This window comes from Salmo salar, chromosome ssa14 (assembly GCF_905237065.1).
Source record: "Salmo salar chromosome ssa14, Ssal_v3.1, whole genome shotgun sequence".
NCBI classification, from domain to species: Eukaryota; Metazoa; Chordata; class Actinopteri; order Salmoniformes; family Salmonidae; genus Salmo; species Salmo salar.
The window spans coordinates 5,534,163-5,678,341 of record NC_059455.1 but is presented as its reverse complement, the minus strand read 5'-3'; the positions used below and the strand labels follow the sequence as shown (position 1 = coordinate 5,678,341).

The 144,179-nt window shown below is 41.2% G+C and overlaps 3 protein-coding genes across 10 annotated transcripts; 1 reads left to right on the top strand and 2 right to left on the bottom strand.

Moving 5' to 3' along the window:
* Positions 1 to 37,259: 37,259 nt before the first annotated feature.
* Positions 37,260 to 66,737, bottom strand: LOC106568678 (protein disulfide-isomerase TMX3). The gene is made up of 16 exons (XM_014139200.2): positions 66,528 to 66,737; positions 66,265 to 66,328; positions 65,974 to 66,016; positions 65,571 to 65,694; positions 57,627 to 57,672; positions 57,430 to 57,510; positions 55,741 to 55,840; positions 55,515 to 55,592; positions 53,902 to 53,968; positions 46,038 to 46,136; positions 45,511 to 45,568; positions 45,242 to 45,295; positions 45,048 to 45,104; positions 41,381 to 41,510; positions 40,992 to 41,060; positions 37,260 to 38,120 (listed from the first exon to the last, which is right to left on the bottom strand). The coding sequence occupies exons 1-16, from the start codon at positions 66,562 to 66,564 to the stop codon at positions 37,872 to 37,874; spliced, it is 1,356 nt and encodes a 451-aa protein (XP_013994675.1). The 5' UTR covers positions 66,565 to 66,737; the 3' UTR covers positions 37,260 to 37,871.
* Positions 66,738 to 88,484: 21,747 nt separating this feature from the next.
* On the bottom strand, positions 88,485 to 103,301 carry si:dkey-154p10.3 (zinc finger protein 70). Its single transcript, XM_014139197.2, has 8 exons — positions 103,035 to 103,301; positions 102,141 to 102,681; positions 101,258 to 101,948; positions 99,102 to 99,198; positions 93,443 to 93,643; positions 90,327 to 90,460; positions 89,128 to 89,251; positions 88,485 to 88,876 (listed from the first exon to the last, which is right to left on the bottom strand). The coding sequence occupies exons 2-8, from the start codon at positions 102,669 to 102,671 to the stop codon at positions 88,669 to 88,671; spliced, it is 1,986 nt and encodes a 661-aa protein (XP_013994672.1). The 5' UTR covers positions 102,672 to 102,681; positions 103,035 to 103,301; the 3' UTR covers positions 88,485 to 88,668.
* A 191-nt stretch (positions 103,302 to 103,492) lies between these two features.
* On the top strand, positions 103,493 to 139,565 carry LOC106568675 (serine/threonine-protein kinase PRP4 homolog). Of its 8 annotated transcripts, none has more exons than XR_006758728.1 (17): positions 103,493 to 103,566; positions 104,094 to 105,254; positions 105,959 to 106,096; positions 114,873 to 115,013; positions 115,488 to 115,569; positions 115,812 to 116,019; positions 117,513 to 117,586; positions 118,887 to 118,977; positions 119,216 to 119,363; positions 120,037 to 120,174; positions 129,757 to 129,910; positions 132,548 to 132,662; positions 133,106 to 133,257; positions 133,470 to 133,556; positions 134,563 to 138,182; positions 138,567 to 138,616; positions 139,237 to 139,565. XR_006758728.1 is itself a non-coding variant. In XM_045693819.1 (15 exons), exons 1-15 carry the CDS (start codon positions 103,514 to 103,516, stop codon positions 134,767 to 134,769), a joined length of 2,946 nt encoding a protein of 981 aa, XP_045549775.1. In that variant the 5' UTR covers positions 103,493 to 103,513; the 3' UTR covers positions 134,770 to 139,565. The 8 variants fall into 8 exon arrangements, 2 of the variants coding, with proteins under 2 accessions (XP_045549775.1, XP_013994671.1); XR_006758727.1 differs by having other exon boundaries at positions 134,563 to 138,201; XR_006758723.1 differs by having other exon boundaries at positions 134,563 to 137,083; positions 137,614 to 139,565.
* Positions 139,566 to 144,179: the final 4,614 nt, after the last annotated feature.

The window sequence follows — 144,179 nt, the reverse complement described above, 5'->3', positions numbered from 1 at the left end:
AGTGTTTGTCTCCTGGGTGGCGTCCTGGTAATACTATTGCATTATCCTCTGCGTAGTTGTTGATGAAGTTCACAACTCGTTGCAAGTCCTCATGCTTCAGGTGTAACCTGTGCTTGCTTGGGCCAGCTCTCTTTTTGATGGGAGGCATTAGATCATTCTCCTTGTATGACTGGTGGAGGAGAGTCAGGCTTGTTCTACTGATGCTGAAAGACAAATTCCAGACACAAATATTTTAACATTATTATACAAAAGATAGCCATATATCACAATTTGATTGGTCATGTAATCATCTGGCGATGTGCAGTCTTTTGTTTAGACATGTAGTTAGCTAGCTAACTAAACAATGAACCATAATCCCAATCCATAGAGTCCTAGCAAACTAACTGTCATAGGCTAGCTAAAGTTGACCAAATAGTTAGCTAACATTAGGCTATAACTAGCAATGCAAATGGCTTTCTGAGACTACAATACTACACAGATCATACACTTAATGTTAGCTAGCGAGCCAGTCACCTAACGTCAGCTAGCTAGCTAACCGTGCACTTTAACTTGAGGTCTTTTGTATAGACATGTAGCTAGGTAGCTAGCTAAACAATGAACCATAATCCCAATCCATAGAGTACTAGCAATGCAAACCGATTGTCATACCTAGCTAAAGCTAACCAAATAGGTTCAATGTTAGCTAGTTAGCTAGCTAACATTAGGCTATAACTAGCAATGCAAATTCATTTCTGAGAAAATATTACTACACAGATCATACACTGAATGTTAATGTTAGCTAGCAAGCCAGCCACCTAACGTCAATTAGCTAGCTAACAGCAAGCTTTAACTTGCAATGAAAACAACTTTCTGACAAAATTATAAACTTATAATATCTGAAACTGTAGCTAGACTCTTACCTGTACACATGGATGAACGCTACACAGCAGACTGCAACCCCTTTTATTAAATAAGACGTCCTGTGTAATGTCCATTTTGTTTGTACAGCTTGCTTGGCCCATTGTGTCAAGTCACTCTGGTTCACACTGACCGTGTGCAATGCCATAAGAGTCAAAGAGAATCAGCATGGTACAATCGTCCTCCTGAAAATAGTCCATCACAACTTTTTCCCACTGACCTTTGTCGATAGTGCCTGATAAATTCAGGGCAGCAATGTTATTGAGAGCAGTCGCAACATATTTGCAGTTCTCCATGGCTAACGTTATATCTTTCTAAATAACAGCAGTAGAAAAAATTATCAACACATAACGAGCAGCTCACTTTATAGACAAAAGATGCAACATGGCAGACAAATCCGATCTCATGTCCAGCACATTCATTATCTCAGCCAATCATGGCTAGTGGGAAGGTTCTTGGCTTTTTCTGTGGCTAAACCAACTAGGCTCGTAATTTAACAACTTTATACAAGTTTGTTATTAAGGCACATGAAAGTTCAAATGTTCCAGAAGGCATTTCTTCCCCGAAAAAATTGCATTTTGATAGAAAATACAAATAAACATTCAAATGCCTCTCCTGTGAAGTCGTGACTTGCGACATACGCCTAGTTTCCTGAAACAAATCACAAATTCTATATATTAGTTTATACTGGATTAGGCTGTATTTGTATTCTGTATTTCATTAGTTATGCTCCAAATGTCCCTCCATCTTGTGCCAACATGGTTCCAATAGTTAATATTTTTTTCTAAGAGATTGTAAATTGGATATGCTCTCTGCAAGGTTCTGTATATCTTATCATATGAGCATTCTTTTCTAACTTAAATATTTTGATTTCAAATGAAAGATTTGAAATAAAAAATTTGTGACACGTAACTTTTAAGTACATGTATTTGAATCTACACTGGTCAGTCCAAAAATCCATTTATTTCCATGACAGCAATAAAAAGTATTTCCTGTTACCAAGTAATTTGCCTTTATAGTTTTCCATGTGGACCAATTTATGGGTGAATACTGAAAAGGATTGTTTGATAAGGTTGTGTTTTTATGGAGTGATATTGGTTCTCGTAGAATAGATTTCATTTTCTTCCATATTGTTATAGTGTTCTCAACAATGAAGTTGAAAATCTTATTAGATTTATCCTTTGAAAATTGACACGTAAAAATATTCCTGGGGATGAGCATGTGCATATTCAATATGTACCCATTGTACCTCTTTAGTGCATTTAACTACATGTCACAAGTAAAAGCCGTCGGTAGAGAGTTGATACAATTCCAAGTCTGGAAGGTTAAAACCACCCTTAGACATAGGAAGATGTCAAATATTCCTTTTTGTTCTCTGCATTTTATGACCGAGTATACTTATTTTTAGGAATGTCTTCAGTGGGGTAATTGGTATTACCAAAAGTAAAAACTTTCAGCGCCATGCCATTCTAAAGAGGTTATTTCTGCTTGGAAGATTACTCCATTTAATTAGATCTGCTTTCATATTGTCGGTTAACGGAATAAAGTTATCTTTATATATTTGTTGTTTGTTGTCACTTATTAAGCATTTCATGTTTTTGTGGTCCACTTAAAGGACTGCTGTAGATTGAGTTATTATTTTTCCTTTTGCAATTATTTAGTTTTTTCCTACATTCGTTTTATATTCTGAAAAGATTTTTGTCAAAAGGGGCATTGAGTTTTCATTATTGGTCAGGTATATCAGGAGATCATTTGCAAATAAGTTTAGTTTATATTCATGTTCACTAATACTGATACCTGTTACGTTTGGAGCCTGTCTAATTATTTCTGCAAGCAGTTAAATTGGCAGTGAAAACTGGAGGGGGGAGAGGGAACATCCCTGTCTTGTGCCCCTTCTAAAGCAATTTCATCAGATAAAGTATTATTTGTGAATATTTTTGATTTAGGACAGGTATGCAATATTTTTTATTAAATGTATTATTTCAGTTGGAAAGTTAAAACCTTCTAATATTTTGAATAGAAAAGTTCATTCCAGACGGTCTAAAGCCTTTTTTGCATCAACAGATGTCACATTGTATAATGATAGGAGACAGGCTCAGGAATACAAAATAGTTGATTTAATTTCTCTGCCCAAAATAGCGTACATCATGAACATTGCGGGGTCGAAGCCCAAAACAAACACGTGTATATATGACACAGGGCTGTAACCCAAACAGAGCGAGGTGTAAACCTGTAATAAATATACGGGACGAGACCCGTAATAACAATACACGGGACGACACCAGTAATAACAAGTGCACACTAACACAGTAACACGCAAGCCGATACAACAGAGCATAGGTACTCACAAGACCAACGGACATGGAACAATAATCAACAAGGACAATGGGGAACAGAGAGCACATCTATACACATACTAATCAGGGGGAATGGTAACCAGGTGTGAATAATGAGACAAGACAGTCCGGGGTTGGTGGTAATGATCCAGTTCAGTGACGCCTAAAAGGCTGGTGACGTAGACCTCTGGAGCTGGTGAACGGAATGAGCAGCAGTACCAGGGGAATCCGCGACAACAGCCATTATTGATACAGTTGAAGTCGGAAGTTTACATACACTTAGGTTGGAGTCATTAAAACCTGTTTTTCAACCACTCTACAAATTTCTTGTTAATTACATCTAGACGTTCCGCTAGCGGAACACCTGCTCTATTATCCAATGATGGGCGTGGCGCGAAATACAAACTCCTCTAAAATACAAAAACTTCCATTTTTCAAACATATGACTATTTCACAGCATTTTAAAGATAAGACTCTCCTTTATCTAACCACACTGTCCGATTTCAAAAAGGCTTTACAACGAAAGCAAAACATTAGATTATGTCAGCAGAGTACCAAGCCAGAAATAATCAGACACCCATTTTTCAAGCTAGCATATAATGTCACAAAAACCTAGAAGACAGCTAAATGCAACACTAACCTTTGATGATCTTCATCAGATGACAACCCTAGGACATTATGTTATACAATACATGCATGTTTTGTTCAATCAAGTTCATATTTATATCAAAAACCAGCTTTTTACATTAGCATGTGACGTTCAGAACTAGCATACCCCCCGCAAACTTCCGGGGAATTCGCTAACATTTTACTAAATTACTCACGATAAACGTTCACAAAAAGCATAACAATTATTTTAAGAATTATAGATACAGACCTCCTCTATGCACTCGATATGTCCGATTTTAAAATAGCTTTTTGGTGAAAGAGGCGTTTTGTTCGTGCGTCCCAGACACTATCTGAAATGGTAAATCAGGGTCGTGCGCATGGCGCAATTCGTGACAAAAAAAATCTAAATATTCCATTACCGTACTTCGAAGCATGTCAACCACTGTTTAAAATCCATTTTTATGCCATTTTTCTCGTAAAAAAGCGATAATATTCCGACCAGGAATCTCCTTTTAGCTAAACTGAGGAAAGTAAACAAAGCTTTCGGTCGATGCGGGCACGAGCCTGAGTCTCACAGTACTGTAACCAGCCACTACCCAAACGCGCTACTTTGTTTCAGCCAGAGCCTGCAAAGCCACGATTCAGCTTTTTACCGCCTTCTGAGACCCTATGGCAGCCGTAGGAAGTGTCACGGGACAGCTAAGATCCTCACTCTTCAATAAACAGAGACAAGAAGAACGACACCTTGTCAGACAGGCCACTTCCTGCCTGAAACCTTGTCAGGTTTTTGCCTGCCAAATGAGTTCTGTTATACTCACAGACACCATTCAAACAGTTTTAGAAACTTTGGAGTGTTTTCTATCCATATGTAATAAGTATATGCATATTCTAGTTACTGGGTAGGAGTGGTAACCAGATTAAATCGGGTATGTTTTTTATCCAGCCGTGAAAATACTGCCCCCTAGCCATAACAGGTTAACAAACTATAGTTTTGGCAAGTCGGTTAGGACATCTAATTTCCAACAATTGTTTACAGACAGATTATTTAGTTTATCATTCACTGTATCACAATTCCAGTGGGTCAGAAGTTGACATACACGAAGTTGACTGTGCCATTAAACAGTTTGGAAAATTCCAGAAAATTATGTCATGGCTTTAGAAGCTTCTGATAGGCTATTTGACATCATTTGAGTCAATTGGAGGTGTACATGTGGATGTATTTCAAGGCCTACCTTCAAACTCAGTGCCTCTTCACATGACATCATGGGTTAAATCAAAAGAAATCAGCCAAGTGATCAGCAAAAAAATTGTAGACCTCCACAAGTCTGGTTCATCCTTTGGAGCAATTTCCAAATGCCTGAAGGTACCACGTTTATCTGTACAAACAATAGTACGCAAGTTTCAACACATGGGACCATGCAGCCTTCAAAACGCTCAGGAAGGAGACGCGTTCTGTCTCCGAGAGATGAATGTACTTTGGTGCGAAAAGTGCAAATCAATTCCAGAACAACAGCAAAGGACCTTGTGAAGATTAAGGAGGAAACAGGTACAAAAGTATCTATATCAACAGTAAAACAAGATCTATATCGACATAACCTGAAAGGCCACTCAACAAGGAAGAAGCCACTGCTCCAAAACCGCTATAAAAAGCCAGACTACGGTTTTCAACTGCACATCAGGACAAAAGATCGTACTTTTTGGAGAAATGTCCTCTGGTCTGATGAAACAAAAATAGAACTGTTTGGCCATAATGACCATCGTTATGTTTGGAGAAAAAGAGGGAGGCTTGCAAGTCGAAGAATACCATCCCAACCGTGAAGCACTGTGGCAGCATCATGTTGTGGGGGTGCTGTGCTGCAGGAGGGACTGGAAAAATGGCTTAAGAACAACAAAGTCAAGGTATTGGAATGGCCATCACAAAGCCCTGACCTCAATCCTATCGAAAATTTGTGGGGGCCTACAAACCTTACTCAGTTACACCAGCTCTGTCAGGCGGAATGGGCCAAAATTCACCCAACTTATTGTGGGAAGCTTGTGGAAGGCTACCCTAAAACATTTGACCCAAGTAAAGCTATTTTAAGGCAATGCTACCAAATACTAATTGAGTGTATGTAAACTTCTGACCCACTGGAAATGTGATGAAAGAAATAAAAGCTGAAATAAATCATTCTCTCCTATTATTCTGACATTTCACATTCTTAAAATCAAGTGGTGCCTAACTGACCTAAGACAGGGAATTTGTACTTGGATTAAGTGTCAGGAATTGTGAAAAACTGAGTTTAAATGTATTTGGCTAAGGTGTATGTAAACTTCTGACTTCAACTGTATAGAGTTCGTGGGCATGTGGGCTGAGCAGACATTTAACAAAAATCATAAAGTAAAGTATGCTATGCCTTTTTAGCTCAGACTCCTCTCCGAATGTACCCCAAAAAACAGTGAAATCATACATTGTCTATACATTGTACATCAATTTGAAGAACCACTGCCACCTAAGTACTGTGGTTGGTTTGTTTGACGTTTTAAATTAAGGTGTAGTGGCTGGTGGGGGTCTAATTGGGGAGATAGGGTCCACTGAGAAACTGAAATGGGATGAGTGTGGCCTGACACACACCTTAGAGAAGTGTCTGATGCCCTCCCAGTCACACCATCCCAATTCACCGAATATGGCCCCTGTCCGTTCGCACCAGTAATCACCATTAAAATTTAGTTGTAATGACAAACAAGGAAAAATTGTAACGAGTGCGCTGAGAGTCGGGAAGCAACTTCAGGGAGTGAGTGTTTTAATAAATAAAAGAAATGAACACGAAACACAAACAATGCACCGACATGAAAACAGAATCAATTACACCTGAGGGAAGAACCAAGGGGAGTGACAGATGTAAGGAAGATAATCAAGGAGGTGATGGAGTCCAGGTGAGTGTCCTGATGTGCAGGTGCCCGAGAAGATGGTGACAGGTGTGCAGGATTACCAGCAGCCTGATGACCTAGAGGCCGGAGAGGGAGTGTATGTGACAATAATAATGATTTGACATCCTTTCCTAATCCATCCAGAACTCTTGTTCATTTTACAACAAGTTATATATTGTATATTATATATTGTAGTATAATTCAGTCATTCCTTCTTCTTTCTCTCTACCAAACCAAATCCTCCCCTCTTGCCCTGCCTTACCCACCCAGGCCAAGTTTATCCCAACCTCTGTCTCGCCCCCTCCTTCTGAAACACATTTACACCCCTCAATACATGTACTTGCTCATCCATTCTCCTTCATTCACACACAACATACTGTAACATATACGCTGGGAGTCAGAAAGCAAGTGCAGGTGGTGAGTTTAATAACAAACGGAACATTGACCAATATAACAACCACGAGTAGCATATAGACATGAAACACATAAACAATACTGACTGGGGAAAGAACCTAAGGGAGTGCCAGATAAAGGGGAGGTAATCAGGAAGGTGATGGAGTCCAGGTGAGTGTCATGAAGTGCACATAACGATGGTGGCAGGTGTGCGTAATGATGAGACAACTGGCGACAACGAGCACCAGAGAGGAGGAAAGGGAAAAGGAAAGGGAAAGGTGGATACCTAGTCAGATATATTGCAAGATGGCGCTGACAGAGATGGTTGTCTCGTTTCAGGTCATTAGGAAACTATGTATTATTTTGTGTATTATTTCTTACATTGTTAGCCCAGGAAATCTGAAGTGTTATTACATACAGCCAGGAAGAACTATTGGCTATAAAAGCGATGACAACTTAATACCTGTTGGGGCTAGGGGGCAGTATTTTCACGGCCGGATGAAAAACGTACCCAATTTAAACAGGTTACTACTCTGGCCCAGAAACTGGAATATGCATATTATTAGTAGATTTGGATAGGAAACACTCTGAAGTTTCTAAAACTGTTTGAATGGTGTCTGTGAGTATAACAGAACTCATATGGCAGGCAAAAACCTGAGAAAAATCCAAACAGGAAGTGGAAAGTCTGAGAATTGTAGTTCTTCTTTTGATTCTCTATCAAAACTACAGTGTCTGTGGGGAGACGTTGCACTTCCTAAGGCTTCCATTGGCTGTCAACAGCCTTCAGAAAGTGGTTTGAGCATTCTCTTGTCACTGGGCAGAGTATAGGAGCTCAGTTACTGAGTGGACTGCCTGGCAACAAAGGGATTGTATATGCGCAGTCACGCAAGCGTGCCGTTCCTTCTTTTTCTTCTTGAATGAATATGCTATTGTCCGGTTGGAATATTATCGCAATTTTACGTTAAAAATACCATCAAGATTGATTTTAAACAGCGTTTGACATGCTTCTAAGTACGGTAATGGAACATTTTGACTTTTTGTCTCTGGTTCCGCGCTCGCGCGTAATGCCTTTGGATAAGTGATCTGTACGCATGAACAAAACGGAGGTATTTGGACATAAATATGGAGTATTTCGAACAAAAACAACATTTCTTGTGGAAGTAGCAGTCCTGCGAGTGCATTCTGACGAAGATCAGCAAAGGTAAGACAATATTTCTAATACTAATTCTGAGTTTAGGTTGCCCCGAACTTGGCGGGTGTCTGTATAGCTCGCTGTGATGGCTGAGCTATGTACTCAGAATATTGAAAAATGTGCTTTCTCCGTAAAGCTATTTTAAAATCTGACACAGTGGTTGCATCCAGGAGTAGTCTATCTATAATTCTTTAAATAATTGTTATATATTTTGTCAACGTTTATGATGAGTATTTTTGTAAATTGATTTGCACATTCACTTGAAGTTTTGGTGGGAATACATTTTCTGAACATCACGCACAAATGTAAAATGCTGTTTTTGGATATAAATATGAACTTTATCGAACAAAACATACATGTATTGGGTAACATAATGTCCTAGGAGTGTCATCTGATGAAGATCGTCAAAGGTTAGTGTTTCATTTATCTGTTTTGGGTTTTATTGACACATGTCCTTGCTTGGAAAATGGCTGTATGATTACTTTTGTCTATGTACTCTCCTAACATAATCTAATGTTTTGTTTTCGCTGTAAAGCCTTTTTGAAATCGGACAATGTGGTTACATCAAGGAAGAAGTGTATCTTTAAAATGGTGTAAAATAGTTGTATGTTTGAGAAAGTTGAATCATGACATTTTGTTGTTTTTGAATTTGCCGCCCTGATATTTCACTGGCTGTGTCCCGCAGGTGGGACGCTAACGTCCCACGTAGCCCATAGAAGTTAACAAAGCTAACCTGAGAAAGAGGCTTCCTAAATTCTATCACTATATCGAATACGCGGCGCAGGCTGCTAGCATTCTGGATCATTGCTACTCTAACTTCCGTTATGCATACAAAGCCCTCCCGAGCCCTGCCTTCGGGCAAATCTGACCATGACTCCATTTTGTTGCTCCCAGCCTATAGACAGAAACTAAAACAGGAAATGTCCAACGCTGGTCTGACAAATCGGATTCCACGCTTCAGGATTGCTTCGATCACGTGGACTGGGTTATGTTCCAGATAGCCTCAGACAACAACATTGATGAGCGAGTTTATTAGCAAGTGCATCGGAGATGTCATACCCACTGTGACTATTAAAACATTTCCTAACCAGAAACAGTGGATTGAAGGCAGCATTCGCGCAAAACTGAAAGCGCGAACCACCGATTTTAATCATGGCAAGGCGACTGGAAACATGACCGAATACAAACAGTGCAGCTATTCCCTCCGCAAGGCAAAGCATCTGTATAGAGACAAAGTAGAGTCCCAATTCAATGGCTCAAACATTAGACGTGTGTCAGAGTCTACAGTCAATCACGGATTACAAAAACAAAACCAGCCCATGCGGACATCGACGTCTTGCTCCCAGAAAATTAAACAACTTCTTTGCTCGCTTTGCGGACAATACAGTGCCACTGACACAGCCCACTACTAATGCATGTGGGCTCTCCTTCTCCGTGGCCAACGTGAGTAAAACAATTAGACGTGTTAACCCTCGCAAGCCTAGCCGCGTCCTCAGAGCATGCGCAGACCAGCTGGCTGGTGTGTTTACGGACATATTCAATCAATCCCTATCGCAGTCTGTTGTCTCCACATCCTTCAAGATGGCCACCATTGTTCCTGTTCCCAAGAAAGCTAAGGTAACTGAACTAAATGACTATCGCCCCATTGCACTCACTTCTGTCATCATGAAGTGCTTTGAGAGACTAGTCAAGGAGCATATCACCTCCACCCTACCTGATACCCTAGACCCACTCCAATTTGCTTACCGCCCCAATAGGTCCACTGATGATGCAATCGCCATCACACTGCGCACTGCTTTATCCCATCTGGACAAATGGAATACCTATGTAAGAATGCTGATCATTGACTACAGCTCAGCATTTAATTCCATAGTACCCTCCAAACTCGTCATTAACCTCTCTAGGGTAGGGGGCAGTATTTGCACGGCCGGATAAAAAACATACCCGATTTAATCTGGTTATTACTACTGCCCAGAAACTAGAATATGCATATAATTATTGGCTTTGGATAGAAAACACCCTAAAGTTTCTAAAACTGTTTGAATGGTGTCTGTGAGTATAACAGAACTCCTATGGCAGGCCAAAACCTGAGAAGATTTCAAGCAGGAAGTGGCCTGTCTGAGAAGTAGTGTTTCATCTTGGCTCTTTTTATTGAAGACTCAGGATCTGTGCAATAACGTGACACTTCCTACGTCTTCCACAGGTCTCAGAGCCCGGGAAAAAGTTGAACGATATCGAGGCAGGCTCTGGCTGAAACACTTTATCGCTTTTGGCAAGTGGCCACTCAGAGTACTATGGGCTTAGGCGCGTGCCCGCTTCGACCGAATGTTTTATTTTCCTTTGTCTGTTTATCTAAACGCAGATTCCCGGTCAGAATATTATCGCTTTTTTATGACAAAATGGCATAAAAATTGATTTTAACCTCTTGGGGCTAGGTGGGACGCTAGCGTGCCACCCGTGGTGCACTCCATCAACAGCAGGTGCATTTCAAGAGCGGCAAATTTGAATCCAAATAAATGTCAAAATTCAAATTTTTCAAAAAACCACTACGTTACACCATTTGAAAGATAAACATCTCCTTAATCTAACCACGTTTTACGATTTCAAAAAGGTTTTACGGCGAAAGCATAAATTTAGAGTATGTTAGGACAGTACATTTACAAGAGTTGTGTGTAATGTTTTGTCAAGTCAAAGACAGGGTCACCAAAACCATAAAACCAGCTAAAATGATGCACTAACCTTTTACAATCTCCATCAGATGACACTCCTAGGACATTATGTTAGACAATGCATGCATTTTTAGTTCTATCAAGTTCATATTTATATCCAAAAACAGCGTTTTACTATGGCATTGATGTTGAGGAAATCGTTTCCCTCCAATAACCGGCAGTCAAGTCAGCGTCACAAATTAAATAATTAAAATTAGAAAACATTGGTAAAATATTATATTGTCATTTAAAGAATTATAGATTTACATCTCTTGAACGCAATCAACTTGCCAGATTTAAAAATAACCTTACTGGGAAATCACACTTTGCAATAATCTGAGCACTGCGCCCAGAAAAATACGCGTTGCGATACAGACTAGACGTCATGTTGGGGAGATCTAAAATCGAAAATACTATGTAAATAATCCATTACCTTTGATTCTCTTCATCAGATGTCACTTCCAGGTATCACAGGTCCATAACGAATGTAGTTTTGTTCAAAAAAGCTCATCATTTATGTCCAAAAATCTCCGTCTCGTTAGCACATGATGTAAGCCCGCCGGACTTCTCGTCATGAACGAGGGGAAAAAATATATTTCCGTTCGTTCAAACATGTCAAACGTTGTATAGCATAAATCATTAGGGCCTTTTTTAACCAGAACATGAATAATATTCAAGGTGGACGAATGCATACTCTTTTATAACGTATTGGAACGAGGGTACCCAACATGAACTCGCGCGCAAGGTGTCTAATGGGCCATCATCGTTCCATGGCTCTTGTTCGGTCAGATCTCCCTCCAGAAGACTCAAAACACTTTGTAAAGGCTGGTGACATCTAGTGGAAGCAATAGGAAGTGCCAAAATATTCCTAAACCCCTGTGTTTTTCAATGGGATAGGTTTAAAGTCAATACAACACATCAGGTATCCACTTCCTGTCAGAAAATGTCTCAGGGTTTTGCCTGCCAAATGAGTTCTGTTATACTCACAGACACCATTCAAACAGTTTTGGAAACTTTAGAGTGTTTTCTATCCATATATAATAAGTATATGCATATTCTAGTTACTGGGTAGGATTAGTAACCAGATTAAATCGGGTACATTTTTTTTATCCAGACGTGCAAATGCTGCCCCCTAGACCCAACAGGTTAAACAGCGGTTGACATGCTTCGAAGTACGGTAATGGAATATTTAGAATTATTTTGTCACGAATTGCGCCATGCTCGTCACCCTTATTTAGCCTTTAGGATAGTGTCTAGAACGCACGAACAAAATGCCGCTGTTTGGATATAACGATGGATTATTTTGGACCAAACCAACATTTGTTATTGAAGTAGCAGTCCTGGGAGTGCATTCTGACGAAGACAACAAAGGTAATAACATTTTTCTTATAGTAAATCTGACTTTGATGAGTGCTAAACCTGCTGGGTGTCTAAATAGCTAGCCCTGTGATGCCGGGCTATCTACTGAGAATATTGCAAAATGTGCTTTCACCGAAAAGCTATTTTAAAATCGGACATATCGAGTGCATAGAGGAGTTCTGTATCTATAATTCTTAAAATAATTGTTATGCTTTTTGTGAACGTTTATCGTGAGTAATTTAGTAAATTCACCGGCAGTGTTCGGTGGGAATGCTAGTCACATGCCTGTCACATGCTAATGTAAAAAGCTGGTTTTTGATATAAATTTGAACTTGATTGAACAAAACATGCATGTATTGTATAACATAATGTCCTAGGGTTGTCATCTGATGAAGATCAAAGGTTAGTGCTACATTTAGCTGTGGTTTGGGTTTATGTGACATTATATGCTAGCTTGAAAAATGGGTGTCTGATTATTTCTGGCTGGGTACTCTGCTGACATGATCTAATGTTTTGCTTTCGTTGTAAACCTTTTTGAAATCGGACAGTGTGGTTAGATTAACGAGAGTCTTATCTTTAAAATGGTGTAAAATAGTCATATTTTTTAAAAATTGAAGTAATATCATTTCTAAGGTATTTGAATAACGCGCCACAGGATTCAACTGGCTGTTGAGTAGGTGGGACGAATTAGCCCATAGAGGTTATCCTGTCTGGGCGAGGTGGGACGCTTGCGTCCCACCCTAGTCAACAGCCAGTGGAATCGCATGGCGCGAAATACAAATACCTCAAAAATGCTAGAACTTCAATTTCTCAAACATATGACTATTTTACACCATTTTAAAGATAAGACTCTCGTTAATCTAACCACATTGTCCGATTTCAAAAATGCTTCACAGCGAAAGCAAAACATTAGATTATGTCAGGAGAGTACCCTGCCAAAAATAATCACACAGCCATTTTCAAAGCAAGCATATGTGTCACAAAAACCAAAACCACAGCTAAATGCAGCACTAACCTTTGATGATCTTCATCAGATGACACTCCTAGGACATTATGTTATACAATACATGCATGTTTTGTTCAATCAAGTTCATATTTATATCAAAAAACAGCTTTTTACTTTAGCATGTGATGTTCAGAACTAGCATACCTACCGAAAACTTCCGGTGAATTTACTAAATTACTCATGATAAACGTTGACAAAATACATAACAATTATTTTAAGAATAATAGATATAGAACTCCTTTATGCAATCGCAGTGTCAGATTTCAAAATAGCTTTTCGGCGAAAGCACACTTTGCAGTATTCTGAGTACATAGCTCGGCCATCACGGCTACCTATTTTGACATCCGCCAACTTCGGGGTCACCTAAACTCAGAATTACTATTAGAAAAATTGGATTACCTTTGCTGTTCTTCGTCAGAATGCACTCCCAGGACTTCTACTTCAACAACAAATGTTGTTTTGTTTCCAAATAATCCATAGTTATATCCAAATACCTCAGTTTTGTTCATGCGTTCAGGTCACTATCCGAAGGGTAACGCGTGAGCGCATTTCGTGACAAAAAAATTCAAAATATTCCGTTACCGTACTTAGAAGCATGTCAAACGCTGTTTAAAATCAATTTTTATGCTATTTTTCTCATAAAATAGCGATAAGATTCCAACCGGGCAACGTTGTATTCATTCAAAGACTGAAAGAAAAACATGGCGAGTTCTCGTGACCGCGCATCTCCAGTCTCACTGTCCCCAGGCTGACCACTTACAAACTCTCCTGCTGTTCTTCGCCCAGAGACAGCAGACACCCCATTCCACTTTCTGGCGGCTTTAGAGAGCCAATGGAAGACTTAGAAAGTGTCACGTTACAGCACAGATGCTGTAATGACGATAGAGATGCAACAGAAGGACAACAAATTGTCAGACAGGGCACTTCCTGTATGGAATCTTCTCAGGTTTTGGCCTGCCATATGAGTTCTGTTATACTGACAGACACCATTCAAACAGTTTTAGAAACTTTAGAGTGTTTTCTATCCAAATCTACTAATTATATGCATATTCTAGTTTCTGGGCAGGAGTAGTAACCAGATTAAATTGGGTACGTTTTTTTATCCGGCCATGAAAATACTGCCCCCTATCCCAAAGAAGTTAAAACGGCAGCCATCCCCTCCAGCACCATTATTATATTGGCTCTATTTAATACTGTTCATTTCCTGCCTCTGTTCTGGACCTGGGGACTGTGAAGAGACCTCTGATGGCTTGTGTTGCACCAATGTGTGTCCAAACTATGTGTCAACTGCTTGAACAGACAATTCAGTATCTTCAAAGAGTGAGGGAGAGACAGCATGGACATAAGAGAACAGGTGTGAAGGAGAGAAAGAAGGATGGAGAGAATAAAATAGTGTGTGTGTGTGTGTGTGAGAGAGAGAGATTTGATAAAAAAATTTAGGATCCCCATTAGCCGACAGCTAGTCTTACTGGGGTTCGACACATAACGAAAAAGACATAACAGACAAAATACTTTACAATTTACATACATTTAAAAACATTGACATGTAGTGTGTGTCTATTTGTGTGTGTGTGCGCATCTATCAGTTACACATACATTTCAGTACATACACACAATAAGTAGATCACATGGGGGAGAGGCGTTGTGCCGTGAGGTGTTGCTTTATTTGTGTTTTGAAACCAGGTTTGCTGTTCACTTGCGCTATATAAGATGGAAGGGAGTTCCATGCCCTCTGTATAATACCACAGTATGTTTCCCTGAATTTGTTCTGGACTTGGGGACTGTGAAAAGGCCCCTGGTGGCATGTATGGAGGGGTAAGTGTGTGTGTCAGTACTGTTTGTAAGTTGACTATGCAAAAAATGTATGTTTCTTATAAAAACAAGAAGTGAGGCAGTCAGTCTTTCCTCACCTCTTACCCAAGAGAGACTGGCATGCATAGTATTAATATTAGCCCTCTGATTACAATGAAGAGCAAGATGTTCCTATCACATTTCAGGTATGACTCAGATGCAGACAGTGTCGAAGAAACAAACGTTTATTTCTAAACAGGGGCAGGTAAACGACCGGTCAAAGGCAGGCAGAGGTCAATAATCCAGAGAGGGTGCAATGGGTCCAGAACGGCAGGCAGTCTCAGGGTCCGGACAGGCAGGGGTCAATAATCCAGTTAGGTGGGGCAAGGTACAGAACGGCAGGCAGGGTCAGGGCAGTCAGAACGGTCAAAACCGGGAAGGACTCGAAAACAGGAGCAAGAAACAAGCAGGAGCAGGGTAACAAACGCTGGTAGGTTTCACAAACAAAACGAACTGGCAACAAACAGAGAACACAGGTATAAATACACAGGGGATAATGGGGAAGATGGGCGAAACCTGGAGGGGGTGGAAACAAGCACAAAGACAGGTGAAACATCAGGGTGTGACAGTTCTCCTCTCTTCTGGTCCAGCTGCAGCTTAACTAGGTCTTTCTTTGTGGCATTTGACCATATGACTGGACAATAATCAAGATACGATAAAACTAGAGCCTGCAGGACATGCTTTGTGTGTGGTGTCAAAAAAAGAAGTGCATCTCTTTATCTCCTTATTATTATTTCTCCCCATCTTTACAACCATTGAATGTGTTTTGACCATGAAAGAGAGGGAGAGGAAAAGTAGAGAATGGAAATAAAGGAACAAGGCTGAAGGAGAGAAAAAGAATGGGGAAAAATGGAAGAGAGAGAGAGAGGCGGGAAAAGTAGAAAGTAGAAATAAGTCTGGAGAAGGATGGGAAGAATGAAAGAGAGAGAAGATTAAGGAGAATGGGATGACGATGGCCACAGGGCCCCCAGCAGAGCTCAATAGCTTTCATGCTTCATTAGTTTTCCGACCATTATGAGAAATATTTGTCATACGCTCGCTGCCCCTGGGCTTGTTGCTTTACAAGCCACCTGATGGAAATAAGTATTTGACTTCACATGGAATTACGTGTGTTGTGATCTCCATCTTCTTGCCTTTTTCTCTAGGCTGCGGTTTTTTCCTTTTTACTTCATTGTCTTGCATGAAATTCAGTTGGATAATTTAATAAGTAGGCTTTGATGTTACCAATGGCAACTGTATGGACCTCTGGCATGATAGTTCAGAGATGTTAGGCTTTGACATTTGTCGTAGTCACACAATGGCAGGAAGGATATTATGGTTTCTCTAACAAAAGATGTAATTTCTTTAATAAATCCAGGTCATAAAGGGACTGAGCTTTTTCTGGTCAGTGTGTGTATGTGTGTGTGTGCGTGCGTGCGTGTGTGTGTGTGTATGCGCGTGTGTCCCTTATAGAAAAGGCATGCGAAATTATCATCTTGTCTTTTCCCATGGAAATTAACATTTTCACATGTGAAATGTCAAAAGACCACATGTTGCCACAAGCTGCTACAAAAAGTAATGACTAAGAATCAAGACATGCCTTTCATTTTAATAATCCAATTGCCTCTGTTACTGTATCCCTGGAGGTTTAGAATATTTATCCACCAACTTAAACATAATGACATATCCTTTGTTTCTGTCCCCGTTGATCTATATGATCTATTATTTTCTACGGGCCACTCATGTTGGGAGTCATAGATACAGAGATAATCTTTGTCCATAGACGCATGTATAGGTAGCAATATAACATTTATAACAGTCATAACAGTTAGTGATAATTTACGGTGGGACTCTATTTTCCCTCTGAGTAAGCACTGATTGTTAGCAATGTTCTAAGTCGCTCTGGATAAAAGCATCTGCTAAATGACTAAAACGTAAATGTAATAAGTGTATAACATTTAGAAGCAACAATATTTAGTAGTGACCTTATACAACACCTAGCTACCTCACTAAGAGATTTGAGACTCTTGGTGTAATGTTCCTACCAAAGCACAGCCTTCAATCAAAGTTTACTTGGAAATCTGTCCTGAGGACCAGATTTTGGTGTAGGGAACGGATACAGGGAGGGATGGATAACCCCCTTTCAAATGTGAAAGTGGTAGGGGAAAATGTGCAGACAGAGGCAGGCCACATAGAGGGCAATTGTCTTCCTAATAACTGTGTGCAGTGTTTTTGCGTAATACTTGGGAGAGTCCCACATGTGAAAACCCCTTAGATTCAGGTTGCGTTCAATCTCCCCCTTGTTCGGCAGTTTAGTGTGTTGGGTTAGGGTTTGATTGGACTACATTACCTAGAGGACACCACTTCTGGTGTACTAAATTCAGCTAAAGATCAGAATGTTTGAATATGGTGACAAGACAGGGGTACTACGTCAATGTCGTAGGGTGGTGACATTGACCTACTACCCCCGTCTTGTCAGCTGTTCAAGAATGTCATCTTTAAATATGAATTATGCTGTATAAAACCAATATGATGCAAGTTCCAGGTCCCACTTTGGCTAGACTTAACCAGTTAATCTGAATATCTCACTTAACTGGTTGAAAATGAATTAAGTGAGGCCAATATTTCTCTAAAATCTGCAAGTGGACAGAAATCACATCAGCATAGATTGGAGTGTGTGAGAGACAGAGAGAGAGATCTCTATCTAGACGCCAGGGCGTTACCCCATCCCACAGAATGGGATTGATTCTGTAAAATGGAGTATGGATCTGTCTTTATCCACTGCCGTTTGTGTGAGGCATACTAACACTTTTAATGGATCTGTCCTTTGGGAAAGAAACAGTGGGAAAGTGATTTTGTGTAGTTTGGGGAGGGGGGATAAACATAATGTAGTCTGATGTAGTCTACTTGTCACAGTAAATCATCAAATGAATTTGATGGAATTCTAAATTGAATCCATGTCTGGTGTGAATACACTAGAACAGGGATCATCAACTAGATTCAGTCGCGGGCCGATTTTTTTCTTGAACGGATGGCGGGGTGGTCAGAAAAGAATTACAAATAAGTTGTAGACTGCAAATTGACCACAAGAAGCCCAAACAGATGTGTTTGACTAAAACAATCATTTCAAACATTGCTTATATTTGTATACGATCACATGTCTCTCTATTATGTGTGGGAATACTTGGGAACAGATTTCCAAAATAAAAATAACTTGGAGCTGATTTCCTGGTGTTCTTTGTCTTTTACAGTACATTTGGAAAGTATTCAGATCCCTTGACTTTTTCAACATTTTGTTACATTATTCTAAAATGGATTACATTAAAAAAAAATCTTTGTCAATCTACACACAATACCCCTTAATGACAAAGCAAAAACAGGTTTTAAGAAATGTTTGCAAATGTATTACAAATAAAAAACAGAAATACCTTATTTACATAAGTATTTAGACCCTTTGCTATGGTACATTAAATTGATCTCAGGTGCATCCTGTTTCATTTGATCATCCTTGAGATGTTTCTACAACTTGATTGGAATCCACCTGTGATAAATTCAATTGATTGTACATGATTTGGACAAGCACACACCAGTCCATATAAGGTCCCACAGTTGACAGTGCCTGACAGAGCAAAATCCAAGCCAAAGGAATTGTCCGTAGTGCTCCGGGACAGGATTGGAGTACCTCATGAAGCTGGTTGAAAGAAGGCCAAGAGTGTGCAAAGCTGTCATCAAGGCAAAGGGTGGTTACTTTGAATAATATAAAATATATATTGATTTGCTTAACACTTTTTTTGATTTCATAGTTTTGATGTCTTCACAAATGGTAAAAATAAAGAAAAACCCTTGAATGAGTCTCCAAACTTTTAACTGGTACTGTGTATATATATAATTATTTTATTCAGTAGAGCGACATGTTTATGTCTGTGCTCAGCCACACAGGGCTAGACATTAGAAAACAAGGGGAACTGTACACTGGCCGCTGGGCAGTCATTAAAGTCAAATGCCATACCAATACAGAGAGTACATAATGGGGCAATGGCTTCAGTTAAAAACTGAAATTTCATTTCATTTATCCTTTTGGATTTAATATTTATTTTCATATTGGTCTAAGGCCTGGATTTAATCCAATCGCGCTTGTAGACAACACAGCTTTTAAAGGAAATGTTACAGCGTTTGTGAAGATCGCATTCAAGGTAAATGCTGAAGATGTGAGCTCAATTAGAAATAACCTTTAGGCCTCCCGAGTGGCGCAGCTGTTTAAGGCACTGCATTGCAGTGCTTAAGGCATAACTACAGGTCGTGACCAGAAGACCCATGAGGTGGTGCACAGTTGGCCCAGCGTCATCCGAGTCAGAGGAGGGTTTGGCCGGCCGGGATGTCCTTGTCCCATCATGCTCTAGCGACTCCTGTGGCGGGCTGGGTGCATACAAGCTGACAACGGTCACCAATGGTACAGTGTTTCCTCTGGCACATTGGTGCGGCTGGTTTCCGGGGTAAGTGAGCAGTGAGTCAAGAAGCAGTGCGGCTTGGCAGGGTTGTGTTTCGGAGGATGTATGGCTCTCAACCTTTGCCTCTCCCGAGTCTGTGCGGATGTCAGATGTGCTATAACACGGATCAGAATGAATCCCGGCCTAAATTACTGATTGTGTCATTGTTGTCATCCACTCAAAACTGTATGGAACCGTTATAGTATAATACCAGTAGTTTAAAAATCAGACCTGAAATTATTATTACTGTTATTTTTCAGAGTCATTTTCAATAAAAAAGGCACAAGACACAATGATCTGTGATTTGAGTTGATATCAGTTGATATTGTCTCTGTGGGTTATCCAGTGTTGTATCGCCATCTAATGGTACGTGGAAACACAACTGGAAATTCAATGCAGAAGCAGTCATGTATTTACAGTACCAGTCAAAAGTTTGGACACACCTACACATTCAAGGGTTTTTCATTATTTGTACTATTTTCTACATTGTAGAATAATAGTGCAGACATCAAAACTATGAAATAACACATATGGAATCATGTAGTAAGCAAACAACTGTTCAACAATGTTATATTTGATTTCTTCAAAGTAGCCACCCTTTGCCTTGATGACAGCTTTGCACACTCTTGACATTCTCTCAACCAGCTTCATGAGGTAGTCACCTGGAATGCATTTCAATTAACAGGTGTGCCTTGTTAGCAGTTAATTTGTGGAATTTCTTTCCTTGTTAATGTGTCTGAGCCAATCAGTTGTGTTGTGACAAGGCAGGGGTGGTATACAGAAGATGGTAAAAGACCAAGTCCATATTATGTCCAGAACAGCTCAAATAAGCAAAGAGAAATGACAGTCCATCATTACTTTAAGACATGAAGGTCAGTCAATCCGGAACATTTCAAGAACTTTTAAAGTTTCTTCAAGTGCAGACCATAAACCATCAAGCGCTATGATGAAACTGGCTGTCACGAGGACCGCAACAGCAAAGAAAGATCCAGAGTTACCTCTGCTGCAGAGGAGACAGTTCATTAGAGTTAACTGTACCTCAGATTGCAAATAAAATAAATAAATGCTTCACAGAGTTCAAGTAACACACACATCTCAACATCAACTGTTCAGAGGAGACTGCGTGAATCAGGCCTTCGTGGTCGAAATGCTGCAAAGAAACCACTACTAAAGTACACCAATAAGAAGACACTTGCTTGGGCCAAGAAACATGAGCAATGGACATTAGACCAATGGAAATCTGTCCTTTTGTCTGATGAGTCCAAACGGGATATTTTTGGTTCCAACCACCGTGTTTTTGTGAGACGCAGAGTAGGTGAACGGACGATCTACACATGTGTGGTTCCCACCATGAAGCATGGAGGAGGTGTGATGGTGTGGGGGTGCTTTGCTGGTGACACTGTCAGTGATTTATTTAGAATTCAAGCCACACTTAACCAGCATGGCTACCACAGAATTCTGCAGTGATACGCCATCCCATCTGGTTTGCGCTTAGTGGGATTATCATTTGTTTTTCAACAGGACAATGACCCAATACACCTCCAGGCTGTGTAAGGGCTATTTGACCAAGAAGGAGAGGGATGGAGTGCTGCATCAGATGGCCTGGCCTCCATTCACCCGACCTGAACCCAATTGAGATGGTTTGGGATGAGTTGGACAGCTGTATGATATGCACAGCATATGTGGGAACTCCTTCAAGACTGTTGGAAAAGCAATCCAGGTGAAGCTGATTGAGAGAATGCCAAGAGTGTGCAAAGCTGTCATCAAGGCAAAGGATGGCTACTTTGAAGAATCTAAAATAAATGTTGATTTGTTTAAAAACCTGTTAGGGACAGACGTTCCGCTAGCGAAACGCCTCACCAATATCCAATGGTAGAGCGTGGCGTGAAATACAAATACCTTAAAAATGCTATAACTTCAATTTCTCAAACATATGACTATTTTACACCATTTTAAAGACAAGACTCTCGTTAATCTAACCACATTGTCCGATTTCAAAAAGGCTTTACAGCGAAAGCAAAACATTAGATTATGTCAGGAGAGTACCCTGCCAAAAATAAATCACACAGCCATTTTCAAAGCAAGCATATGTGTCACAAAAACCATAACCACAGCTAAATGCAGCACTAACCTTTGATGATCTTCATCAGATGACACTCATAGGACATCATGTTATAAAATACATGCATGTTTTGTTCAATCAAGTTAATATTTATATCAAAAAACAGCTTTTTACATTAGCATGTGATGTTCAGAACTAGCATACCCACCGCAAACTTCCGGTGAATTTACTAAATTACTCACAATAAACGTTGACAAAAAACATAACAATTATTTTAAGAATTATAGATACAGAACTCCTTTATGCAATCGCGGTGTCAGATTTTAAAATAGCTTTTCGGCAAAAGCACATTTTGCAATATTCTGAGAACATAGCCCGGCCATCACAGGCTAGCTAATTTGACACCCACCAAGTTTGGTGCTCACCAAACTCAGATTTACTATAAGAAAAATTCGATTACCTTTGCTGTTCTTCGTCAGAATGCACTCCCAGGACTTCTACTTCAACAACAAATGTTGTTTTGGTTCCAAATAATCCATAGTTATATCCAAATAGCTCCGTTTTGTTCGTGCGTTCATGTCAGTATCAGAAGGGTGACGCGCGGGCGCATTTCGTGACAAAAAATTTCCAAATATTCCATTACCGTACTTAGAAGCATGTCAAACGCTGTTTAACCTCTCTAGTGAAGGTGGGATGAAATCGTCCCACCTACGTAACAGCCAGTGGAATCCTGTGGCGCGTTATTCAAATACCTTAGAAATGCTATAACTTCAATTTCTCAAACATATGACTATTTTACACCATTTTAAAGACAAGACTCTCGTTAATCTAACCACACTGTCCTATTTCAAAAAGGCTTTACAACGAAAGCAAAACATTAGATTATGTCAGCAGAGTACCCTGCCAGAAATAATCAGACACCCATTTTTTCAAGCTAGCATATAATGTCACATAAACCCAAACCACAGCTAAATGCAGCACTAACCTTTGATGATCTTCATCAGATGACACCCCTAGGACATTATGTTATACAATACATGCATGTTTTGTTCAATCAAGTTCATATTTATATCAAAAACCAGCTTTTTACATTAGCATGTGACGTTCCGAACTAGCATACCCCCCGCAAACTTCCGGTGAATTTACTAAATTACTCACGATAAACGTTCACAAAAAGCATAACAATTATTTTAAGAATTATAGATACAGAACTCCTTTATGCAATCGCGGTGTCAGATTTTAAAATAGCTTTTCGGCAAAAGCACATTTTGCAATATTCTGAGAACATAGCCCGGCCATCACAGGCTAGCTAATTTGACACCCACCAAGTTTGGTGCTCACCAAACTCAGATTTACTATAAGAAAAATTCGATTACCTTTGCTGTTCTTCGTCAGAATGCACTCCCAGGACTTCTACTTCAACAACAAATGTTGTTTTGGTTCCAAATAATCCATAGTTATATCCAAATAGCTCCGTTTTGTTCGTGCGTTCATGTCAGTATCAGAAGGGTGACGCGCGGGCGCATTTCGTGACAAAAAATTTCCAAATATTCCATTACCGTACTTAGAAGCATGTCAAACGCTGTTTAACCTCTCTAGTGAAGGTGGGATGAAATCGTCCCACCTACGTAACAGCCAGTGGAATCCTGTGGCGCGTTATTCAAATACCTTAGAAATGCTATTACTTCAATTTCTCAAACATATGACTATTTTACACCATTTTAAAGACAAGACTCTCGTTAATCTAACCACACTGTCCTATTTCAAAAAGGCTTTACAACGAAAGCAAAACATTACATTATGTCAGCAGAGTACCCTGCCAGAAATAATCAGACACCCATTTTTTCAAGCTAGCATATAATGTCACATAAACCCAAACCACAGCTAAATGCAGCACTAACCTTTGATGATCTTCATCAGATGACACGCCTAGGACATTATGTTATACAATACATGCATGTTTTGTTCAATCAAGTTCATATTTATATCAAAAACCAGCTTTTTACATTAGCATGTGACGTTCCGAACTAGCATACCCCCCGCAAACTTCCGGTGAATTTACTAAATTACTCACGATAAACGTTCACAAAAAGCATAACAATTAATTTAAGAATTATAGATACAGAACTCCTCTATGCACTCGATATGTCCGATTTTAAAATAGCTTTTCGGTGAAAGCACATTTTGCAATATTCTAAGTAGGTAGCCCGGCATCACAGGGCTAGCTATTTAGACACCCAGCAAGTTTAGCACTCACCAAAGTCAGATTTACTATAAGAAAAATGTTATTACCTTTGGTGTTCTTCGTCAGAATGCACTCCCAGGACTTCTACTTCAATAACAAATGTTGGTTTGGTTCAAAATAATCCATAGTTATGTTCAAATATCCTCTGTTTTGTTCGTGCGTTCAAGACACTATCCGAAGTGTAAAGAAGGGTGACGCGCCCGACGCGTTTCGTGACCAAAAAATTCTAAATATTCCATTACCGTACTTTGAAGCATGTCAACCGCTGTTTAAAATCAATTTTTATGCCATTTTTCTCGTAAAAAAGCGATAATATTCTGACCGGGAATCTGTGTTTTAGTACAAAGAGAGAGAAAATAAAAACAGGGTGTTTTCTATCCAAAGCCAATAATTATATGCATATTCTAGTTTCTGGGCAGTAGTAATAACCAGATTAAATCGGGTACGTTTTTTACCCGGCCGTGTAAATACTGCCCTCTAGCCCTAACAGGTTAAAATCAATTTTTATGCTATTTTTCTCGTAAAATAGCGCTAATATTCCAACCGGGCGACATTATATTCATTCATAGACTGAAAGAAAAACATGGAGTCGTCTCGTGCACGCGCACTCCATTGTCATTGTTCCCTGCCTGACCACTCACAAAAACTCCTGCTTTTTTTCGCCCAGAGACTGCAGAGACGTCATTCCGCTTTCTGGCGCCTTCTGAGAGCCAATGGAAGCCTTAGAAAATGTCACGTTACAGCAGAGATGCTGTATTTTTGATAGAGATGCCCTAGAAGGAGAACAAATTGTCAGACAGGGCGCTTCCTGTATGGAATCTTCTCAGGTTTTGGCCTGCCATATGGGTTCTGTTATACTCACAGACACCATTCAAACAGTTTTAGAAACTTTAGAATGTTTTCTATCCAAATCTACTAATTATATGCATATTCTAGTTTCTGGGCAGCAGTAGTAACCAGATTAAATCGGTACGTTTTTTATCTGGCCGTAAAAATACTGCCCCCTATCCCAAACAGGTTAACACTTTTTTGGTTACTTAATGAATCCATGTGTTATTTGATGTCTTCACTATTGTTTGTCGATTAAGAAAATATTACTCAGTACCTTGTTGAAGCACCGTTGGCAGCGATTACAGCCTTGAGTCTCATTTGGTATGATGCTACAAGCTTGGCACACCAATATTTGGGGAGTTTCTCCCATTCTTCTCTGTCGATCCTCTCAAGCTCTGTCAGGTTAGATGGGGAGTGTTGCTGCACAGCTATTTTCAGGTCTCTCCAGAGATGTTCAATTGGGTTCAAGTCCGGGCAACTCAGGGATATTCAGAGACTTGTCCCGAAGCCACTACTGCATGTCTTGGCTGTGTGCTTATGGTCATTGTCCTGTTGGAAGGTGAACCTTCGCCCCAGTCTGAGGTCCTGACCGCTCTGGAGCAGATTTTAATCAAGGATCTCCTTGTACTTTGCTCCGTTCATCTTTCCCTCATTCCTGACTAGTCTCCCATCCCCACAGGATGATGCTGCCACCACCATGCTTCACCGTAGGGATGGTGACAGGTTTCCTCCAGACGTGACGCTTGGCATTCAGGCCAAAGAGTTCAATCTTGGTTTCATCAGACCAGAGAATCTTGTTTACTGAGGAGTGGCTTCCGTCTGGCCAATTTACCATAAAGGCCTGATTGGTGGTGTGCTGCAGAGATAGTTGTCCTTCTCCCATCTCCACAGAGGAACTCTGGAGCTCTGTCAGAGTGACCAGCAGGTTCTTGGTTATCTCCCTGACTATGTACCTTCTCCCCCGATTGTTCACTTTGGCCAGGTGGCCAGCTCTAGGAAGAGTCTTGGTTGTTCCAAACTTCTTCGATTTAAGAATGGAGGCCACAGTGTTCTTGGGGACCTTCAATGCTGCAGACATTTTTTGGTACCCTTCCCCCAATTTCTTAAAACCTGTTTTCGCTTTGTCATTATGGGGTATTGTGTGTAGATTGATGAGGAATTTGGCTGTAATGTAACAAAATATGGAAAAGGGGAAGGTGTCTGAATACCTTCCGAATGCACTGTTTGTATGTATGTATGTACAGTTGAAGTTGGAAGTTTACATACACCTTAGCCAAATACATTTAAACTCAGCATTTCACAATTCCTGACAGTTAATCCTAATAAGAATCCCCCGTCTTAGGTCAGTTAGGATCACCACTTTATTTTAAGAATGTGAAATGTCAGAATAATAGTAGAGTGATTTATTTCAGCTTTTATTTCTTTCATCTTATTCCCAGTGGGTCAGAAGTTTACATACACTCAATTAGTATTTGGTAGCATTGCCTTTAAATTGTTTAACTTGGGTAAAATGTTTCGGGTAGCCTTCCACAACCTTCCCACAATAAGTTGGGTGAATTTTGGCCAATTCCTCCTGACAGAGCTGGTGCAACTGAGCCAGGTTTGTAGGCCTCCTTGCTCGCACACGCTTTTTCAGTTCTGCCCACATATTTTCTATAGGATTAAGGTCAGGGCTTTGTGATGGCCACTCCAATACCTTGACTTTGTTGTCCTTAAGCCATTTTGCCACAACTTTGGAAGTATGCTTGGGGTCATTGTCCATTTGGAAGACCCATTTGCGACGAAGCTTTAACTTCCTGACTGATGTCTTGAGATGTTGCTTCAATATATCCACATAATTGTCCTCCCTCGTGATGCAATCTATTTTGTGAAGTGCACCAGTCCCTCCTGCAGCAAAGCACCCCCACAACATGATGCTGCCACCCCCGTGCTTCATGGTTGGGATGGTGTTTTTTAGCTTGCAAGCCTCCCCCTTTTCCCTCCAAAAATAACGTTGGTCATTATGGCCAAAGTTCTATTTTTGTTTCATTAGACCAGAGGACATTTCTCCAAAAAGTACAATCTTTGTCCTCATGTGCAGTTGCAAACCGTAGTCTGGCTTTTTTATGGCGGTTTTGGAGCAGTGGCTTCTTCCTTGCTTTCAGGTTATGCCGATATATCACTTGTTTTACTGTGGATATAGATACTTTTGTACCTGTTGCCTTCAGCATCTTCACAAGGTCCTTTGCTGTTGTTCTGGGATTGATTTGCAGTTTTCGCACCAAAGTACGTTCATCTCTAGGAGACAGAAAGTGTCTCCTTCCTGATCGGTATGATGGCTGCGTGGTGCCATGATGTTTATACTTGTGTACTATTGTTTGTACAGATGTACGTGGTACCTACAGGCGTTTGGAAATTGCTCCCAAGGATGAACTAGACTTGTTAAGGTCTACAATTGTTTTATTTTTTGGGCTGATTTCTTTTGATTTTCCCATTTTGTCAAGCAACGAGGCACTGAGTTTGAAGGTAGGCTTTGAAATATATCCACAGGTACACCTCCAATTGACTCAAATGATGTCAATTAGCCTATCAGAAGCTTCTAAAGCCATGACATAATTCTCTGGAATTTTCCAAGCTGTTTAAAAGCACAGTCAACTTATTGTACGTAAACTTCTGACCCACTGGAATTGTGATACAGTGAATTATAAGTGAAATAATCTGTCTGTAAACAATTGTTGAAAAAATGTCTTCTGTCATGAACAAAGTACATGTCCTACCCAACTTGCCAAAACTATAGTTTGTTAACATGAAATTTGTGGAGTGGTTGAAAAACGAGATTTCATGACTCCAACCTAAGTGTATGTAAACTTCCAAATTCGACTGTATGTATTGTGGCGTACAGCAGGTCAGCCACCAGAGGGAGACTTGTCGAGGCCTGGTAACAGATGGAGTATACATCACGAGGCGATGGCTTCATCTGCTGGATGTGCCAGGTCTCGACGGGCTCTCCGGACAGGACTAATTGGGACTGATTGGGAGCTGTTGATTGCTCAAGGGCGGATTGCTCACCAGCTGTGCAAGTCCCATAAAGCTGCCAGAAGGGCAGCACACAAGGGAGGACTGGGGGAAGTGAGGTGACTTCCATGTAGTTGGAGACAGTTACTCGAGCTAAGACAAGGAAGTTGAGTTTGTGTGCCCGACAGGATACAGCAAGACCCAGAAGACGGTATCCCGGAGAGGGTCTCATGGGAGAGACCTATCCTTTTCTTTTTGATTTAGTATTTAATAAACACCCTTGAAACCGAGCTAATCATACTCTGTCCGTGTCTGATCTGTGTAAACGTCTTGACCAAACCCCCTGGTCTGTCACTGTATGTATGTGAATGTGTAGTAGAACAGATATGATTGTTTGTCGGGTAGAATAGGGAATTGTGTTAGATTAGATAAGTACATCTCAATTTACATTACCAGGAATAAACAAATAAAAAACTTGGACATAACACTGCATGTTTCGTGAATAAGCATTTACAACATTTATAATTTATAAAGCGTTTTCAGGAGACTTCATAAACAAATCCTGTATAGCTTCAAATCATGTTATTTTTTTATAAATGTTGCAATACAGATATAGAAGTGCTATTAACATATCAAAATATTATGGGATGCATTTTCTCCATTGTTTCCATTTCATTTGGAGGCTCATTCTTTGATGATATCAATTCATTGTAGCCTTACAGCATTCCCAAATCAGCCGCACAGTTGCTAGCTAATTTGTCCTATTTAGCTAGCTTGCTGTTGCTAGCTATTTTGTCCTGGGATATAAACGTTGAGTTGTTTTTTACCTGAAATGCACAAGGTCCTCTACTCCGACAATTAATCCACACGTAAAATGGTGAACCGAATCGTTTCTAGTCATCTCTCCTCCTTCCAGGCTTTTTCTTCTTTGAACTTTATATGGCAATTGGCATTTCCACGACAACCGACCGAACTCAGTTCATCTTTCAATCACTCACATGGGTATAACCAATAAAGAGATGGCACGTGGGTATCTGCTTCTATAAACCAATGAGGAGATGGAAGAGGCAGGACTTGCACAGCATTCAGCATCACAAATAGAACTGACTTCTATTTTAGCGCTTGGCAACGCAGACGCTCTTTGGCGTGTGCGGGCAGTGTGGGTGCAATAATTGCTGACCACACAGCGTGGGCTGTGTGGTCAGCATGTTACAGCAACATTTCAAAACAATTTAACCTTTCAACATTTAGTCTATGAGACATGTGGAGCTGTGTACAAATAGCAATTCATAATTTTAACACCAGATGGCGATGTTGCTCTATTTCTGGGCAATAACATGTCAAGAATACTGAAACCAGCCTATTGTATGTATCAATCCCAGTATTTAAAATACATTTAAAAAGAATACTGTAACCAGCTGTTAACTTTATCCCAATACACATTGCTGTCAATCACCCATGTTTCAAGAAACTCCACTGCATGGCTGAATGTCCTGTTATACCCTATGTAAGTTGTCCATATTAGGACAGAGTCACTGTATTGGTGACCTCTGAACCACAAGCAGCAATAAACCACTTGCACAAACCTCTGGATCTTTGCTGGTGTTGTAATAATTTTCAGCTCTAAATAAAAAGTGTCCTCCATCACGATTCCTACTCACTGAGTTTGCTGGCAAACACGTGCAGCGCTCAACAGGTAGTGGACTACGCTTTTACTTCTCCCACCTGCCTTGTGCTACAAGTTATTTAGGCTTTACCACGGAAACACATATACACTGCTTTAATAAGCTGCGAGCCTCTTAAGTTTAATGCTGCATATTTCACCTTTTAATTGCATTCCGCATTTGAAGAAAGAAGCAGGGTTTGATACTGTAGCTGCATTATGCATATAGTTCCACAGAGCTGCTTGCACTCAAGCTGTGACCCTCAGTCTAAAACATCTTATCAATACAATCCAACTCATACTACAAAGATATCCCTTTCTGAAAAATATTTGTTAGATTCTTTTTAAAAGTCACATTATTATCCCCTTTTGAATTGTTGTGATATCATTGATTGAAGCATGCACACATATTGTACTGCAATTGTACTGTCTTCAATTGGTGAATTGGCCTGCAGCAGTGGAGGCTCCTCAGAGGACCATCCCCCTCAGTGAATTTCAAAAAATCTTTAATTGTAAAACATTTAAAAAGTTCTCCTTTTTAGATAAAACTATACTAAATATAATCACATGTCACCAAATAATTGATTAAAACTCATTATTTTGTGAAGGTCTACAGACAGCTAGCTTCCGTCCTCTTCTGGGTACACTGACTTCAATACAAAGCCTAGGATGCCAAATAATTGATTAAAACACATTGTTTTGCGAAGGTCTACAGACAGCTAGCTTCCGTACTCCTCTGGGTACATTGACTTCAATACAAAACCTAGGAGGCTTATGGTTCTCACCCATTTACATAGACTTACAGAGTAATTATGACAACTTCCACGTATCAGAGCTCATGCAGCATGAACTGACATGTTGTCCACCCAATCAAAGGATCAGATAATTCATCTACAGTAGAACTGCAGTGTGTACAATGTGGTGAGTAGTTGACTCAGAGAGAGAAAAAGACAATAGTTGAACAGTTCTGAACAAATTAATTTATTCTGAAATGAAGGAGAAGCAACAGAGAAATAGACAGTTCGTCATTTTGTTCACTTTCAGTTTCAATTACTTAGCTAGCAAATGAAGCTAGCTAGCTTAGCCTACATAAACACTCTGCTCAAACAGAAGGATGCTATGTTAGTGCATGATTGTAGTGGGTTTACTAACGCGTTCGTTTTATTAGCTAATCTGACTATGACGTTACTTTAACTAATATGATGACAACGATGTAGGCTGCGTGTAGCGGTTTGGCTTGGAAAGGTTTTTTCGCCTGGTCACATACAGCTGATTTGTTGTGCATTGAAGTCCACAAGCGAAGGGAAGAGGTGAGAGGAGGAGAGTGCATAGATGCAAGAAGGAATATAATGTGGCTGCTATGAAAGTGAACCATGTTTACGCGTGACCAGGAGAGTATTCATACCGCCGGTTCTGTTGAAAAACATTTCTTAAACAGAAGTAAACGGAACAAAACGAGGATAAACATACACTACCGGTCAAAAGTTTTAGAACACCTACTCATGTATTAACCAAAAAAATGTTAAACAAATAAAAATATATACTGCTCAAAAAAATAAAGGGAACACTTATACAACACAATGTAACTCCAAGTCAATCACACTTCTGTGAAATCAAACTGTCCACTTAGGAAGCAACACTGATTGACAATAAATTTCACATGCTGTTGTGCAAATGGAATAGACAACAGGTGGAAATTATAGGCAATAAGCAAGACACCCCCAATAAAGGAGTGGTTCTGCAGGTGGAGACCACTGACCACTTCTCAGTTCCTATGCTTCCTGGCTGATGTTTTGGTCACTTTTGAATGCTGGCGGTGCTTTCACTCTAGTGGTAGCATGAGACGGAGTCTACAACCCACACAAGTGGCTCAGGTAGTGCAGCTCATCCAGGATGGCACATCAATGCGAGCTGTGGCAAGAAGGTTTGCTGTGTCTGTCAGCGTAGTGTCCAGAGCATGGAGGCGCTACCAGGAGACAGGCCAGTACATCAGGAGACGTGGAGGAGGCCGTAGGAGGGCAACAACCCAGCAGCAGGACCACTACCTCCGCCTTTGTGCAAGGAGGAGCAGGAGAAGCACTGCCAGAGCCCTGCAAAATGACCTCCAGCAGGCCACAAATGTGCATGTGTCTGCTCAAATGGTCAGAAACAGACTCCATGAGGGTGGTATGAGGGCCCGACGTCCACAGGTGGGGGTTGTGTTTACAGCCCAACACCGTGCAGGACGTTTGGCATTTGCCAGAGAACACCAAGATTGGCAAATTCGCCACTGGCGCCCTGTGCTCTTCACAGATGAAAGCAGGTTCACACTGAGCACGTGGCAGACGTGACAGAGTCTGGAGATGCCGTGGAGAACGTTCTGCTGCCTGCAACATCCTCCAGCATGACCGGTTTGGCGGTGGGTCAGTCATGGTGTGGGTCTGGCATTTCTTTGGGGGGGCCGCACAGCCCTCCATGTGCTCACCACAGGTAGCCTGACTGCCATTAGGTACCGAGATGAGATCCTCAGACCCCTTGTGAGACCATATGCTGGTGCGGTTGGCCCTGGGTTCCTCCTAATGCAAGACAATGCTAGACCTCATGTGGCTGGAGTGTGTCAGCAGTTCCTGCAAGAGGAAGGCATTGATGCTATGGACTGGCCCGCCCATTCCCCAGACCTGAATCCAATTGAGTACATCTGGGACATCATGTCTCGCTCCATCCACCAACGCCACGTTGCACCACAGACTGTCCAGGAGTTGGCGGATGCTTTAGTCCAGGTCTGGGAGGAGATCCCTCAGGAGACCATCCGCCACCTCATCAGGAGCATGCCCAGGCATTGTAGGGAGGTCATACAGGCACATGGAGGCCACACACACTACTGAGCCTCATTTTGACTTGTTTTAAGGACATTACATCAAAGTTGGATCAGCCTGTAGTGTGGTTTTCCACTTACATTTTGAGTGTGACTCCAAATCCAGACCTCCATGGGTTGATAAATTGGATTTCCATTGATTATTTTTGTGTGATTTTGTTGTCAGCACATTCAACTATGTAAAGAAAAAAGTATTTCATAAGATTATTTCTTTCATTCAGATCTAGGATGTGTTATTTAAGTGTTCCCTTTATTTTTTGAGCAGTATATATAAGAATATTGGTAGTAGTAATAATTTGTCATACAATGAATACCTTGTCATTTGTCATAGAGTAAATCATTTGTCTGGATTTCCTGAATCAGAAATGCCCTAAACTAAACTGTTGTTCTGGTCTGACCTCTCTCAATGTTATGGAGAAGGTGACCACAAAGGGTGTCTAGATACATGGAAGGGATAATTTGACCAAGAACAGTGTGAACCTGTTCTTGGTTAAATTATCCCTTCCATGCATCTAGATGAATATACTGTATGTCAATGTAAATGTAAATGTACATTCTGCCAGTATTGGTGTGTGCTACGTTGAGGGTCTTAAATTAAAGTCATAGAACCAATGTGAGGCACTAAGGACTGTCATTCTAAATTTGGGTTGGATAATTTATGAACAGTGCTAAAAGATTTGGAAAGACGAGGCTTCCTAAAATATGAGGAGAGCCACTAGATTGTAGCTTGGGCTAACCTTGCCCCAGTCTCATTCATATCAAGGTTGGTGTGAAACTGTTGTAACATGTGTTCTCTCTCTTACCTATTAAAGTCAATATGCATCTAGACCAAATTCGGGAGATCTCAAAAGTCTGAAGATAATTGGAAATGCTAAAAGAATTGCGTAAATTGGCTCTGCAAAACGGAGAGGTTCTTGATTATCTTTTGGCAGGTCAAGGGGGCACTTGTGCAATCATTGGCGATGAATGTTGTACTCTTGTCCCAGATCACTCTTCTAATATAACTGGTCTCGCCAAATACATTACCAATGTTGCTAAGAATAATTCCCCACAACCAGAGTGGACTCCTGCAACTTGGTTGGAATCCCTGTTTGGAAGTTGGGGATCTCAAATTGCCACATGGGCTGCAGCATGTCTTTTTTTCTTAGTTTGTCTAAACTGTGTTATTTAACATGCTGTGTATTGTTGATAAATGTATTATAGTAGTACCATACTAATTTGATTGTATAACCCAGAATGAAGGTTTGAAAAGATGAAGTGTCTGGTTTTATATGTTGATTTCCCTTACTTTTGGAGAAATATGACATAGAAGCTAAAATCGAAATGCTTACATTAAAATGTAATGATTATTATGACACATTATGATAAGAGGATGGAATGTGATGGACATTTTTATGTTCGTACTTTTCTAAATAACCAATTTCTGTGTTCACGCAAGTGACTGACTGAACTCCTGTGAGAAATTCTCACTGTAGTATCTTCAATTTGGCAGTAGGCCCAGACCCTTGTTTTGCGAACGATATCTCAGTTTCAAGGTCTCAGCTTGGAAAGAAGAAGCCTTGTGAGGTATTGGTCTGCCACATGCATGAACCAGTATTAGTCGGTCACATGAATGAAGCAAACGTTAATTAATTATGAATGATGAATAAGCTAAATCATGCAAATATGACTTGACTGCAGTATATAAGAGTACAAACGGGACTGCCCCTGGAGAGCCCCTTGACAGACATTCACTATGGCGCATCAAGTTTTTTGGAACTTTTCCAGCGCCCTTATAATAAACAATGATTCATTTAAGATTGACTTTGAGAGTCCCGGTGTAAGAATTTCCGTGACGCAACTTAAGAAAATGCATTGTTCAGTAGCACTGGTCCAAGAGACACATTTGGCAGAGAATGATTCAAGGTGGTAAAAAAAGAGGGGTTGCTATCTTGTTTAAAAGATCAGTGTGCTTGCCAAGGATAAAGTGTTGAAGGATGATCAGGGTACATATGTGATGGTAGTGGGGTCAGTAGGTGGCACAGACATTAATATTCTGAACCTGTATGCACCAAATGAAGACAACCCAGAGTTCTTTACAGATATTGCAACTGTAATAGCAGACAATGCGAAAGGGATGGTTATTGTTGGCTGGGACTTTAAATGCATACAGAATTACAAGCTTGACCGACTTCCTGCATATTCAAAAAAATCTAATTAGGGCTTATTGATACTTGCCATTTTAAGAATCCCAGAATGAAGGACTTAGGTTTTTCCAAAGTTCATAACAGCTACTCCAGAATAGACTTATTTTGTATATCCAAGCAGTATTTACATAAAGTAGAGAAATATAGCATTTAACCTATAACTATATCGGACCACAGTCCAATGTGTCTCAAGATAAATCTAGGAATGGAGAAGCACTTTCAATATTGGAGGCTTAATGTCTCCATGTTGACAGACCATATTGTAAAGCAAGAGGTACAAGATTACTATAAGTGATAATGATGACGTATCATCATCTATTTCATGGGAAGGGGCAAAGGCAGTATTAAGAGGGAAGATAATGGCTTTGTGTGCCAAATTAAGAAACAGCGTATTGAAAAACAGCAGGGTTTGGGGATAGTTTAAAGAGAACATAAAAAAACAAGGGATGATGATATATTGCATAAGTTGAATGAATGTAGACACAAATGAGATGAGTTGTTGATTTACAAAGTAGAAGGGGCAGTTAGATTTACTAATCAAAGATATTATGAGGTGGGTAATAGAGCCAGCCGGTTGTTAGCCTTTCAGCTACGAAAATCCCAGGCTAGCAGAGTAGTCCCTAAGATAATTCATCCCTTCTCTAAAGCAGAACCAAGAGACATTGCAGAGGCATTTGGAGCATATTATAAAGACCTTTACGATTCATCAGAACAAGACCATAAACAAGAACAAATTAGAACCCTTTTGTCTAACTTAAATCTCACTAAATGATCAGAGGAAGAGGGGGACGGAATGACACGGACAGTTACAGAAAGCGAGATTGAGGAAGCTATTAAGGGATTGAAAATAGGGACATTGACAGATGGATACCGAAGTGAATTTTATAAGACCCAGTTCTGTGCAGAGTAAATACTGTGATTGTGAATAATCAAAGGGAGAGCAACCCAAAACGTGGCAATCATTACAGTAATCCATATGAAAGGTAAAGGTCTTTCCCAGTGAAGCTCATTTTGGCCTTTTAGTTTTCTCCCCACGGACCTGAAATTGTTATCCACAATAATTACTGAGAGAATTCAGAAACATATAGGTAAACTGATTAACCCAGATCAGACAGGTTTTATACCTGGCAGACACATTTCTAACAATATTAGGAGAGTATTAAACATTCAATCACTGGCGAAGGGTAGACAACAAACATTAATACATCTCAGCTTAAATGGATTTGGTGCATTATGGTTGATTGGTCATACCTAAAACAAACACTATTGAGTATGGGATTCAGCCCATTGAAAGGTTACAGCTCATAATTCTTCATCCTGAAAAGAGGAACTAGCATAAGTTTCTCTAAATATTGAGCCACTGTCAGAAATGATGATGAACCCACAAATTGAAGGTATAGTGGATGAAGGTGTGACACACAAGATATCACTCTTTGCATATGATATTTTGCTGTATTTAAAAAATCCCTTATCCTCAATCCCTAAACTCTTACATGGTTTGAGGTGCTTTGAAGAACTGTCTGGGTATAAAGTCAGAAGCTATGATGATTTCAGGAAATTTGCCCTCTCAGTTGAATAAAGACGTGTCCTTTCATTGGTCTAGACAAGGGTTTAGATATTTGGGTATTATTTTAACACCCTGCGCATCACAGCTTTACTCAGGAAACTATGCTAAACTGATCTCACAGATTAAGACATACTTATTGCGATGGGAAGATCTGCCACTTTCTTTAATTGGTAGGGTGGAAACGGTAAGAATGAATATGTTGCCCAGATTGCTCATTCCATTTCATGCATTACCCATTCTAGTCCCTGTGTCTACCTTCAAGCTGTTTCATAAGCTTATTTCCAAATACATATGGAAAAACAAGAGTCCTAGAGTGAGACTTAAAGTCTTTTTTTTACTCAAAGACAAATGTGGCCTGGGCTTACCCAAATAAAAATATATATTTTGGGCCACTCAATTAAAAGCTTTGGTGGCCTGGATTAATATCTTATATTCTGAGAACAGTCATGGCAACCATGTTCTGTGTATGTTTGGTGGGACTTTGATGGAATATTCTCCTAACCCTCAGAAACCTGGACATGGGACAGTTCCAATGAAATGTGTCTAGAACATTAAAGGGCAATTCCACCACTTTCAACCTCATATTCATTATCTCCAGCACCATACCGGTGTCTACATAATATGAAAACTGCACATTTCTATGATCTGTGGTTAAAAAGAAAAGGATGTAAAAAAACGCTTCTCTGTGACATCACAGGGTAAGATTGAAAGTAAGAAAAACTGTGGTTTTCAAAACTTGCAACAAGTTTCTAGCCAGAGGAGGTTATTTTCTTGCTCCCCACGTCACTGCGAATTTCATAGTGTTTGAAAATCACTGTTTTGATGATATTATCGTGTAGAACTTGTTAACTTTATATTTCTTTCTACAAAATGTAGAAATGCTCCATTTTCACATATGTAGACGCTAGTATTGTGCTAGATAATTAAAATTAGGTTGATAAGTGGTGAAATTGCTCTTTAATATAGGATATTCTGAGAACATGGCATCACATTTAATCTGTAATGCCAAAACATGCTAAATAGGTTCTCAGGAATTTCTGCTAGCACACATAGAATGTTCCCCTAACTAACAGAAACCTGGATACAAACACCAGGAGAACATTACAGGTAACATTACAAAAATGTTCCCTACCTAGAATTGTTTGCTGGGTTTATTGATGGTGCTAAAAAAAACTAACACCACAGTGGAACAAAATAGAACAATTTCACTGTAAACGTCTCCTGTAACCCACTGTGAAGACATTTCCGGTTTATATAGGCCCTACAATTCAATGTCTTCTACAACAATGAACTGACATGAATTCATTAATGAATGTTTTAAATAAAAATATATATGATAAAATGTCCAAATCAAATAAATAAGAGTTTGGAGTGCTGCAACATAACCCTAATAATTTCTTAGAAAATGATTAATGACGTAGAAATTCAAGTATTGCTGAACATACTCAGAATAACTACTCACCCTGAATCGCCAATTGACCCCTAGTACCTCCTCCCTAGGGTACGTTGAAGCAATATGGCGAAAACACCACACAGTCTATAGGAAGGCAATTAAAGTTATTACCATATTGCTTAAACCTATCTCATTTTATTATATCTACCAGAGGGGCTAAGGGGTAGGGGTTTATTGTAGTTTATTTTTTTATTTAACCTTTATTTATCCAGGAAGTCCCATTGAGGTCAGAATACATATTTTATGAGGGAGACATGGCAACGAGGGCAGTTCAATACTTCATACTTCATACTTAATCGGCCTTCTTCTCTGCCGGATTCTTCGCTTTCGTCTCAGTCTTCTTGTCTTCCCCAGGACCTTTGAGCTGCTTTGGCTCCACCCTCTCCCCAGTGATTGGTTCCTCGTCCTCTGTGTCGCTCATCGCCTCTGTGTTTCTCATTGAGCGCCAGGCCATGCATAGGCCGTAACAGATGGCACTTCCGCCGCCGCCGAAAACAACGACGAGGAAGGCGCCCAAAAGGGGCGCATTGGTAAATATATTCTGAGGAAGAGGAGAGAGAGAGAGAGGTGTAGATTGGTGGTGTTGATCTTGTGGTCAGGGCACAGAGGTAAGGCAAAGCCGCACTTTGCTATACAAAAAAAATATCCATTATACAACAGCACTGATAAAATGTAATTACAGTTGAAGTCGGAAGTTTACATACACCTTAACCAAATACATTTCAACTCAGTTTTTCACAATTCCTGACATTTAATCCCAGTAAAAATTCCCTGTCTTAGGTCAGTTAGTTAGGATCACCACTTTATTTTAAGAATGTGAAATGTCAGAATAATAGTAGAGAGAATGATTTATTTCAGCTTCCCAGTGGGTCAGAAGTTTACATACACTCAATTAGTATTTGGTAGCATTGCCTTTAAATTGTTTAATTTTGGACAGTCCCTCCTGCAGCAAAGCACCCCCACAACATGGTGCTGCCACCCCCGTGCTTCACGGTTGGGATGGTGTTCTTCGACTTGCAAGCCTTCCCCTTTCTCCTCCAAACATAACGATGGTCATTATGGCCAAACAGTTCTATTTTTGTTTCATCAGACCAGAGGACATTTCTCCAAAAAGTACGATCTTTGTCCCCATGTGCAGTGGCAAACCGTAGTCTGGCTTTTTATGGCGGTTTTGGAGCAGAGGCTTCTTCCTTGATGAGCGGCCTTTCAGGTTATGTTGATATAGGACTCGTTTTACTGTTGATATAGACACTTTCGTACCTGTTTCCTCCAGCATCTTCACAAGGTCCTTTGCTGTTGTTCTGGGATTGATTTGCACTTTTCGCACCAAAGTAAGTTAATCTCTAGGAGACAGAACGCATTTCCTTCCTGAGCGGTATGACAGCTGCGTGGTCCCATGGCATTTATACTTGCATACTATTGTTTGTACAGATGAACGTGGTACCTTCAGGCGTTTGGAAATCACAGACTTGTGGAGGTCTACAATTTTATTTCTGAGGTCTTGGCTGATTTCTTTAGATTTCCCCATGATGTCAAGCAAAGAGGCACTGAGTTTGAAAGTAGGCCTTGAAATACATCCACAGGTACACCTCCAATTGACTCAAATTATGTCAATCAGAAGCTTCTAAAGCCATGACATCAGTTTCTGTAATTTTCCAAGCTGTTTAAAGGCACAGTCAACTTAGTGTATATAAACTTCTGACCCACTGGAATTGTGATACAGTGAATTATAAGTGAAATAATCTGTCTGTAAACTATTGTTGGAAAAATGACTTGTGTCATGCACAAAGTAGATGTCCTAACTGACTTGCCAAAACTATAGTTTGTTAACCTCTTACATCTAGACGTTCCGCTAGCGGAACACCTGCTCCAATATCCAATGATGGGCGTGGCGCGAAATACAAACTCCTCTAAAATCCGAAAACTTCAATTTTTCAAACATATGACTATTTTACAGCATTTTAAAGACACGACTCTCGTTAATCTAACCACACTGTCCGATTTCAAAAAGGCTTTACAACGAAAGCAAAACATTAGATTATGTCAGCAGAGTACCCAGCCAGAAATAATCAGACACCCATTTTTCAAGCTAGCATATAATGTCACATAAACCCAAACCACAGCTAAATGCAGCACTAACCTTTGATGACCTTCATCAGATGACAACCCTAGGACATTATGTTATACAATACGTGCATGTTATGTTCAATCAAGTTCATATTTATATCAAAAACCAGCTTTTTTACATTAGCATGTGACGTTCAGAACTAGCATACCCCCGCAAACATCCGGTGAATTTACTAAATTACTCACGATAAACGTTCACAAAAAAACATAACAATTATTTTAAGAATTATAGATACAGAACTCCTCTATGCACTCGATATGTCCGATTTTAAAATAGCTTTTCGGTGAAAGCACATTTTGCAATATTCTCAGTAGATAGCCCAGCCATCACGGCTAGCCATTTAGACACCGACCAAGTTTAGCCCTGACCAAACTCTGATTTACTATTACAAAAGTTTGATTACCTTTGTTGTCTTCGTCATAATGCACTCCCAGGACTGCTACTTCAATAACAAATGTTGGTTTGGTTCAAAATAATCCATCGTTATATCCAAACAGCGGCGTTTTGTTCGTGCGTTCTAGACACTATCCGAAGTGTAAATAAGGGTCACGAGCATGGCGCAATTCGTGACAAAAGATTTCTAAATATTCCATTACCGTACTTCGAAGCATGTCAACCGCTGTTTAAAATCCATTTTTATGCCATTTTTCTCGTAAAAAAGCGATAATATTCCGACCGGGAATCTGCGTTTAGGTAAACAGACAAAAGAAAACAAAGCATTTGGTCGACGCGGGCACGTGCCTGAGTCTCACAGTACTGTAACCAGCCACTACCCAAACGCGCTACTTTTTTTCAACCAGAGCCTGCAAAGCCACGATTCAGCTTTTTGCCGCCTTCTGAGAGCCTATGGAAGCCGTAGGAAGTGTCACGTTATAGCAGAGATCCCCAGTCTTCAATAAACAGAGGCAAGAAGAACGACACCTTGTCAGACAGGCCACTTCCTGCATGAAATCTTCTCAGGTTTTGGCCTGCCAAATGAGTTCTGTTATACTCACAGACACCATTCAAACAGTTTTAGAAACTTTGGAGTGTTTTCTATCCAAAGCTAATAATTATATGCATATTCTAGTTTCTGGGCAGGAGTAATAATCAGATTAAATCGGGTACGTTTTTTATCCGGCTGTGAAAATACTGCCCCCTAGCCATAACAGGTTAACAAGACATTTGTGGAGTGGTTGAAAAATGAGTTTTAATGACTCCAACCTAAGTGTATGTAAACTTCCGACTTCAACTGTATGTCAAAGTGAAAATGAAAGCCTCGTGCCAACATGTTCTGTGACTTACTGTAACAGTCGTTTTGGTGTTGAACGCAATCCTTATAAAGCATTGATAGTATCCATTCCCTCCCTGGGACTGATTGAAACAAGATTATTAATGTTGGATATTTTCAAGAAAGACATGGCATATACAAATGTTATTGGGTAATATACAATGTTTTGCTGGACACTACACATTGCATCAAATGTATCATAGTTGAACATGGTTCTCTGTATTTTACATTTTTTGTAAAAAAGTGTTTGTTTGAGCTTCAATGAAATTGACAGGGTTTGCACTTTGGAACTATTCTAATGTTTCTATTGTGCTGGGCAAGCTTAATCAAGCACAGGTAAATTATTTCAAAGATTTCAAATACAATTTAATCCCAGGTCAGATTTAGGCTTAGTTAGACTGACTTTAATCCGGCCCTTCGACACTCCATCGATGAACTTCACCAGCTGTTCCTTTGTCTCCACTTTGTTGGGCGGTAGGAAATATCCATCGTTGGACACGTTGAGCACGATAATAGAGGGCATGGCCAGTTCTCTGTCAACACATACACATAGGGTTTAGGGTTAGTTGTCAACACGCTGTGTCAGTGGCGATTTCAGTGAAGCCACTACACAACACAACAATAAACAATACATTAAATGCACTATAACAGTGACAAACGGTGCCCACAAATAGCTAGGGCCTACATAAAGCTGTCCCAACAACAGAGCTTTCTTTTTAGCACCATAGAGTGAATCGTTACCACCGCTACACATGGCTATCAGCGGAGCCTTGTCTGGCAGCAAAACAGTTTATCCAGACTTTTAAAAAACATAGCTGATATGGCTGTCTTGCTTAAATAAATACGGTCTCTACTGACTCCTTGTGGATTCGTGTAACTCGACAAGAACTGTGTTCTCCCTCAATAATAATGAATGCCGACATGAGTTTTGAACCATACACCAACATTATTACATTTATGTTCAGTAAATTCATCATGTCTGTTATTTTATCATTAACACAAGTAGCTCTAACTAAAAGCAAGTGCAAACAACTATTCATTCAGCCCCATGGAAATGGACACTAACAGAAATTCAGATAGATGTTAGTTCAGATCAAATAAAACAACTATTCATTCAGCCCCATGGAAATGGACACTAACAGAAATTCAGATAGATGTTAGTTCAGATAAAATCAGTAAGATGTTGAGGCATTAACTTCTCTTCTTTTAAGTCACCACAGAGAGAGAGAGAGGTTGAGGGACAGTGTCTGACAGACCAATCAACCTGTACATGTACTCTACTGTATGCTTATTGTTATTGTTGAATGTATGGTTATTTTGACCCTTGGTTATTTTTGTTAATGTTGTCCCGTTGACAATTTTGATTCTCATTTTATTTATTTTTTTATATTGTAAATATCCAAAATAAGCTTTGGCAATATGTACATTGTTACTTCATGCCAATAAAGCTAATTGAATTGAGAGAGAGTGCGAGAGACATGGACTCAGCGGTTAGCCTACCATTTGAAGTATTTTATTATGTGGTCTAAAAGGGAAGGAAAATACAATTATGAGGATCCACTTTTATTGACAATATACTGACGCACAGACAGTGCATTGCACAAACAAAACAACCCTCACAATATGAACTGGAATTACATAGGTCCATTCCTTCACTTTTTGTGAACAAAACATTTTGAATGGGAAGAGACTCACTGGCAAACATGGTTACAGACCTAACAACATTATATAGTATCCCCTCCTCATGGAGAAAACCACATGAACTATTATAATACACAAAGTAAGCAAAACAATGAAATGCATCATTCTAACATTGCCTAAAATGATGAATAAGATACTAATGAGACCTATTTAAGCAACATAACAATGGAGATGTACAAACTATGGCATAATGGAATGATGAGAGGATAAGAATCAAGCCGTAATTTCGATTAAGACATGAGCAAGCTGAGACGGACGGTAGCCTACACTAAATTTGGAAAGTATTCAGACCCCTTGACTTTTTACACATTTTGTTACGTTACAGCCTTATTGTAAAAGGGATTAAATAAATACAAATTCTCATCAATCTACACACAGAACTCAATAATGACAAAGCAAAAACTGTTTTTTGGACATTTTTGCAAAAGTATTGAAAATCAAAAACAGAAATACGTTATTTACATAAGTATTCAGATCCATTGCTATTATACTTGAAATTGAGCTCAGATGCATCTTGTGTCCATTGATCATCCTTTAGATGTTTCTAGAACTTGATTGGAGTACACCTGTGGTAAATTAAATTGATTGGACATGATTTGGAAAGGCACACACCTGTCTATATAAGGCCCCACATTTGACAATGCATGTCAGAGCAAAAACCAAGCCATGAGGTGGAAGGAATTGTCTGTAGAGCGCCGAGACAGGATTGTGTTGAAGCACAGATCTGGGGAAGGGTACCAAAAAATATCTGCCCCAATTGAAGGTCCCCAAGAACACAGTGGCCTCCATCATTCTTAAATGAAATAAGTTTGGAACCACCAAGACTCTTCCTAGAGCTGGCAGCCCAGCCAAACTGAGCAATCGGGGGAGAAGAGCCTTGGTCTGGTCAGGGAGGTGAGCTCCAGACTTCCTCTGTGGAGATGCGAGAACCTTCCAGAAGGACAACCATCTCTGCAGCATTCAAAATAATCAGGCCTTTATGGTAGAATGGCCAGACGGAAGCCACTCCTCAGTAAAAGGCGCATGACAGCCCGCTTGGAGTTCTCCAAAAGGCACCTAAAGACTCTCAGACCAGGAGAAACAAGATTCTCTGGTCTGACGAAATCAAGATTGAACTCTTTGGCCTGAATGCCAAGCATCATGTCTGGAGGAAACCTGGCACCATCCCTACGGTGAAGCATGGTGGTGGCAGCATCATGCTGTGTGGATGTTTTTTAGCAGCAGGGACTGGTAGACTAATCAAGAATGGGAGAAACTCCCCAAATACAGGTGTGCCAAGCATTTAGCATCATATTCAATAAGACTCGAGGCTATAATCGCTGCCAAAGGTGCTTCAACAAAGTACTGAGTAAAGGGTCTGAATGCTTATGTAAAGGTGATATTTCAGTTTCTTATTTTTAATACATTAGCAACAAAAATACTAAAAACCTGTTATTGCTTTGTCATTATGGAGTATTGTGTGTATATTGATCATGGGAAAAAAATGACTTAATCAATTTTAGAATAAGGCTGGCAGCGAAACCGTCCAGCCTCAATTACTGCCTGGAACCTAACAAAGTGGGAAAAGTAAAGGGGTCTGAATACTTTCCGAATGCACTGCTATATCTTTATTTGTTTAGCCACACAATTTAATGCATGCTATAATTTTGGCAAGCACGTACCTATTCTCCTCCGTTTGTTGGTTGCGAAGGTTGATTGCTCATCTATATGTGGTGTCTAGCCACAATGTTTGGTTTCCCCAGCAGTCCTAGTTTAACAACGTTATCTAGATGTGATGCACAATTCTCATATTTTGAGTCCCTTTCAGACAGATGTTTTAAATCTTTAAACCCAGACATGGACCACCCACCCTCTCCACCAAATAGCAGGCAAGGGAAGCAAAATAGTGTTTGCTTTGCGATGTTCACAGTTAGTCACTGCTTCCTTCCAAATCACTCATTGTTGAATTTGCGATTTCCGACTTGTGTAATATTTATGCCCAAAGGCCAATGAGCACTGAGAAGTTCTCTCTAATTTATTTTTATATGACAAGGAAAATAATTTTCCAGTAGATTATTGACGTGATTTATGATTCTAACTGCTTATCTAGCTATCAAGGATTTTAAAAGTATGATATTGACATTATCAGTCCAATCAAAGCTAACGTGATTTGACATAATTGTGTCTGTGGCCAATGATCTTTAACCTTCTTGGATGGGCATTTCTACTGTAAATCTATGGCTCTACCCCACCTGTCCTGAACGATGGGTCGCCACTGTGCTGTGTACGGAAGGCACTACTAAGCAGGCCTAGTCAATTGTGGATTTGTGCAAAAACTCTGGCTACTTCTGAATTTTAAATAAGGGCAGAAAAGAGAAATGACCACTCACTCCATGATGAGGCCATTGATGTACTCGTTTCCATCCATGTGACCAAACTGGAATTCTCTGAGAAGACATCAGGACCATATTCATTATGATACATCGTAGAAAAACTTATTGCAAAATAAAACGAAAACAGTAATTTCTTATTGGACAAGTTCAGATAGTACCTCCCCGTTTCGCTCTGTTTCAGACAAACTCACTTGCTATAGAGGTCCTTGTATTCAGTGGCCACTCTTTCCACCATGGTCTTGTAACTGGGTAGGGAGGAATATTTGATTAATAAGAATAGGCTGTTAATGTTTTGAGGGCAATATTTATCACATGAACAAAAGTTGATTTGTAAGAGTGATCTTGGCCTAATGGAAACTTGAGATCTACATGTGTAACTTGAATTGTAGCACATATGAGGTAAATGTGTAATTCAGGTGAACTACCCCTTACATTATATTGGGATAAGAGATATTCATACCGGATGCTCTCCTCAGTAGGGTTTCTCTCATCCACTATAGCCAGAGCCACCAGTTTGCCTATGGTGAGGAACACACATAAAACACCAAATATTTCCTATGGTGAGGAACACAAATAAAACACCAAAACAATTCTAAACACAGAAAAAAACACACATTTAACTTCACTTCATAACCATCATTCACATAGGATTTTATTCCTACCTGATTCATTAAAGCCACACTGTAAGAATTAATAGCAATGTAATGCACTAGTTCATACACTCACAGAATATTGGACACTGTTGCTTGCCCCCTTGTGGTAGACAAGTAGACACACAAAGACATCTATTCTCTTGAATACTTCTAATTCAAAGTTTTTTTTTTTACTGGTAAAGCACATCCTCTACCGTGTGTGTGTGTGTGTGTGTGTGTGTGTGTGTGTGTGTGTGTGTGTGTGTGTGTGTGTGTGTGTGTGTGTGTGTGTGTGTGTGTGTGTGTGTGTGCCTGCGTGCGTGTATCTGTGTGTGCATGAGAGAGTGTAACATACTTGTATCTCCCATTTCATACAAAGTGTAGCTGTCAATCTGGAGGTAATTAAGGAATCGTTCACTATTGATCCAGGATGCGAGGTCCCCATCATGTTGTTCTAAGAGACAAGAGAAATAATATATAATATACAAGTTTCTAGTCGAAGAATACTAATGTTAACGAGAGGCTGCTGAGAGTGATTAAACAACACAAAAATGCACTTGAAGACTTTCCCGATTGATCAACAACAGCCTAAGTAGGCTACAGTATAATGAACAACTTTTAGCAAATGATGATCCCCAAAAAATTGTAGCTGACTATGTTCTAGGGCTGCGGTGCGATTCTCTACCCTTCTCCCAAAGTGTGTAATCACACACTGCCCTTCATGGATTTATAAGGAATGGACAGAGGAAAGGAATATGGTGGAAACTCCCTCCGGACATGGTTGCACCAATCCAATGCTTTTAACTGTGTGAAGGGGAGTGAATGAGTGGACACCTCTTGGTGAAGGGAAAATAATTGGACTTCAACCATAGCCGTGGTTGATGATGTGATGAGTAGCTAAGCATAGCATACGATTCGGTAACAGTATCACTGCAGCCTAAGTTAATTTAATTCATGGCTGTTTGCAAAAAAGCCTGCTGTAAACAGCGCTCACATTTCTTTGTACTGCATAATTACAGGTGTGTCAGAGAGAGAAAACAAGTGTTGTAAATAAATTAGGTTGTTTTCACATATAGGCCTCTTTAAAATAACCAATCTCAGTCCTCTTTAATGTGAACTTTGGGGTAAAAAAAAAAGCTATATACGTAACTCTTTGTACTCACACTGCCCTTGCCTTTGAATGAGGACTTAACTCTTTTGCCAGTTCACTTCACCTATTTTGTGGTTCGAGTCTTTTTTTGCATTCACAATGCTATGTTTAGAATGGAACTAAGATCTTTTTCCAACATTTACTCAATGCATTCTGGGTTTTTACAAAGTGCCAGATAAGCCATTCCATCATCAGATCATGTTATCGGACAGCTAGATATACCGACTTACATTTTGGGAGCTAATAGATTGCATTTAGTTAAAAGATGAGACATAATAATTATAATCAGAAGATATTAACATGTAAATATTATTGGTAACAGAGTAAATAGCATAAGAATACTGCGGATTAAATAATGCTGTAATTCAAAATTCTACACCCAATGCAGGGTACTGCTCCTTTAAGACCTAGCATTGATTTTGTGATTAGAGCTATCTAGAATCCTTGGGACATCCCTACCCTAAATCCTAACCTTAACCATAACCCTTACCTAACCTTAACCCTTACCTTAACCATTTTAAATGTCAACGTCAATAGGGTAACGTTAGGGTTGGGACGTCCCAGGGAGACCGGATAGCAATGACCTCACAAAATATTGTTGTCTTCTCACACCATTCAAACCCGACAATCAAATACACTGCTGATGAAGCGCTCTTAGCCTATTGCAAACAAATAATCTGAACATCGTGTCAGTACAAAACTCCACACATATTTTGGAATTTCTGTGTATCCTTGACAATCGCTAAACAATATCCAAAAACAGCACACCGGAACACAGAATTCAAGCGACCATCTCTTGAGATGGTTCGCTTCGGGGGCTCATGTGAGTGGTCAGAGTTCCTTTGGAGAGTTCAGACTGAACAAAAAATGAAGCGAACCGCACTGAGTTTACAAAAATTTGCTGAAAGAGACAAAGTGTGAAAATACCCTTAATAATCACAAGATTGGGCCTAATAAAACTGAGCACAAAAATAAACGGTTTCAGGACCATTGACATCTATGCAGCGCTCACGTCAATCCAGCACCGGCGGGGCCGCGCCCTGTGTTGATTGCTAGTGGGCTACTAAGCCTACGTGTTTGACATGGGCTGGAGCAGGCCTGAGCCGAGGCAGAGATAGTGCCATGTTCCTTATTTGATATTGCTCCCATTCCCTTTTTGCCAAGTTTAGAATTGTAAACTAATAGCAAATAGAAGACTATTGAGAGCACTGCTCCAGATCATTTGATATCAACCACAAGGGAAGAGGGATAAAGAGAGAGAGGGAGAGAAACTGTGAATCCTAAACCGCCCCCTAGCCCCTACTAACTCAATCGGAGGGCCCACCGTTGCCACGTGATGCTGACGAAATGCGAGGGTGACTTCCAGAGTGGCGATGGGATCAATAAACCCATCAACTTCGGTACACTTCTGACTTGAATGATGCAATTCATATTCAACTTATAAAAATAAAAACGACCATAGATTTACAAACAAACAAATCCCCCCCCGTCATTTTACAAGATATAAACCTCAGTAACAGTTAAACATTTAATTTGGGAGGTATTTCATCTGCAACATGTGTCAAGTCTCAAAACAAGACATAAACAAATGCTTTTGGTATATAATTAGGCATGCCTCTCCATTCTTTTGTATGAAATCGCATAAACTCCAAACATTTCGCAGTGCGTGTCAGGATTGCACTTGCTCTGAAGCCTGCAGCCTTGCTGGCTCGGTCGAAGTGGCTGAGGGTCTAATTAGCCCTTACACTTTTAACTCACTCAGCTTTGGGACCCTTGTGCAAATGGTGGTACACTGTACTGACTATGGTACAGCAGAGACTCCAAACCCCATAAATCATGAGCGCACTGCATACAAAACAAAGCTGAGAGCTCTCCATGCAGAATCCGCCGGTGCCACCCAACTAAATCCAGCAAAGTGGACTCTTTTATCACCAGAACCTCCCAACAAAGCACACAATCCTTGGAAATAATTGCACAACAAACAGAACATAACAACTGCGATTAAATGTGTTTCAGACATAATTATGCACCATAGTGGTATTTTTTCATTTTCTCACCGGAATAGACAACCAATGATGTCATTGGTTGATTGAGCCTGCTGTCTGATATAAAAATGAATTGAGTCATGTTTTGTAGCAATTATTGTGGGCTTTGTGTTTTGTCAATTGCACGATCACGCTAGCATCGAGTAGATATGGTTGTCCTTGTTCAATAGAACGATTGGACTTTTCTCAACAATGTTCCTATTTGCCACGACATTGCAGGTTATCTAGGTCGAACTCATTTTCACTGGCTTTGTAACAGCTAATTCCTGACAGGAGCCTTACTTCCTTGTACCAATTTTGTTCCCACCCTCAAAGGCAGGCTTTTCAAAACAGGTGCTGTACTCGTTTCTACAGGTTCATGGGAGCTATGTTACTCTGCACTCTATCTGAGATTGCTAAATAATTACAATGGCTGCTTCTGATAATTCCTCTTTCCAAGAGCTGGTCGCTGAAAACGTTTTTGATGTTCTTTTACATAGGGACATACAGCCCTATTAATTTGAGCCAGAATACACTGAAGATGAGATGAGACAGTGAGAACAAGAATTGCCAGACCAGCAAGTAGTGATAAGGTGACACGACCAGACTCTGACTGGTGGTGCCTATGCGAATGCCGACAGAAGATATCTGTGCCGCAACGAATTTGATCATGGACAATCGAAGTTTCGACGCACATGTGGATAGAGGGGTGCTGGAGACGTTTTTATGAACCTCCAAGATCAACTAGTGGCAGCAGTCTAGACCATCTGGACCAGGAGGGCAACTGACAAATGAGTAAGGTGTTTTGCTCTCGGTAGCTAGCTAGCAATTTATGCTCTCTTTTTACACAAGGCAGTGTTGTTCAGTACAGTATAATTTTATAATCGATTCGGCCATAACGGGCTTGCTGGTACTACTACAAGCCAAGCTAGCCAGCTTTGTTTGCTATACCCAACATGTACTGTAGCCTAATGATATAGCTAGCTAAATAACGTTAGCTAGCCTCAGTGCATCTCATTAGGAGCAAAACTGGATAAATATTTTTGTTGATGATGACAAATAGAAAAGGAATTACTTTGGCTTTATGATGCATATTAACTATGCCTGTGCGTGGTAGCTAGCTATCTAGCTAACGAATAGTACCAGTCAAAAATCTGGACACACCTACTCATTCAAGGGTTTTTCTTTATTTTTACTATTTTCTACATTGTAGAATATGAAATAACGCATATGGAATCATAGAGTAACCAAAAAAGTGTTAAACAAATAGCCACCCTTTGCCTTGACCACAGCTTTGCACACTCTTGGCATTCTCTCAACCAGCTTCACCAGGAATGCTTTTCCAACAGTCCTGAAGGAGTTCCCACATATGCTGAGCACTTGTTGGCTGCTTTTCCTTCACTCTGCGGTCCAACTCATCCCAAACCATCTCAAATAGGTTGAGGTCAGGTAATTGTGGAGGCCAGGTCATCTGATGCAGCACTCCATCACTCTCCTTCTTGGTCAAATAGCCCTTACACAGCATGGAGATGTGTTGGGTCATTGTCCTGTTGAAAAACAAATGATAGGTCCACTAAGCCCAAACCAGATGGGATGGCATATTGCTGCAGAATGCTGTGGTAGCCATGCTGGTTAAGTGTGTCTTGAATTCTAAATAAATCACTGACAGTGTCACCTGCAAAGCACCCTCACACCTCCTTCTCCATGTTTCACGGTGAGAACTAGACATGCAGAGATCATCCATTCACCTACTCTGCGTCTCACAAAGACACAGCGGTTGGAAGCAAAAATCTCAAATTTGGACTCATCAGACCAAAGGACAGATTTCCACCGGTCTAATGTCAATTGCTCATGTTTCTTGGCCCAAGCAAGTCTCTTCTACTTAATGGTGTCCTTTAGTAGTGGTTTCTTTGCAGAAATTGGACCATGAAGGCCTGATTCATGCAGTCTCCTCTGAACAGTTGATGTTGAGATGTGTGTTACTTGAATTCTGTGAAGCATTTATTTGGGCTGCAATTTCTGAGGCTGGTAACTCTAATGTACTTATCCTCTGCAGCAGAGGTAACTCTGGGTCTTCCTTTCCTGTTGCGGTCCTCATGAGAGCCAGGCATAGCGCTTGATGGTTTTTGCAACTGCACTTGAAATGTTCCGGATTGACTGACCTTGATGTCTTAAAGTAATGATGGACTGTTGTTTCTCTTTGCTTATTTGAGCTGTTCTTGCCATAATATGGATTTGGTCTTTTAACAAATAGCGCTATCTTCTGTATACCACCCCTACCTTGTCACAACACAACTGATTGGCTAAAACACATTAAGAAGGAAAGAAATTCCACAAATTAACTTTTAACAAGGCACACCAGTTAATTGAAATGTTATTCCAGGCAACTACCTCATGAAGCTGGTTGAGAGAATGCCGAGAGTGTACAAAGCTTTCATCAAGGCAAAGGGTGGCTACTTTGAAGAATGTGAAATATAAAATATATTTTGATATGTTAAACACCTTTTTGTTTACTACATGATTCCATATGTGTTATTTAAGTTTTGATGTCTTCACTATTATTCTACAATGCAGAAAATAGTAAAAATAAAGAAAGCCTAGTGGATAGAGCGTTGGTCCAGTAACTGAAAGGTTGCTTGATAGAATCCCCGAGCTGACAATTTAAAAATCTGTTGTTCTGCCCCTGAACAAGGCAGTTAACCCACTGTTCTTAGGCCGTCATTGTAAATAATAATTTGTTCTTTAACTGACTTGCCAAGTTAAATAAAGGTTAAAAAATGATTTATTTTTAAATGAGTAGGAGTGTCCAAACTTTTGACTGGTACTGTGTGTTTGTGAGATGTGTAATATTCTGCATTGTGCTTCTACTGTAGGAATACAGACAGTACCCAACAATTTCCCATGAAAGTCTAATAGGCTTTTTATCATTCTCTTACAGACAATACCGCATGGTGGCCTATAGATTATTTTGGGAGTTTGTTCTACGTGGGGAGAAGCTAAGCAGAGGACACCGAATCCCTTTGCCTGCGTTTGTTGTTGGGGCCATTCGAGCAATCTATCCCTCACACGATGGACAGTATGTTGGATACAAAGAAGTCAATGACTCAAGAGATGTGAAAGATCCCATAACAACAATCTCAACTTGTATCAAAGTGACTCCGAACACCTCACTGCACCCACCATATGTAAGTATTCCCTTTGTAGAACTGTAGTATTTATTATAGGTGTTAGTAGTATATTGTTCTGCTACTGTATTGGAAAGGCACACACCCGTCTATATAAGGTTCCACAGTTGACAGTGCATGTCAGATCCAAAACCAAGCCATGAGGTCGAAAGTATTGTCCATAGAGCTCCGAGACAGGATTGTGTTGAGGCACAGATCTGAGGAAGGGTACCAAAAATGTCTGCAGCATTGAAGGTCCCCAAGAAAACATTGTCCTCCATCATTCCTAAATGGAAGAAGTTTGGAACCACCAAGACTCTTCCTCTTCCTTGGTCAAGATGGTGACCAAGAACCCGATGGTCACTCTGACAGAGCTCTAGAGTTACTCTGTCGAGATAGGAGAACCTTCAAGAAGGAAAACCATCTCTGCAGCACTCCACCGATCAGGCCTTTATGGTAGAGTGGCCAGATGGAAGCCACTCCTCAGTAAAATGCACATGATAGCCCACTTGGAGTTTGCCAAAAGACACCTAAACGAATCTCAGACCATGAGAAACAAGATTGTCTGGTCTGATGAAACCAAGATTGAACTTTGGCCTGAATTCCAACCGTCACATCTGGAGCAAACCTGGCACCATGCCTACAGTGAAGCATAGTGGTGGCAGCAGCATCATGCTGTGGGAATGTTTTTCAGCGTCAGGGACTGGTAGTCTAGTCAGGATCGATGGAAAGATGAACGGAGCAAAGGACAGGGAGATCGTTGATGAAAACCAGCTCCAGAGTGCTCAGGATCTTAGACTGGGGCGAAGGTTCACCTTCCAACAGGACAACGACCCTAAGCACACAGCCAAGACAAAGCTGGAGTGGCTTCGGGACAAGTCTCAATGTCCTTGAGTGGCCCAGCCAGAGCCCGGACTTGAACCCGATTGAACATCTCTGGAGAGACCTGAAAATAGCTGTGCAGCAACCTTCCCCATCCAACCTGATGGAGAGGATCTGCAGAGAAGAATGGGAGAAACTCCCCAAATACAGGTGTGCCAAGCTTGTAGCGTCATACCCAAGAAGACTCGAGGCTGTAATCACTGCCAAAGGTGCTTCAACAAAGTACTGAGTAAAGGGTCTGAATACTTAAAGTGGCAAGAAAAACTATGTGAACCCTTTGGAAATACCTGGATTTCTACATAAATTGGTCATAAAATTTGATCTGTAAATGTGATATTTAAGTGTTTTTATTTGGAATTAATTTGCAAAAAATTCTAAACTTGTTTTTGTGTTGTCATGATGAGGTATTGTGTGTAGATTGATGAGAGAAAAAATCATTTCAATACATTTTAGAAGAAGGCTGTAATGTAACAAATTGTGGAAAATGTCAAGGGGTCTGAATACCTTCCGAATGCACTGTATATCCCTAGCCCTTCCTACTCAATCTTCTCTCCACTTCTGACTGCACAAGATCCACTACTTCAAAGAACTCGCGTCACCACCCGAGTTCTCCTGCTTCAGGTGCCAGCACTTCGGTCTCCATTGTGTGGCAATAGGAGGCATCAGTTTGGGCTACTGTGTTGGCAGGTTTTTGTTTTGATTGGCTCATTACAGGATTGAAGAAAGCAGAAAGTATTTTCTGAGACATGTAGATTTTGATTGTGCTTGATCTTGTAAATGCTAACTGCTTCCCTACAGGAAGGAATTAACCACAAACATTCAACCTTGCAGTCATGCATTCTTTATATCAATAATGCAATGGAAAAAATAGTTTAATCAATTTTTCTTGCAACAACACAAATTCTTCTGCAGGGGGTGCTGCCGTTTTGCCATTTTACCACCGGGGGTGCTGCCGCACACCTACTTCCAGCGGCTATGAATGCAACACTGGTCTCTTACCTTCATAAAGGAAGTAAGTGCCATCCTTGAACACTGCCACAGCCGGGTATTCCTTGAGAGTAACTGCCTGAGAATGACCAGAAAAGAGAGAGAGTACCTCAGTAAAAAAATATGATTGGAGCTCAATGTCAAGGCCCCTGGAGGCAGCGGTTCAATCCCCCATACCACCGATCACTTTCTGTGCTGTAACCTCCTGATATCTCCCTAATCTCCTCCTAAACCTGCCAATAAAATATCAAAATACCCTAGTATATTTTTTTATAGATATACACTACCGTTCAAAAGTTTGGGGTCACTTAGAAATTGTCTTGTTTTTGATAGAAAAGCTCATTTTTTGTCCATTAAAATAACATCAAATTGATCAGAAATACAGTGTAGATGTAAATGACTATTGTAGCTGGAAACTGCATATTTTTATGGAATATCTACACAGGTGTACAGAGGCCCATTATCAGCATCCACCACTCCTGTGTTCCAATGGCACGTTGTGTTAGCTAATCCAAGTTTATCATTTTAAAAGGCTAATTGATCATTAGAAAACCTTTTGCAATTATGTTAGCAGAGCTGAAAACTGTTGTCCTGATTAAAGAAGCAATAAAACTGGCCTTCTTTAGACTAGTTGAGTATCTGGAGCATCAGCATTTGTGGGTTCAATTACAGGCTCAAAATGGCCAGAAACAAAGACCTTCTGAAACTCGTCAGTCTATTCTTGTTCTGAGAAATTAAGGCTATTCCATGCGAGAAATTGCCAAGAAACTGAAGATCTCGTACAATGTTGTGTACTACTCCCTTCACGCAAACTGGCTCTAACCAGAGTAGAAAGAGGAGTGGGAGGCCCCGGTGCACAACTGAGCAAGAGGACAAGTATATTAGAGTGTCTAGTTTGAGAAACAAGACGCCTCGCAAGTCCTCAAGGCCAGCATCCCGGAGTTGCCTCTTCACTGTTGACGTTGAGACTGGTGTTTTGCGGGTACTATTTAATGAAGCTGCCAGTTGAGGACTTGTGAGGAGTCTGTTTATCAAACTAGACACTCGAATGTACTTGTCCTCTTGCTCAGTTGTGCACCGGGGCCTCCCACTCCTCTTTCTATTCTGGTTAGGGCCAGTTTGTGCTGTTCTGTGAAGGGAGTAGTACACAACATTGTACGAGTTTCAGAAGAAAGTTCTTTGTTTCTGGCCATTTTGAGCCTGTAATCGAAACCACAAATGCTGATGCTCCAGATACTCAACTAGTCTAAAGAAGGCCAGTTTTATTGTTTCTTTAATAAGCACAACAGTTTTCAGCTGTGCTAACATAATTGCAAAAGGGTTTTCTAATTATCAATTAGCTAATCCAAGTTCATCATTTTAAAAGGCGACACACAACGTGCCATTGGAACACAGGAGTGATGATTGCTGACAATGGGCCTCTGTACGCCTATGTAGATATTCCATAAAAAAATCTGCCGTTTCCAGCTATAATAGTAATTTACAACATTAACAATGTCTACACTGTATTCCTGATCATTTTGATGTTATTTTAATGGACAAAAAATGTGTTTTTCTATCAAAAACAAGGACATTTCTAAGTGACCCCAAGCTTTTGAACGGTATACCGAATTTCTAAAACGTACCTTGGGTAAAATGTTCCTTGCAGCAGAGAAGAAGTAAGTATGCACAATCAGTTCCTTGGCCACAGATATGTACTTCTCCTTGGGGGACAAAAGAGAAAAGGAGGAAACATCAGACACAGGCTATGGCACAGATACCGCAATAATCATTTGTTTATTGTGTCCCATGTGCATGTGTGCGTTCGTGCGTGTGCCTGTGTCTGTGTGCAATGCGCGGGTGTACTCATACCTTCAAGTCGGACGGTCCACCAACGTAGACAAAGAGAACGTCATGTCTACTCATAACATTCTGAAATAACTGCTGACTTGGCAGTGCTCTCACCACAGGTCTAAAACAAAGGAGGCATGGGGAGAGAGATGGAGAGAGCGTATAAGGGACTGATGGAGGGAGTGAGAGACAGATGGGCAGAGATGGAGAGAGTAAATCTTAAAGTAACTGTCCAATGAAAATCTTATTTTAAAGCTCATAATCTGTCAATTTATACCAAAATCATGTTTACACACTTTTTGCCAGATTTACAAACGATCAAGGGTAAGACCCCACTGTAAAAAGTGGGTCGGCGCTGTTGTTCATCTGAAGTGCTTTTACTGATTGGTATACGCTCTGGTTAGTTTAACCTATTCTATTAAATTTGTCTGAAATCAAACAATGAATTTGAAAGATCAATATTTTTTTTAATTGAATGAAAGTTTCTAAATTGCTTTCAACACCTCATGCACATTCGCATTGCATAGCAGTGAGGGCAGTGTAGCGGAGGCAGCCTATGAGGAGGTATTTGGGCCGTGGCTTTCATTTTTTTTTTTAAGCCACCCATCAAGTGAATTGGTTCTGTTGTATTCACCATGCAGAGTTTTGCTTGTACACTAACAGCCCGCCGTCTAATAATACTTGCATAAGGGCATGTGATACTTTGAATAAGTGTCTAAATGCTAATCCTGGATGTTGTGTATCGCATTCAACCAATCAGGTTGCAGCAGTCTGTTTTTTCACCCTTAATTAACCTAACGCAGCGCTGTATCACATTAGTGGAAACCAACACTGTTCTCAGGGGGGGTATGACGGTTTTGACTACCAGAAGTGACTTTTCGTAGCAGGTTAGGAGAATTTACACAGCAGGTTAGGAGAATTAACGTGGTTCAGATTAGGAAAAGGGTAAGGATTAGCTAAAATGCAAAAATGGTCTCCGACGCGACTCGAACATATCTAGCTACAACCAGATCTGCCCTTAGAACAGTCTTGGTTTCCACTAATACACTGCTGCTAATGTGGCAGGCATAAAATAAATGCAACCCCTGGTCTGATAGTTTTAACCTGATTGGCTGAACGTGATACATAACATCCGAGATGAGCGTTTAGCTACTCTAGCATGGTGGTGGAAAATTGTGTTTCATAAGTAAAGTATGTATACCTTCCCAGTTTTTTTTCCGCCTTCTCGTCAATAAATAAAGTTAAGGAGAATATTGAAGCCTATGCAGCCTGAATGGAGGATATTTTAGGTACAAACCGATCCACGAGGGATACTGATGTTTTGCTGGCTGCATACAATGCGTTTGGCCGGTAAGATTAAACAACTCAATATCGCCATCTGACGGCCTTTGGGCTAGTGAAAGTGTAAACAAAGACAATTTCATGGTGAAGCTACCTTTTGTTATTCTAATATTTATTTCACCCTCAAAATAATAAGGGCAACATTTGGACATGCTTAGTAAATCTGGCCCTTACTGTTCATGCATACTCTGTTAAAGCCCCAATCCTTGATTTGCAAAACAATAAAGCAGCCCGCCACTTGGTTTGCCATAAAGTTGAGGGATGGGGCTGGAGAAATGTACCCAAATATCACAAAGTGGGCCTTTAGACGTAAAATACCAGCTTTTTACAGACAATGAGCAACAACTAAACTGCCATCCTCAGTCTTACCCAGATACTCTGTCTGCAAACCCCATTATGCCATCCTTGGTTCTAGGACCTCTGTAGTTGTATTTCAAGTCATCCTTCAACCTATCCAACAGAGAATGGTAAGTTAGAATAACAAGAGCTGGGTTATGTGTTCAGTAGGGCACATCTCAGTTCCAAGTACCAACAATGAAAATAAAGCTAAAACGTTCACAACTCACAATTTTATAGCGGGATAGCCTCCAACTCGAAACTCTTTTGCAAAATCTGAAACATAAATGTAAATAAGTAAGTAAATAATATCAATAAATATTTCTGCTGTCAATTTCAGCACTGCTGAAGGAGTGAATGCAATCATGTTGATATCATCTACTATAATATCACATACACCCCGCTGTATGAATTTGGACAGTGAAGCTAAAATGTTTTATTTGTTTCTATACTCCAGCATTTTGGATTTGAGATTAAATGTTTTATATGATGCGACAGTACAGAATGTCACCTTTTATTTGAGGGTATTTTCATACATACAGTGCCTTCAGAAAGTATTCATACCCCTTAACTTATTCCACATTTTGTTGTGTTACAGCCTGAATTCAAAATGGATAAAACTGTTTTTTTTCTCTCTCACCCATCTACACACAATACCCAATAATGACAAAGTGAACACATATTTTTAGAAATTTTTGCAAATGTATTGAAATAAAATAAAGATATATCTAATTTACATAAGTAGTCAATATTTTTTAGAAGCACCTTTGGCAGCGATTACAGATGTAAGTCTTTCTGGGTAAGCATCTTAGAGCGTTCCACACCTGGATTGTGCAACATTTGCCCATTGTTCTTTTCAGAATTCTTCAAGCTCTGTCAAATTGGTTGTTGATAATTGTTAGACAACCATTTTCAGGTTTTGCCATAGATTTTAAAGTAAATTTAAGTCACAGCTGTAACTTGATTACTTGGCCATTTTGCCTGTGCTTAGCTCCATTCCGTTTCATTTCTATCCTGGAAAAACTCCCCAGTCCTTAACAATTACAAGCATACCCATAACATGATGCAGCCACCACTATGTCACGACTTCCGCCGAAGTCGGTCCCTCTCCTTGTTCGGGCGGTGTTCGGCGGTCGACGTCATCAACCTTCTAGCCATCGCTGATCCATTTTCCATTGGTTTTGTCTTGTCTTACATCACACCTGGTTCCAATCTCATCAATTACATGTTGTGTATTTAACCCTCTGTTTCCCCTCATGTCCTTGTCAGTAATTGTTTGTTTGTATGTGATATGCAAGTTATGTTCTAGTGCGCGACGGGTTTTGTACCCAGTTTAATTATTTTGTATATTTTGGTTTTCTGAGTTTTGTGAGCACTTATTAAACGACTCTGTTTATACCAAGTTCGTTCTCCTGCGCCTGACTTCCCTGCCACCAGCACGCACCCATTACACACTATGTTTGAAAATATGGAGAGTGGTACTCAGTAATGTGTTGCATTGGATTTGCCCTAAACAGAACACATTATATTCAGGACAAAAATGTAATTGCTTTGCCACATTTTTTGCAGTATTACTTTAGTGCTTTTATTCTGTATTGTAGTTGATCCATCCTCAGTTTTCTCCTATCACAGCCAATAAACTCTGTAACTGTTTTAAAGTCACCACTGGCCTCATGATGAAATCCCTGAGCGGTTTCTCCGGCAAATGAGTTAGGAAGGACGTCTGTATCTTTGTAGTGATTGGGTGTATTGCAACACCATCCAAAGTGTAATTAATAACTTCACCATGCTCAAATGGATATTCAACATATGCTTTTTATTTTTTTACAATCAACCAATAGGTGCCCATCTTTGCGAGGCATTGGAAAACCTCCTTGGTATTTGTGGTTGAATCTGTGTTTGAAATTCACTGCTCGACTAAGGGACTTTACAAATGTATGTATGAGGTATTAGAAAATAATATTAAACACCATTATTGCACACAGAGTTAGTCCATGCAATGTATTATGTGACTTGTTAAGCAAAGTTTTACTCCTGAATGTATTTAAGCTTGTCATAACAAAGGGGTTGAATACCTATTGACTCAAGACATTTCAGATTTTCATTTTTTATTGATTTGTAAAATGACAAACATTTACATTATGGTGTATTGTGTGTAGGGCAATGACTGAAAAAAAATGATCTCAATTTAATTCATTTTAAATTCAGGCTCGAACACAACAAAATGTGGAAAATATGTGAATACTTTCTGAAGGAACTGTATCTGTTTTACTGTTTAGAAATTAAAACTTGATGTATCTAGTCCCCCCCATTTGAATGTGTTATAAGTATTTGGACAAATTCACTTATTTTATTTATTTCACCTTTATTTAACCAGGTAGGCTAGTTGAGAACAAGTTCTCATTTACAACGGAGACCTGGCCAAGATAAAGCAAAGCAGTTCGACACAAACAACAACACAGAGTTACACATGGAATAAACAAACATACAGTCAATAACACAATAGAAAAAGTTTATATACAGTGTGTGCAAATGAGGTAAGGCAATAAATAGGCCATAGTGGCAAACTAATTACAATATAGCAATTAAACACTGGAGTGATAGATATGCAGAAGATGAATGTGCAAGTAGAGATTCTGGGGTGCAAAGGAGCAAAAAAATTAATTAATAAATAACAGTATGGGGATGAGGTAGTTGGATGGGCTATTTACAGCTGGGCTATGTACAGGTGCAGTGATCTGTGACCTGCTCTGACAGCTGGTGCTTAAAGTTAGTGAGGGAGATATGAGTCTCCAGCTTCAATGATTCTTGCAATTTGTTCCAGTCATTGGCAGCAGAGAACTGGAAGGAAAGGCGGCCAAAGGAGGAAATGACTTTGGGGGTGACCAGTGAAATATACCTGCTGGAGTGCGTGCTACAGGTGGGTGCTGCTATGGTGACCAGTGAGCTGAGATAAGGCGGAGCTTTACCTAGCAAAGACTTATAGATGACCTGGAGCCAGTGGGTTTGGCGACGAATATGAAGCGAGGGTCAGCTAACGAGAGCATACAGGTCGCAGTGGTGGGTAGTATATGGGTCTTTGGTGACAAAATGGATGGCACTGTGATAGACTGCATCCAATTTGCTGAGTAGAGTGTTGGAGGCTATTTTGTAAATGACATCGCCGAAGTCAAGTATCGGTAGGATGGTCAGTTTTACGAGGGTATGTTTGGCAGCATGAGTGAAGGATGCTTTGTTGTGAAATAGGAAGACGATTCTAGATTTAACTTTGGATTGGGGATGTTTGATGTGAGTCTGGAAGGAGAGTTTACAGTCTAACCAGACACCTAGGTATTTGAAGTTGTCCACATATTCTAAGTCAGAACCGTCCAGAGTAGTGATGCTGGACGGGCAGGCAGGTGCAGGCAGCGATCGGTTGAAGAGCATGCATTTAGTTTTACTTGTATTTAAGAGTAGTTGGAGGCCACGGAAGGAGAGTTGTATGGCACTGAAGCTTGTCTGGAGGGTTGTTAACACAGTGTCCAAAGAAGGGCCAGAAGTATACAGAATGGTGTCGTCTGCGTAGAGGTGGATCAGAGACTCACCAGCAGCAAGAGCGACATCATTGATGTATACAGAGAAAAGAGTCAGCCCAAGAATTGAACCCTGTGGCACCCCCATAGAGACTACCAGAGGCCCGGACAACAGGCCATCCGATTTGACACACTGAACTCTATCAGAGAAGTAGTTGGTGAACCAGGCGAGGCAATCATTTGAGAAACCAAGGCTATTGAGTCTGCCGATGAGGATGTGGTGATTGACAGAGTCGAAAGCCTTGGCCAGGTCAATGAATACGGCAGCACAGTATTGTTTCTTATCGATGGCGGTTACGATATCGTTTAGGACCTTGAGCGTGGCTGAGGTGCACCCATGACCAGCTCTGAAACCAGACTGCATAGCGGAGAAGGTGCGGTGGGATTTGAAATGGTCGGTAATCTGTTTGTTGACTTGGCTTTCAAAGACCTTAGAAAGGCAGGGTAGGATAGATATAGGTCTGTAGCAGTTTGGGTCAAGAGTGTCCCCTCCTTTTGAAGAGGGGGATGACAGCAGCTGCTTTCCAATCTTTTGGAATCTCAGATGACACGAAAGAGAGGTTGAACAGGCTAGTAATAAGGGTTGCAATAATTTCGGCAGATAATTTTTAGAAAGAAAGGGTCCAGATTGTCTAGCCCGGCTGATTTGTAGGGGTCCAGATTTTGCAGCTCTTTCAGAACATCAGCTGTCTGGATTTGGGAGAAGGAGAAATGGGGAACGTTTGGGCAAGTAGCTGTGGAGGGTGCAGTGCTGTTGACCGCGGTAGGGGTAGCCAGGTGGAAAGCATTTCAAGCCGTAGAAAAATGCTTATTGAAATTCTCAATTATAGTGGATTTATCAGAGGTTAGAGTTTCCTATCCTCAGTGCAGTGGGCAGCTGGGAGGACGTGTTCTTATTCTCCATGGACTTTACAGTGTCCCAGAACTTTTTTGAGTTTGTGTAGCAGGAAGCAAATTTCAGCTTGAAAAAGGTAGCCTTTTCTAACTGCCTGTGTATATTGGTTTTTATCTTCCCTGAAAAGTTGCATATCACGGGGGCTGTTCGATGCTAATGCAGAACGCCACAGGATGTTTTTGTGTTGGTTAAGGGCAGTCAGGTCTGGAGAGAACCAAGGGCTATATCTGTTCCTGGTTCTAAATTTTTTGAATGGGGCATGCTTATTTAAGATGGTGAGGAAGGCATTTAAAAAAAATAACCAGGCATCTTCTACTGACGGGATGAGGTCAATATCTTTCCAGGATACCCGGGCCAGGTCGACTAGAAAGGCTTGCTCACTGAAATGTTTCAGGGAGCGTTTGATAGTGATGAGTGGAGGTCGTTTGACTGCTGACCCATTACGGATGCAGGCAATGAGGCAGTGATCGCTGAGATCTTGGTTGAAAACAGCAGAGGTGTATTTAGAGGGCAAGTTGGTTAGGATGATATCTATGAGGGTGCCCGTGTTTACGGCTTTGGGGTGGTACCTGGTAGGTTCATTGATAATTTGTGTGAGATTGAAGGCATCAAGCTTAGATTGTAGGATGGCTGGGGTGTTAAGCATGTCCCAGTTTAGGTCACCTAGCAGCACGAGCTCTGAAGATAGATGGGGGGCAATCAGTTCACATATGGTGTCCAGAGCCCTGCTGGGGGCAGAGGGTGGTCTATAGCAGGCGGCAACGGTGAGAGACTTGTTTTTAGAGAGATGGATTTTTAAAAGTAGAAGTTCAAATTGTTTGGGTACAGACCTGGATAGTAGGACAGAACTCTGCAGGCTATCTCTGCAGTAGATTGCAACACCGCCCCCTTTGGCCGTTCTATCTTGTCTGAAAATGTTGTAGTTTGGGATGAAGATTTCAGAGTTTTTTGTGGACTTCCTAAACCAGGATTCAGACACGGCTAGGACATCCGGGTTGGCAGAGTGTGCTAAAGCAGTGAATAAAACAAACTTAGGGAGGAGGCTTCTAATGTTAACATGCATGAAACCAAGGCTATTACGGTTACAAAAGTCATCAAAAGAGAGCGCCTGGGGAATTGGAATGGAGCTAGGCACTGCAGGGCCTGGATTCACCTCTACATCACCAGAGGAACAGAGGAGGAGTAGGTTAAGGGTACGGCTAAAAGCTATGAGAATTGGTCGTTTATGACGTCCGGAATAGAGAGCTAAAGGAGCAGGTTTCTGGGGGCGATAAAATAGCTTCAAGGTATAATGTACAGACAAAGGTACGGTAGGATGTGAATACATTGGAGGTACACCTAGGCATTGAGTGATGATGAGAGAGATATTGTCTCTAGAAACATCATTGAAACCAGAAGATGTCATAGCATGTGTGGGTGGTGGAACTGAAAGGTTGGATAAGGTATAATGAGCAGGGCTAGAGGCTCTACATTGAAATAAGCCAATAAACACTAACCAGAACAGCAATGGACAAGGCATATTGACATTAAGGAGAGGCATGCTTAGCCGAGTGATCATAAATGTCCAAGTGAGATTCAGACAGCTAGCCGGGCCATAGGTAGCAAGCTGGCAGAAGATGGATGGAGGTCTGTTTAAGCCACCTCGTGCGTTTCCGTCTGTAGATTAGTGGGGTTCCGTGTGGTAGGGGGGACCAGTCCAATTGGCAAAATAGTAATAGTTATAGTGGCCCAAGAAAATTGTCCGATAGACCTATTAAGATAGCAGCCGATAAGACAGCTAACGATTAGCGGGCCGCAGATGGGCGTTCAGGTTACGTCGCGACGGAGGGGCCAGTTGGATAACTCCCTCGGGCAGATAACGTTGGTAGTCCAGTCGTGAAGGCCCGATGGGGCTCCGCATCAGCAGTAAAACGGGTCCGGATAGGTGATTGTAGCCCAGGAGTGGCTGATGAAACTCTTCAGCTGGCTAGCTCCAGAATAATTGATGTAAGCTCCGGGACCGACGTTAGCCAATAGTCACTCGGGTAGCAGCTAGCTAGCTGCAAGATCCAGGTGTAAATGTCCAGAGCCTGCGGTAGAAATCCGGGGATATGGAGAGAAAAATAGGTCCGGTATGCTCTGGTCTGAGTCGCGCTGTACAAAACTGGCGATAGCTTTTCGAGCTAAGGGATAGCTGATGACCGCCAACCGTGGCTAGCTGAACTCCAACGTTAGCCAGTGAACTGGCCAGCTTCTGGCTAACCTCTGGCTAGCTTCTGTTGTGGATTTCAGATTTGAGGTAAATAATACTTTTTTATTTTTTATTGGTGAGGCGGGTTGCAGGAGAGTGTTTTGAGGTTGAGTTTTTAGGAAAAAATATATAAAAAGATAGGCGAAGAAAATATGTAAATATATATATATACACGGGACACGACAAGAGGAGGACAAAGGACGTCTGACTGGTATGCCATCTTGGAAATCAAAATAGTAATGTAATGTAATGTAATCCTGCTATTTAAAAAAATCTTCACAATGAGAGAGAGAATAGCTAACCAGTTAACCTACTCCACTCTCTCATACAGGAGCAGATAATAGGGGATTTGAAGGTTTAATAAAGCCGAACAGCACTGAAAATGCTCACTACGCTGTTAGCCCATCTGGTTTGCATGGCTTACCATCTGTTGCACAAAACACACTTAGAAAACACGCACACAGTTGGAAGGGCTTTTAAAGCTTCACTAAGCCTATTAGTGTGAACAGACTGACCTAATCCTGTCCCTGTGGGCCTAAATATGACAGGGCACTGTGACTGGTTGCCTTATTGCACAATTTGGTAAACCCTTAATCTATGATGAACATAAGAAGAAAACTATTTCAGAGACCATTTATATAATGGTCTATTGTATGGATCAAGTGGTGATAAGTGACAACAATATAGGATAGTGGTTATGAAGAGAATATTCGGTCAATAGCAGTGGACAAGTCTGTATTTCAGCATAGTTTCGGTAGGTTACGCCTTCAGAATAACTACAAAATACATACAAAATGTATTATACAGATTATTATAGTATAACAAGATTTCTTTTAAATATGCAGATATTCTGTCACTATTGTATATTGACCAACCAGCAGATGTCAGTGCTGCCTGAGAGTGATTTAAAACTTTCCTTGGTTTGGTTTTGTTTTGGGATGCATTTTGCTCCAGTAACTTTTCAGCAACTAAGAAACTATTTGGATCAATTCACACTTTCTATCCCAGTCCTTATGATCTAAACAGTAAAAGCAGAAGTACTTGTTGTAGTATGATGAACTACAGTACCCATAATGCTCTGTATAAGATATCCAATTTTATCTTTAAAAAGATGTTCCTGAAGCTATGTCAATGGTGTCCTGTCTCCTTACCAATGCATGGTGTCAGAGTGGGATCCGAACCAAAATATCTGTATTTTCTTAAAGCAGGCTCTGAGAAGGCATTAATTGAAGAAAATTAAATACTAATGATTGATTAGGTGTTAGATATTCCTCTCTTTTTCAACACAGTTTTCCAGTATCTTTCTCATCAATACAATACTTATTCCACGAGGCAGTCAGTTTTGTATTCTGTTAGTCACCTTATATTGCTGTCATATTGTTTCTTTTTTTTAACTGTTATGTACTGTTGTTCTGCCATATGTCTTGTCATTTTGTTCTGTCTTAACTTAATGTGCAAATCAGATGATTCGACTTACTGGTGTGGGCTGTGGCGTCGACCTTGCCCACATTGACTGGAGACCCCATACTTTTCAGCTCGGCCCCGATTTCATACCACACTGGGTCCAGCTGCTTGCAATAGGTACACCAGGGAGCGTAGAACTGACACCAAACAAGTGGAGCACAATCACCATAATTTAAAATGCATTTATATTTCTGCTCTCAAATAAAACCTTTTTCAACAAAAAAACATGACACACACAACATACATGATAAAACAACGCATCAAAGTTATGTGTCCACGCGTATTTCAATGTCAATGTCATGCATGCGTATTTTAGTGTCCCCTCTTGCATTCTCTTGATGTTGCCCTAAAGTATACAATGCTTTTTCACACATTATTGGGGGTTTTCTTGTATATAAAATTGCATCCATACTTACTTGTATCAGCCATATCTCATCAGGCATTCTTGTGTCTTTAAACCTGCAAATTAGTAAGAGAAATCAACAACCATTGGTAAATCTATACAATGAAAATGCATTTAATGATAAACTTTTCAGAATCCTTTCCAGGTACTGGTATGTAGCCTTCACATTTTTAAGGACCATGGACAGAGGATGACCTGGGTGCCTTGTCCAGTGTGTAACAGCAATGTACTTTCATATTTCGTGGATTTTTTTGTTGTTATGGAATTCTTTCTATCTTCTTTCTAATTAATAGAAATAACTTACGTGTCATCGAGCTCTTCAACGAAGGCTGAAACCGTAGCTATACTCAACAAAAACGTCAAAGAAACTAGAGGCATACAGAGTAAATATTACAATAAGGACACAACTGACACAAACCAACTGGAACAAATTAAAACAGGCTATTATTGCTCGTTAAGAACATTAAACAATTAACCGTACCTTCATGAGAAATTCGAGTAACCTACAAAATACACGATCGCCTAATCAACATCGCAAGTTTGTATTGACATTAATTAGTAGCCTACCTGTACACAAGACGACGAACTTTTTATTTTCCATCATTTTCACGCAATGATTTATCCAATAAATGATCAATCAGCGATTTCACGAGTGAAACACTGACCCGGTTCGGTTAGTCTGCAGCGCTTAGATTGTTGAGAAACAAGGCCACAAGTCCTGGAACAGTCTGTCAAAGTAAAAGCCCACTTTAAAATGGAATGTTCTTGGATGGTCAACCTGGTCTCATAGCATTTCGTATTGTTCTGTACATAAATACGATGTACTTCATTTTACTACGATATTAATGGTATTCATTTGTGGATGTCTATCACCCATATTGTATGATCTGTTACAAATTTCAATTCATATTATATGTTACGAATTTTGTAAATGTACTATATGTTACAGATTTGCAAAACGTATAACATGTTACGAATTCTAGCTAAGTGGCAGCTAGCTAATGTTAGCTAGGCTAGGTGTTAGGGGTTAAGGTTAGGTTTAGGAGTTAGGTTAAATAATTAGGTTAGGGGAAGTGTTGGCTAAAAGGGTTAAGGTTAGGCGAAGGGTTAGCTAACATGCTAAGTAGTCGCAAAAGTAGTAAGTCGTAGAAAAGTTGCTAATAAGTTAAAATAGTCTGTGATGTGATTCAGCCTTGCAACTTTTGGGTTGCTAAACATTCGCATCACGCAACCATCTGTCTTATGTAACCATACCACCCTTAACATATCATACTAATTTGAGTGTACAGATGTACCTTTACTATGTTACGTCTAGTCTATGAGACAAGGCTGGAATGAGGGATCTCGGATGTAGGCCTATTTGAAAGACCGTGTATTGGATTTGACATTGCATAGGCTGCAATGTAATTTTTCGCTACACTTGTTAACATTTGTATTGGTGGGTCCGCAAATGTTAAAGCTTACAGAGTGGCGTTAAATTATTTATATTGTAGCTAGGACTTTTAATAATATGGCATAAGTGGCAGCAATAAGCTAAGTGTTACACAATCTTGCCACCCTTCATTTGGATATGGAGATGTGTTAAGTGGTTCATCAAAAACGTAATCTTACCTTGATTCAAACAGAATAATGAAAGAATACATATAACTTTATTCAAAATGTAAGTCTAGTAATTTATTTGAAATATCTATCAGCAAACTATCATCGAAATAAAAATAGGCCTATAAATACATTGAGAAACGAATTGCAAACAATCACAGAAATGTTAAAGAAATATCCATATAGAAAAACATGGTATAGCAATCTAATAAAGAGATTATGACAATTTTCACAATACAATTACAGGGAAAAATAGGAAACGTAGGCTTTTAGCGTTTTTATTTTTGTCGTTGCCTGTTTTGCATGTTATTTTGGCATGAATGTGTCACATATCAGTTTGCAAACAATGTAAAAAAATAAATAAAGCTGCATACGAACATGGTCTCTTTTTTGCTTTCTTGAGTAAGGCTGGCAGCTCCAAAATGCAGGTGTTCCAGCGTAGCTCAGTGTTTTCTGTTGTGGTGGGGCAGCCAGCAGAAAATACAGAGCGTAGGAGTTGGTAATGTTCTCTAGTTGCGCAGTGATTGGCTCAGTGTTCTCTCACTCATGGGGACACTACACGCAAAATCTACGGGGAGAGCTCGGAAAGTCAAGACATAGAGTTACATTAGAAGTGCCCATCCAAGAAGGCTCAAGGTTTTTGGCCACAGATAAAATTATGTCAAATCACATTATATCTACCGTAGCTTTAATTGGCCTGATCGTGTCAACTTCATACTTTCAAAATCTTAGCTAGAAAGCTAGACAAGCAGTCATCATCATGAATCAAGTTGACAATCTACTGGAAAATCGTTTTCTATCCTTGTCATATGAAGAGAAATTAGAGATAAAATGTATCGATGCTCATAGGCCATTGGACATTACACAACCAGTTGGAAATCGCAAATTCAACAATGAGTGGTTTGGAAGGAAGTGGCTAACTGCAAGCGTTCCAAAGCAATCACTAGCCTGCTATTCAGTGGAGAGGGAGTGTGGTCCAAGTCTGATTTTAAGGGTTTTCCAAGCTTAAAAGGATAAACACTCAAATGCTTGCACCATGGGTCAGAAAATGTTGAATACATTGGCCATGCTGTCAATCCAGCATGACTTCTGCCGTGTTCAAAACAATTGGATACTCGGAACTGGGAAATCTCAGACTTCAGTGAGTTCAAGACAACTGGGAACTTGGAACAAAACGAGCTCTGACTAGGAAAATACGTTTTGAACGGTAATCCAACTCGGAATTCCAAGTCAGGAACTCGGGTCTCTTTCTAGAGCTCCGACCTGAAGATCACTGACATCATGACTCGACGTTGTTTTTTTGTTGTCTTGAAAGCACCATACATCCAGAGAATGCCAGAATTTGATGACAAAGTTTGCTGACAAAATTTACCCACAAGAAGTACCGCTGCGCCAACAAGGTGAGTCCAAAAATGTATTGTATGCTGCTGCATAGATTATGTAATATACCAGGGAGACCCTTAAAATCATACTGTAGCTAAGAAAGTAATACTAAGTGTATGTTGTGTATTAAGCTCTTAGTAGCCCATGTGTCTCACCCTAATAATTTGGTCTATTTACCTCTCATAATTTAGCCTATGGTTCGGACTTGGTGGTGCACATGTAACCTATAGCCTGTTTTAGAGAAATGTCATCATTGAATATTGTAAGAGCTTTCATTGTCTTCTACATGCCCCCTTTATTTATCCTACGGTTCTGACTTGGTGTACAGGGAGAATACTGTCGCTGTACATTTTAAAATTGACTACGGCCATCTTATTTAGCTCATTAATGTCTTAATTGAAATTACGGATTGCCTCTTATCCTCTTATCGTTCCCGTATGCCATATTTTGTATATCTCAATTGTCAGTAGAAACTACATTTGTTTAAGCAAGTCAGCCATATCAGCTATGTTTTTTTTTACTTTTTGTAAATGAGGATGAATGAACTGTTTCCGTGCCAGACAATGCTCCTCTGATAGCCAGATGTAGCTGTTGTAAGGATTCAATCCATGGTGCTGAAAAGAAACCTCTGATGTTGGGACAGCTTTATGTAGGCCCTACACTTTGTGGACACCGTTTGTCAAAGTTATAATACAAGTAATGTATTGTTTAGTGTTGTGTTGTGTAGTGGCTTTACTGGCATGCAGCTTCTCAGTCAGTGAGCGAGCACTGCGATTCCTCTTCCCTCCGCAAACTACATACGGTCCCCGAACCCACATCAGATCTATATTGTACATTCTTATCAATGCATTTCTAGGCTGTTATTGATCATACCTCTGACTGCTCTATTTTCATACTCTGGTTGGCACTGGCTGTCTCTTGTGTTGTGTTGGTGGTGGCGACTCATCAATGAAAGATAAAAAATGTAATTGATATACCAAAGGGATAGTTCACCTACATTACAAAATGACAAAGTAATTTAATGCAGATGCTACCATGATTACGGATAATCCTGAATGAACTGCGAATTATGATAAGTGAGAAAGTTACAGACGCATAAATATCATACCCCCAAGGCATGCTAACTTCTCACCATTACAATAACAGGGGAGGTTAGCATTTCTTGGGGGGGGGTGATATTTGTGCAAGAACCCCGGAGTCGCCTCTTCACTTTTGACATTGAGACTGGTGTTTTGCGGGTACAACTTAATGAAGCTGCCAGTTGAGGACTTGTGAGACATCTGTTTCTCAAACTACACACTCTAATGTACTTGTCCTCTTGCTCAGTTGTGCACCGGGGCCTCCCACTCCTCTTTCTATTCTGGTTAGAGCCAGCAGTGCACAGCATTGTACGAGATCTTCAGTTTCTTGGCAATTTCTCACATGAAATAGCCTTCATTTCTCAGAACAAGACTAGACTGACGAGTTTCAGAAGAAAGTACTTTGTTTCTGGCCATTTTGAGCCTGTAATCGAACCCACAAATGCTGATGCTCCAGATACTCAAATAGTATAAAGGACAGTTTTATTGCTTCTTTAAATCAGAACAAGAGTTTTCAGTTGTGCTAACGTAATTGCAAAAGGGTTTTCTAATGATCAATTAGCCTTTTAAAATTATAAACTTGGATTAATTAACACAACGTGTGATTGGAACACAGGAGTGATGGTTTCTGATAATGGGCCTCTGTACGCCTATGTAGATATTGCATAAAAAAATCTGCCGTTTCCAGCTACAATAGTCATTTACAACATTAACAATGTATACACTGTATTTCTAGACCCACTCCCATTTGCATACAACCCCCACAGATCCACAGATGATGCAATCTCTATTGCACTCCACACTGCCCTTTCCCACCTGGACAAAAGGAACACCTATGTGAGAATGCTATTCATTGACTGCAGCTCAGCGTTCAACACCATAGTGCCCTCAAAACTCATCAATAAGCTAAGGACTCTGGGTCTAAACACCTCCCTCTGCAACTGGATCCTGGACTTCCTGACAGGCCGCCCCTAGGTGGTAAGGGTAGGTAACAACACATCCGCCACGCTGATCCTCAACACAGGGGCCCCTCAGGGGTGCGTACTCAGTCCCCTCCTGTACTCCCTGTTCACTCATGACTGCACGGCCAGGCACGACTCCAACACCATCATTACATTTGCCGATGACACAAAAGCAATAGGCCTGACCACCGACAATGACGAGACAGCCTATAGGGAGGAGGTCAGAGACCTGGCCGTGTGGTGCCAGGACAACAACCTCTCCCTCAATGTGATCAAGACAAAGGAGATGATTGCGGACTACAGGAAAAAGAGGACCGAGCACGCCCCCATTCTCATCGACGGGGCTGAATTGGAGCAGATTGAGAGCTTCAAGTTACTTGGAGTCCACATCACCAACAAACTAACATGGTCCAAGCACACCAAGACAGTCATGGAGAGGGCACGACAAAACCTAGTCCCCCTCAGGAGACTGAAAAGATTGTGTCCTCAGATCCTCAAAAGGTTCTACAGCTGCACCATCGAGAGCATCCTGACTGGTTGCATCACTGCCTGGTATGGCAACTGCTTGGCCTCTGACCGCAAGGCACTATAGAGGCTAGTGCAAACGGCCCAGTATATCACTGGGGCCAAGCTTCCTGCCATCCAAGACCTCTATACCAGGCGGTGTCAGAGGAAGGCCCTAAAAATTGTCAAAGACTACAGCCACCCTAGTCATAGACTGTTCTTTCTGCTACCACAAGGCAAACGGTACCGGAGTGCCAAGACTATGTCCAAGGGGCTTCTAAACAGCTTCTACCCCCAAGCCATAAGACTCCTGAACATCTAGTCAAATGGCTACCCCCCCCCCCTTTACACCACTGCTACTCTGTCGTCATCTATGCATAGTCACTTTAATAACTCTACCTACATGTACATACTACCTCAACTAACCGGTGCCCCGGTACATTGACTCTGTATCGGTAGCCCCATGTATATAGTCTCGCTATTGTTATTTTACTGCTGCTCTTTAATTACTTGTTACTTTTATCTCTTATTCTTTCCGTATTTTTTTGAAACTGCATTGTTGGTTAGGGCCTTGTAAGTAAGCATTTCACTAAGGTCTACACCTGTTGTATTCGGGGCTTGTGACTAATACAATTTGATTTGATCAATTTGATGTTATTTTAATGGCCAAAAATGTTTGCTTTTCTTTCAAAAACAAGGACATTTCTAAGTGTCCCCAAACTTTTGAACAGTAGTGTATATCCACCTGTCCAGTAAAAGACCAGGTTCATCGGTAGGTACGGGTACGCTGGTGGGCATACTGTGAGTTTTCAAACCCCTGCTCATTGACTCTGGGGCTGACGAGAGCTTCATGGACGCTGCCCTGGTATCTCCACACAACCCCTCTCTATTCCCAAGGACGCCAGAGCATTGGACGGACGCTCTATTGGCAGGGTCACTCACAGTACGGTTCCCATTAACCTGCGAGTGTCGGGCAATCACAGTGAGTCCATACAATTTCTACTAATTTAATCTCATGTTCCTGTGGTTTTGGGATTTTCATGGCTCCAGAGGCCCCTGATCGACTGGGCAACTGGTTCTGTCCTTGGTTGGAGCCCATTCTGCCACGCACATTGCCATAAGGCGGCATAGCCTGCCCTGGGACGTCCTCCTGTGGGCTTCTGAAAACGAGGTTTTCAACAAGGCTCGCGCCACATCCCTTCCGCCGCATCATTCCTATGATTGGGGGTTGGCTTTATTCCCTGTCTGGCCCAGAGACCAAGGGCATGGAGGAGTACATTGAGGACTCTCTGGCTACAGGGTATTGTCCTTTTTCCACAAAGAAGAACCCTGCACCAGCAGGGGAGGCAGAAGGACGAAAGGACAACAAAAAAAGGACAAAACCCTGCGCCCGTGTATCGACTACCGGGGCCTCAATGACATCACAGTAAAAAATCATTACCCTCTACCACTCTTCTCCTCTGCATTCGAGCCTCTCCTGGGACCGATCATCTTTTTCGAAGTTGGACCTTCGGAATGCCTACCAGCTAGTTCGGATACGGGAATGAGACGAGTGTAACCCTTCAACACGGCTAGCAGACACTACGAGTAGCTTGTTATGCCATTAGGACTGATCAACGCTCCTGCAGTGTTCCAGGCCCTGGTCAATGATGAGCTCCATGACATGTTAAACCGGTTTTTAGTTTGTCTACCTCGACGACATCCTTGTCTTTCCCATTCGGCTCAAGGGCATGTCCTCCACGTCAAACCAGCTGTTTGTAAAAGCGGAGAAATCTGAATTATATCGCTCCACTATCTCTTTTTTGGGATATGTCATCACTGCAGGGAACGTTCAGATCGATCCTGACAAGGTGAGAGCGGTGGTGGATTGGCCCCAACCCACATCCAGAGTGCAGCTGCAACGTTTACTGCAAATTTCTACCGCCGCTTCATTCATGGCTACAGCACCCTGGCTTCCCCCCTCTTTGCACTCACCTCTCCGAAGGTTCCGTTCACGTGGTCCCCAGCTGCTGACCAGGCATTTTTGGATCTCAAGCATCGTTTCACCACTGCCCCCATTCTAATCCATCCGGACCTGTCCCGTCAGTTCTTGGTGGAGGTCGATGCCTTGGATGTTGGAGTGGGGGCCATTCTGTCACAAAAGTTGCATCCCTGCGCTTTCCTGTCCCATCGCCTTAATCCCGCTGAGAGGAACTAACACTTCAGCGAGCAGGCCTTTCTAAACGACCTGGCCCGGGTATCCTGGAAAGATATTGACCTCATTCCGTCAGTAGAGGATGCCTGGTTATTCTTTAAAAGTGCTTTCCTCACCATCATAAATAAGCATGCCCCATTCAACTGCTCTTAAATGCAAGTAAAACTAAATGCATGCTCTTCAACCGATCGCTGCTCGCACCTGCCCGCCCGCCTAGCATCACTACTCTGGGCGATTCTGACTTAGAATATGTGGACAACTACAAATACCTAGGTGTCTGGTTAGACTGTAAACTCTCCTTCCGTGGCCTCCAACTACTCTTAAATACAAGTAAAACTAAATGCATGCTCTTCAACCGATCGCTGCCTGCACCTGCCTGCCCGTCCAGCATCACTACTCTGGACGGTTCTGACTTAGAATATGTGGACAACTACAAATACCTAGGTGTCTGGTTAGACTGTAAACTCTCCTTCCGTGGCCTCCAACTACTCTTAAATACAAGTAAAACTAAATGCATGCTCTTCAACCGATCGCTGCCTGCACCTGCCTGCCCGTCCAGCATCACTACTCTGGACGGTTCTGACTTAGAATATGTGGACAACTACAAATACCTAGGTGTCTGGTTAGACTGTAAACTCTCCTTCCAGACTCACATTAAGCATCTCCAATCCAAAATTAAATCTAGAATTGGCTTCCTATTTCGCAACAAAGCATCCTTCACTCGTGCTGCCAAACACCCTCGTAAAAGTGACTATCCTCCCGATCCTTGACTTCGGTGATGTCATTTACAAAATAACCAACACTCTACTCAGCAAATTGGATGCTGTCTATCACAGTGCCATCCGTTTTGTCACCAAAGCCCCATATACTACCCACCACTGCGACCTGTATGCTCTCGTTGGCTGGCCCTCGCTTCATACTGGTCGCCAAACCCACTGGCTCCAGGTCATCTATAAGTCCTTGCTAGGTAAAGCCCCACCTTATCTCAGCTCACTGGTTACCATAGCAGCACCCACCCATAGCATGCGCTACAGCAGGTATATTTCACTGGTCACCCCCAAAGCCAATTCCCCCTTTGGCCGCCTTTCCTTCCAGTTCTCTGTTGCCAATGACTGGAACGAATTGCAAAAATCACTGAAGCTGGAGACTCATATCTCCCTCACTATCTTTAAGCATCAGCTATCAGTGCAGCTTACAGATCATTGCATCTGTAAATAGCCCATCCAACTACCTCATCCCCATATTGTTATTTATTTATTTTATTTATTTTGCTCCTTTGCACCCCAGTATCTCTACTTGGACGTTTATCTTCTGCACATCTATCACTCCAGTGTTTATTTGCGAAATTGTCATTATTTCCCCACTACGGCCTATTTATTGCCTTACCTCCCTGATCTTACTTCATTTGCACACACTGTATATAGACTTTTCTATTGTGTTATTGACTGTACGTTTGTTTATTCCATGTGTAACTTTGTGTTGTTGTTTGTGTCACACTGCTTTGCTTTATCTTGGCCAGGTCGCAGTTGTAAATGAGAACTTGTTTTCAACTAGCCTACCTGGTTAAATAAAGGTGAAATAAAAAATACATTTAAAAATAAATACTATATGTGGGAATGTCTTTTGTCCGTCCTGCATGTAGTGTTGGTACATGGAATATTCCTCAACCGCATATATCATAAATTGCTATTGCAAATAGAGGTATTATGTTCAACAACTGACATTTTCTGATATTATTTTGACAAACACACGTTGGTGCTTACAATTCATTCTCTATTGTCATAAATTTGGTGGGCACAGTGATCTTTGTGATATGACTTTCTTTAAGCACGTACTGATGAAACTGTCACTTAATATTTTTCCCTTAAAGTCTACAAACGCTCTACATTTATTCACTCTGTGATAGGTTTGGATCCTATATGTTACTTTTATTATTGGCCTGTAAATGGTTCAGTGCATGTAATTTAGGCTGTGTGTAGAATGGGGCATAAAGGAAATTACCTCTACTACTAAATTAGTACTAGATTATAGTGATAAGGAAAACAGCATACAAATTTGGCCTGTGCATTCATTTGCCTATAACTAATCAGAATTCCATTATGTTTATATAAAAAAGAGAGTACTTCAAAATGAGAAGATCCTGCCATGGAAAAGACGACGGCGGACATAAAGTGGAAAGGAGGGGAAATAACTCACACCATGCAGCAGGACACCTTCAGCCGCGGGGTCTTTGTAATGCAGGTTTGATAGTTATATTTTCAGTAATGAATGGTTAGCTATTATGTGACAATTAGGTCAAAAACTCTATTTTATTTTTTGGTGTAGATGGCCTGTAAAGCTTACAGATTTAAGTCTAATAGCATGAGATGAAAGTAGACAAACATTAGAGTGTGCAATATGAAGGCATAGTCAGTGGACATTCTGAACCTTGTGTGGCAAAGAAGGGGGTCGAGTGATAAATGGCAGATATGTGAGGGCAGAACTAATAAACGGGCTCTGCCCGATCACTAAAATGGCCACCCCGATCAGAACTACAGATCACAAAATGGCCGACTGCCAAAACTACAATTCCCAGAAGCAAGGGGAACCCTCAGAAGGTGGAGCCGACCCACAGATAAAAGGTCAAGAAAAACCAGGAAGAGAGAGAGAGGGCGGGAAGGATCTATGAACCATAGAGAAAGAGACAATCTACATTGGCTGGATTTACCGTGTACGAGCTGGACTGTTTTGGACTTACCTGTTGGCGTTTAGACCTGGACCTACCGAGAACCAGATTTGTGTACCGAACCCTGCTATCCTTGACCTTACCTGCGGCCTGGGTGGACCAGGACAGCGAAACAAACACACAGGTACTGTCATGTTCGAAATAACTTTCATTCTGGGCTGACTTTGGTGACAGTTTCCCACTTAATTTGTGACAAACGCTCCTAACTTTGAAGAGGTTTGCCACACTTGTTTGAGGTCATTAGGTCACATGACCAAGGAGCTATTGAAATTTTAAATTTAGAAAAATTCATGTAAAATCATTTGAGATGGAAATGGACAAACTAAAGGGTGTGCAATGTGTAGATCCACTGAGTGGACATTCTGACCCTTGTTTGAAGTCACTATATCACATGACCAAGGAGCTATTGACATTTAAAATTTTGAAAAATTAATGTAAAAACGTGTGAGATGAAAATGGACAAACTAAAGGGTGTGCAATATAGAAGGGTAGTCAGTGGACATTCTGAACCTTGTTTGAGTCAAGTAGGTCACATGACCAAGGAGCTATTGAAATTCGAATGTAAAAAACGTTTGTACTTTGTTTACGCTCCCTAACTATTTCAACTAGGAATACCAAATGCTGCTCACATTTCCACATGTTTATTAGCTTTGGAAAGCAAATTAATGTCCAAATCGTAACAATAAGACCTGTGCAATGTTGTGCGCAATTTTCCCAACATCATGACACTCATTTGGAGCCTGTGGCTCAAGTGATTTGAAAGATATTGAGGTTTGAAAGCGAGAATATCCGTTGAATATCCAACTTCAAACTGTCTTTACCTCGGTGATTGCTATCCTCTCTCCTATCAATGCATGTGCCAAGCTGCTGCGATGACTTTGAAATAGAGGAGGAAGTGTCTGATGTGGAAGAGAATGTTGGATCATAATGAATGATCATAATGAATCATACTCTGATGAGGACGAAATTACTGAAGTGGTGATATTAATGTAAAAAAATTACAATATAGCAGGGTCTTCTAGCTAAGAGTCAAGGTAGAATGCAGTTAAGGTTTGTAATGTAATGATCAATATCAGTACAATCACAAACGACAGCATTCTTTTACATTCTCTTGCATAGCTTTATACTGTTTATAAACATCAGAAATATTTTTTTTTACTATAATTATCTGCATTTAGAATGTAAAACTGAAGTAAATATCCATAAAACAATGGTACATGTAGTGTTTATAATGTATATTACTGTATTTCTACAGATTATTGTTGTGAAAAAGGATGCATGTCTAAAAATACAGGAAGTTTATCCCTATAATTTCACAGTATTCTATCATTATTCATAAATACAGAAAAAAAGTATAAATTAACAGTTAAGTTATTTACAGTGTAGAGTTACATTAGAAGTGCCCATCCAAGAAGGCTCAAGGTCATTAGCCACCAATAAAATGACGTCAAATCACGTTATATCTACCGTAGCTTCGATTGGACTGATCATGTCATCATCCTACTTTCAAAATCTTAGCTAGCAGTGATCATCATGAATCAACTGACAATCTACTGGAAAATCCTTTTTAATCCTTGTCATATGAAGAGAAATAATGAAGGGAAATTAAAGAAAAAGTCTATCGGTGCTCATCGGCCTTTGGACATAAACATTACACAACAAGTTGGAAAAATCACAAATTCAACAATGAGTGGTTTGAAAGGAATCAGTGGCTAACTGCAAGCATTACAAAGCAGTCGCTGGAATGCTATTCAGTGGAGTTGGTGTGTGGTCCCAATTCTGGGTTTAAGGGTCTCTTTTCCAAGCTTAAAATTAAAAACATTCAACATTGGCCATGCTGTCAATCCCTGCATGATTTCTGCCGCTCTCAAAACAACTGTTAACTCGGAACTGGTAAATCGGACTTCAGTGAGTTAAAGACAACTGGGAACTCGCGAAAAAAACGAGCTCCAACTGGCAAAATATGTTTTCAGCTGTCATCCAACTCAGAAGTGTAAATTGGGAACTCGGGCCTCTTTCTATAGCTACGACCTGAAGATCCCTGACGTCATCATGATTTAACCTTGTTTGCTTCCGAGTTCCCAGTTGTCTTGAAAGCACCATAAATCCAGAGAATGCCAGACTTTGATGACAAAGTTTGATGACAAAATTTGCCCACGAAGGACCGCCGCGCCATTCCTGTTCAAGTGAGCACAGCACAACAAGGTGAATCCAAAAAGTTATTGTATGCTGCTGCATAAATTATGTAATATGCCAGGGAGAGCTAAGAAAGTAAAATTCTAAGTGTATCTTGTGTAGTAAGCTGTTTGTAGCCCATGTTCCTCACCCTAATCATTTTCGCCTACGGTTCGGACTTGGTAAACATGTAGCCTATAACCTGTTTTAGATAAATGTAATCGCTGAATATTGCAAGAGCTTTCATTGTCTGCTTATTTGCCCCCTTTATTTATCCTACGGTTCTGATTTGGTGTACAGGGAGAACACCGTAAGAACGGCCCATGTTCTGAATTCTGTCGCTGTGCATTTCAAAAGTGCTGAACAAATAGTTATATTGACTACGTCCGTCCTAGCTCGCTCATTAATGTCTTAATCGAAATTCCGGATTGCCTCTTATCCGCTTATCGTTCCCTTATGCCATAGTTAGTACATCTCAATTGTCAGTAGACACCACATTTGATTAAGCAAGTCAGCCATATCAGCCATATTACTAAATCAGGCTGAATGAACTGTTTCGCTGCCCGACAAGGCTCCGCTGATAGCCAGGTGTAGCAGTGGTAAGGTGTTGGGACTACTGTTGGGACTCTGCTGTTGGGACAGTTTTATGTAGGCCCTAACATTTTGTGGACACAGTTTTGTCACTGTTATAGTGCAGTTAATGTATTGTTTAATGTTGTATGGTGTTGTGGCTTTGCTGCTATGCATCCTCCCCCAAAATGGTTGTTTGCCCCACCAAGATTTACATTCTAAAATCGCCACTGGCTAATAGCCTATTGGAGGAGAGATGCACGCTTGCTCTTGCTTGCTGAATGTAAGGCTACAGCATTAACGGGCGGGGAGTTGGAAATGAGAAGCCCATACTTTCCTATAGTAGGCCTATCTTAACACCAGGCTACATCCTGACAAAATAGGCCTACACCATGAGTGCTCTGCTAATGTACCTTTCTGGACTTTCTAAACTGTGGAGAACAGACCTAAATTGATCCAATTGGTTGCATAAGCAGGCCCAGGCTGTTGGCCGATGCAGTTATTTCGGCATGAAACAAAACATGTGAGCGGTTATTCAAATTAGCCTTGTCTAAAAATGTAGGCCTAATCAATAGTGGAGCTTTGAGTGCCCTGGGACCACAGAGCGCAGTCTGGAGGAACGCACTACAGATCTGCAATTTCATAATCTGTTCATTTATTTTTCTTGCACTTTTGACAGATAAATATTCAGCCTATAGCCCTAATATTTAGCTAATGAATAGCCTAATATCTAGCTAATATTTAGCTTCTTACTTCGGCTACAAATCACTAACCTCTCTCTTCCAGCTGTTCCCCTTTACAACAGGCTATAGGCTACACAAGCCTCTCCATAATAAGCCATTCCTCTTCTCATGAAATTCCAGGAAAAGCTATAGGCTACAAAAGCTATAGGAAATGTACACTGGAAAAAATATAAAAAACGCATAATCCAACAATTTCAAAGATTTTACTGAGTTACAGTTGATATATCGACAGATCAGTAAGAAAAAGTGATGGGATACTTTCTACACATGCCACAGTCAGTGTGAACCGGAGTGACTTGACACAAAGCTGGCCAAACAAGATGTAGCTACAAACAAAACAGAGTTAAATGGTTCCAGTCTGCCATGAAGTGTTCATCCATGTATACGGATTAACCAGAAGCATTTACAGTTTAAGTCGGAAGTTTACATGCACCTTAACCAAAGACATTTAAACTCAGTTTTTCACAATTCCTGACATTTAATCCTAGTAAGAATTCCCTGTTTTAGGTCAGTTAGGATCACCACTTTATTCTAAGAATGTGAAATGTCAGAATAATAGTGGAGAGAATGATTTATTTCAGCTTTTATTTCTTTCATCACATTCCCGGTGGGTCAGAAGTTTACTTCTACAAGCTTCCCACAATAAGTTGGGTGAATTTTGGCCCATTTCTCCTGACAGAGCTGGTGTAACTTAGTCAGGTTTGTAGGCCTCCTTGCTCGCACACGCTTTTTCAGTTCTGCCCACATATTTTCTGTAGGATTGAGGTCAGGGCTTTGTGATGGCCACTCCAATACCTTGACTTTGTTGTCCTTAAGCCATTTTGCCACAACTTTGGAAGTATTCTTGAGTATTTCTGAGGTCTTGGCTGATTTCTTTTGATTTTCCTATGATGTCAAGCAAAGAGGCACTGAGTTTGAAGGTAGACCTTGAAATACATCCACAGGTACACCTCCAATTGACTCAAATTATGTAAATCAGCCTATCAGAAGCTTCTAAAGCCATGACATCATTTCCTGGAATTGTCCAAGCTGTTTAAAGGCACAGTCAACTTAGTGTACGTAAACTTCTGACCCACTGGAATTGTGATACAGTGAATTATAAGTGAAATAATCTGTCTGTAAGCAATTATGTATTGTGTCATGCAAAAAGTAGATGTCCTAACCGACTTGCCAAAACTATAGTTTGTTAACAAGAAATTTGTGGAGTGGTTGAAAAACGAGTTTTAACGACTCCAACCTAAGTGTATGTAAACTTTCGACTTCAACTGCATATACAAAACATCTTTGCACGTGAAAAAAAAAAAAGCGGTGCTATGTCTACTTGCTAGGTACTTTAGCAAGCTAACTGGGATTTTCTACAAGGAATCTGCCTCCCGAAAAAAACTTCTTCCAAGCTAGCCCCAAGTTGTTATATATTTTTTATTGTGCTTTATTCCATTTGCCTCATTACTCTGTGCTTTGTTGACTATGAACTTGCTTGTTTACCAAACCATGGGACAGACTGTTTGTTTCCACACTCGGGACTCTGACTCTTTATTGGTTACACAGACTCTTGGCCTCCCATCCTATTCTAACCACCTCTTGCCAGCTTTGTATTCATGTTACCTGATGAATTTGCTGTACAATATGATCTGATACACATTCAAATGTCATAAAAAATCAACACTGCAGAGCTCTCCCTGTCCTGATTTTATTACTACTGATGATATTTGGAAATGCGCATGTACATCCTGGCCCTAATTCTGATTTGGGCTCTGATATCCGTTTCACTAATTTCTGCTCTCGTAAAATCCTGTGTTTTCTGCATGTTAACACTAGAAGCTTATTACCTAAAATGTATCAATTGAAAGTGTGGGTTCACAGCTCCAATCCAGATGTGTTGGGTCATTACTGAGATGTGGTTAAGAAAGAGTGTTTTGAACACTGATGTTAACCTTTCTGGTTATGACCTTTTTCGGCAAGATAGATCTTTTAAAGGTGGTGGAGTGGCAATCTTTACCAAGGAACACCTTCAGTGCTCAGTTGTCTCCACCAAGTTTGTCCGCAAACAATTTGATTTGCTAGTTTTAAGCATTAAAACTTTCAAATATCACTTTGTTGACTGTTATTGTCCACCATCAGCACCGGCCTGTACCCTACCTGCCCTAAGCTCTCTCCTGGCCCCTTACACTAAGTCTGAATTTGTCCTGCTAGGTGACTTAAACAGGGACATGCTTAAACCACCTGACCAAGTCCTAAAGCAACGGGACTCCCTAAATCTTTCTCAGATTATTACCAATCGCACAAGGTATGACTCCAAACACCCACTCTGTTAGGTTCTAATTCTCAGAGTAAAAAAACTCAACGGACACTATGAAAACTTAACCATGTTTATTCTTCCCAGAGGGCCAATACAGCTGCATTCAGACAGACATTTTCACGCAAGCACTGATATTTAACCCTTTCTCCTAGGCTGAGTATCCTCTGACACATCTGTACAAACATTGTATATTTACTGCTCAGCAGGACACTAAATAATACGGGCCATAAACTTTTCTTTCTCCCTTGACCTGACCTCGACCCCCTTCATCACTAATCCATGGGTCTCTCCCCTTATCAATGCCTGCCACATGTGATCGCTTTCTGCACACATATATACCTTCCTCCTACAGATAACCATTAACTTCTGGTGTAGACCCTCTAACCCTAAGCACTCTATTTCAATAAGATCCCTGATATAATGTAAAAGTTATACATTACCCTCTCTCCCTCAGTGACATGAATAAGTATATTTCATATTCTCAGAACCCAACAACTCCAAACACCCAGAAAAGGCTACTCTCCTTGATGTTATCCTCAAAATAATCCTGATAGCTATCAGTCTGGTGTTTTCTGTAATGACCTTAGTGATCACTGTTTTACAGCCTGTATTCGTAATGGCTGCTAAGTGAAACGACCTGTCCTTATGTCATAGACGCTTGCTAAAATCTTTAATGAGCAAGACTTCCTTCTTGACCTGGCCTCTGTAAAATGGTATAGAATCAGCTGGATCCCCTCTGTCGAAGACACTTGGACCTTCTTTTTTTATATTTTCAGTGGTATTGTTAACAAACATGCCCCCATATAGAAAATTAGAATTAAAAACAGGTTCAGCCCCTGGTTCGACCATGATCTGGCAGAGTTACTCCACCTCAAGAATTCCATTTGGCGAAAGGCTTGGCACACTGTAACGTGTAAGCTGGGAGTCGGGAAGCAAGTTCAGGGAGTGACTTTTAATAATAAATAACACAAGAAACAAAAAAAGACAAGTAGCGTACAGACATTAAACAACAACGCCTCATTCTGTAACGTGTACACTGGGAGTCAGGAAGCAAGTACAGGGAGTGAATCATTTTATAAATAAACGAACATGGACAAAACAAACACAGGCAGCGTACAGACATGAAACAGAAACAATAACGCCTGGGGAAGGAACCAAAGTGAGTGACAGATATAGGGAAGGTAATCAGGAAGGTGATGAAGTCCAGGTGAGTCTGATGAGGTGCTGGTGTGTGTAACGATGGTGACAGGTGTGTGTAACGATGTTGACAGGTGTGCGTAACGATGTTGACAGGTGTGCGTAATGATGGTGACAGGTGTGCGTAATAATGAGCAGCCTGGTGACCTAGAGCGCCAGAGAGGGAGTATATGTGACACACACATATACCTCAGGCTGACAGGCTCTCGTTCAGGCAAATGAGAAATAAGTGCACTAAGGCTATTCGGAAGTCCAAAGTAAGTCATTTTAAAGAGCAGTTCTCTCTCTGTGGGTCTAACCCCTAGAAAACAGTTAAAGACCTGGAGAATAAACCCTCCTCCTCACAGCAGCCCATGTCTGTTAATGTTGATGATGTGGTTGGTACTTACAAGGAGCACATGGCTGAGCTCTTTAATCACCAATTCATTAAGTCAGGATTCCTATTTGACTCAGCCATTCTCCTTGCCCGTCCAACATTTCCTCATCTCCCATCCCTTCTAATGTGACTAGCCCCGATGCTTCTCCCTCTTTTTTACTCTGCCCCGCTACAAAGTTTCTCCCTGCAGGCAGTCTGAGGTGCTAAATGAGCTCCTTAAACTTGACCCCCAAAAAACATCTGGGTCAGATGGTTTGAATCCTTTCTTCTTTAAGGTTGCAGACCCTATCATCGCCAAGCCTATCTCTGACCTTTTTAACTGGTTTCTCCTCTCTGGGGAGGTTCCTATTGCTTGGAAGGCAGACACGGTTCGTCCTTTATTTAAAGGAGGAGATCAAGCTGATCTTAAATGTTAGGTTCATTTCTATTTTGCCCTGTTTATCAAAAGTGTTGGAAAAATGTGTCAATAATCAGCTGATTGGCTTTCTTGCTGTCTATAGTATTCTCTCTGGTATGCAATTTGGTTTACGCTCAGGTTATGGATGTGTCACTGCAACCTTAAAGATCCTAAATTATGTCACCATTGCCCTTGATTCTAAGCAATGTTGTGCTGATATTTTTATTGACTTGGTCAAAGCTTTTGATACGGTAGACCATTCCATCCTTGTGGGCCAGCTAAGGAGTATTGGTGTTTCTGAGGGATCTTTGGCATGGTTTTCTAACTACCCCTCAACGAGTGCAGTGTATAAAGTCAAAACATCTTCTGTCTCAGCCACTGAAGAGCACACCTCTCCAGTGGCCATCGAAGGTGAGCATTTGGCCACTGAAGTCGGTTACGACGCCTGAACTGCAGTCAGGTCAAGACCCTGGTAAGGACGACGAGCACGCAGACAGTTTTTGACAGTTTGTGCAGAAATTCTTCTGTTGTGCAAACCCACATTTTCATCAGCTGTCCGGTCTCAGAAGAAGCCGGATGTGGAGGTCCTGGGCTGGTGTGGTTACATGTGGTCTGCGGTTGTGAGGCCGGTTGGACGTATTGCCAAATTCTCTAAAACAAAGTTGGAGGCAGCTTATGGTAGAGAAATGAACATTAAATTATCTGGCAACAGCTCTGGTGGACATTCCTGCAGTCAGCATGCCAAATGCATGCTCCATCAAAACTTGACACAGCTGTGACAATGTGTTTTGTGACAAAGCTGCACATTTTAGACTGGCCTTTTATTTTCCCCAGCACAAGGTGCACCTGTGTAATGATCATGCTGTTTAATCAACTTGTTGATATGCCTCATCTGTCAGGTGGATGGATTATCTTGGCAAAGAAGAAATGCTCACTAACAGGGGAGTAATCAAATTTATGCACAACATTTGAGAGAAATAATACTTTTGTGTGTATGGAAAATTCCTGGGATCTTTTATTTCAGCTCATGAAACATGGTACCAACGTTATTTTTGTTCAGTACATTTAGATATTTTTTAAAAACTAGGCCTAATAGCCTATTTGGGGAAAGAAGCATGCTTGCTCTTGCTAATTGCTGAATGTAAAACAGGCCTTGTAAAAACATCTAGCTGGACCATGTAAAAACAGCTAGCTGTTTTTAGCAAGTTTCACACAACCCCATGTGCTTCACTCATCTGAGGGGTCAGCTGTGAATGCACTCACACGCTATTAACTTATGCTAATTGCTTAGGTTCTGCTCACTACAGTGTTGTCCGGTTAGAACATAATGTTGATGCCCATTACGCTCTTAATTGTCACCACCACACACACAAAGGTGCTTCAATTGAAGGTAGTGCTTTATGTGTGGCAATTTGAATGACTTGACATTTTATTGTTGTGGTTATTTCGATGCATTCAGATATTCGTGTTGTTGTCGACAATAAAAAGTCTTCTGAAAACCTGCGTCTTCTCTCTTTGGATGACAATAACTCTGACCTGAGTGGGCGGGTGTACAGTCCTGGCAAAAAGTTATGAGAATGACACAAATATAAATTTTCACAAAGTTTGCTGCTTCAGTGTCTTTAGATATTTGTCAGATGTTACTACGGAATACTGAAGTATAATTACAAGGATTTCATAAGCGTCAAAGGCTTTTATTGACAATTACATGAAGTTGATGCAAAGAGTCATTATTTGCAGTGTTGACACTTATTTTTCAAAACCTCTGCAATCCGCCCTGGCATGCTGTCAATTAACTTCTGGGCCACATCCTGACCGATGGCAGCCCATTCTTGCATAATCAATGCTTGGAGTTTGTCAGAATCTAATGTTTTGTTCCCCAAGCCACTTAGTTATCACTTTTGCCATATGGCAAGGTGCTCCATCATGCATGCAAAAGGCATTGTTCGTCACCAAACTGTTCCTGGATGGTTGGGAGAAGTTGCTCTCGGAGGATGTGTTGGTACCATTCCTTATTCATGACTGTGTTCTTAGGCAAAATTGTGAGTGAGCCCACTCCCTTGGCTGAGAAGCAACCCCACACATGAATGGTCTCAGGATGCTTTACTGTTGGCATGACACAGGACTGATGGTAGCACTCACCTTGTCTTCTCCGGACAAGCTTTTTTCTGGATGCCCCAAACAATTGGAAAGGGGATTCATCAGAGAAAATGACTTTACCCCAGTCCTGATCAGTCCAATCCCTGTACCTTTTACAGAATATCAGTCTGTCCCTGATGTTTTTCCTGGAGAGAAGTGGCTTCTTTGCTGCCCTTCTTGACAGCAGGCCATCCTCCAAAGGTCTTCGCCTCACTGTGCATGCAGATGCACTCACACCTGCCTGCTGCCATTCCTGAGCAAGCTCTGTACTGGTGGTGCCCCGATCCCGCAGCTGAATCAACTTTAGGAGACGGTCCTGGCGCTTGCTGGACTTTCTTGGGCACCCTGAAGCCTTCTTCACAACAATTGAACCGCTCTCCTTGAAGTTCTTGATGTTCTGATAAATGGTTGATTAAGGTGCAATCTTATTGGCAGCAATATCCTTGCCTGTGAAGCCTTTTTTTGTGCAAAGCAATGATGACGGTACGTGTTTCCTTGCAGGTAACCATGGTTGACAGAGGAAGAACAATGATTCCAAGCACCACTCTCCTTTTGAAGCTTCCAGTCTGTTATTCAAACTCAATCAGCATGACAGAGTGATCTCCAGCCTTGTCCTCGTCAACACTCACACCTGTATTAACGAGAGAATCACTGACATGATGTCAGCTGGTCCTTTTGTGGTAGGGCTGAAATGCAGTGGGAATGTTTTTTGGGGGATTCAGTTCATTTGCATGGCAAAGAGGGACTTTGCAATTATTTGCAATTCATCTGATCACTGTTCATAACATTCTGGAGTAGATGCAAATTGCCATCATACAAACTGAGGCAGCAGACTTTGTGAAAATTAATATTTGAGTCATTCTCAAAACTTTTGGCCACGACTGTAGTGTCCAAATACGCATTTGGGCGGGTGTAGTGTCCAAATACGCATTTCCAAGCGCTCAGATTGGTTGGGAATAGCAGCGTTATGATGGGTGAGGGATAACTAAGGTAGGCTGAACAGCCAAACTAATGGGACTTAAGGGACTGTGAGGGAAAGTCAGGTAGAGAGGAGGAGCAGGACGGACTTTTTTACAGGCCTACTGCATAGAAAATGCATGTTTTGGAAAGTTGAGGAGAGAAGGTGCATTGGTGTGATCACTTTTGGCCGGTTATGATAACATTGTTGCATTGCAAATGGTGGCACAGGACATACAGAGATGAACACAGTGAAAAAGCAGACCCAAAGGAATTGACAACCATTTGTCACTATGACAATGAACACACACTGTAAGCACTGAATGGTCTGAACCAGTATCTGTGCATTAGAGACCTCATGAATGGTCTTGTGTTAGCACCTTATTAATAGGCAGCTTGCAGTAGGTTACGTTGATCAGTTGATTGAAAGGGTAGGACTGTGGAACGATAAATGATAAACTTTCCTCTAGTGTGGATGCTCACCAACGTTTTAGTTACTGTATGTTGATCATTAGTTGTCGTTATAGTTATTGGCTTGCTGGATGGCCATGGCCTTAATTAACTATACAACACTAACGTTATTATCATCACAACAGAACTAGCCTACTATAAAGTCTACTTACACTAATTCTTGTTTACTTGACTTTTATTCTCCTAAAAGTGACTCTTTCAAATAATTTACTCTGGCAAGTTTGGCACCGGCGCGCTGCAGTAGAGAAGTAAAGCGGAAGTCGAATCCATCACTTCTGTCATTTGGTTGTGCTGATAAGCAACGTTCGAAAATGGGGTGGATTTGAGCTTAAAAATTACATTTACATGTATGCCCAGAAATGCCATTGTCTGGAGCAAAGCTCCCAATTTCAAACTCTCCAAAAAAGTGTTTCAAATTCAAAAAATAATGAATATTAAATTAAAAAGGATTGTATGTAGTTTCTTGCAATAGTCCTCTCTGACTTTAAATAATATCTCTCTCAAAACTGTGATTCCTAAAAAATGTGTCCGGGGATTTGGTCAACTCCCGTCAGATTTGTCTAAAATCCTACATTTATCAGGAATGAGCAGGGTCAGCCAAACCATAAGGACCCATTCTCCAGCCACCCTGTTCGCTCTGTTCCTGCACGGCAAGCGGTATCGATTCAACTTCATAAACTTCACAGAAAATTCTTAGGTTAGTACTATGTAATTACCAAATACCATTTCATTTCCAAAGAAATATCAAGTATTGTGAGGTGTAGTAAAATAAATGTGCTTGTTTAATAAGATTAAAGATACATTTCCATTCAAGACCAGGGTCCTGTTCCATTAGGCTACGCAATGGAAAAGGAAGTCCAGGTAGTCCCTCTCAATCAGTCAGTTTTCTTTCATTTGGTGCCTACTGAACATGACCCAGAGAAAGTTATTTGTCAGGATTACTGGACCCTTCCAGCAGAGATAGAGGATTTGGGACGTTTGGGTGTCCTTGTTCCCAATACGTGGGATGGATCAGAAGAGTGGTGCTTGCGCACATGGCGCAGCAGCAGTTGGCGGTCCGGGGTAGCGTACGGACAGAGGTGGCAGGGGAAAGACTCGCCTGTGTGGTGGCGTCGTGCGTGGAGATCTAAGCTCTTTTTCTGGATGCTACAGAAAGATTGAAAGAGAAAGATAGTGAGAGCGAGGCAGACAGTGAGGGAGAGAGAGAGCTAACTTACAGTGTGGGAGACTGGCGAGGCACACAGAGGCTGCCATTGAGGAGTAGAGATAGACTTAGCAAACAATTAACATGAACTCTAAACATCCATTTGTGTGTGTGTGTGTGTGTGTGTGTGTGTGTGTGTGTGTGTGTGTGTGTGTGTGTGTGTGTGTGTGTGTGTGTGTGTGTGTGTGGTTACCTGCTGTAGGGACAGTACTGGCAGCAGTAGGGCCTCTCCTGTGTGTGCGTGCGGGAGTGTCGGCGCAGGGAGCTGCTGTCGATGGAGGCGTAGGGACACTGAAGGCATTTGAAGGGCTTCTCACCTACAGGTAGATAGTTGACAGCTCAGAGGTCACGGAGACAATAAGGCTTCGACCTGAACCTTTTATCACATATTATTATCAAACTAAAAACTCTGTACAACATTATTGGTGAGCTCAGAACATTGTTTTTCAGTTTGAAAAGCTGGCTTTTCACTAGTCACTACAGTGGGTTTTTAAAGGCAAGTACAACAATCTATGTGACTGTGGCCCTCAAGGACAGGTTGGGAACTCTTGTATAGTAGAAAGACATTTTTAAACCCAAAGCTGCTGTAGATAACTGTTTATTGGGCCAGAGTAGGTAGCTACTAAAGGGCAATTCCACCACTTTTCAACCTCATTTTCACCATCTTCAGCACAATAACAGTTGCTATTATGGTGTTCAGTAGCTTTCCAACTATTGACAAAAAAAAATGTTTTGTTCAGAATCAAACTGCAAATTATTACTCTGTTGCCCAGTGCACCCCAATTCCTAAGAAAATGGCTGCATTATATTGTAAATATTGGTGTCGTCTTTACGGCATGTTTCTCGGGGGCCCTATGTTTATCTGGGAGGAACACTGAATTCCCCTAAACATTGTGTTTGTTATGTATATACATCATGTCAGTGGAATGGAAAATTGACCTATATGGGATGAACATTCCTGTCTTCAACCTGATGGCATATTATGCAACCTCACTACTGTTACCATGGCCACACAGCTCTCAAAGTCATTACTGGGAGAGAAGGTGTGGGAAAAGTTCTCTAATAAATTTGGGCCACAGCAACATCCCCCCGCCTCTTGGTAAGAACCATCGCACAATGGGCAAATAATTTAGGGTACAGTTACTCCTCCAACAGTGTTCCCGACACTGGATTTTGCATGTCCAGCTATTCTGGACTTGTCTTTTTACAATACAAATGTAACACTCCAAAACGTACACATTTCCCATATGTACACGTCACACACACGGTAATGTGTCTTACTACACAGGTAGAACATTGAGGTACAACAATAATGAATAACACTAGTGTGTGTGTGTCCTTGTGCTGACTACAGTACCAGCTAGGATGATTGAATATGGTCTAAAACGTTACCTGTATGAACACGGAGGTGCTGTACCAGTGAGGCCTTGAGCCGGGTGCTGTAGTGGCAATGGGGACACTCAAAGGGCTTGTCCCCCTGGTGGATGCCCATGTGGCGACGCATGGTCAGCTTGGTGGAGAACTTCCTGTCATGGCAGGAAACAGGGCTCATTGAGATGCATTTATAACTACACGTTATGAAGGCTTTATATGGCATTCAGAAAGTCTTTATAAGCACTACATCAATGCTTCAGAAATTGTGTATAAATTAGGCCTTAATGGTTGTAGTTTGTTTAAAGTGGGCTTTCTCTATGTATGTCTCTCACACACTAGCATTTACTTGATATGTGCTGTAACTATACCACCATAAAGTGGCAATGATTCTATGAAAGTTTTACACATAGAATTAGAACACTAGAATGAACATGAACCTTCTTATAAACCACGTTTCCATCCACAGCTTTTATGTGCATAAAGTCATACCATATATATAAAAAGAAATCCTGACAGCTGTGATTGAAACAGGAAGTTTCTGTACAATTTTGTAAATGCCGACAGATCATTTGTTCGTTTGACATGGTGGGACCTTTTTGTGTTGGTAAAATTAATTATGCAAGAAATGTCAGAAACGCTTTTTTGCGCAAATATTGATATAATAACCATCATATCAAAGTAAACTTGGTGTCACGCGATGACATGTCCTCCCACTACAACTCGTCGGGAAAGCATGCAGTTTACTAGGCTACAGATGTAATAAGTTATGATGAACTGATGAGCTTGATGCTCCTTTACAAAAAATATCGAGGGTCTTATTCTGGTGACATGATGATCGATGCTTGGCAAATTAAAATATGATCGATCTTATCATAATAATCTCATAATTTAGACTAGCCTACTTGCACTGTATCCGTTATTGGCTAGAGCACACGTGCCAAGACCAGAGGAGGCACATTTGCTATTTTACCCAAAGTTTTTTGTGACAAAACTCAGTAGAGTGAATGGAGTGGAAAATGTGATGGAAACACATTGAACTTTAGAACTTTATTCTGAACATGAAAACTTAAGTGAGAAATGACTTTGTGTGCACTACGTCATCACGCACTGATTTTTATCCGCACCAAGTCCGTTTGGTGGAGACGCCACTGGTGAATTATTATTTTTTTAATTTTTTAGAATATTCGCATTACAATCTGTCGCCAATTGGATGGAAACCTAGCTACTGATGCGGTAAGGTCAATGGAACTCGATCCAAACAATGGAAACGCACGGGGGAAAGATTTAACGAATATCCACTTTGTTAAAATCAGATTTGTTGAACGTGCACCAGTCTGGCATCCTTCTTCTATCCGCCATGGTCTCCGTTCCATTGACCTCTTTACCGCATCTATGATGGTATGAAAGGTCAGCCATTTTGGCAAGGGAGTTGTCCAACCATGGTTTTCCAGTGCTGTGCTAAGAATCTTAAAATTCATAGTTTTACACTATCTGCACTGTATGTTTGTTAGCTAGCTAGCTATCCAGTTTTAGAGGAACAATTCCACAAATGTTTCTAAATAACTGCCAATATGCCAACATTTTATTTGTATAAAACCTGTATAAACAGTATTTTTAATTATGACACATCACATGCAGGGCCATATACCGGTATTGATGCACGGACCGGTTTGGGTTTTTACTCTACCTTCTATAACAGTATTTGAATGTTTGGTTTGTTAAATGTGATACGCCGTGTGTAACATCCATTTGTATAGTTTACTCCGCTACTTGAGTCGTCATCTCTCTCGCACTCACTCGATCAGTCAGTCAGTCACTCCACACAGACCTACTCCCACCCCGTCACTCAAGGAGCGCATTTGTTGTCACTTGACCACGAGACACTTTCGTTCAGTCTGCATGGTCAATGCAGCGCATGCAACAATGTTGATGACAACGATGTTGTTTCCACAAGCGTTCTATAATTACAATATTCATTTGTGTTTCTTACATCTGCAAACAGGTAGTTTGTATTTTCTTAGCAAGTTAAGCTAAATCGTGTTAGCCACTAGTACTAATCGCTAGTTAGCTGGCTAGCTAAAAGTACTGAGTCAGAGCAAACATGGCTAGCTAATACAGCCTGATACCAGTGCTGGTGGAGGCCTAAATCAGCATGTTTTTTGTGCAACAGTATCTTCTAAATCAAAGAGGAATAGGTGAAGCATGAATATGAATAAAGATTTAATGTAACCAAAGATTATAGGGTCCCCTAAGAAACACTGAACATCACTTTGGATCCTACCCTGTCACAATAACTCGTCCATGGCATTTTAATTTGTTGTCATGTCAAACAACACTGTATTCAAAGTGCCCACTATTATTTATATTCTAACTATAGAATTATAATAAAACATTCTATTTCCATGATTCCAAAAGTTCATCCAAGTGTTTTGGTCTAAATCGCAATTGCAACATTTGGTTAAAAATAAGGCTTAGTTTTTTTTGCCCATATCGTGGCAGTGTGGAAATGATCTCAAATGAGTGCAGGTAATGCAGAAATTGATGGAAATGCAGGAAATTATTTTAGGTTGAAGTTGAATTGAACAGTGTAAAACAATCAGAATGGAGAAAGACCCATTGAAATAATTTTGAATATATGTGTTACCACCCTAAGGTCACGTACTAGTCATAAAGCAAATGTAGAACTTTTATTAATCAAAAACATAAAATACCGTCAAATACAGTCATACCGTAAAGAAATTGAAAAATACCATGATATATGATATTTTGGCCATATCGCCCAGCCCTAATCACATGCCTTACTTTTATTTTCCTGCACAAGTAAAAGCAGGAAATGCATCACCTATGCCTCTACTGCCATTCATTCATATTAGACTGGTTTGGATTTCTCCCTGACCACAATGGCTGCCACTTTCAGACCATTCTGAAACTTTGAGGGGTTTAGATTAATAGGATCTCTATGGTTTTACGGCCCAGTTTTAGTGACAATTTTATTTTGAAAGTGTATATGGTACTGAAAACACACAGAAAAGTAAATAAACAAACAAAGCATCTGTAATACTCATATCTTCCACAACAAACTGTACTCTGACCCCTTGTGGTAAAATGTGTTAGACACTTCTGAGGGACTGTACCTGTTGCAGAGGGCACAGCAGAACTCTTTCCTCCCTTTCCTCCTCACCGATTCCTCCGCTTTCTGCCCTTGCTCCTCTCTCCCCTCCTCTCTGTCCTTTCTTCCCCTCTGCTTCGGCCTCCACTTATTCCACTTTTCTGGCTCCACTCCTTGCATGTCCTGTGGGTAATTGCTTTCGTGGGGGAACTTCCTCAAAGCACACCTGTGAGTTGGAGAGGGCAACGTTAAATGGACAATCTGCACTTGAAAACAACAACAAATCGGTCACGACGCCATTGTTGTTTTGGTAAACAGCTGAGGGATGTATGGGTTGGAGAAATATAACCAGTCTCAAATTCATAGAGAGAGCCATTAATGCAAGGGCTGACCATCCATGAGATAAAACTTATAGTTTTAACCATTTGAGGCTATAAAGTGTTTGTTTACAATTACATTGTTTACCAACAAGGGAATAAAAAAGCTTACAGTGCATTCGGGAAGTATTCAGACCCCTTTACTTTTTCCACATTGTTACTTTACAGCCTTATTCTAAAATGGATTAAAATATTTTTTTCCTAAATCAATCTACACACAATACCCCATAATGACGAAGCAAAGTTTGGACACACCTGATTCCAGGGTTTTTCTTAATTATTACAATTTTCTACATTGTAGAATAATAGTGAAGACATCAGAACTATGAAATAACACATATGGAATCATGTAGTATGCATAAGTGTTAAATCAAAAAATGTTTTATATTTGAGATTCTTCAAAGTAGCCACCTTTTGCATTGATGACAGCTTTGCACACTCTTAGCATTCAACCAGCTTCATGAGGTAGTCACCTGGAATGCATTTCAATTAACCACAGATAACACTGCTACTCCTACTGCTCTCTCCTCGTCTGCCCACGTGTTCTCGCATACCCCTAGAGCATCGAGCCAGCGGGGTGGTGGCACTGGAATCCTCATCTCTCCCAAGTGGACATTCTCTCTTTCTCCCCTGACCCATCTGTCTATCTCCTCATTTGAATTCCATGCTGTCACAGTTACCAGCCCTTTCAAGCTTAACATCCTTATCATTTATCGCCCTCCAGGTTCCCTTGGAGAGTTCATCAATGAGCTTGACGCCTTGATAAGTTCCTTTCCTGAGGATGGCTCACCTCTCACAGTTCTGGGTGACTTTAACCTCCCCACGTGTACCTTTGACTCATTCCTCTCTGCCTCCTTCTTTCCACTCCTCTCCTCTTTTGACCTCACCCTCTCACCTTCCCCCCTACTCACAAGGCAGGCAATACGCTTGACCTCATCTTTACTCGATGCTGTTCTTCCACTAATCTCATTGCAACTCCCCTCCAAGTCTCTGACCACTACCTTGTATCCTTTTCCCTCTCGCTCTCATCCAACACTTCTCACTCTGCCCCTACTCGGATGGTATTGTGCCGTCCCAACCTTCGCTCTCTCTCTCTCCCGCTACTCTCTCCTCTTCCATCCTATCATCTCTTCCCTCTGCTCAAACCTTCTCCAACCTATCTCCTGATTCTGCCCCCTCAACCCTCCTCTCCTCCCTCTCTGCATCCTTTGATTTTCTCTGTCCCCTATCCTCCAGGCCGGCTCGGTCCTCCCCTCCTGCTCCGTGGCTCGACGACTCACTGCGAGCTCACAGAACAGGGCTCCGGGCAGCTGAGCGGAAATGGAGGAAAACTCGCCTCCCTGCGGACCTGGCATCCTTTCACTCCCTCCTCTCTACATTCTCCTCTTCTGTCTCTGCTGCTAAAGCCACTTTCTACCACTCTAAATTCCAAGCATCTGCCTCTAACCCTAGGAAGCTCTTTGCTACCTTCTCCTCCCTCCTGAATCCTCCCCCCCCCTCCCCCCCCCCTCCCTGCGGATGACTTCGTCAACCATTTTGAAAAGAAGGTTAACGACATCCGATCCTCGTTTGCTAAGTCAAACGACACCGCTGGTCCTGCTCACATTGCCCTACCCTGTGCTTTGACCTCTTTCTCCCCTCTCTCTCCAGATGAAATCTCGCGTCTTGTGACGGCCTCGGCAAGACGGAGCTGCTCTTCCTCCCGGGGAAGGACTGCCCGTTCCATGATCTCGCCATCACGGTTGACAACTCCCTTGTGTCCTCCTCCCAGAGTGCTAAGAACCTTGGAATGACCCTGGACAACACCCTGTCGTTCTCCACTAACATCAAGGCGGTGACCCGATCCTGTAGGTTCATGCTCTACAACATTCGCAGAGTACGACCCTGCCTCACACAGGAAGCGGCGCAGGTCCTAATCCAGGCACTTGTCATCTCCCGCCTGGATTACTGCAACTCGCTGTTGGCTGGGCTCCCTGCCTGTGCCATTAAACCCCTACAACTCATCCAGAACGCCGCAGCCCGTCTGGTGTTCAACCTTCCCAAGTTCTCTCACGTCACCCCGCTCCTCCGCTCTCTCCACTGGCTTCCAGTTGAAGCTCACATCCGCTACAAGACCATGGTGCTTGCCTACGGAGCTGTGAGGGGAACGGCACCTCCGTACCTTCAGGCTCTGATCAGTCCCTACACCCAAACAAGGGCACTGCGTTCATCCACCTCTGGCCTGCTCGCCTCCCTACCTCTGAGGAAGCACAGTTCCCGCTCAGCCCAGTCAAAACTGTTCGCTGCTCTGGCACCCCAATGGTGGAACAAGCTCCCTCACGACGCCAGGACAGCGGAGTCAATCACCACCTTCCGGAGACACCTGAAACCCCACCTCTTCAAGGAATACCTGGGATAGGATAAAGTTATCCTTCTACCCTCCCCCCCCCTTAAAAGATTTAGATGCACTATTGTAAGTGGTTGTTCCACTGGATATTATAAGGTGAATGCACCAATTTGTAAGTCGCTCTGGATAAGAGCGTCTGCTAAATGACTTAAATGTAAATGTAAAACAGGTGTGCCTTGTTAAAAGTGAATTTTGGGATTTTTTTTCCTTCTTAATGCGTATGAGCCAATCATTTGTGTTGTGACATGGTAGGGGTGGTATACAGAAATAGCCCTATTTGGTAAAAGACAAAGTCCATATTATGGCAAGAAAAGCTCAAATAAGCAAAGAGAAACAACAGTCCATCACTACTTTAAGACAAAGGTCAGTCAATACGGAAAATTTGCATTTGCAAAAACCATCAAGCGCTATGATGAAACTGGCTCTCATGAGGATCACCAGAGGAAAGGAAGACCCAGAGTTGCAGAGGATAAGTTCATTAGAGTTACCAGCCTCAGAAATTGCAGCCCAAATAAATGCTTCAGAGTTCAAGTAACAGACACATCTCAACATCAACTGTTCAGAGGAGACATTGTGAATCAGGCCTTCATGGTTTAATTGCTGCAAAGAAACCACTACTAAAGGGACTCCCGAGTGGCGCAGCAGTCTAAGGCACTGCATCCTCAGTGCTAGAGGCTTCACTACAGACCCTGGTTCGATTCCAGGCTGTATACAGGCTGTATCACAAACGGCCGTGATTGGGAGTCCCATAGGGCGGTGTACAATTGGCCCAGCGGTTACGGTTTGGCCGAGGTAGGCCGTCATTGTAAATAAGAATTTGTTCTTAACTGACTTGCCTGGCTAAATATAGGTAAAACAAATAAGGAGTAGAAGAGACTTGTTTGAAACAAGAGCAATGGACATTAGACCGGTGGAAATCTGTCCTTTGGTTTTTGATGAGTCCAAATTTGAGATTTCTGGTTCCAACCACTGTCTTTGTGAGATGCAGAGTAGGTGAACAGATGATCTCCACATGTGTGGTTCCCACCGTGAAGCATGGAGGATGAGGTATGATGGCGCTTTGCTGGTGACACTGTCAGTGATTCTGTAGCGATACGCCATCCCATCTGGTTAGCGCTTAGCGGGACTATCATTTGTTTTTCAACAGGACAATGACCCAACACCTCCAGACTGTGTAAGGGCTATTTGACAAAGAAGGAGAGTGATGGAGTGCTGCATCACATGACCTGGCCTCCACAATCACCCGACCTCAATCCAATTGAGATGGTTTGGGATGAGTTGGACCGCAGAGTGAAGGAAAAGCAGCCAACAAGTGCTCAGCATATGTGGGAACTCCTTCAAGACTGTTGGAAATGCATTCCAGGTGAAGCTGGTTGAGAGAATGCCAATAGTGTGCAATGCTGTCATCAGCTACTATGAAGAATCTAAAATATATTTAGATTTGTTTAAAAAAAACTTGGTTACTATATGATTTGATGTCTTCACTAGTATTCTACAATGTAGAAAACAGTAAAAATAAAGAAAAACCCTTGACTGAGTAGGTGTGTCCAAACTTTTGATTACTACTGTAGGTATTCAGACGCTTTATTCAGTACTTTGTTGAAGGACCTTTGGTAGCGATAACAGCTTCGAGTCTTCTTGGGAATGACACTACAAGCTTGGCACACTTGTATTTGGGGGGGTTTCTCCCATTCTTCTCTGCAGGTCATCCATCTCAAGCTCTGTCAGGTTGGATGGGGAGCATCACTGCAGAGCTATTTTCAGGTATCTTCAGAGATGTTCGATCGTGTTCAAGTCCGGGTTCTGGCTGGGCCACTCAAGGCATTCAGGTTTCGTCATACCAGAGAATCTTGTTTCTCATGGTCTGAGAGTCATTTAGGGGCCTTTTGGCAAACTCCAAGCGAGCTGTCGTGCCTTTTACTGAGGAGTGGCTGGCCACTCTACCATAAAGGCCTGATTGGTGGAGTGCTGCAGAGATGGTTGTCCTTCTGGAAGGTTCTCCCATCTCCACAGAGGAACTCTAGAGCTCTGTTATTAGTGACCATCGGGTTCTTGGTCACCTCCCTGACCAAGGCCCTTCTCTCCCAATTGCTCAGTTTGGCCAGGCGGCCAGCTCTAGGAAGAGTCTTGGTGGTTCTAAACTTCTTGGGGAACTTCAATGCTGCAGACATTTTTTGGTACCCTTCCCCAGATCTGTGCCTCGACACAATCCTTTCTCAGAGCTCTATGGAAAATTCCTTTTGTCGTCATGGCTTGGTTTTTGCTCTGACATGCACTGTCAACTGTGGGACCTTATACAGACAGGTGTGTGCCTTTCCAAATCATGTAGAATCAATTGAATTTACCACAGGTGGACTCCAAGTTGTAGAAACATCAAGGATGATCAATGGAAACAGGATGCGCCTGAGCTCAACTTGAGTCACAAGGGTCTGAATCGTTATGGAAATAAGGTATTTATGAAATTTCATTTATAAACATTTTAAAAAACTGTTTTCAGAGACAAAAGTTATATTCTTCACTAATCAATGGGTATACAGTATATCATTACCAAGTTTATTATCAAGTCCAAAATGGTTGTACCAATAGCAGATTGCCCCTTTAATGGTCAAAGACGTATGGTTGAGATAATCAACTCTCAACTGTGTTCAAAGACCAACTTGTGAAAATTCATCCAAATAGATTTTATGCAGTATTCCCATTCAAATTCTTTAAAAAGTCAATTTTTCCTGAAAGCTGTTTGATTGTGCCATGTCTAATCATTGATTACTTCACGGAAAAGAGGGAAGGATGCATTTTTATGAAATTCAAATATGGCATATGTCCAGACCAAATGCTTTTAAATATTTTGGGTGCACACAATGAGTAGGTTGGTTTGTTGCTCTGAGACTATGGCGCAGGAAGGGAACAGGCACACTACTTACACAACATGGGTGCTCAGTCCATCCGGGTTTGTCAGTCTGTCCCCGAAGGCTTTGTGGTCTGAGAGAATGTGTTTGTGCAGCTTGTCCCACGACTTATCTGGAAGATAGACAGAGATGGGACAGCTGGTTAAAATTTGTATCATCTATATTAATGTAAATGTGTTCATCCCTGAATAGGGTTGCAAAGCTGCTGGTAATTTACCAAAGTTAACAGAATCTTTGGTAATTTGGGGAATTAAAGACACACTCCTGAAATTTTCCTTCTGAAAAACAATATCCCAAGAATAAATACAGTACTGTACACACACATAGGGTAAGAAAAATACATTGAGCAAATAGTGGGTTTTTTTTAGATTCAATGTCCTTCTTGAAGCTTGCAGTTCTAGGAGTTGTTCTGATCGTGGTATCGTCGGTCCCCACCCTTTCTTGCAGGAACAATTCGCTTGAGTCGTCAAGGCTATGGTTTGGAGGGCTACTCCGATCCAGACTCATTGCAGAGAAGAAACTAACGTACGTGAGCGTGGCTTTTAGCCGGAGCAAGGAGTGTGGGTAGCCAGTCAACCCAAACCAAGCCCAACCCAATGGCCAGTATGCAGTATCAGTTCTCTATGTTTGACAAGTTGTATGAAGCTACGACTCAGAGCATTGTTTATTCATACTATGTAATGTATTCTCAGTGTATTTTGTGATGTTTTAGTTTTTCCCCCCTGATCAGAGAAATTAGCAATTGAAGTCGCTTGCATTTCCCCCCAAAATTAAGTGAAAGTACCAGTTATCTGGCTGTTCCTGCTTTTATTCATTTTGCTCGTCTCTTGTGTTTATCAAATGTATCACAACATTTTCTTTGCAGCTTTGGGTAGAAAACCAATCGCTTTTTTATGGTTATCCTCACAAGTTAAGCCAGTCCCCCATGAAAGCATTTCAGTTTGTCCTTCTCTTAGCAACCCAACTCTCCTTGAATAGTCCAACATGTGGCAGCTCTCTGAGAGGGCTACGCCTATGGTGCAATTATCATATGAAGCCCAAAAATGTGATGGAGAAATGGGTTATTGACTAAACACAACCCAATACCATTACAAAACACTATACAGTGTATGTTTGGGACTTTTACCATTGATAACCCTTAGAGACCATAACATAACTGCTGTAGCCTAACGGTTTGCTTGTTCAACAGGAATGGTCTAACAACTAATCCAGGCCTTTTTTGAAGGGAATAAACCACACACAGGGGCAGTTTCCTGGACATAGATTAAGCCTAAGAGAAGGACAAACTGAATTGCTTTCATTGAGGACTGGCTTGAATTGTGAGGATGATCACAATTTATTTTCATCATGCACAAAAGCTATTGGTTTTCTACCCAAAGTTGGAAAGAAAATGTTGTGATACATTTAATAAACACAAGAGACCAGCAAAATTGAAAAAAGGGTGTGGCAATAGCAGGAACAGCAGCATCTGATGGCAAAACGTGGTACTTTGACACTTATTTGTGGGGGAAAATGCAAGTGACTTCAATTAATACTCTCTCTGAATGGGCAAAAACCATCACCAAAAATACTCCAAGCCGCAGCTTCATACCACTTGTCAAACATAGAGAACTGATACTGTATACTGGCCGTTGGGGTGGGCGGCTTTAATTTTTTTTTTAAATACATTTAAAAAAAAGTCTTACTCATTGTTAGGATGAAGTTTTTCCAAATCAGATGTTATGTACTATATTTATTGAACGTTATCTGAATCCTATGAATTAAAATTGCCAATTTGGGTGCAATCAATTAGATTAAATTCTTCAGAGATCAAATTATATTTTAACAAAACAATATTGCAGAAATGCTTATCTTATTTGTTTCTAACCACAGAAACAACTTCAGAACAATCTTAGATGTTGGGTGTCAAAATCCTCTCGTGTTTTTTGAGGTGGAACGACCCCAGAGATAATTACAGACACCTGTGATAATATGTACCCAAAAAGTACCCAAAAAGGCAACCAGATGTCACCTGATAAAATAAAAAAACTTGACAGATACCAAAATTTGAGTAGTTTACTGGTAAAGATTCCAGTAATAAACCCTCCCTTTGCAACTCTATCCCGAAACAATTTCAATGTTAGGTGGAATAGTAGGGTAAAATTGGAATAAACACTGGAACAGGTCCTCACCACTGTAGTCACAGTGCTGGCACGTGAAGCATTCTTGAGGACTCCGCCGTTGACTGTGGTGCCGCCGCTCATGTGCATCCCGGGACTTAACACTCCGGAACTTCCGGAGACAAACCTGGCAGCCATGGGGCCTGGTGCCCCTCTCTTTCTCTTTTTTCCCCCGCCGCATCCTCTTCCCGTGGGCCCTCCAGTGGCGCTCCATCTCCCCCCACCCGGCCGACGTCCAGCCGCACTGAAGGCACTTGAAGCCTCTGTCCCCGTTGTGGCATTTAAGGTGGACCTCAAGCAAGTGTCTAGAGGTCAGGGTGGCGCGGCAGAGGACACAGAACAGTGACCTCCGCTGCTTGGGGCCATGAGGAGGAGGGGACTGCTTTCCCTGGGACTGGGGCATTTTGTCATCCATCTTGTCATCCAGGGAGGTGTCTGACTCCAAACCCTCTTGCCCGATGGGAGTTGAGGGAAGCTGGGTACCCGCTCGGCCTGAGAGGCCCTTGTTGGCTGTGGAAATGCGACAGAGCCCCAGGGTCATGAGGTGAGCGGACTGGGCCATTTCATCATCCTTGGCCTCGTTTATCACCACCGAGCCCATTGGACACGACAGGTTGACGGAGTCGGCAGCATCCAATCGGAACACGCTCTCCTCTTCCTCCTCCTCACCATGTCTCTCGTCCTCCTCAAACAAAGTGCTCACCTGTATAGGACCAGAGCAGGATAAACAAAACTGATTCGCAGCTACAAATCTGTGAATATATTGCCTACATAGAATTGGAAATTACTAGTCCACCTTTCTATCCTATAGTGATCCTATAGTAATCCACTCAACTGGAATTTTCACTGCATTTGAAACACAATTTGTTTTCCCCTAGTTAAACTTCTCTCTTACCTCACATGTCTGTGCAACGTGGAGGCTCCCGTCCGAGTTGGAACTCAGGGCCATGTCACATGACCGGGGACTGATATTGGGCAGCATGCCGTACATGGGCAGCAGGAAGGACATGCGCTCCAAGCCCATATGATCCATCTGGTCATCATCAGCATCCTTTGAGACAGAATGGAGGTCATCCTCCAGGTTGTAGCCTGGGGAGACATTTTGGTCCAGTTCATCATCTTCTCTGTCAACTCCCACCCTTACCTCAAGGCCATTGTCCTTCTCAAGACAGGGAAGACCAGGGCTGGAGGATGCTCCTAAATTGTGCCTCTCCAGTACGTGTGTTTGGATACTGCCTTTTAGGCCACTGGTGAACTGGCACACTCTGCAGCGGTACACTTCAACCAGGAAGGCTTCGACTAAGGAGGCCACTTGGGCCTCCAGCCCCTTAGCAGTGACACAGTACAAGGACGTGACCGTCTCTTCTGGAAGGTGTAGTGTGACTGGCCTGATGTCCTGGAAATCATAATTGACTGGACTCATCATCTGGGTTGAGCTAACATGGGGAGACAGAGGGATTGCATGAGATTAGCATAACTAAAATGTTGGGCATGCAACATTAGCTTCGTTTGAACTACACTTGTCCTAACCACATACTCCGATTAAGCAAGATATTCTGTATTCAAGAGACATAATAAATAAAGAAAGTCTTGCTTAGTGTCTAACCTTACACTTGTTGACCATGCATAAAAGGAAGAACTTAGTCATAGCACTACAAGTCAAACTGGCTAGCTGTGGAAAATGCATGCATGCGAAACTGAAATCTACAATAAATACTAACACATGCACGTAGGTAGATACTGAAGAACACACACTGAATTTGCTGAAATATGCAACGTTTCTACTTACCACGATAGCTAGTTTGCGTTCATTACTTTTGATAAACATGGAATCGCGCTGAATTAAACTCGCTCGTCACCACAGAGCCAAATTCCAGGTAGCTAGCTAACGTTACCTAGATCTACAGTACATAGCAAGACATATACGACAATAATGTCACATTTATATCAGCGATGAGTTCATGCTGTATGAAATGTAAACACGTCCGAAACGAACTGGATCCCAGCATGCCAATGAGCCAACCTGCTGACTTTTTTAGGGACCACTGACTGTCAATGGAATAGTTCGTTTCAGTGCAGTAAATTACATATTGTCTTATTGACTTATAATTATATAATATTGTGTAACATCAAAATATAGGCCCAAATAAGATTCGTTATTTCGAAATCTCTTATATAGGGGATACAGACAAAACGCAAAATGGTCATTACTTCACAGACAGTGCCTTGCCTTGTCCTCCTATCCATTGCGCATGTCCACAGTAAACAATGAAAATGGCTGCCATGGGTTTCATAGCTGGTGACGGCGAGAGGAGACAAGCGTAAGATATTTTTAAAATTGTGTTTTAGGCAAGATGTATAGTTGTCGCGATAGGTTATTCTGCGTGTGGTTGTAACTAAAGTTAATCAGAAAAAATTATATTGTATATAACGGAGAGCCTGTTTCGGTACTGTAGCTAACTAACGCGACTAACTACAGTAGCTAACGTTACAATACATTTGCCGTTTGTAATAGAAACTAGCTAACTTAGTTATATAACTAGATGTTTAACGTTATTTAGGTAGCTAGCTAACGTTATGTAGCTATCTTACAAGCCAATGTCAGTTATGAAACTCGGAGAAATACTGGACAAGGTTAGACTTATTGAATCAGGTGTGCTTGTTCAAGACTAGAACACAATTGTGAAACGACTGGGGGTCCCCAAGGAAATGTCTGAGAAACACTCAAGTTGCACCACTAACGTTAGTAGTTGTGGAATAAACCAGCAATAGTTGTCAAAGAACCAATTACAATAGACCTTCCCAGTTGACTAATCATTACCCTTTCCTATATATTTTTCGTTCACAGGGGAGAGGATGCAGAGAGCTCAGAGAGGAGTGGCAATGAAGAGGAAAATGAGGGCCTGTCAGGTGAAGAGGAGGAAGAAGGAAGTGCCGGAAAGGTCGAAGCCGGTTCGTTGAAGCTCTGCGTCGCCGTGAGCTCGGCTAAGACCAAGAAGAAGAAACACAAGCACCGCAGCAAACACAAGCGACAGAAGCACTCCTGCCCAGAGGACAAGGAGCGGCGCCATGGGCACCGGCACAAGCACAAGAGGCACAAGCGTAAAGACAACCCCTCGACTGATGGCTTCCCAAACTGTGGCGATGACGACCCTTCCCTGTACTCCTTCTCTGCCAAGCAGCCAAGACTGGAAGATGATGAGATGGCACTTCTGGAGGAGCTGGAGAAACAGAGGGCCCTGATCCAAGCCGAACTAGACGCTGAACTGACTGAGGGGGGCAGGGGGGTACAGTCGGACATGGGGCTCATACTCCAGGGCTACCACTCTGAAGAGGAGGAGGATGGGGAGATTCAGGTGGAGAGGGAGCGCAATGGGCAGCACTGGTGTATAGGAGCAACAGGTCCCGGCTCAGGCTCACAGACTGCTAAGGACACCTGGAGAGGACGGCGAGAGTCGACAGATGCTGGAAAAGCTAAGCAGAGCAATCCCAATAAAAATGCCAGGAAGAGCAGGACAGACGGGAAGACCAAGGATCGGATAAGAGGACGGAGCACGTCCAGGGATAGAGACAGCAGAAGACATTCCAGCAGTTCAGAGTGCTTCTGGTCTCCTGGCACTAGCAAACAGCCTTCCCCACCGGCTCAGAGCAGAGGAGCCCAAAACCAGGAGCCCAGCGGCAGCAACCACAAGTCACCCGAGCACTACAAGGCCAGGTGGCCAGATAAGGAAGGGGACAAGGACAAGAAGGCGACCAAGTCCCCCGCCAAGGACGCTTCCTCTGGGAAGGAGAACCGCTCTCCAGGCCTGCGAGGGAGGCCACCAGGCCCCGCCCTCAAGCTGCAGCGCAGCTCGTCCCCATCACAATGTCAGAACTCCCTGGACTCATCCTCAGGTCCCCAGGAAGCTGAGCGAAGGGCCATGTCACCGTCACCACCCAGAGGGGGCCACCCACGCTCCCCGGAGAGTCGAAGGAGAGTGACGGACCGACTGAGACTTCCACCTGGCAGGTCAGAATTCTTTTTGGCCAAATGTCAATTCCAAAACACACACAGGTGTGCCATAAACACACACATCCATTTGTGTTCAATACAGATAAACAGGTGCTATTGTTTTCGAGGAGGAGATGTGTCCTCTCACAACCAGTACATAATCCACAAATGAATTTACCGGTAACATATTGTGACAAAACCATCAGCTCCTGGGTTGTCACTCTCCTCCCGGGATAGACCAAAGCATTGGAATGGGAAGCCCTGGGGTGTATTAATTAGTGTACAATGTAACGCCATTTTTTTGCAACAGAAAACGTTTTGAAACGAAAAGTAGCGTTTCTTATCAGGCAAGTTCAGGTGAGACCTCCCCATTTTGTCCGGTTGCTTCCATTTGGTTTCTAGTGAATACACCCCTAGTAATGTAATGTGAGGGGAGGAGGATACTTGCATTATTGCAGGTAGACCCTTGACAGCTATCAGCAGAAATGGTGCCAATAAGAAAAAACAAGTGCAGATGTTAGTGCAAGAAAGACAAGTACTTAATTGCTATATGGGAGATAGCACTTTACATGTCGTCATGCCACGATATTCCCAAACAAACATAGTCCAGTGTACATCATCCCCACATTGAATCCTGTCCAAATAAAATCAGACCCACTTTAGGTAATGCATGGAGAATATTGAATGTGTGACACCTTATCCTTTTGTCACGTGATCTTCAGGATGTGGAGCCAGGAAGAGGCAGGGGTCCGTAGGGACGCCAGCCCGGCTCTAGGCGCCCGGCGAAGGTTCAGCCGCTCACCTTTCAGGCGGAGATCACGCTCTCCCAGGAGATGCAGCAGGTCACCATTCAGGAGGAGGTGGGTGGAGGACAGGTTCAAAAGTGTTTTTTAGCATCCATATTGGTGCATGTCTCATTATCTGTATAACCACTACCTGTGTTATGTATTTGAGTCTAAAACTACAGATACAGTGCCTTTGGAAAGTATTCAGACCCCTTGAATTGTTCTACATTTGTTACGTTACAGCCTTATTCTAAAATGGATTAAATAAAGAAAAATCCTCAGCAATCTACATACAATACCCCATAATGACAAAGAGAAAACAGCTTCTTAGAAATGTTTGCAGATGTATTAACAATAAACAACAAATGCCTTATTTACACAAGTATTCAGACCCTTTGCTATGAGAGTTTGAAATTGAGCTTAGGTGCATCCTGTTTCCATTGATCATCCTTGATGTTTCTACAACTTGATTAGAGTCCATCTGTGGTAAATTCAATTGACTGGACATGATTTGGAAAGGCACACACCTGTCTATAAGGTCCCACAGTTGACTGCATGTCAGAGCAAAACCAAAGCCATGAGGTCGAAGGAATTGTCCTAGACTCTTCCTAAAGCTGACCGCCTGGCCAAACGGGGGAGAAGGGCCTTGGTCCGGGAGGTTACCAAGAACCCGATGGTCACTCTGACAGAGTTCCTTTGTGGGCATTGGAGAACCTTCCAGAAGGACAACCATCTGTGCAGCACTACACCAATCAGCCCTGAATAGTAGAGTGGCTAGACAGAAGCCACTCATCAATTAAAGGCACATGACAGCCAACTTGCAGTTTTCCAAAAAGCACCTAATGGACTCTCAGACCATGAGAAACAAGATTCTCTGGTTTGATGAAACAAAGATTGAACTCTTTGGCCTGAATGACAAGCGTCACGTCTGGAAGAAACCTGGCACCATCCCTGCGGTGAAGCATGGTGGTAGCAGTTTCATGCTGTGGGTATGTTTTCCTGGTGCAGGGACTGGGAGACAAGTCAGGATCAAGGGAAAGATGAACGGAGCAAAGTACAGAGAGATCCTTGATGCAAACGTTCACCTTCAAACAGGACAACATCCCTAAGCACACAGCCAAGATCGAACACCTCTGGAGAGACCTGAAAATAGCTGTACAGCAACGCTCCACATCCAACCTGACAGAGCTTGAGAGGATCTGCAGAGAAGAATGGGAGAAACTCCCCAAATACAGGTGTGCGAAGCTTGTAGCGTCATACCCAAGAAGACTTGAGGCTGTAATCACTGCCAAAGGTGTTTAAAAGTACTGAGTAAAGCATCTGAATACTTAGTGGCAAGAAAAAGTATGTGAACCCTTTGGAAATACCTGGATTTCTGCATAAATCGGTCATATCAGTTGGAAATGAACTGATATTCATCTAGGTCACAACAATAGACAGTCTGCTTTAACTAATTACATACAAACAATTATATGTTTTCATGTCTTTATTGAACTCGCTGTGTAAACATTCACAGTGCAGGGTGGAAAAAGTATGTGTAACTGGTTGACCCTCCTTTGGCAGCAATATCCTCAACCAAACGTCTTCTGTAGTTGCGGATCAGACCTGCACAACGGTCACGAGGAATTTTGGACCATTCCACTTTACAAAACTGTTTCAGTTCAGCAATATTCTTGGGATGTCTGATGTGAACTGCTCTCTTGAGGTCATGCCACAGCACCTCAATTGGGTTGAGGTCAGGACTCTGACTGGGCCACTCCAGAAGGTGTATTTTCTTCTGTTGAAGCCATTCTGTTGTTGATTTACTTCATTGTTTGGGTCGTTGTCCTGTTGCATCACCCAACTTCTGTTGAGTTTCAATTGGCGGACAGATAGCCTTACATTCTCCTGCAAAATGTCTTGAGAAACTTGGAAATTCATTTTTCCGTCTGATAGCAAGCTGTCCAGGCTCTGAGGCAGCAAAGCAGCTCCAAACCACGATGCTCCCTCCACCATACTTTACAGTTGGGATGAGGTTTTGATGTTGGTGTGCTGTGCATTTTTTTTCTCTCCACAAAGTGTTGTGGGTTCCCTCGAAACAACTCAAGTTTAGTTTAATCTGTCCACATATTTTGCTAGTAGCGCTGTCCAGGTGCACTTTTGCGAACTTCAGACGTGCAGCAATGTTTTTTTTTTTTGGATAGCAGTGGCATCTTCCGTGGTGTCCTCCCATGAACACCATTCTTGTTTAGTGTTTCACGTATCGTAGACTCATCAACAGAGATGTTAGCATGTTCCAGAGATTTCTGTAAGTCTTAGCTGACACGCTCTAGGATTCTTCTTCACCTCATTGAGCATTATGCGCTGTGCTCTTGCTGTCATCTTTGCAGGATGGCCACTCCTAGGGAGAGTAGCAACAGTGCTGAACTTTCTCCATTTATAGACAAATTTGTCTTACCATGGACTGATGAACATCAAGGCTTTTAGAGATACATTTGTAACCCTTTCCAGCTTTATGCAAGTCAACAATTCTTAATCTTAGGTCTTCTGAGATCTCTTTTGTTCAAGGCGTGGTTTACATCAGAAAATGGTTCTTGTGAATAGCAGTCACATTTTGTGATTTTTAAAAATATATATATTTAAAAAAAATTAAAAAAATTTTAGGGCAAGGCAGCTCTAACCAACATCTCCAATCTCGTCTCATTGATTAGACTGCAGGTTAGCTGACTTCTGACTCCAATTAGCTTTTGGAGAAGTAATTAGCCTAGGGGTTCACATACTTTTTCTTTCCACAGTGGTTCGTCCTTTAAAAGTTGCAGCACAGCTTGCGTGATGCCGCAGAATTCTATGGCACGTTATTTAAGTGCCAACCACTGGTAACATTAATGCTAGTTAGTGCTAGTTTGACCAGCAGAGGGCATCTTTGAGAAGCATTTGATAGCCTTCAGTAGTGGCTGTACTAGAAAATGTAAAACCTTTTTTTGTAAGAACACAGTATATGGGACTGATTTTAAGACATTTTGCTTAATTAATTTGCTTAATATTATGGTGTTTCTATTCCAAGAAAAACTAATATCCCTCTGGGTTTCCGTTAGGATGGAACGGAAAATATGTCACTGTACAACGTGACGGTCGGGAGTAGGCTACAGTACTTGGCTATTTTGCTAAAGAATCCCCGTGTCGTGCGGGAGACGGGTTCAATTCTCTGACGGGGAGGAAGGAGTAGGCTGTCCTTGTAAATAAGAATTTGTTCTTAACTGACTTTCCTACCCAAACGGAGATTCAGTGGAAATAAAAAGAGCAGCGCAAAACGGTGCTAAAATAGTTGAAGGCTATTGCTTCAAATCCTATTGCTTCTAACTTCAATATGCTCTTCAAATAAATAAGACCATTTTTTAACAGCACATTACTCAACACTAGTGGCGGACAGCACCGGGAGACCCATGAGGCGGCTTTTGGTTTTAATTCTGAATCCTCTATATGTAATTATTGGCAAAGTCACGTCATATTTTTCGATATACTGTAGGCCTACCATAGCGACATGAGTCTCAGTGTTGAGTAATGTGCTGTTAAAAGTGGTGTAGGTCTTATTTGAAGAGCATATTGAAGTTAGAATAGGATTTGAAGCACAAAGTATCAAAATACAGAGAGGTGTTGGTAAAGGTATATTGTCCTGCTAATAGCCCATAATGGGCTATAATAATACTGTACATGGTGTCCAGGTCAGGATAACCAAAACATTTCTTAATTAAAGACTATCAGAAAGAATGTTGTGACTTATTTTGATCCAAAGCCATGAATGAGTTAGTCACTCAGCTTTATGTAGGTGCCGGGCTATATGACTGTGCCATCAACTTGATAATATATAACAATATTTTGGAGGTTATTTCGTTTACAATCGCTCACTTTCGTTAAAAAAAAATAAAATCTGAATAAAGGCCAAAACATTTATTTCTGTTTTTAGAGGGAGAGAAACGCTGGGCCAATTATGCGCTGCCCTATGGGACTCCCAATAAGGGGTCGGGTGTAATACATCATATTTTTTGTTGTATTATTTGTATTTTCTGGTGGATTAAACTGAAATTGCAACCAATCACAGCCAACCTAACAACTAGCTACCTGCTAGTAGCCATAATGGTGCTGTACAACGTGACCGTGTGTGTTTTGAAAGAGTATTTTCCAGTAAGCAACGATTTCTTAACCTTAATTAGACAACTTTGTTCCAATATTTCTGTAATTCAGTGATATTTATTCCCATAGTAATTCGTTATGGATCCATAACTAAATAAACATCTGCATTTTGAAAGAGTATTTTTATCATTATTTATTAACGAAAGCATAAAGATGCTGATGAAGAAATACAGTACTGTACAGTATATGCTTTTACATTTGGATAATAAAGCATTTTGCATATATAAGCCACCTGCATTTGTTTATTAGGCTATAGCAGAACAGCACAACGGTCCGGACGGCCCTTGCTGTGCCTGGTGAGCAGTTGATCAAGTTCTGTTGTCAGAAGAGGAATGGAAATGTCAGGATGAACCGACGACCTGATGAAACTGCCAGGTATGTTGACTCTGAATGTCGGAGGTGGAGTTCCAGAGCTCACTGGTGTGCCTGGCATTGTGACTCCATCTCGTTCCTCGCCCTCTTCAACGCGTCATTCTCCGCCTGACTCTCCGCCAATGCCGCCTGGCTCTGGACCAATGCATCAGCTGTCGCCCGTATCTCTGCCTTCAGATAATGTTCATCTTTCTGCTGGTCTGCCTTCAATGACTCGATCTCGGTCTTCAAAGTTTGAATCTCACCCATGAGCACCTTCATCAGATGAGCAGAATGGTACTGCCCTGAGCCCCCATCGATTACAGTGGTCTATGAACAGGTACAGTAGGCGACAATACTGTAAAGTAGGCCTAATAATGCAAAAAATAATGCTTAAATCGACTGCTGGTCTTTACTGTGTGCTGCACATTTTTACATTGTATTCCATTTCCAGCGAGACTATTCAAGCCATCGACTCACTGATGAATGAAGGTGATGAGCGATCGTCTAAGGCCATCTGTAATCTGCTGGCATCACGGCCCAACATCAACATTGCTCTAATCACAGTTAGAAGACAGTTGAAGAAATTGGTGTGAATTTATGGAAAGGCTTGGTAAGACATGTTTTTTTATATGTAAAAATATATTTATATATCACATTATTTTTTCCCCCCCAGAACATTAACCATGTTTGTTCGCTTGTTTTGTACTGTTCTGTAGGTTCCACCTGATAATTCCTCAGACAAACAAAGAACTTTGCATCCTGTAGGCCCAGGCATGGATCAAAGCTGGCAAGACATTCAATGATGTCATCTTCACAGACGAATCAACCGTGGCCCTTGAGCAATTTGCTCAAATTTGCTACAGAAAAAAGAAAGGTTAAGCAATCCGAGTCCCAAGCATCCGCTCAAACTCGACGAGTGGGGGGCAATTTCTCGCCACGGATCAGGCCCAAATTAGATTTTTTAATGGTTAGCTTGGCTATTTACAAATCAAAAGGTACATAAAATATTGTAGCCCACAACGCACGGACTGCTATGTGTTCCACAATTCACTGTTGCCTCCTTTTTCAGGTATCATGACTCGAGATTTCTTTGAGGAAGAAATCAAGAGATATGCTGGACCCTATGTCAGAGAGGTGTTTTTGGGACCACATCGTTTCTTTCAAGTTAGGATTATAGCAATATTTTGTTATGTTTAGGCCTATGTATATTTCTAGTGTTGTACCTAATGTTGGCTGTTAGGCTAAATGTCTTTTTTTCTTTCTCCAAATGCAGTCAATGACCCAAAACACACTGCCGCCCGGGTTTGCATTGCAAATGAGGGCATAAACTGGGTCAAGATGCCAGCAGAGTAAGTAGACCTTTATGTAGTAAAATAAAGGTTAAATCAAAATAAATAAGTAAAAGACCTACAACACCTACGGTAGGCCTACAGTATATCAAAAAATTATTTTTTAATCTCTACATGTAGGTCTACTGATTTTTAAACCCGAGCGAACTTGTTTGGCATCAACTGAAAATATTAATCCATATCTCTGCCAAGCCTACAAGCAAAGATGAACTGGTCAAGGCCATCAAGACGTTTTGGCAAGAGAAATTGACGATACTACAATGCAACAAATACATTGATCATCTCGACGTGGTCGTGGAGCTGGGTGGAAGTGCAACAAAAATGTAGTTTAAATAACCATCTGCATTTTGAATGTCTTTTTTTCTAGTTATTTTATTAACGAAAGCATGAAGATGTTGATGAAGAAATACTGTACCGCTGTTTTGAGTTAGAAATGTAACACTTCATAGTACTAAAGCGTTGAATACATTGCAGGTAGGGGGGATGTTCACACCTACAGTGGTCGGGCTAGAAAGTCTATTGTCCTGCTAATCGGGCTACAAGTGTTTGAAAACCTGTTTTCAAAATGCTACCATCTGTCCATCACTACTGTAAATAAAAACACCGTATCTTGTTTACATTCTTTATTGTAACCACAATGTTACAAATAATTTGTATTTACCTTTCCAATTACTTTTAGAGTTTGGGATTAATTTGAATAGTAATATGGTGTTTCTACTCCAAGAAAAACAAAAAACCCTCTGGGTTTCCATTAGGATGGAATGGAAAATATGGTGCTGTACAATGTGACAGTCGGGAGTAGGCTACAGTACTGGGCTATTTAGCTAAAGAATCCCGGAGACCGGGTTTCAATTTTCCGGATGGGGACGATGGAGTAGGCTGTCCTTGTAAATAAGAATTTGTTCTTAACTGACTTGTCTAGTTAAATAAAGGTTAGACTGAGAGTATAACATTTCTACACCCTAATTGTATAATTGTAGTCTAACCAATACCCAAACGGAGATTCAGCGAAAATAAAAATATCATTGGTTTATCAAGACCAGTCCCCATTCTTGGCTCAGAGCAGCGTGAAACAGTGCTAAAATAGTTGTAGGCTATTGCTTCATATCCTATTGCTTCTAACTTCAATATGCTCTTTAAATAAGACCTACACCACTTTAACAGAACATTACTCAACACTAGTGAGACTCATGTCGCCTAGAGTAGGCCTACAGTATATCAGAAAATATGAAGTGGCTCTCTGCCAATAATCACATATAGAGGATTGGAGGATATTTCTGTAATTCAGTGATATTTATTCCCATAGTAATTTGTTATGGATCCATAACTAAATAAACATTGGCATTTTGAAATAGTATTTTAATTTTATTACCGAAAGCATAAAGATGCCATTATTAGTTACATTGTTTTAGGTTGAACGTGCAGACTGGCACTAGGAACAACGGGAACGTTTCCCTAGTCAGCGCCGTTAGTGCAATGCCCCTTAAAGTGTTGTTCTGTACTACCCAGGGTGGGGGTCCACACCCCCCACTCCCTTCTTCTTCCCTTCCCCATGGGCTAGGTCCGTCTTCTGTGCGCGGGTCTGCAGCCCATCCCGTGCCACCTACTCTCGTGCCTTGAACCTCACACACTTTCAGTGGTTACAGCTGGAGAACTGCAAGGCAATCCCATTGTGCGCCATATGATCAATATATTGTCCTGCTAATAACAGGGTTAATAATATATCTATGAGAATAACCAAGGGGCTTTTATATAATTCAAAATTAATAATAATAATAGTCGTTTTGTGTAAAAATAATAATTTGGAGATTTCGATTTCAAATCATGTAAAACGAGCCAGAAAAAGCCCATTCTTGAACATGGGGTGAGACATTGTTACCAATTTGTAAATAAAGCTAGTTTCTAATTTCTAATTATTTATTTCTGTTTTTAGAGGGAGAGAAACCAAAAACCTACAGTCATCTCATGGGTCTCCCAGTCGAGGTCAGCACGGGCATTGAACCAGCATCTGTAGCAGTGTCTTAGACTGTTGCGCCACTCAGGCGCTACACATTGTGACCGGTCGGGAGTGGGCTACACTACTACAATAAGAGCAAAATAATCCTAACAAAATAAAATAATAAAAACCTTACTGTAACAACAGTTTTAGTAAGTAATACTGAAGTTGTGCACAATTATCAGTTTCTATTTAGGTTTATGTCGCCCATTCATTGTCAGTTAGTGACACAGTAGGACCCAAAAGCATAATCAATGCTCTAACTCCCCCTTGCGCTGGTCTGGAGCAATAAAGTGGTGACGCAGGGTACCGTACTAAACCAGAAATTACCGCAGCATAATCACAACTTTTATTACACAAATTACCTCTAAGTACCGCAGCATAATCAATGCTCTAACTCCCTCTTGCACTGGTCTGGAGCAATGAAGTGGTGACGTAGGGTACTGTACTGAACCACAAATTAACTCTAAGTACCGCAGCATAATCACAAAACTTTTAGTGGAGCAACCACTGTATGTAAATGTGATATTTCCGTTTAAAAAAAATTATAAATTAGCAAACATTTCTAAAAACCTGTTTTTGCATTGTCATTTTGGGTTATTGTGTGTAGATCGATGAGGAAAAAATCTAATTGAATCTATTTTAGAATAAGGCTGTAACGTAACAATGTGGAAATGTCAAGGGGTCTGAATACTTTCCGAAGGCACTGTAGGTCACTAGTCCTATTCTCTGTGCAATGAAGGTCTGCTTAGACTGAAACTTCGTTCTTTATATTAATATTTAAATACAATAACAATTTTTATAATGGAGAAAATTGCAACTCACACGTTTTGGGTTATGAAATTTCGATTATAAGGTGTTTTGTTATTCTTCATTCAATGGTAATAGCTATGTCATTAATATAAATGACAATTGAACAGCAGGATGTCTTCCATATTGCACCTGTAAGATGCTCAGGCTTTTTCTTGGCTCTTCTCCATAGGTCGTTGGATCGGTTGGGACGGAGGCTGCGGTGGCGTTCCAGATCCCAGGAGAGGAGATGGAGCCGGGACAGAGAGGACAAGTTCAAGGGCAGCCTCTCGGAGGGAATGAGGGCCGACAAGGAGGACTCTGAAGATGAAGTGTAGGCAGTGCACTAAGGAATTTTAGTTGCTTATACCATATGAAAGTCATACTTCTGCATCATGTCCCCTAATCTTTTGAATGGGCTTGACGATTATATCATAACATTTGTGGAAACGTAGTCATTTAAGGTGTGTATATATACAATTATATTTGTGTTTGTGGATACATTTACTTCTGCCAGATGCCTTTTATAAGTTTTGTCTTGAAAACCCTTCAAAAAGCCTACAAATGTTCAAGAACTGGAAAATGACAGATCACTTTAATAGGGTATTGCTTACCTCAGATTTTGTCTTAAGTGTTGACTGTATGGTTCATACACATGATTCAACATTAATCAATTTCAGTCTCATTAAACCAAACCATTTTTGTTTTAGGGCAGGCTTTTTGTAATATAAGCTTTTGTTCACGTGTGTGGGGAGGATGACCACATTGTATGTATTCGTCGAGAGTTGACGTGGTGTTTCCTGTCCAGGCTGGAAGATTACGATGTGGATGAGGAGGACGAGGAGGCTCTCATTGAACAGAGGAGGCTACAGCGCCTGGCCATCGTCCAGGTGGGTGATAAGACCTCAATAATATCATCCTCGATGCACTGATATTACTTTAAACAGAGCCACAAACAGCCATTTAATGTCATGATATGCCATTTACCCTGTATTATTGGTTGTCATCCACTGCATGCACACATGGCACACACAGGTGTTTGATTGTTAGTTCATCATGTGTGTACATGTTGGCGTGCCTGTGCCTGGTATCCATGCTTACATTGTGTGTCTATCTGTGTTCCCGTGAACAGAAGTACAAGGGAGGGAACGAGGGTAGTAACATGTCGGCACCATCGGAGCCCGGCAGCCCCCAGAGCAGCCCGCGCAGCCGCTCGCCGTCGCCAGACGACATCTTGGAGCGCGTAGCGGCCGACGTCAAAGAGTATGAGCGGGAAAACGTGGACACCTTCGAAGAAAACATCAAGGCCAAGCACAACCTCATCGAACAGGAGAAAGACGGTACACTGGTGTGTGTGTGTGTTCACCAAACCTGTGGCAAACTAAGACATATGAAATACTTTCAGATACTTGAGGCAAATTTGATTTAGTTTGCTCAGTACAAACACCATGAAGTATGTATTGAAAGTATTTGACATATGCATTTGACCCAGGTGTGTGTGCGTGTTTTTGTGTCATGCTGATAGAAGCTCATGCTGGTACATGAATCAGTAGTGGGGATAGAAACTAGAGGTCGACCGATTAATCGGAATGGCCGATTAATTAGGGCCGATTTCAAGTTTTCATAGCAATCGGTAATCAGCATTTTTGGACACCGATCATGGCCGATTACATTGCACTCCATGAGGAGACTGCGTGGCAGGCTGACTACCTGTTATGCGAGTGCAGCAAGGAGCCAAGGTAAGGTGCTAGCTAGCATTAAACGTATCTTATAAAAAACAATCAATTTTAACATAATCACTAGTTAACTACACATGGTTGATGATATTACTAGTTTATCTAGCTTGTCCTGCGTTGCATATAATCGATGCGGTGCCTGTTAATTTATCATTGAATCATAGCCTACTTCGCTAAACGGGTGATTTAACAAGCGTATTCGCGAAAAAAGCAGTGTCATTGCACCAATGTGTACCTAGCCATAAACATCAGTATATTTTTTTAAACCTGCATATTTAGTTAAAAGAAATTAATGTTAGCAGGCAATATTAAACTAGGGAAATTGTGTCACTTCTCTTGCGTTCATTGCACGCAGAGTCAGGGTATATGCAACATTTTGGGCCGCCTGGCTCGTTGCGAACTAATTTGCCAGAATTTGTACGGAATTATGACATAACATTGAAGGTTGTGCAATGTAACAGCAATATTTAGACTTATGGATGCCACCCGTTAGATAAAATACAAATGGTATAGAGAGAAATAGTCCTATAATAACTACAACCTAAAACTTCTTACCTGGGAATATTGAAGACTCATGTTAAAAGGAACCACCAGCTTTCATATGTTCTCATGTTCTGAGCAAGGAACTTAAACGTTAGCTTTTTTACATGGCACAAAATGCACTTTTACTTTCTTCTCCAACACTTTGATTTTGCATTATTTAAACCAAATTGAACATGTTTCATTATTTATTTGAGACTAAATAGATTTTATTGATGTATTATATTAAGTTAAAATAAAAGTGTTCATTATTCATTCAGTATTGTTGTAGTTGTCATTATTATTATTTTTGGTCCTCCAATAATCGGTATCGGCGTTGAAAAATCATAATCGGTCGACCTCTAATAGAAACATCATTTGTTTTATTTTGCATGGCTTCAAACTAATACTATTGATGGTGATCGAGTTACAAATGTAGTTCCAAAGTCCATTATTCATTATGTCATATCCTAATTCTTATTTATAAATCAAATGTATACCCTTTTGACATCAGCAGTATTCACAAAATGCTTTTACAGTTTAACAGTGCTTATAACTTTACTCCCTTTCTTTCTTAGAAGGAACCAACCCTAAAAAAACATCCGCCCCTGATATGTTCACCGAATCGGATGACATGTTCGCCGCCTACGATGTGAGTACTCCTCCTGTTGCTATGATTCCATTCCGATTCTGACCACCATGACGTGTTCGAGCCTTCAACTTTTAAATGAAGTTGTCTATGGAATAGGATTACGGCAGATAGTTGCACAGTGTGGTGTCCGGGTCACCTTTGTATTACTGTCCAAACAAGCTTCTGTCAGTGTTAACTGATGGCTTTCACGTAAATCATTAACTGAGGTCAGTGGGGAACTTGCACGTTGATCTCAAGTCAGAATACCACCTCAACTGTGGCTGAATAGGTTTTGTATTGCAGCCTGACAGTCAGACCCGGGTTCAACTAGTATTACACTGATCAAAAATATAAACACAAGTGTTGATCCCATGTTTCATGTGCTGAAATAAAAATCCCTGAAATTTTCCATACGCACAAAAAGTTTATTGCTCTCAATTTCTGTGCACAAATTAGTTTACATCCCTGTTAGTGAGCATTTCTCCTTTGCCAAGATAATCCATCCACCTGACAGGTGAGGCATATCAAGAAGCTGATTAAACAGCATGATCATTACAGAGGTGCACCTTGTGCTGGGGACAATAAAAGGCCACTCTAAAATAAGATGTCTCAAGTTTTGAGTGAACATGCAATTGGCATGCTGACTGCAGGAATGTCCACCAGAGCTGTTGCCAGAGAATTGAATGTTAATTTCTCTAATATAAGCTGCCTCCAACGCCGTTTTAGAGAATTTGGCAGTACGTCCAACCGGCTTCACAACCACAGACCGCGTGTAACCACGCCAGCCCAGGACCTCCACATCCGGTTTCTTCACCTGCGGGATCGTCTGAGGCGGCGTGGGGGGTGGCGCTGAGGACTGTTTGTGTCTGTAATAAAGCCCTTTTGTGGGTAAAAACTAATTCTGATTGGCTGGACCTGGCTCTCCAGTGGGTGGGCCTGACTGCCAAGTGGGTGGGCCTATTGAACTCCAAGGCCCACCCATGGCTGCACTCCCTGCCCAGGAATGTGAAATCCATAGATTTCCATTAATTCATTAATTTCAATTGACTGATTTCCTTTTATGAACTGTAACTCAATAAAAATGTTGAAATTGTTGCATGTTGCGTTTATATTTTTGTTCAGTATAAATTATTATTATATATTTATTTTATTCTATGAGTGTTTGATTGAGCCTGCTTGTGGCGCCAGATGGATGTGATTTATGCTTTTGGGACTATTCATTTGGTTCCATTGCGCCAGGCAAGCTCAATCAAGCACACTTAATAACTTATTACTTGAAAGGATATATATATATTTTTTTTGTGATTTGTGGTCACTGCAGAGTGCAAGGCTTCGAGCAGCAGGCATCGGGAAGGACTTTAAGGAGAACCCCAACCTCCGAGACAACTGGACAGACGCAGAGGGATACTACCGTAAGTCCATGGGGCACAAAGTTCCTTCCTTCCTTTGTTCCTTCCTTCATTTGTTTGTTAGATTGTTAGTTCATTAATCACTCAGAATGAAGTGTTTTGGTTAGATCTATTCTGTTGTATGGCGATACGTTTGTGCACATTTGTGCATTTTTAATCTACATTATCCGTCAAAATTGTTAGAAGAGAAAGTTCCCTATTCATAACCCGCTAATATATTCTGTCTTTTGATGTTTGACAGGACTCAATATCGGGGAGATACTGGACAAGCGGTACAGCGTGTACGGCTACACGGGCCAGGGGGTGTTCAGCAACGTCATCCGCGCCCGAGACGTGGCCCGCGCCAGCCACGAGGTGGCCATCAAGATCATTCGAAACAACGAGCTCATGTGAGTGTCATTCTACCAATAGTTAGTCCTGGGCCCTGTTCAGCAGCTAAATGGAGGGAAACAGGGGAGATATTACCTGAACTTGCCTGTTGCAAAAAGTTTTGCTCGGTGTGCGCCACTGAACACAACTCATCAAACTCATAATGTGAACTTTCCCTCATCATTATGCCTTTGTTACATGGAAGAGGCTTGTATTTAATATTTTGACAAGGGTAGCCACCTTCCTCCTGGAGGGATGGGTGTGTAGGCTTTTGTTCTATCCAGGCTCTAACACACCGGATTCCACTAACCTCTACTTCTTTAGCTGAATCGGTGTGTCAGAGCAGGGCTGGAACAAAAGACTGTGTATTCATTAGTCTGATTCCGTTGCAAAACGTTTAATATGTTGCAAAATGTTTTGCAACGGAAACCATTTACTCCAAATGGAAAACGAGAGTTTCTATTGGACAAATTAATCTATGTCCCTCCCAGTTTGGTTCCGTTTGCTTCTGTTTGGTTCCTAGAGTAAATGGTAAACGGTTTCAGGTAAACGGTTTCCGTTGCTATATGTTTTGCAACAGACTAATGAATACTCCCCAGTACACCCAGTAGCACTCCAGGTGGACCTGTCTTACTGGGACACCAGTGTGTCCATAACTTGAGACTCATCCCAGTGATCTCTCTCTCCCAACAGGCAAAAGACTGGGCTGAAGGAGCTGGAGTTCCTTAAGAAGCTCAACAATGCTGACCTGGATGACAAGTTCCACTGTCTGCGCCTCTTCCGACACTTCTACCACAAGCAGCACCTCTGCCTGGTCTTCGAGCCTCTCAGGTACACACACCAACAAGGCCACTGGCTCCCCTAGATTGAGTACAGTGTTTCCCCTTTCACTGTATAGGCAGTAGGGCTTACCCCATTTAGCTGACTGGTCGATTGTTTGGTCGATTGGCTGTTGGTCGACCGAGATTTCTTTAGTCAAGCAGTAGCATGGTGTACAAAGCTCTATCTGATTCGCGCCTGTCTGAGTGGATTAATCCATTGTAGGGGCCGTGGGGATGGCACAGTACACTCTAAGACATTTGCTACTCAAATTGTATATGGTTATGTAAGAACAATGGTGCAACACTAATACAAATTATATTGTTTTATAACAAGTGCGCTTTTCTCCCCGTTGGATAGCGGTCGCTGTCCGCGGTCCTGAAACGCATCAGTGCGCTGTTTAATTGGCGCCTTTTCCTAGACCATGTTGCTATGTGCATAATAGCAAAGTTAACCAGCATATTGGGTGTTGAGAACAATGCGGTAGAGGCAGCAGCAGAGTTAGGAGATGAGAAAACAGCCCCTGCCTTAATTGTCTAAGAAAAGTGAGGAGAGAGGAATCCCCAACTTGAGAGAGGAATCCCCAACTTAATCAATAGCCTAATTGTTAAATGTGCCTGGCTTTATAAATCATCCATATATACTGTATCTACAGAAATAAGACAGATCCTGCTTCTGTTGCCTGTTTGAGTGTTTAATAGCCTACTGAATCCGTTAGCACCAAGCCTCACGCAACCACAACATGTCGGATAAACAATTTCACAAATTCGTCTGTTTTTTATCTTTGCAATGCTGTAATAAAGGCTTTATACTTTTTGTTGTTGTTGTTGTTAGAACAGCCTCTCTGGTATTATTTATAAGTTATTCACACTGTTCCAAATTGTCCGAAAAATAATATGATAGCCTTCGTTTTTCTAGATCCTTATTGTTATTATTGCTATTATTGTAATGTCATTAGCATTAGTAGGCATAGTATAGCGGCCTTGTATAACCACCATCGAGCTGTAGGCCTAAAGGCGTCAGCATGCTTCAGTTCGGCTGGCGGCTAGTCGAAGTCATCTTGGCGAACTGAACGTGTGTGCTCGCAAAAAAAGCGGAAATATTACTGTTTGTCCATTTTGAGACAGATTAAGAAATTTGTCATAAATTGGTGTTTTTGCCGAGGAGATCTTAGTCGCACAATTTTATATATAACTAAGATGTTTAGTGCAGTATTTCTAAATGAAAAAATATGCATGAAAATGAATCTTCTCTCGTTGAATGACAACAGACTTTACTGAAGAATCCCTACTGTTGACCAATCAGACAAAGGGGCGTAGACTTCGGCTATCGACTTCGGCCACCGACTTCGGCTACTGACTTCGGCTTGCCTGAGAAAATGTTTTGTGTGTCCGAACAACCGAAAAAAACCTTACCAAAGTCCAAAACGAACAAAACACCACAAAAAGAAAGGATGACCAAGGCACTCTTCATATAATTAGTTAAAATGCCTTTATTTGTATGACATGTTCAATAGAAACAAAGTTTTAAAAATCTGACGCGTTTCGGTTGCATGGCCTTCGTCAGGGAGTACAAGGAAATAATACAATGTCCTCTTTTTAACAGCTTTTCCAATTAGCCCTAATTTGAAGAGGGAATGGTTGCAAAATTGATTGGACACACCTAGTAAACAATACTATACACATTAAAAAGTGAAATCCTGTAGCTATGTTATCAAAAAATTAAACTCCAAGCTAGAAGTATCAGAACACCTAGAAAGGTAGTTCTAACCTTAAATATGACTGGGAGAAGTGCCAAGAATAAGAAAGCAATATATTCCATAGTACACTAGAACACAGCAAACATGAACAACAACAGTCTAAACTTAGCTGAGGGCAATTGAGCAAAATGTCCACTAGATGACAGCAAATGGACCTATCACGACCCTACAGGAAGGGTGAGAAATCCATATCTTCATTTAAACCAGGGTACTTAGTGGCCTGTAGTTTGTAAATCCCCAAACTTTCCCTTTGGTTTAACTGTTTAAGACGGTCCTCTTTTCTAATTGAGGTCCGGAACATGGTCAATACCCATAGCTTGTAGGGAGGCAGGGTTGCCATGGTGTAAGGACTTGTAGTGCCTTGCCATGGGGTAGTCTTCCTTTCCTACCCGTATGGCGTACTTGTGTTCCGCTAAGCGGTCTTGAAGGCGTCTCTTTGTCCGTCCAATGTAGAACACCTTGCACTGTGGACATTCCAATCTATATATGACATGAGTGGCTTTGCTGTTAACCTGTTAGGGCTAGGGGGCAGTATTGACACGGCTGGATAAAAAACGTACCCGATTTAATCTGGTTACTACTCCTGCCCAGTAACTAGAATATGCATAGAATTATTGGCTTTGGATAGAAAACACCCTAAAGTTTCTAAAACTGTTTGAATGGTGTCTGTGAGTATAACAGAACTCATATGGCAGGCCAAAACCTGAGAAGATTCCATGCAGGAAGTGGCCTGTCTGACAAGTTGTGTTTCATCTGGGCTCTTTTTATTGAAGATTTAGGATCTTTGCAATAACGTGACACTTCCTACGGCTCCCATAGGCTCTTAGAGCCCGTGAAAAAGCTGAAGGATATCGAGGCAGGCTCTGGCTGAAACACATTATCGCGTTTGGCAAGTGGCCGCTCAGAGTACTGTGGGCATAGGCGCGTGCCCGAGTCGACCGAATGCTTTATTTTCTTTCCTCTGTTTACCTAAATGCAGATTCCCGGTCGGAATATTATCGCTTTTTTACGAGAAAAATTGCATAAAAATGGATTTTAAACAGCGGTTGACATGCTTCGAAGTACGGTAATGGAATATTTAGAATTTTTTTGTCACGAATTGCGCCATGCTCGTCACCCTTATTTACCCTTTCGGATAGTGTCTTGAGCATACGAACAAAACGCCGCTGTTTGGATATAACTATGGATTATTTTGAACCAAACCAACATTTGTTATTGAAGTAGAAGTCCTGGGAGTGCATTCTGACGAAGACAGCAAAGGTAATAACATTTTTCTTATAGTAAATCTGACTTTGATGAGTGCTAAACTTGCTGGGTGTCTAAATAGCTAGCCCTGTGATGCCGGGCTATCTACTGAGAATATTGCAAAATGTGCTTTCACCGAAAAGCTATTTTAAAATCGGACATATCGAGTGCATAGAGGAGTTCTGTATCTATAATTCTTAAAATAATTGTTATGCTTTTTGTGAACGTTTATCGTGAGTAATTTAGTAAATTCACCGACAGTGTTCGGTGGGAATGCTAGTCAAATGCTAGTCACATGCTAATGTAAAAAGCTGGTTTTTGATATAAATATGAACTTGATTGAACAAAACATGCATGTATTGTATAACATAATGTCCTAGGGTTGTCATCTGATGTAGATCATCAAAGGTTAGTGCTGCATTTAGCTGTGGTTTGGGTTTATGTGACATTATAGGCTAGCTTGAAAAATGGGTGTCTGATTATTTCTGGCTGGGTACTCTGCTGACATAATCTAATGTTTTGCTTTCGTTGTAAAGCCTTTTTGAAATCGGACAGTTTGGTTAGATTAACGAGAGTCTTATCTTTAAAATGGTGTAAAATAGTCATATTTTTTAAAAATTGAAGTAATAGCATTTCTAAGGTTTTTGAATAACGCGCCACGGGATTACACTGGCTGTTACGTAGGTGGGACGATTTGGTGCCACCTATCCTAGAGAAGTTAACCTCTATGGGCTAGGTGGCGTCCCACCTACTCAACAGCCAGTTGAATCCTGTGGCGCGTTATTCAAATCCTTAGATATGCTATTACTTCAATTTTTCAAAAATATGACTATTTTACACCATTTTAAAGATAAGACTCTCGTTAATCTAACCACACTGTCCGATTTCAAAAAGGCTTTACAACGAAAGCAAAACATTAGATTATGTCAGCAGAATACCCAGCCAGAAATAATCAGGTACCCATTTTTCAAGCTAGCATATAATGTCACATAAACCCAAACCACAGCTAAATGTAGCACTAACCTTTGATGATCTTCATCAGATGACAACCCTAGGACATTATGTTATACAATACATGCATGTTTTGTTCAATCAAGTTCATATTTATATCAAAAAACAGCTTTTTTACATTAGCATGTCACTAGCATTCCCACCGAACACTGCCGGTGAATTTACTAAATTACTCACGATAAACGTTCACAAAAAGCATAACAATTATTTTAAGAATTATAGATACAGAACTCCTCTATGCACTCGATATGTCCGATTTTAAAATAGCTTTTCGGTGAAAGCACATTTTGCAATATTCTCGTAGATAGCCCGGCATCACAGGGCTAGCTATTTAGACACCCAGCAGGTTTAGCACTCATCAAAGTCAGATTTACTATAAGAAAAATGTTATTACCTTTGTTGTCTTCGTCAGAATGCACTCCCAGGACTTCTACTTCAATAACAAATGTTGGTTTGGTCCAAAATAATCCATCGTTATATCCATACAGCGGCGTTTTGTTCGTGCGTTCTAGACACTATCCTAAAGGCTAAATAAGGGTGACGAGCATGGCGCAATTCGTGACAAAAGAATTCTAAATATTCCATTACCGTACTTCGAAGCATGTCAACCGCTGTTTAAAATCAATTTTTATGCCATTTTTCTCATAAAAAAGCGATAATGTTCCGACCGGGAATCTGCGTTTAGATAAACAGACAAAGGAAAAGAGAGCATTCGGTCGAAGCAGGCACGCGCCTAAGCCCATAGTACTCTGAGTGGCCACTTGCCAAAAGCGATAAAGTGTTTCAGCCAGAGCCTGCCTCGATATCGTTCAACTTTTTCCCGGGCTCTGAGACCCTATGGAAGACGTAGGAAGTGTCACGTTATTGCACAGATCCTGAGTCTTCAATAAAAAGAGCCAAGATGAAACACTACTTCTCAGACAGGCAACTTCCTGCTTGAAATCTTCTCAGGTTTTGGCCTGCCATAGGAGTTCTGTTATACTCACAGACACCATTCAAACAGTTTTAGAAACTTTAGGGTGTTTTCTATCCAAAGCCAATAATTATATGCATATTCTAGTTACTGGGCAGGAGTAGTAACCAGATTAAATCGGGTATGTTTTTTATCCAGCCGTGTCAATACTGCCCCCTAGCCCTAACAGGTTAATGAAATGCTCGACGTAATACTCCATTTTAGAAGCTGTGTCAACAAAATACTTTTTCTGTGCAATATTTTTGTAACAAAATACACTCTCTGATGTATCACGAGGCACTCCCCTTCGCAACAAGTTCTCTCTGTTAAGTAATCCAGCTCTTATACCTGCATCTTTGAGGACTTGAATGCTGTAGCCGCGATTCTCCAATTCAGCAGATTTGACACTGTAGTCTATTTCCTGATTGCAAATTCTGCGGACTCTTTGGAATTGGCCAAATGGAATGTTTTGTTTTAGCCTTTTGGGGTTAAAGCTGTCTGCTCTCAGAATGGTATTCCCATCTGTAGGCTTCCTAAAGATTGATGTGTGCAAACAACCTTTGTCATTTTTACTGATGTCGAGGTCCAAAAAATGGTTTGTAGTTATAGTTAGTTTGATGTTAGGGTTAATGCTGTTAAGGTATTGGTGGAAGGAAATAAGTTCATCTTCTGAGCCGGACCAAAACAGGCAAACATCATCAATATAGCGTCCCCACCATATAATCCGGTCAAAGAAATGGTTATTAGAAGGATCCAAAATGAAGTCATTTTCACATTTACCCAAGTACAAACCAGCATAGGAAGGGCTGTAGCAAGCTCCCATGGCACATACTTTGCCCTGTTTTAAAAATACAGTCCTGAAAGATAAAGATGTTATGATTAAGAGTAAATTCAGTCAGTGAGACAAAGAATTCTGTAGGAGGCATCTCAGTTTCAGGCTGGGTACTCAAGAAATGGTGCATAGCTGCCAATCCTTGTTCATGTTCAATGGTGGTGTATAGAGACTCCACATCCATGGTGACTAAAAAGGAAGCTGTATCTATTAGAGGTCGACCGATTATGATTTTTCAACGCCGATACCGATTATTGGAGGGCCCAGAAAGCCGATGCCGATCAATCGGCCAATTTTTCTTTTTTTTGTACGTTTTTTTTTAATTTATTTGTAATAATGACAATTACAACAATACTGAATGAACAATTATTTTAACTTAATATAATACATCAATAAAATCAATTTAGCCTCAAATAAATAAGGAAACATGTTCAATTTGATTGAAATAATGCAAAAACAAAGTGTTGGAGAAGAAAGTAAAAGTGCAATATGTGCCATGTAAAAAAGCTAACGTTTAAGTTCCTTGCTCAGAACATGAGAACATATGAAAGCTGGTGGTTCCTTTTAACATGAGTCTTCAATATTCACAGGTAAGATGTTTTAGGTTGTAGTTATTATAGGAATTATAGGACTATTTCTCTCTATACGATTTGTATTTCATATACCTATGACTATTGGATGTTCTTATAGGCACTTTAGTATTGCCAGTGTAACAGTATAGCTTCCGTCCCTCTCCTCGCTCCTACCTGGGCTCGAACCAGGAACACATCGACAACAGCCACCCTCGAAGCAGCGTTACCCATGCAGAGCAAGGAGAAAAACTACTCCAAGTCTCAGAGCGAGTGACATTTGAAATGCTATTAGCGTGCACCCGGCTAACTAGCTAGCCATTTCATATCGGTTACACCAGCCTCATCTTGGGAGTTGATAGGCTTGAAGTCATAAACAGCGCAATGCATTGCGAAGGGCTTCTGGCAAAACGCACGAAAGTGCTATTTTGAATGAATGCTTACGAGCCTGCTGGTGCCTACCACCGCTCAGTCAGACTGCTCTATCAAATCATAGACTTAATTATAACATAATAACACACAGAAACACGAGCCTTAGGTCATTAATATGGTCGAATCCGGAAACTATCATCTCGAAAACAAAACGTTATTCCTGTTACATTGCGCAACCTTCAGTGTTATGTCATAATTACGTAAAATTCTGACAAATTACCCAAAGTGTTGCATATACCCTGACTGCGTGCAATGAACGCAAAATGACACAATTTCACCTGGTTAATATCACCTGCTAACCTGGATTTCATTTAGCTAAATATGCAGGTTTAAAAATATATACTTCTGTGTATTGATTTTAAGAAAGGCATTGATGTTTATGGTTAGGTACAGTCGTGCAACGATTGTGCTTTTTTCGCAAATGCGCTTTTGTTAAATCATCCCCGTTTGGCGAAGTCGGCTGTCTTTGTTAGGAAGAAATAGTCTTCACAGTTCGCAATGATTTTAAGAAAGGCATTGATGTTTATGGTTGGAGCAACGTGTACCTAAGCGATTATATGCAACGCAGGACAGGCTAGATAAACTAGTAATATCATCAACCATGTGTAGTTAACTAGTGATAATGATTGACTGATTGTTTTTTATAAGATAAGTTTAATGCTTGCTAGCAACTTACCTTAGCTTCTTACTGCATTCGCGAACCTCGTGGAGTGCAATGTAAAGCAGGTGGTTAGAGCGTTGGACTAGTTAACCGTAAGGTTGCAAGATTGAATCCCTGAGCTGACAAGGTAAAAATCTGTAGTTCTGCCCCTGAACAAGGCAGTTAACCCACCGTTCCTAGGCCGTCATTGAAAATGAGAATGTGTTCTTTAACTGACTTGCCTAGTTAAATAAATGTCTAAAAAAGAAAAAAAAAGAAAAATCGGCATCCAAAAATACCGATTTCCGATTGTTATGAAAACTTGAAATCGGCCCTAATTAATCGGCCATTCCGATTAATCGGTCGACCTCTACTTTGCAGCCTTGCCTAAAAATAATCTTTGGGAAAGTGAACATAGAGTCTGTAAAGACATGGTCTTATTGATGCAAAGATGCTGTTTGACGTCTGAGAAAGTCTGCTGGTTCATCCTTGGGAGCAATTTCCAAAAGCCTGAAGGTACCACGTTCAGCTGTACAAACAATAGTATGCAAGTATAAATGCCATGGGAACACGCAGCCGTCATACCGCTCAGGAAGGAAATGCGTTCTGTCTCCTAGAGATGAACTTACTTTGGTGCGAAAAGTGCAAATCAATCCCAGAACAACAGCAAAGGACCTTGTGAAGATGCTGGAGGAAACAGGTACAAAAGTATCTACATCCACAGTAAAACGAGTCCTATATCAACATAACCTGAAAGGCCGCTCAGCAAGGAAGAAGCCACTGCTCCAAAACCGCCATAAAAAAGCCAGACTACGGTTTACAACAGCACATGGGGACAAAGATCGTTCTTTTTGGAGAAATGTCCTCTGGTCTGATGAAACAAAAATAGAACTGTTTGGCCATAATGACCATCATTATGTTTGGAGGACAAAGGAGGACGCTTGCAAGCCGAAGAACACCATCCCAACCGTGAAGCATGGGGGTGGCAACATCATGTAGTAGGGGGGTGCTTTGCTGCAGGAGGGACTGGTGCACTTCACAAAATAGATGTCATCATGAGGCAGGAAAATGTTGTGGATATATTGAAGCAACATCTCAAGACATCAGTCAGGAAGATGAATCTTGGTCACAAATGGGTCTTCCAAATGGACAATGACCCCAAGCATACTTCCAAAGTTGTGGCAAAATGGCTTAAGGACAACAAAGTCAAGGTATTGGAGTGGCCATCACAAAGCCCTGACCTCAATCCTATAGACAATTTGTGGGCAGAACTGAAAAGGTGTGTGCGAGCAAGGAGGCCTACAAACCTGACTCAGTTTCACCAGATCTGTCAGGAGCAATGGGCCAAAATTCACCCAACTTATTGTGGGAAGCTTGTGGAAGGCTACCCGAAACGTTTGACCCAAGTTAAACAATTTAAAGGCAATGCTACCAAATACTAATTGAGTGTATGTAAACTTCTGACCCACTGGGAATGTGATGAAAGAAATAAAAGCTGAAATAAATCATTCTCTCCACTATTATTCTGACATTTCACATTCTTAAAATAAAGTGGTGATCCTAACTGACCTAAGACAGGGAATTTTTAGTAGGATTAAATGTCAGGAATTGTGAAAACTGAGTTTAAATGTATTTGGCTAAGGTGTATGTATACTTCCGACTTCAACTGTATACACACACACTACCGTTCAAAAGTTTGGGGTCACCTAGAAAAGTCCTTGTTTTGGAAAGAAAAGCACCTTTTTTGGTCATTAACATAACATGCAATTGATCAGAAATACAGTGTAGACATTGTTAATGTTGTAAATAACTATTATAGCTGGATTTTTAATGGAATATCTGCATAGGCTTAGAATGACTTAGAATATGTGGACAACTACAAATACCTAGGTGTCTGGTTAGACTGTAAACTCTCCTTCCAGACTCACATTAAGCAGAGGGCACTGGACAGTTACTTTAAAACTTTATGCAAACAGGAAATTAAGTGGGGTGACAGGCAAGTGGTAAAAACAATGGGAAGGGTGGTCACAGGGATTGAACCCTGGTCTCCAGTGGGGAGTTGGATATGTGATATGCCAGGGAGTGTTACCACTTCGCCATAGCTCTGCACAATGCACCCCTAGATTGTAAGTGTCATCTCTCTCTACTCCTCAGTATGAACCTGCGCGAGGTACTGAAGAAGTATGGCAAAGACGTGGGTCTCCACATCAAGGCGGTGCGCTCTTACAGCCAGCAGCTCTTCCTGGCCCTGAAGCTGCTGAAACGCTGCAACATCCTGCACGCCGATATCAAGCCTGACAACATCCTGGTGCGTCTCCTCTAACCAACCAAAGCACCCAGAGAGAGTCAATAACACTATTTCACTAAACACAGTCAAAAATACATGTATAAAGCAGGTTTTAGTTTAGAAAAATGTATTTAAGTGTCACTCCACAATGATACAATAATACAGATTTTTTTGTTTTAAACACATTGTGAACCACTCAAATGTAGTTTTGAGACTCTAACAATCATTATCAAACATGGTACAGGCGTCATCTATAATTCATTACATCATCTATACACATGTATCCATAAACAAAAAAACTGAGTACAGAAGATAAAAGGACAATTAAGCACTTATAAAGAAACGTCCCCATTGTGGGATAAAGTGGCAGGCTTTGGCGCAGGCATTTAAATTATTATTACTTGATGATAAAATGTCACCCAATTTATTGTTTTAATCTAGACTGTTAATTATAATTTTGTCTGGACAGCTGACTAAAAACATCATCCCTAATGTTGCTTTATAACCCACAGTAAAGCAAGACATGAGCTTCTGTTTCAATAGAACCCTTGTTCCAAGAAGTACATACACGTTTATCTAAGGGAATGTTTGTGTATCGACCAGTTTTAATGGCGAGAGGGGCCACTCCACATCTAAATTTAGCAAAAGAGCTTTGATATTACTTGGATAAAACTGTACGTACATAGGCAGTAGGTGCACAGTTTGTTACTTTCAGGTTTGTTTATCAGTTGGTAGCACTTTAGTTCATTGTGTTCCTAAAATAACTGATTCAAAAGCATTTTGGCCATTTCTAGAATACACTCTGGCTTTGAATTTTTCTTTGCAACATCACAAGCCCATACAAATACACTTTAACATGGACGTTCATTTGGTATACTGCAAAATCTCTGCAAATGTTTTTAAATGCATAGCCACTAGTGATGCCATAGAGATTTCCAGCCCATATCACCTTGAATAGCAGCACAAAGGTAACATCTGCAGGCACGGTTAAAAACAGCATTAACACAAGTATAATTTGTCTGCCCACATACTGCTGCAGCATAGGTAATAATAGGTAGCACCAGTGATTCAAACAGTTTAGTGAAACATTTAAAAGGTAGGCCACCCACCCAACAGACACATCTCAACATCAACTGTTCAGAGGAGACATCGTGAATCAGGCCTTCATGGTCCAATTGCTGCAAAGAAACCACTACTAAAGGGACTCCCGAGAGGTGTCACTACAGCTCCTGGTTCGAATCCAGGCTGTATCACATCTGGCCGTGATTGGTAGTACCATAGGGCGACGCACAATTGGCCCAGCGTCGTCCGGGTTTGGCTGGGGTAGGCCGTCATTGTAAATAAGAATTTGTTCTTAACTGACTTGCCTAGTTAAATAAAACTATTTACACTTTATAATGACGGCACCAAAGGCACGATTTGCATGGTTAGCCATGTACTGAATTAATAATCAACCCCAGATACTTGTACTCACTGACAACATCTGTGGCAGGACCACAGGAGAAAATAAGGTGTTCTAGGCATTGATGAATTCCTATAGTGCACTACCTTAGTTTTGTCTACATTGATTTTCCGTTTGCATTGTTCACACCAGTTAAAAGCAATATAAAAAATATTCTTAAAACTCATCTTCAGTTTCAGAGATCAATACGATGTCATCTGTATATAAAAGAGTAGACACTCGTTCATTGTTAAGACCTTTTCCTAGAGCTTTGATGGCCAGAGCGAGATCATTAATGTACATTGAAAACAGAATAGGTGATAAAATTCAGCCCTGTTTCACTCCAATGTCAACAGGTAACCAGTCAATTAGGTAGCCAGTTAAACAGTTCACACTATCATACATCATAAGGCATTTCAGGATGTTACCATTTAGTACAATTTGACTCCAGCTTGTCCCATAGTATACATATGTCAATGTGGTCAAAGGCTTTAGAGAAATCTATTAAAGAACAGTAAGTGGACTTGTTAATTTTTTTATTTGAATCTGATTGTGGTAAATCGGGTGGCGTATTCCAGGCAACTTCTTTCTGAAACCATTTTGCTCATCTGCTATATTGTTGTATGTTTCTGAATGATCCATTATGCTGTCTTGTTGGCATTATGACCCGGTTCCGCTGATAACTGATGAGCAAGGCACTCTGCCCTTACCCGTTTTGCCCGGTCTTGTGACCAGCCGTGGCCCAGTGCACCTCAGTTTAGTCTAATTGTGTGAACAATGTGATCTTTTGGGGGGGTTAACACTGTTAACTGGCATAGAGATGACCGTTGTACAATGTCAATGCTCTGACTATAAATTAGATACAGTACATTTAAAATTGTATCACTTACCTAAGAGTTTAGTTTACAGCAGGGTTGTCTCACTTGCTAACAAGCCAGTAAATAACTAGATGCTAACTAGTATTTACTGACCTGTTGACTGTGGCACGCAGCACTCCTTTTCCACAGTGACGTAATAGTGAAATAGGGTTATTCACTTCTGCATATCAGTTCTTTTGATAGCATGTGATTTGTCATTGTGCTTGAACTCTACAATAAATGCATTTGGTGGAAGGGGAATGCTAGGAGATTTGCCATCACCATTGACCTTTTAAAACATGTTGGCTGGAGTTTTACATAGGTCGAGTGGCATATTTTTGATTGGTTTGTTTTCAACAGGTCAACGAGTCGAAAACCATCCTCAAGCTCTGTGACTTTGGTTCAGCGTCGCACGTGGCAGAGAATGACATCACGCCCTACTTGGTCAGCCGGTTCTACAGGGCGCCGGAGATTAGTGAGTCTTCGCTTTTCTTAGTCACTTTTGTGTTCTTCTCTGTTCTTCTTTCCTTTCTTCTCTTCTCTGGATTAGTTTGGAATGAATCTTCTCACTCAACTTTTTATCACCAACCCTTGACCTGAAGTGCTACTATACTTAGTGTGCAGGCTTTTGCTCCATCCCAGCACAAACTACATTCAACTAATCACCTCTCATCAAGTCCTTGATTAGTTGAATTAGTGCATCCAGTAGCTCTCCACAACCAGTTGGTGACCACTGCTGTAGGTCTTAACTTGTAGGGAAAATGTACAACTGTTTTGTTTAGTAGGCACCAAACTGAAGAAAACAGATTATTTTGAATATTTTTGAAAAGGTGTGCCCTTATGAGCACATCACTGATCAAACATACTCATTTGCCATGGTTTGTCATTGTCCCCTAAAGCCTAAATTTTTCCTTACAGTCATCGGGAAGCCTTACGACTATGGGATCGACATGTGGTCCGTTGGCTGCACTCTGTATGAGCTGTACACGGGCAAGATACTTTTCCCAGGGAAAACCAACAACCACATGATTAAGCTCGCCATGGACATCAAGGGCAAGATGCCCAACAAGGTGAGACCAACTGTACTGTAGGGTCCATCCAGAAACACACCCTTCCCCCTACTACTGGTAATGTACAGAAAGAAAAACGATTTATTCAGAAGTGAAATAAGAATTCTGAAATATCAATGAGGAAACTTGAAATCTGAGTTTCTGGTTACTTCCTGGACAGATCAATTTGAAATGGAATTGACCCCAACTGACATCTTTCTACCCCTTCACAGATGATCAGGAAAGGCGTGTTCAAGGACCAGCACTTTGACCAGAACCTCAACTTCCTGTACACAGAAGTAGACAAAGTCACTGAAAGGGTAGGTTGTTGTCTCATATTGTCTCAGAGTGGGAATGTTTGCATGAAAACCCCTCTGGTATCAGTATCAGTCAACTGATCTTACACTGAACAAAAATATAAATGCAACATGCAATGATTTCAAAGAATTTATTGAGTTACAGTTTATATAAGGATATCAGTCAATTGAAATAAATTGATTAGGCCCTAATGACTGGGAAAGGGCGCAGCCCTGGGTAGGCCCATGGTCTGCGGTTGTGAGGCCAGTTGGACATAATGCCAAGTTATCTAAAACAACGTTGGAAGCGGCTTATGGTGGAGAAATGAACATTCAATTTTCTGGCAACAGCTCTGGTGGACATTCTTGCAGTCAGCTTGCCAATCGCACGCTCCCTCAACTTGAGACATCTATGGCATTGTGTTGTGTGACAAAACGGCACATTTTAGTGGCCTTTTGTCTGTCCCCAGCAAAAGGTGCACCTGTGTAATGATCATAATGTTTAATCAGCTTCTTGATATGCCACAACTGTCAGGTGAATGGATTATCTTGGCAAAGGAGAAATGCTCACTAACAGGGATATGAAAAATAATGGTGTATGGAACATTTCTGGGATCTTTTATTTCATCTCATGAAACATGGGACCAACACTGTACATGATGACTTTATATTTTTGTTCAGTATATTTCCATTTTGTGCAAAGTTAGCTAAGCCCATTGTTCATTCTCCTTTTCCTGCTATTCCAATCACCGCCTCTACATCTCTATGCCAATTAAATTTTTCCCCACTCCTTTCTTTTCTCTCGCCATCTTATGAAATGGTTTGTTTTCCTCCCTGGTTCTTTCTCGACACTGATCCCTTTCGCCACACCCCACCCAACCCGCACACTCATATCTGTTCCGCTTCTCATCCTGACTCCTTCTCTTCTATCTTTCTCTCTCTATCGCATGCTCTCCATTTCTTTTCTGACTCCCCTATCTCCATCCCCCCTGTACCACCTCTGTCCTTCTTCTGTCCCACCTATCCACAGGAGAAGGTGACAGTGATGAGCACCATCAACCCCACCAAGGAGCTGCTGGCTGACATGGTGGGCTGCCAGCGTCTCCCTGAGGACCAGCGCAAGAAGGTTGCCCAGCTCAAGGACCTGCTGGACCAGACCCTTATGCTGGACCCGGCCAAGAGGATCAGCATCAACCAGGCCCTGCAGCACCCCTACATCCAGGAGAAGATCTTCTGACCATCTCTTACTGTACCACTCACAGTCATGCATTGATTGATTGACACATGCAGAAGCTAGTACTGAGTCCCTAGTTTGACTATGGTTGGACCCCACCCCAGCCCAAGAAATTGATTTATTTGAGCTGGCAGACTCTGCTGATGGAGAGGAAGTAGTATTATCTTTCTTCCCCTGTTTGAACAACACACACATGCTCTCCCGTTTTACATTGATCTAATGGCTTGTATTATATAACCATAGTAGGGGTGTGAACGTTTAATCGAAATTGAATCCTTAACGTTAAGGAAAAAACTGAAAGTGTTTTTTTTTCTCTACAAAATGTAAATCCCAGTGCAGTTATCACAAAACTACCACTAACGGGTCCTGATCATCATAAAGGGAATATGCCTACCTAACACAACAATGCTGTAACGTTAGTATCCATCCGCACATCATCGTCGTTAACAGTTTGGAAAAAAGTGCTGATTACAGTTATATGCATCTGTTTTCAATGGACTATTTGAGTTGTGAGTTAATTTGTTAAATGAAGAACTGCAAACGCCATTTGAGCCTCGACTCACGCTACTGAAACGGCTGCGTCTTTCTCATAAATTTCACCATTACTCCCATTTCAACAGGGTGTTATTCCTTTTATAATGGGAGTTGAGACATATAGTTAACAGCATTAGAAAGCTACAATTCTTCCCTTTTTAACCAGTAAATTCCTGTATTTAGCAGGATTTCTTTTGCCCTGTGTTGGATTTGTGAGCTTAAACTTGGTGGGCAGGCTTTTGTTAATCATGAAATAAAGTAGGCCCCTAGACTATTGAATACACAATTTGCCTTCATCAAAATAATGTTTTTGTTTCATATTTTATTATGGTACCTGCCTAGATTTAGGGGGGGTTGAAACTTATTCTAAATGGCACACTATAGCAGTTCACAAAAAAAGCCTAAAATAGCACTGCAGTTATTCCAAATCTGCAGCGCGTGGTTGGAACACATTTCCCTACGTTAATCAACCAGTCCATTTTGAATTTGTGATAAAGCTGTCGTGATTCGGCAAGGAATGTAGCTTGTCTACAGTTTTGTTTGTGTATCCCATCAGTTCGATATGTTTTAATACATTAATACTATGAAATTGTGAAAATGATGATAATGCCCTTTTAGTGTAAGAGCTGTTTGAGAAGACAGACTGAAATTTCAGCCTGTTTTGGTGGGATGAAGTTTTGGCCTGCCTGGTGACATCACTGGGCGGGAAATTAGTTACGACCAATAAGAAAGAGTTCCAAACCTCTCTTTCAATAACGGCTAGTTTTCAGTTTTCCCCTCCCAACTAAGACCACTCCCAGACAGTCCTAGCAAAAGTCTTGCTTGTGAAATTGCTCTTGGCTAAGAAGCTATTTTTGTTTCTTTTTGACCATTTTAATTGAAAACAATCACGGTAAGGTACTTAATTGTTACCCAGAAATTATTTGATATTGAGATAAAAATGGCTGCATTAGACCTTTAAGGCCTAATGGGAGCTTGGGTGCGCAGCATGCATGTGTGTAGAGGGAGCGATCGGATCGAAATTTCACCTGCAGATGCAGATTCCAGATGCCACCTACGGAAGAACTTAATTGCCCCCTTGCGGTCATACCATGCAATATGATTTGACTTGGAATTTTGTTAAATGTTCTTATCGTTTTAACAGGGGATTTTTTTTTTACTATCTCATGGACAGTAAACCACTCAAAAGGAGTTTGAGTTTCATCCACTTGGAGGTGGATGATATTGTAGCTGTAAAAATGTAATTCTGATTGTTGTGGGTTTACTGTCATTCATGAGTTGCCAAGGCTGTGACGAGCAGGGAGGGGGTCCAGATAATGATCACAGTTATTTAACTTGGGCTTTGTTTGATTGGTCGCAACCCAATTGTTCGTAACCCAATGCCCTAAACCTTTTGAATGGGATGTTTGTACAGTCTGTAGATTGTGAAGTCTTGCAGACTTGGCAGCTCATTTGACTTACTATTATTCTGTGCTGTTATTACCTGTCATGCCCTGTGCTGTGTGTTGTGTTGTGTTGTGGTGCAGGGCCAGCGTAAATGCTATTTATATCCACGTCTCCCCCAGGTATTGAAAACCCAGTGCGCTCCCCCACCCACCCACCCCGTCCCCCACCCTGGTGTCTGTGCAGGCCCTGGTCCGCATGCCCGTTCTGCCGCTGCCTGTAGGTCTGTCAGTGCCGGAAACCCAAACGGTTGGGGGTCCTTGGGTCCTACTTGAGCCCACCTGCAGGGATGGCCCCTCATGTTTAAAGCAGATTGTATACCACTTTCAGTACATTGAAGGTAAGCTTTCCCCCCTCCTCCAAAAAACAAAACCCATCAACTTCACCTGGTTATTACCTCGTATGTTTATTCATTTTTTAAATATATTGTACACATTGTTTTAGCCAGATGCCCCCATAGACATGGTTTACATGTTGTTTAAAAAATATGTCAAAGACAAACTGGATAAAACTAAACTTAATCAAGCAAATCAGTCACGCACCCAAATTGTGGAGAGGAAGTTGGGTCAGGTATGGGGGGCTGTATTCAACAAGCTATGATGGACAAGAGCACCTTCAGTGTACTTATCTTAATGGAATAGCTCAGAATGTTTTGCTCTCCTGTAACGAATACTTTTTTTGTTTTTCATGTGTTCCCTTGATACAATGTTAGAAACTGCATGTGAGGATAGCAGTCTTGCTACGTATTCAAAATCATGTGTTGCAATTATTTTAGGCACGTTCCTCTAAAAAAGAAGGGTATTTAAGTGTTTTGTTTCCCTCTATCATTGGTTTTCATGTTTTGTATGACCATGTTGTCTTTTGATACAGGGATATTTCTGCTCTGAGCTTTGAGTCTGCTTGTTATGAGCGGTAATTGCCTCTACTTTATTTTGTGTTATATATTTTAATGTTCTTATAGGAGCAAAACAGAAATAAAAGAGCCCACATGTGTATTTATACCTTTTCCACAAATGTCTTTCCTACATACACATGCCAATGTTCAGGCCCCTTTAAGTGGCTAACAATTAACCAAAATTCTGTATTTTTAAAACTAATCCACAAACCTTAACTAGAATACTTTCGTTTTCATCAGCTTTTTGTGCAGCTTTTAGGCTGGAATCCCAACTTGATTTGTGTGCATAACTTGATGAACACAGATCTCAAGTTAGGATTTGGCCCTCGTATGCTAAATTTAGTTCAAACCAAATAAGCAAAAGACAACACAAAAAATATATATTTTTGTGTGCTTTTTTTTACTGACACTAACTGATGTTTGTGATGTTTTTCCCCACAATGATGTTTCCTGTGGTGGCTGAGAGCGAGACAGAGTCCAGCACCTTCTCCAGCCTGGGCTCCACTTTCAGAGAGACAAGACCTCCACAAAGCCACTTATCAAGGTCATTTTTGATGGCATGGGTAGATACAAAAAGCAAACAACACTGAGGTGATAGAAAATACAAGATGGGGAATTACTTTCACTTACTATTTTATTGAAGGCATTTATAATAGACACTCATAATAACATACCTTAAAAGTTTGTTTCCATAAGTTCTCTCTCACAATACTTTTAAGGCCTCCTTCCTTTTCTATACTTTTAACCAGAAAGAGTATATGTCATGTATCATTCCAAGCTGCTCATATACCTGACTGTGGATATTTGGTTAATCATATGGCTCTAAACTAGTTCCAGATTGCTACAAGCAAGGCTTCAGGTAGCTTGTCTTGTAACTGTGTTAAAGTTGAACCAAGATACTTGTTCATTTGTTCTCTATATATTCTAGGTGCTGCCACTTTAGAGAAGAAACTCACAAGGAACCTCATCTGGACAAAGGTTTCTGTTCTGGAGATAGTTACTGTATTTGTAAAGGTGGACTCATCAATATGACAATCATACAAAGCGGGGCAAATTACTACATACAGAAATCAACAACAGTATTCAAATCTTCTGAGATTGCTACTTGAGGCTTCTCCCAATCTGGGCTAGGCTCAAGGGAGGGTGCAGATTGGGACGAGCCAATCAGTTTTGGCAGATTTTTTATTCTGTTTTCTGGAAGCAGAAAGAAGCCCTGCTGTGTATGATGTAATTTTAGTAAGTCAGCCTTTAATAGTCATGATGTCAAGATCTGATTTGCTGTTCTTTTTCAAACATGTTAGCAGAAACTACTGTAGTTACCATAATGAGCCAGTATTGGACACATTGGGTGATATTTTGGACCCATTATAGACGTTTGAGATTTGTTCATGAACTCAATGCTTTGCTTATGGATTCTGAGCAAAGCCAAATAGATGGCAATCGTATTAGGTAATTTAGATTGAACATGTGTTACAATTTGGCTAAATCTATGCCAAAGTGACCATCAACAATAAGGTAATACTTTTTTCTTGTTATTGATAAATATAGTCAGATTCATATCACTGTGTTAACGTTGCAATTTTGTGTTTATTTTTCAGGGTAAGTCAGAACTTATTTTCCCTGTCTTGGTTTCATCAGTCTCCTTTTTCTGCTTTGGTGCCCATGTAAGACTAAAGGCCAGAGAGCTGTTCATCAATGGGCCCTGTGGATATTTCTCAGAACATTTTAAAACAGAAATGTATTAAAACATATGTAACACTTTTGTCCATGTACTTAACTTTATTTGTGTAATCCAACCCTAATAATTGGACACCACTTTTTCCAATATATGAAAAAACATCTATGTATATTTTGTCTGCTGTTGAGAACATAACTTGTATTCATTTTCACGTGTGTTTTAATATAATAAACATGTCTGTGAAAAATATTTGGTATAGTCCGTGCCTATCTGATGATCAGTAAAAGATCTTTGGTAATAGCTTACTTGGACACTGTCAAAGCCTACATACTGTCTGCTTAGGTGTAAGCCCTTAGATTGCAATATCTACTAAGCTAACATATGGAATTGTTTTAAGATGTTCATAAAATTTATAATTTTGCCATTTGATTTAGAATTTTCAGACCCTTGTAGGTATAATGAAATAAAATGTGTCTTTACTGCTAGAGCCAATAGAAATGCATTGAATAACACAGTTGTACATGGCAAAACATTAAAAAAATCTATTGTAAGGAATAAGACACGGCAAGAGCATGGCGAACGGATATATGTGGTTATGGACGGAGAAGAAGAGTTGAGTGCAGTGGGAAGGTGTGTGTTGAGGAAGAATGGCACCAAGTATAAACCGTATTTTGCTGTCACTGATAGCCCAGAAATTGAACCTGAGGAGAGAGGATGAATTACCTGTGGTGGCAGGTGTTGTGATGACCTCCGACCCTTGCCCCGGGCACAGTGGGAGTGACATTTTTGGAGAAAGTGGAACCTTGCCTTTTGGCTGATCCATATGTAGTTAACGGCTGGGTAGAAAAGACGTGTACTGTTAAATCGGTGAAGATAGTTCGAAGTGGACTTGATTTTCTGTGTTTGTTCTGTCCAGAGGGAAGGGGTGCATTGCGTCACGCAACTAGGGACAAGACCTGTGACTTGCTTTGCTCTCCGTAGCAGGCCTTTGAAATGAGTGGTGTTAAATTCCCTGTGTCTGTGACACCCACTCTTTGGTGCGACGCAGAACTGGTGGCGAGCGTTGTGAAATAGAAGATGTCTGTCCTTTTGAGTTTTGAAGCAGTCTTTACCTAATAAATCCATGTTAGGATATGTTGGTTATCCAGTGAGAGCTTTTGTGCCGATCCCACTAATTTCTTTCAGATGCCAAGCTTATGGTCATGTTGCAATAGAGTGAAGGAGGGAGATTCCGAGGTGTGAGAAGTGAGCAAAAGGGCAAGGAATGTGTACAGTCGTGGCCAAAAGTTTTGAGAATGACACAAATATTCATTTTCACAAAGTTTGCTGCTTCAGTGTCTTTAGATATTTTTGTCAGATGTTACTATGGAATACTGAGGTATAATTACAAGCATTTCATAAGTGTCAAAGGCTTTTATTGACAATTACATGAAGTTGATGCAAAGAGTCATTATTTGCAGTGTTGACCCTTCTTTTTCAAGACCTCTGCAATCCGCTCTGGCATGCTGTCAATTAACTTCTGGGCCACATCCTGACTGATGGCAGCCCATTCTTGCATAATCAATGCTTGGAGTTTGTCAGAATTTGTGGATTTTTGTTTGTCCACACGCCTCTTGAGGATTGACCACAAGTTCTCAATGGGATTAAGGTCTGGGGAGTTTCCTGGCTATGGACCCAAAATATCGATGTTTTGTTCCCCGAGCCACTTAGTTATCACTTTTGCCTTATGGCAAGGTGCTCCATCATGCATGCAAAAGGCATTGTTCATCACCAAACTGTTCCTGGATGGTTGGGAGAAGTTGCTCTCGGAGGATGTGTTGGTACCATTCTTTATTCATGGCTGTGTTCTTAGGCAAAATTGTGAGTGAGCCCACTCCCTTGGCTGAGAAGCAACCCCACACATGAATGGTCTCAGGAGGCTTTACTGTTGGCATGACACAGGACTGATGGTAGCGCTCACCTTGTCTTCTCTGGACAAGCTTTTTTCCGGATGCCCCAAACAATCGGAAAGGGGATTCATCAGAGAAAATGCCTTTGCCCCAGTCCTCAGCAGTCCAATCCCTGTTCATTTTGCAGAATATCAGTCTGTCACTGATGTTTTTCCTGGAGAGAAGTGGCTTCTTTGCTGCTCTTTTTGACACCAGGCCATCCTCCAAAAGTCTTCGCCTCACTGTGCGTGCAGATGCACTCACACCTGCCTGCTGCCATTCCTGAGCAAGCTCTGTACTGGTGGTGCCCCGTTCCCACAGCTGAATCAACTTCAGGAGACGGTCCTGGCGCTTGCTGGACTTTCTTGGGCACCCTGAAGCCTTCTTCACAACAATTGAACTGCTCTCCTTGAAGTTCTTGATGATCCGATAGATGGTTGATTTAGGTGCAATCTTACTAGCAGCAATATCCTTGCCTGTGAAGCCCTGTTTGTGCAAAGCAATGATGACGGCACGTGTTTCCTTGCAGGTAACCATGGTTTACAGAGGAAGAACAATGATTCCAAGCACCACACTCCTTTTGAAGCTTCCAGTCTGTTATTCGAACTCAATCAGCATGACAGAGTGATCTCCAGCCTTGTCCTCATCAGCACTCACACCTGTGTTAACGAGAGAATCACTGACATGATGTCAGCTGGTCCTTTTGTGGCAGGGCTGAAATGCAGTGGAAATGTTTTTGGGGGATTCAGTTCATTTGCATGGCAAAGAGGGAGTTTGCAATTAATTGCAATTCATCTGATCACTCTTCATAACATTCTGGAGTATATGCATATTGCCATCATACGAACTGAGGCAGCAGACTTTGTGAAAATTAATATTTGTGTCATTCTCAAAACTTTTGGCCACGACTGTAGTATCGGTGGAAAAACTAAATTGTGGGGGTGCCCATGTTGCTGGGGATCAGAAGTGCCCGGTGCGAGAGAGACCGGTTGAGGTTACCAGGGTTAGAGTAGATGTCGTAGTAGTACATCTACATAAGGTGTTGTATGCTAAGGCAGTGAAGAGAGTAGAAGGATGATGGGTCAAGAGTGTATGCCAATACAGAGTGATATACACATTTGTGCTTCAATAAGGTTGCCTTCTTACCATTCATTGACATGGTTATCAACTCTAATGCAGAAATGGAACGTAAATCACAGAAAATAGCTGTTGAAGTGGAAGCTGCAGAGAAGTACATGGGTGTATGAGGTTTTACTGCAGAAGAGTTACAAGGTGTGTTGAATGAAAGCGTCCTGTCCTCCCAGGCCGTCGGCAGGGTGTAGGATCAGTTAGGGCCAAGTAGTGGAATGGGGTGGTGATTTTTATTTTGCATGAAATAGTGGTATATACAGTGGGGAGAACAAGTATTTGATACACTGCCGATTTTGCAGGTTTTCCTACTTACACAGCATGTAGAGGTCTGTAATTGTCATCATACGTACACTTCAACTGTGAGAGACGGAATCTAAAACAAAAATCCAGAAAATCACATTGTATGATTTTTAAGTAATTAATTTGCATTTTATTGCATGACATAAGTATTTGATACATCAGAAAAGCAGAACTTAATATTTGGTACAGAAACCTTTGTTTGCAATTACAGAGATCATACGTTCCCTGTAGTTCTTGACCAGGTTTGCACACACTGCAGCAAGGATTTTGGCCCACTCCTCCATACAGACCTTCTCCAGATCCTTCAGGTTGCGGGGCTGTCGCTGGGCAATACGGACTTTCAGCTCCCTCCAAAGATTTTCTATTGGGTTCAGATCTGGAGACTGGCTAGGCCACTCCAGGACCTTGAGATGCTTCTTACGGAGCCACTCCTTAGTTGCCCTGGCTGTGTGTTTTGGGTCGTTGTCATGCTGGAAGACCCAGCCACGACCCATCTTCAATGCTCTTACTGAGGGAAGGAGGTTGTTGGCCAAGATCTCGCGATACATGGCCCCATCCATCCTCCCCTCAATACGGTGTAGTCGTCCTGTCCCCTTTGCAGAAAAGCATCCCCAAAGAATGATGTTTCCACCTCCATGCTTCACGGTTGGGATGGTGTTCTTGGGGTTGTACTCGTCCTTCTTCTTCCTCCAAACACGGCGAGTGGAGTTTAGACCAAAAAGCTCTATTCTTGTCTCATCAGACGACATGACCTTCTCCCATTCCACCTCTGGATCATCCAGATGGTCATTGGGAAACTTCAGATGGGCCTGGACATGCGCTGGCTTGAGCAGGGGGACCTTGCGTGCGCTGCAGGATTTTAATCCATGACGGCGTAGTGTGTTACTAATGGTTTTCTTTGAGACTGTGGTCCCAGCTCTCTTCAGGTCATTGACCAGGTCCTGCCGTGTAGTTCTGGGCTGATCCCTCACCTTCCTCATGATCATTGATGCCCCACGAGGTGAGATCTTGCATGGAGCCCCAGACCAAGGGTGATTGACCGTCATCTTGAACTTCTTCCATTTTCTAATAATTGCACCAACAGTTGTTGCCTTCTCACCAAGCTGCTTGCCTATTGTCCTGTAGCCCATCCCAGCCTTGTGCAGGTCTACAATTTTATCCCTGATGTCTTTACACAGCTCTCTGGTCTTGGCCATTGTGGAGAGGTTGGAGTCTGTTTGTTTGATTGAGTGAGTGTGTGGTCAGGTGTCTTTTATACAGGTAATGAGTTCAAACAGGTGCAGTTAATACAGGTAATGAGTGGAGAACAGGAGGACTTCATAAAGAAAAACGAACAGGTCTGTGAGAGACGGAATTCTTACTGGTTGGTAGGTGATCAAATACTTATGTCATGCAATGAAATGCAAATTAATTACTTAAAAATCATACAATGTGATTTTCTGGATTTTTGTTTTAGATCCCGTCTCTCACAGTTGAAGTGTACCTATGATAAAAATTACAGACC

What these genes read in the sequence shown, in the direction of transcription:
- LOC106568678 (XM_014139200.2), bottom strand. Translation starts at nt 66,564, where the DNA reads ATGATGGAAAATAAAAAGTTCGTCGTCTTGTGTACAG. An exon ending in ATGAGATATGGCTGATACAA is followed by an intron (nt 65,695 to 65,973) that starts GTAAGTATGGAT and finishes GTTTGGTGTCAG; the next exon opens with TTCTACGCTCCCTGGTGTAC. An exon ending in CACTTACTTCCTTTATGAAG is followed by an intron (nt 46,137 to 53,901) that starts GTAAGAGACCAG and finishes CTTGTCTCTTAG; the next exon opens with AACAACATGATGGGGACCTC.
- si:dkey-154p10.3 (XM_014139197.2), bottom strand. Translation starts at nt 102,671, where the DNA reads ATGATGAGTCCAGTCAATTATGATTTCCAGGACATCAGGCCAGTCACA. An exon ending in ACGTTGCACAGACATGTGAG is followed by an intron (nt 101,949 to 102,140) that starts GTAAGAGAGAAG and finishes GGTCCTATACAG; the next exon opens with GTGAGCACTTTGTTTGAGGA. An exon ending in GCACCTCCGTGTTCATACAG is followed by an intron (nt 89,252 to 90,326) that starts GTAACGTTTTAG and finishes ATCTACCTGTAG; the next exon opens with GTGAGAAGCCCTTCAAATGC.
- LOC106568675 (XM_014139196.2), top strand. Translation starts at nt 103,514, where the DNA reads ATGAAAATGGCTGCCATGGGTTTCATAGCTGGTGACGGCGAGAGGAGA. An exon ending in CTGAGACTTCCACCTGGCAG is followed by an intron (nt 105,255 to 105,958) that starts GTCAGAATTCTT and finishes CGTGATCTTCAG; the next exon opens with GATGTGGAGCCAGGAAGAGG. An exon ending in AGACGCAGAGGGATACTACC is followed by an intron (nt 118,978 to 119,215) that starts GTAAGTCCATGG and finishes GATGTTTGACAG; the next exon opens with GACTCAATATCGGGGAGATA.